General features: G+C 37.6%; 3 protein-coding genes across 10 annotated transcripts in view; 1 reads left to right on the top strand and 2 right to left on the bottom strand.

Moving 5' to 3' along the window:
- Positions 1-20,947, bottom strand: part of LOC124173286 (zinc finger protein 569-like) — a 24,837-nt gene extending 3,890 nt beyond the window's left edge. The window contains exons 1-6 of the mRNA XM_046552805.1: positions 20,576-20,947; positions 19,751-19,867; positions 16,965-17,096; positions 13,964-14,095; positions 11,608-11,680; positions 9,540-10,843 (exon numbers count right to left, since the gene is read on the bottom strand). Of these exons, the coding sequence (XP_046408761.1) occupies positions 9,540-10,843; positions 11,608-11,680; positions 13,964-14,095; positions 16,965-17,021 (1,566 nt within the window). The 5' untranslated portion in view covers positions 17,022-17,096; positions 19,751-19,867; positions 20,576-20,947. The remainder of the gene's footprint in view (positions 1-9,539; positions 10,844-11,607; positions 11,681-13,963; positions 14,096-16,964; positions 17,097-19,750; positions 19,868-20,575) is intronic.
- An 8,074-nt stretch (positions 20,948-29,021) lies between these two features.
- LOC124173055 lies at positions 29,022-42,394 on the top strand. The gene is made up of 4 exons (XM_046552579.1): positions 29,022-29,405; positions 29,522-29,659; positions 33,931-34,098; positions 42,037-42,394. Exons 1-4 carry the CDS (start codon positions 29,217-29,219, stop codon positions 42,097-42,099), a joined length of 558 nt encoding a protein of 185 aa, XP_046408535.1. The 5' UTR covers positions 29,022-29,216; the 3' UTR covers positions 42,100-42,394.
- A 9,857-nt stretch (positions 42,395-52,251) lies between these two features.
- Positions 52,252-125,318, bottom strand: LOC124173050. Of its 8 annotated transcripts, XR_006868359.1 has the most exons (9): positions 125,166-125,318; positions 122,397-122,485; positions 121,197-121,286; positions 102,946-103,035; positions 98,069-98,158; positions 64,025-64,105; positions 60,283-60,362; positions 55,326-56,794; positions 52,252-54,513 (listed from the first exon to the last, which is right to left on the bottom strand). XR_006868359.1 is itself a non-coding variant. In XM_046552571.1 (5 exons), the coding sequence occupies exons 4-5, from the start codon at positions 56,181-56,183 to the stop codon at positions 54,508-54,510; spliced, it is 864 nt and encodes a 287-aa protein (XP_046408527.1). In that variant the 5' UTR covers positions 56,184-56,794; positions 60,283-60,362; positions 64,025-64,105; positions 64,203-64,274; the 3' UTR covers positions 52,252-54,507. The 8 variants fall into 8 exon arrangements, 2 of the variants coding, with proteins under 2 accessions (XP_046408527.1, XP_046408528.1); XR_006868364.1 differs by lacking the exon at positions 122,397-122,485; XR_006868360.1 differs by lacking the exons at positions 52,252-54,513; positions 55,326-56,794; positions 60,283-60,362; positions 64,025-64,105 and adding an exon at positions 86,696-86,776.
- Positions 125,319-144,179: the final 18,861 nt, after the last annotated feature.

Raw genomic sequence — 144,179 nt, 5'->3', positions numbered from 1 at the left:
GTGTAGTAGGGAGAGAAATCGGTTGGAATTAGCCAGTATTCTAAAATTCAACGGTGTAAGGGTGTCGATTGCCGTCTCGTGTCAGCTCGGTTTCGTGCTCGGGGTAATGGAAGAATCGCAGAGTCACGTCCGAGTGATGGGTCCAGTATCTGATACTCATAACACGTTGCAACCTCTCGCGTGGGATCCATCATCGTGCATGACTCTGACACCATAATCCGATTAACAACTTGCTCTCGCCTGGGAATTGGTCTCCGCGTATTTCTCCAACACTTAATGCCGTAACACGTTGTAGTATCTTGGCGTGAGAAGGCGTATAAAATGCATTATCATGCGGCCTTTCCCGGCCAATAGAAAGACGCCGAGAGGGTCACGGGACGGACGCGACACGGGAGGAAGTCTCTTGGAGGGAATAGACACGAGGAGTCTTACGCCGTATCTTGGAGGGGGAGTGTATACCTGTGCTAGTGACAATTAAACGTGTGGAACCAGACTTGTCATCTCATTCTGCCTTCTACAAACCTACCCCTTCCTATAAGCTTAGTGCTTACAAAAGGCAAATATTTTATTTCATGAAATCTTCTGTATTCAAACAAATGAATCACTTGCGCATTTAGCTAAATGTAATGTAATTGCCGGAAATCAACTTAAAGTTATTATCTTTTGTGGAACCCTACCTCAAGCGTTAGCTGCACAAAAAATGCATTCTTCTATTTTTCATGAATGCTCTGAGTGGTCACAATAAATGCTGCAATAGTTACAATACTACGGGAGATGCAAATTTATCTCTTCGGCACAAGCTTCACCCAGTGCACGTTATGACTGAACACAATACTATGCTCCTTTTGACTATGCTCCTCCGGTTGACCGCACGCGACCGCCGGCATGCGCAATGGCTTACCTATTTTAGCACCACCATGCAGAATACGTACTCATACGGAAGTAGGGGAAAGATAATTTGGTGGTCAAGAAAGCCCACATCGAGAGCCTAACTCCGCTCTTAGTTGGTTGGCGTGGATCATTCAGTGTTCATTTCTGATTGAAATGCCTCCATTTTTTGATAATGTTTTCTTGAAAACCGCCATGTTAAAAAAACCGAAAATCCGATGCAACATGCGGAAAAATTTCTTTCGGGGTATCTGAAATTGTCTCAATATTGCGACATTGAAACAGATTTTCTGAGGTGGAATTAACTTTTTGCGTAAATTAAGTCCTGAAATACGTAACAAAAGATGGGCATTAACCATTTCCCGAGGATGGGGAATGCAATATTCTCGACCGGTTTGTTTTATGTATATAATTCGATGCAAAATACTACTTTTTTCGAAAATATAAAGAAGAATTTTCAAAAATTTGCAAAAAGTACCGTAAAATTCAACATTTGAGTGCGAAATGTACTTCGAAAGCATTGATGTTTTTACAACAATAAATTAATAAATTCCTTGAATTGAATACCTTAATTTATGCAACCAAGATTCTCGGTACGTAGTGAAGATAACCTTGTCGCATTTCAAAACTGCCCCAAAAATACGATTTAAGCTGCAAGGAAAATAGAATAATTATTATTTAACCTCATTCGAGTGAATATTTAAGAGTTCTGCTTCTATTAACTGACTTACTATTTCTTTAACCGCTTATACATTTATATTGCGTACATTAAAGAATTTTCGCTTTCTTGACCAAACGAATCAGACTGAACCTGCCCAAGTTGTGTTGGCGCGAAGAAGGCAGTTGAAAAACAAATAAAGACGTCTATAATTCACATGGAGTCATTAAGCAAGAGTTGCAAACATATGGAAAGCACTTACACATGGATTATCTCAGTACACAGCAGTTACAATACGAATGATGACGTCTGAAAATCCTGCCGAATCGTTCAAAAGGAGTTCCAAACGTGTAAAAACAGTGCCTTACGAATACTCTCCGCAAAAAGGAGTTAAAAAGGTGATTACGTATGAGTTAAAAAGTCTTCATATTGTCAATTTTTGGTATAAATAAGTCGAAATTGAGTTCTACAGCATTTCCATGAGAGATTTTGGTGTTTTAAAAGGGTTCCAAGGCAGTTGGAAAGCAGAAATGTTTCCCTGAGAAACCATGGCTGGCAATATATTGTTTTCAAGAAGACGCATTTTATTGTCTTTGTACAAATAATTGCATTGCGATTGCGGTGCACGCATTCAAACTACAACACAATATTGAATCTTTGGTCCTTCCTTAAAACAACGAATAAAAGTTTATGAAACAGTATTTGCTGCTACAAATGTAAAAGAAAATGATACGCAAACAAATAAGTTATTTTATACGTGAAATTTCATACCCCTTCCCCGGATTTAATAACTTCAAACCTCAAGCAATATTATGTTCTTTCGAAGTACATTATCTGTAATTTTATCATCAACTTCGTATAAAAAATATTTTGCGATTGACTCAGAGCTTTTATGGATGCTCGGACAATGAAACTCCTCGAAGGGTTTATAATGTAAATCTAATTACCTGTGAAATTGAGTTTTAAAACGTGAGACTTTATTTCTGAGAGCTAATTCGGAAATTTTAGTACAGCGAGAAATAATTCTTTTAAAAAGAATTCAACGCGACCATTCTCCTCTGTTTTCCACATTCTTTCTCAATGAAATATAGATCTTCCCTTTGTGCAGCTACACACACAGACGTACTCCACCTCCTCGACACCTGATCTTTTTTTTCTGGAAACTTACAATTCCCTGTAGAATCGGCGCACAGTGGTCCGGATTGCGACAAAGTAGAACAAAAAATCAGATTTTTGAAGGATTGTTTTGAAAATTGCACCAAAAATGTTTTTTTGACATACTCACTCCATTTCTGCAGTTATTTTTACAATAACAACATTATTTTAGAATATCTTGAGGAATTATAATTCATAATTATAATCCTCCCTGGGATACCTGGAATTAGGGTGGTGACAGTTTCCATTGGAACATATGCACCTCATTTGTTTAGGGGTGATGAGGAAGATGATGGTGTTATGGACAAGTGCTGTTCATAGAGTGCGGCTTCCATCCAGAATATATTCGGAGTCCAAAAGTGTGTGCCCACTGATTTTCAAGGAAGCCTAGGGCAATAAGTGAGTGAGTTATGATTGGGAAGAAGAATTTAATTTTTGGATTTTTTTATGAAGGGCCTCTTGTAATCGAATTTTTGGATGATTCAAAGTTTTTAACTGGTCCCTTGCTGTTCGATTTATCCAATTTTCAAGGTTCGGTTTTGAAACAATAACATATTAAATCCAAAGATGATTTCTGTATGCGAGGTGTGGCAATGTTAATAAAACTATTTGGCTTGAAACCTTAGCCGAAAAAAAACTTCGTGTGGATTCGAAACTTCTCATCATAGGCAGATCTAGGGGGAGGCATGATCAGTTACAGCAAACCCTCCATCGTAAGAATTATCAGCTAATCCTAAAGAGAACTCGCCTGCTGCTTCCACTACTGCACTATCATGCAAATGGTTCTACATATGATTTTTATGCTCAAATAGGGTAGGGTTTGAAAACAATAACATTTGAATAATCAATGCTTTTGGACAAGACAAGGTTAGTGGTCAACAGTGGGAAAAAATAATCTTTTTTGAGGGTCCCTCGCCTTTTTTTTCTAGGACACAAAATTTCTTCAGCATCTTTCTGTTGTAGATTTATTTGTCGAACTAATTAATTTTTCTGTGTTAAAATATGGTATTAATAAAAAACTGCCAACATTACACTTGGACAATGTCTGGATGGATTGCACATTACACCCAGGTACTATGTTTTTCACTAAAAATATACCAATACTCTGAATATTCTCAGGAACTTCTCCATACACTGTCTCAAAATGATAAATCCAAGTTTTCAATAGAGGCACTATCACAAACAGGCAGGGATGGGCAGAGCAACAGACTTATTTTCAACTTTGATTAGAGGAGTTGCAATCGCTCGAGAACAGCCATTTTTTTCATGTTTGCTTTTGCACTTCATTCAAGTTTTCCCTCTTTTCTGTGGAAGTGGAGGTCTCATTTGTGTTGGAAAGAATGCGCTCCTCTTGCATCAATCCATTCGAATTATGTATCTTCATCAGCCTCCTCGTTCCTGTTTCCGGGGATAGCATGCTCCATTTGCACTTCCTCAGGCTACATTCTTCATTCTCCTGCAGGAGCTCGAGAATTTTCCTCTTCCTAATCACGGGGCGATCTGGAGATAATGTGATCACCTGATCCGTGTATTCTATTACCATTATTCTCAAAGGGTCGTGCATCATTTTCCAGCTCATGTACTGTCTGTAAAAAAGCAAGATACCCGAGTTTGAGGAGCTCTAGCGTCTAAACGAAGCAGTCAACTTCAATGTAACAAAGAGCACACGAAAGAAAATTCATTTCTGTGTCGGCGCGTCACAAAAAATCTTCGGCGTCATAGTATTTCCAGTTCTTAATATTTTTTCCCCAAAAGTATCCGTTTTATGCGCGTAAAATCAAGTTTCCCTAATTTGAGCGCTTGACATTACCGTAGTTTTCGTTCTTATAACTACAATCTTGATATAAGGAAGCCACATCTATCACTAGTAGTTAGCCGAAAACAAGCTGTTTTTACCACTAAAATTAACGGATGTGTTGTATACAACGCACACCTCTGCTAACTTACAAACCGGGGGGTCAATTGAAAATTGATATGTACAGTTTTCTTCCGTAGAATGTTAGTAATACATATACTTATATCATACACGTTAAATATCAGCGGTAAAACAAAAGTAATAAACAGGCAGCGAACTGACAGCGCAGTCCCCCACCTTTTTACTGGCTGTGGTCCAACAAGTAAGGAGCAGAAAAAGCCGCTTCCGTAACAGGGAGAGAACAGTCCAAGTAAAATTAGCCTCTTGGTGCAGCTTGGCTTCCGACTTGCCCTCAGCGCCGATTCCTCGTTCAACGATAGTTTCGCCAGCGTTGCTGCAGACGTCTTCAGGTTTGAAATGTCGGATGCAGATGTTTTGCATTCTTATATAAGGCTTGATTATGGTAAGATGCGGCAATCTATGGCAATTGACTGGTTTGGGGAAGAGTTTCTTCGAGGCGTTGGAGAGCGAGTAGCTGTCCTCCCTGTTGAAGCTTGGTGTTTTGGCTATTTCGATAGCATCTTTAATCAGCCGGGGAAATTATTGCTTCTGTTTGGTGGTGAGTTATCGAAGTACACGATGTGCATTGGCCTTCCCCGTACATGCTCGGCGATGGAAGATAAACGAAATTATCTATTCTTGGCAGCTCTTTGGTGTTCTTTTATTCTTCATTTCATTCAGAGGCTCGTGATGTTTGGCACATGCACGAGTCTCCGCAAGAGCACTTGACTCCGGAATGTTTCGACTTAGGGAATTCCATCGTGAGTGATAATTTAACGTTTGAGAGACGGCGACTCCTCGGGATAATAATGTGGTTGTTTCTCCTTGCCTCCCTCATCGCAGTTCTACAGCCGTTTACGTAAATGTTCTCACGCCTGCAGTGAACTGAGTGTCGCTGTACTGACCACCGTGGCCCCTGCCTTTACTCATATGAAGATGAGCCGCTGCCTTCTCCTCCAGATGATGCGAGGCATACTTAGAAGCCTCCCATCGCCAAATCACGGCATTTCCAAAGGCTTTGTGTATTATTTACTAGGCCTACCTTGCCCAGGGATAGGCTCATATCTACTCGAATCACTGCCGCATTTTCTCCATGACTGCTTATTCGACATATAAACTTGCTTTAATCGCTGCTAAATTTTATGACTAAATGTCAACACAACATCTGCATCCCCGGCGGACGCAGTCGGTGGCTGTAAACCTTTAACTGGGGGAGCGTCAAAATTTTTCCGCCACTGTGTGCGGGACATGAGCGGGGAAGATATTTTTCCATCGACCCCGGGCGTGTGTCTAGCAGGTGGTGGACTCTCGTAATCCGGGACGGCCCACCCTACCCCCTCACGACAGACCATTAATATATTATGTCCTTGGTAATTACGCAGAGACGGAAGACCCACCACCGATAGTACAAGAAGGAGAGACCAATGCATTCAAATAAGTTTCCCCGGCTAATGTACAACAGCAAGATAAATAAATTCCTAGGAAATGCAAGGATTCGTTGGAATTATTTCGTCTTGAATGCACCTCGCAGAAATGGGAGCTCTTTCTCTCTCGGAGAAGGGATAATCCGGGCAGCGCTCCCCGTGGTGAGGGTGTCCATTCCTCGAAATACGCCTTTGTGCTCTCTGCCACTATACCCTTTTTCCCAACTGATGGCGGCTGGGTGGAAAATAGCAAGTAGCCAATCAGAAGCGCTGACCCTTCCACTTCTCCTTTCTCCTCCATCCGGCCGGCCGGCGTTGCCAGCCTTGGGAATAACGGTACTTTCGGGAGCGGTGGAAGGTTCTAGGACGAACGCTGTGCGGTTCCAACGGATTAGATTTGGCAACATTGCGAGCTGGAGAGGGATCAGCACTGCACGGAGTTCGGAGAGAGACTGCGGGCTCCAACACACTTTCTTCTGTCGCACTTCTGTAATTGGCTAGAAGAGTGGGTGGGTTTCGAGCAAGCTCACGGTCAGCCGCCGTCAGTTCAGAAAAAAGGGTACACGTTCTCCCCGCTATCACAATGCAGACCATTTAAAAACGTTTCCGCGGCCTAAAGTATAACTTATTAGTGCATAGCGTCCGATTCGTCGAACCTCCGTATATAATTTCTTTCTGGGCCCCAATTGACATGCGCTAAATAGTGATACTATATTAAGTTGACATGGATGTCAGTCTTAACTGCGCTGCTAAAATTTCAGCTGACTACTTGAATGTATCGACTTAAGAAGGATTTATGTAAAATATGGCATTCAAAGAACTTTCAGTCGCCCCACAGGGTAATTAAATTATTTTTTATTGAATTTTTTCTCAATATGTTAATAACTTTTATCTTATCCGATATATCGGACGCCATGCACGGGGGTCAATTCTCGTTGCTTATCTACATATGGCTGATCTAATATTTTGGCCACAAACTTTTATGTAAGTATAGTACATTTAATTTTAAAATTGCGTTAATTTTATTTTACAGTGGAATGTAAGCATAATGTAAGTAACTTCCCATAAAAAGATTGTTGGCCTTTGCAATAAATAAATATAAACACCCAATAGCATCTGTGGAGGTGACAAATTATGCAAGGTCACCCTCTAATGTAACATCATGTAATCTTTGTGAGTGGAGAAAGGGGAAACCTCTAGTTAACCTAAAATGCATATCTTCATTCTGAAAAGGTATTGAAATTTGAAAGTAGACTGGACGTTTTCTTTATTTTCCTCAGATAAATTGTTTAACCACATTTGTGTACAAAGTAGCATAAATTCTAATTATAAAAATGTGAACCTAGCTTTTGAGAAGGAGGAACGTGTGGCATTCCTCGGCGATGTGATAATGCCAGGATGCTCTTAATCTTTTTTGCATGTAAAAGAGGATGTCTGTTTGCTGCCTGCTATGCATTTCCATACGGCTGAACGGATTGCGGCCAAAGTTTGTACATTGGTGAATCCCTTGCTCGCTCACTCCGTAGTACTACTTTAGGCTGCGTCCGACGTGTCATCTGAATCATTTTCTCATTACCAAACCCTGCAAGTGCGCTCAGCTCCACCTAGCATCCACTCCCCGTCCTCTGCTTACTCTCCCACCCTCTGATATCATCCCCATTCACTCTGCCAATGTTTGTAAATCTTCCACCTCCATTGCTGGCTTTTCTCGCAACTTCACCGTTCTAAGGTTAATGGCCCACGATTATCCTTGCTGTCCTATTGCCGGTGCATTCCGACAAATCGTGACGAATGGCTCAGCCGCGAGTGAAAACAGAGAAATAGGAATAAAATTGCATACATTTTAACAATGAAAATAAATAACATGCTGAATTCATTAAATCAACAAACTCGGCCATAAGCCTTTTATTGTGCACTGATATCACATTATTTACAAAATGTGGAAAAGAATAATTATTTATACAAAGAATATTCAAAGAACACATGATTAATTCTAAGAAAATTCGGAACCAATTAGAAGATGCCAATTAAGACTGGACTTAAGGCCAGAAACATTGGAGTTAATACTGTGGACGTGTTTAAACAAAAATGTGTAGTGTAGGCTGCTTCATCATAATCTGATAGCCTGGGTGTGCCCTTTTCTGCAACTACTCTCTTTCAATATACATTACGAAAATCCAGAAAAACATTACTGGGCACGCATTTCATAGAAACATGTAGATGGCCCATTGACACAATATCATCATTCATTTATCGTTGTGCAGGCGAAAATTAACGATTACACTCCTCCGTGCAGCTTTGCATGAGGTTTAATTGGAGCATTTGTTACATTTATTTAAATTATCCTGTCCGCAAGAAAATGTTGCATGCGTAAACGTGACTTATCAGAGTGCAACCACGCAACATACACAACATGAATAGTCTCTCCATTTGGAGAGCGTGTCGAGGTTGGGATTAGAAATAACAGCGAGAGACTTGGTGCAAAATACGAAATAATAATAATACATCACAATTGTACGTTTACACATGTGGTGGTCAGGGCCTCAGTTTGCAGTGATGAACGTGATGCGGACTATGCATAAACAAGGCTGCTCACACGTGTGAGCATGTATGTATTTCTGTCAAGGTACCCACTCACTGTAAAAAACTTCTAACAAATGTTACATTGACAAGGTTTATCTACTGTGTGTGTATGAATGGGTTACTAGGTTGCATCATGGCGTGACAGACTTGCTGCGGATGTTGCAGAAATAAATCAACTCTCGGTTTTTTTGTACACATGTCTATACTAAGAGGCTGTTTCGAGATGGAAATTTAAATTCGCCGCAAGAGTAAGGTTTCTACTACGTGTTGTTTTGCATGTGACTCTTAAGTGAACGACTCTGAGTGAAAGATTATTTTTGTGGATTCTGCGTGAAAAAGATCTCTCTTCTGCGTGCGTTTCCATGTGCCTCACCACATAGCTTTTTCTGTAAAAAGAATTATAGCAAATTCTGTACGACTAAGGCTTCTCTCTCGAGTGTATACGAAAATGTGTCACTAAATGGTTCTCATTCGAGAAAGACTATTCACATTCGTGTCATGATTTAAGGCCTCTCTCTGTCGTATGCAAACGCATGTGACTGTCGAGAGAACATCTCTTTGTGAAATGCTTGCCGCAAATGCTACAAGAATAAGGTTTCTCTCCCGTGTGTGTTCTAATGTGTGAGGTGAGATGACTTTTCTGAATGAAGGACTTGCTGCACAGGTTGCATATAAAAGGCTTCTCTTCCGAGTGTTTTCGTATGTGACTCTTGAGATGACCACTCTGAGTAAAACACTTACCGCAATTGCTACAAGAATACGGTTTATACCCCGTGTGCGTACCAACATGTCTAACTAAGTTACTCTTATCTGAGAAAGACTTTTCACACTCATTGCAAGAAAACATTTTCTCTCCCGTGTGCGTGCGTACATGTCTAACTAAGTGGCTCTTATTTGAGAAAGACTTTTCACACACGTTGCAAGAAAATGGTTTCTCTCCCGTGTGCGTGCGTACATGTCTAACTAAGTCGCTCTTATTTGAGAAAGACTTTTCACACCCGTTGCAAGAAAACGGTTTCTCTCCCGCGTGCCTACGTACATGTGCATTTAAGTGGCTGTTATCCGAGAAGAACTTTTCACACACGTTGCATGAATAAGGCCTTTCTCCTGGGTGTTTACGTACGTGCGCGTAGAGAATGTCTTTCCTAGAGAAGGACTTGCTGCAGACCTTACATATAAAAGGCTTCTCTACTGCGTGTGTTCGCGAGTGAATGTCGAGATGACCTCTATGAGTGAAAGACTTGCAGCAAGTGCTACAAGAATACGTTTTCCCTCCTGTGTGTGAAAGTTTGTGTACGGTGAGGTCCCTTTTCTGAGCGAAGGACTCATTGCACACAAAGCATGAATATAGTCTCTCTTCCTTTCTCGAACCCACGTGATTGCGTAGATTTCTCATGCTAGATGACTTTGAAGATAAACTTTGTGTAGTTGATTTCTCTCCTACAGTGAAACTTCTCGTCAATCGTCTTCTATTTTTCTCATCCCCTTTTCCTCCACTGGTTTCCTTGATAAGAACATTTTCCTTTGGCATAGGCTCTAGTCTTTTCCTATTCAGCCCACTTAAAGCCTTTGAGATGATAGGCTCGCAAGAACTGCTATGTCCGCTTGACGGATGTGCTTCGAGAGACACATCTACGATTGATGATTCTGCTGCAGCGTCAAAATTACGAGCAACAAAATGAATTTTCATGTGTTTGATTAGCTCCTTTTTGTTGTTGAACACATCTCCGCAGTTGAAGCAATTATATGAATCTTCGTTTGAACTGCAACTGTTCCCTGGATTTTTGATGAAGCGATTAAGTATCTCTTCATTGCCTCCCATGATGGTCTCACAGCCACTTCTGTCATTTCCACTTATTCTGATGCACCTAAGGTTATGCGTGGAATTTGGTGCATCACAACCAATTTTCTCCCCATAAACAGCCATTGTGGCTTCACCTCTGCTGTTTTTTAGTGATTCAATATCTTTGCTATTAAATTGCCTATCATCTTGAATCAAACTTGATATCTCATCAGTTTCAGAAGCACCACATTTTTCCAAGTCTTTATCCATAAGATTTCTTCCTATCCCTACATGAGGTGCTCCAGCCTTGTTTGCTTGTGTCACCAAATATGTCGGACCAATGCATTCATCGATTGAACGATTCAATACATTTCCTTTCGCAAGCAGATATGAAGTTGATGTTGTTTCAATGGGCATTTCTTCAGGGGCAGGGAGCCCTGGAAAAATAATTAAAATTATCTCAGTCAAATATGAAATTTTCGACTCTTAAACCTACCATTTAAAATCGATTGAATGGATTGAAGAAGCTAGAAATCAGGTGGATAAAATCCTAAATGACATGAACTTGAACCCAGAAACTCTCGGTATAAATTAATAGAAGGGAGAAGAGAGGGAAAGGAACACATTACATAAAAACGATGAGGATAACAGGGTTGTGGTGGAATGAAAAAGACAGAAATCACAAGTTATTATGATGTATATGTAACTACGTAACCACACATACATACTCTTCACAGATCTGGCTTACAACCGAAGCAGTAAGAAATCAGGCCCCTTGTAAAATTGGTCCTTTGCATGACAGTTTGTGATTTAATCAATTTAGTTTTATATTAGTTCGTTCAAAAGAAGATATTTAAAAATTGGCAAATAATTTTTTTGCCATTGAATATATTATGATTTTCCAATATTTTGTTAATTTAAATGTTTCTAACAATGACAATTGTAAATTTTGTGGCACTACGTATGAGTACATACAAAAAATATCTTGATATTTTCCTGAATTATCCTGATATTTTAACCCTTGCAAGCACTCAGCCTCTGTTTCCATTGTGGATTCATGGGCTACTGTTGAATTCTCAATCAGTGCTCTAGTCACAGTAAAAGTTGCTTCTAATTAAGCATCAACAAATACATCATCCACAATTAGTAACATCAACTCCTCCATATATACAGTAATTTGCAAGCCTTTTAGAGTACTCACAAAATGCCTCTGTGGTAGTCTTCTGGGGCATAGTCAAACTCTCAATTGGCTCCCCATCCTCACGTGCAGTAGGCTAAAAGTAAGCATCCAAATAAGAGTAATGTATTAACAGCGGATTTAGAACTTTTATGGATAGGATTTACTAAAACTTATTTTACACATTGATTTCCTATGGGTATGTCCTTCAGGCTATCCTGTAAGCTGCCTAAAGGAAATTAACGTCAGGAATTTAAATTGCTTCAAGTTAGATTTTTTAAATTACCATTTAACTATACACTAACTACCTCTTTTTTACAAAGCAAAATCCATGTGATGATCCTCAGAGCATTAGCATATCGAGATCTTAAATGTCTAATTTAATCTCATTCAAGATGATTTATATCCAGATTTTATCTTCATGACATACATTCATGGAAAATAAATAGGGTTAACAATGGAGAATAAACTTATTTTGGATTACTATTCAGTTTAATAACAGCAAGAATTTTGACAAGTATATACAAATTAACCTTTTCCCTACCGTACACGTATAAATACGTGTGGACGTTTCCTGACCCGGGAGACCACGGGCGTATATGTACCTGTGAGATTTTCCCGGTCAAGGAAAAGAAACCCGTATATATACGTTTACTACCTCTCCCCCTTTCAGGACGGTCATAGGTTTAGGTCGCCTTTGTCTCGGGACCCAACGCTTCGGGGTTTAGGATTAACCCTCCGAATCCGGGAGCAGGTACCCGGACCCTTCGTCTTTTATAACCCCTCTCAGCGGTAAGGGACAGCGGTCATACAATTGTTTATAGAGTCAATTTTCGAAATAAAAATTTGTTCATTTCTCAAGAAATATAAACTAAGAATTGAATTGTTTGTCTTTTGAGCAGCGTTTAGAATTTTTAAACGAAATTCTATGACAAATATTAACTTATATCTCGAGTTATGTATAAACATCGACATGGAAATCGTTGCTGCGTTAAATGCTTTGATAATGGCCTTAGAACTTCATTTAAAATTTGAAAATGCTCAGATAAAATTGAGGAATTATATTCTATGTCTGTAATTTACGTGCAAGCAACAATTATCCATTTGCTAAATACATATAAGCAATACATAAGTTGACCGCGAACCAATGCCGCAGGTATGGTCGTAAAACCGGAAAGGAGGGAGCACAACTACTCTCGGAGTCCGAGATAATGTGGAGTCCCACCGTGGAGGGGTCGAAAAAGGTTCAGCGAGACCCTTCTTAAGGAATGCCCTCCAAAAATGCTCCGTACCACGAGAAAGAAGAGTCTCTTGGGGCTCGGTACAGCAGTCAAGCTAAGACGAAAACTCCGCGGTCTCGAAAGGGTTAAGCAGACAAGATATAATTGAAGGCCATTCTGAGTTAGGTAATGAAAATCAGATTTATGTAGATGACCTCCTTATTGGACAAATGGTGCATAACTCCAATGGGGAAATATGATGGTTCAATTTACTCTGCAATGACATTTGATATTTGGTGCTTACTTTAGGTCCTGTTACGTTTATGGACTGAACACAAATTCTATTATGTATATTTCAGAAGAACGTCATTAGTTTGCCTGGAAATAGATCAATCATTCACCGTTATTAATGCTAAAATGGTATATGAGAGTGCTTTCTTGTGAATGATATTGTTTCAGGAGTAACTGCAATATATCCGTGATAAAATATAAACAAAAAATGAATATTTACGTACTTAAATATATATAACTCCACCACTGACCAAGGTTACAACAAACTACGTCATGTTTAAGGTCTCATATTCTCGCAGTCAGCTGATATGTTAAGCAATGGGAAGCCAAGTTACAACTGATGGAACAAGCAAGCAAAAATAAGGTGAGTCAATTAGTACATGCACAGAGTGCATTCCACTAAAAAAAGAATCTGATCACAGGTGAGAATACTGATTCTAAAATAAGGAAACAATACATCTGACATTACATTTGAAGCATATTTAAAAATGGTAGCAAAGTTTCAAAATGGAAACATGCAAAAAGTCATAGCTTTGAATGCATTGCTCCCGAAGAATGTTAAGGATAAAAGGGATTGAACAAGGAAGTACAGCGAAGAGCAGGAAATAAGGAGAGTTTGGGTAAATCTTAACTGAAAAGGTCAGGTGGAATGAGAGAGGGGAACGTTATGCTTTTGAATGTATTTCAGAGGTCAGATTATTAAGGGTTAAAAAGAGATAAATACCATAAATATTAATAGGTACACAGATAGGAGAGAGGAATGGGAGGGCTGAATGAAACCAATTCTTGGGTTGAAGACTTATAATGGCAATACAGTTCATAAGCTAATCAAGGTCAACCTTCAATAAATAGTTCATTAATAGTATTACCTGATTAGAAGAGTCTTGATGCATCAGGTTGTTTGTGGTGATATCAGTGCAATCATTAAGCACACATCCTTCGTCATCATTGCTACTCTGATCTTCTTTCACAGAAGAGCACTTGTATATAACTGGATCACTCTATTGGAAAGAGAAAAACCCATTGATACTCTTCTTAATGAATTGATACAAAAAGCAAAAGTGATTGTGAACAATGCTTGAATTACAGGGTGTCCGTACAAAATAGATGATCCCTGATGAAAGACTGGCCTCTTGACCAATGGGCATAAAAAAACAATTGATAAGGAAAGTCACGTGAAAAAGTATGATTGAAATCTTCAATCATAGTATACCACTGTGATGATACAATTAAAGTTCTGGAATTAACAATATTCACACAGAGCTTACAAAAATTGCAAAGGAAAAGACAGTAGCTCAACTCTTGTCAAGTCGATGTAATGCAGAGCAGAGAAGGCACTCTTTCTCTCATAATTTCTCAGGTTATCAACAAGAATTGTTGCAAAGAATTAGTCCATTTCATTTAACCTAATATTAAAAGTTAGTCACAGAAATAAATTTCAAGTTCATTATTTCATCATGCATCTACATACTACACCACAAGCTGCCTTCGCCTTTTCCTGCCTATGAGAGGAAAACGTTTTCTTTTTGGGTACTCTTTTCCTTAGATGAGGGTCCCTACTCAACGGGGCACCCGGCCCTTACCCCCACGACTGGACCTGATCCTCTAACCCTATCTCAGCACAAATCCATGGTCAACTTATTGCAATACTAGCATTTTTTTCAAACAAACATTGCATTTGATATTCAATAATCACCGTATTTAGTCGAGTGAGCCGAGCCTTCGTGTCTCCCGTGCTTTCCCATTTTTAGGGCTGGCTCGTGAGGAAAAACTTATCAGTGGTTTTGGGGTGTGGTTTTTTATAGAAACTTGGAATTCATTGGTCAATCGATGAATTTGAGTTATGAAACCATGATTATTAAAGCTAAATAATGTCAGAATTGTAATTGTAATTTTGACAATATTTATCAAAGCTAAACTCTGGAGAAAAAACGATAAGATTTGATCTAAGAGTTTAAAGAAAAGAATAGTGAAAAGTTTGATCTGGAGCTCTCTATGGTGCGGAAATGTGGACAGTGTGGAAAGAAGACGATAAAAGATTGGAGGCATTTGAGATGTGGGTATGGAGAAGAATGTAGAAGGTGAAATGGACAAAAAGGAAAAGGAACGACGAAGTGCTGGATACGGTTGGCGAGGAGAGACAGCTTAGATGACATACCGCGGAGAAAGAAGGTATGGATGGGAGGAGCACTTAGCGGTGAGGGGATGTTGAGAATGGAGTTAGAGGGTAGAATGTTAGGGAAACGAGTGAGGGGAAGGAAAAGAATAGGATTTTTAGATAGATTGAAAGGGAGTAGGCCTTACAATGAATTGAAGAAGGCAGTGCTAGAACTAAAGGGAGGCTCCCAATGTGGAAAAATGGTGTGCAGCTTATATTAAAATTTGAAGGATTCCTGTAATCCGCACACACCCTTTCTTCAATGGCTTTTATGGAAAAAAGTTGTGTGGCTTCTCTGAGTAAATATGGTAACTCTTCTAAAAGAATAACATTTTTTAAGCACTGGAATTTTACACTGATATCTAGCATTGATAACAACAAAGTTAGTTAACACAAGGTTAGTTAAAAAGACTATAAGCCCGGCAGCCTGTTATTTTTAACACTAAAATTTTGTTTCAAAGTTGCTTACGCACACAACAAAGTGAAGAATTCATTTATTGTGTAGAGTAAATTGCAGTATGCAACAAAATATATCACTGCAAAAACTAGGCAATATAACCACTTCACAATGGATAATTGCAGTGAGGATGATCATTAATGATAGGGAGGATCAGACTCAACTGCCGAAGAGTGGCCCTAAGGTCTCCCTTAGCTGGGTCTCAGGCCGTGACAATGCAAACGACAATTGCTTCCCCAGCGGTTCCCTCACATTGGCTATAGCCGACATCTGCTCGTTTTCCATTGGAAAATCCATGACAACTGTACCTAACAACAGGTCTTCTGCATATGAAAATGCCCGTCAGCTCCACCCACCATTTGGTGCAAAAGGATTAAGGAAAGTAGTGCAAGGAATTTTATTTTCTTGTAAATTCGGTTTGCAAGTTTGACACTAGGGCATCTTGGCTACATACTTAATACACCACTTTTGTAATACAAAATCTTTCAGATGATCCCCAGAGAAAAAGACCCTGGTGTTTTCAACCTCCAGATACCATGTTCTTTGTCATGACAAAATGTATATGGGTATTTGCTTTGCTTATATCAGTGCTGCCCTCATACTGTAATTTTGTCAGTTAACAACTGACAAAATGGTGAGTGAATGCATGTGAAATCCAGAATATTAGACGGGGAAAGGATGTTTAAGATTTCATGCATTAAAACTGCTTTTTTGTATTACTTCCACTATGATTTCCACAATAAATATGCCTGTGTTGAATACTAATAAATGAGTTTCACATAAACATACTTAAGTCCAACCTCCAAAGAAAACTTCCCAGCTAGAAAACATTTTCACTTAATAAACAAACAATATTCCACCATTAAAGGTCTTATTTGTTCTCATATAATCTAATGAAATCCTTCGTAACAATCCTTAGTCACCACATGAACAACAGCACACACATGAAATACTATGGGCCACCGAGGTGCCCCTCGTGCCCACTGAAGGACTAATATGACATAATTTAATGGTCCCATGATTTATTAACTTAAATATAAGGCAAGTAAACTTTAACACAAATGTAGAACATAAAAAGGAAAAAAGCTTATTTTGAGATAATAAAAACATGTTTGAGTTATTAGTAACTTATAATCCAATGGGTTACCTTTATACCTGGGAAGAAGATACATCCTAGAATGATAATAATTTATTTTACAACCTATTATTAGATTCGTTCATGAATTAAAGTCCATAACAAGGATTCTGTACATACCTGGGCATTCTCCTCGGGAGATGGTTCCTCCTTTGCCCCAACCAGCGTCCAGTCCATGTCTGCAAAATTTGCTCCTGTGCCCAGAGCTTCCACCTTTTCGCCTTGGGAAGCAGTTAAGGTATTGGGCAGCAACTTAATCCACAATCATCATCATTCATGATTGAAATAAAGTAATATAGAAAAACTTCAGCAAATATGTCACAGGAATAAAATGAAAGTTCGTTTCACATGGATATATTTTTCATACTTTCCTGCAAGCTGCCTTAACGTAATTAATGTCAGGAGTTATAATTTTTGTAATTATGTTTTTAAATTTACCACTTTATACCTCTTTTTTTCACTGCAAAATCCCTGCAAAAGCCAGGTAATGGCTCTCAGGGCAATGGTTTCTGGAGATACAAAACTCCAGTTATCATCTTATTCGTAACAGACACTTATTTTATGGGAGAACTCTGTGTGAGAATCCAGGGCCCATAGTAATAACACACACTCCTGGAAAATAAATAGGGTCAATAACGCAGAATAAATTTAGTGTATTTTGGTTTATTATGCAGTTAAGAGACTAATACATATATAACTGTTTCAAAATAGTTTAAAAATCTCCTCATAGGTCAAATGTTGCATTACTTCAATTGGAAAATATGAAGGTTAATTTACTCTGCACAGGGATCTGATAAGCGGTGTTTTCTTGAGGTGTTTCTACATCCAGGGACTAAACAAAAATGTATGATGCATATTTAAGTAGAGCATCATTAGTTTTCCTGGAAGTTACTAAATCTCTTACAACTTATTTGCTCGAAAGGTATACGACAGTGCTTTCAATCACATGAAATTGTTTCAGGTGTAAATGCATTATATCCATGATAAAAAATAAACAACCAATTATAACTTCACCATTCTTAAAGTATATATCAACATCTTACCATGGCTTCAGTATTATGTCATTTTCACATGTAATAACCTCACAAAGAGACTAATATGTTAAGCCACAGAAACCAGAGTAAACAATGATGGATGAAGCAAGAAAGAAATTACAATAATAAAGGCACGGGGAGCATTCCACAAAAAAGAACAACCTACTAACAGCTGAGAATACAAATGGAGAAGCATGGAAACAATGCATCAGACACTACGTAAGGAAAATACTTATAATTGGTAGGCAGGCTTCAAAATTTACAGCTGCAGAAAAGTCAACAGTTAAAGCTATGGAAATGTGTTGCTTCCGAAGAATGTTGGCAGTAAAAAATTTTGACAAAGTAACATGGAAATATGAAGACATTGGGGAGACAAGAACCTAAACTTAATCACCCACGTCATGAATATATAAATAGTAAATAAAAATCAGTTCACATCACTAACAACTGATGTCTTTTGGCAATCGACTTGCACTGCCAACGTCCAATACCCCATTCAAAAATGGTAAAAAGGAAAAATCCCTAGTCCCCATAATAAATTCCTGCTCACTTTCATCACAAAATCCCAATCTGCACAACCTGATTCCTGTGAATAACAAATCTATCATTAGGGACTCATTTTACTATCAGATCTGTATAGCAGCTGCATCATGATGTCATGGTCATTCTATCAGAGTACCAAATTAAACAGAGCTCAGTAATACTCTCAATTCCCTAGCCCCCTTCTGCTTCGTGGAGAATGGCAAAGAAAATTGTATTCGTATGATCACAAAAAATATAACTGCTCAGTGCCCTGATGATACAGAGCTGATACAAGAACCTTAACTTAATCGCTAGAATATTAATGATGATACTTGCTCCATGAGCAAAGTTAACTGTCAGCTTGGCAAATTACACCAATCCGTTCATTACAGTGAATCACTCATTTTAAACAATTATTCATTAAGGCTCTTCTGTATTTGTTAACCCTTTCGCGCCGGACCTTCGTTGAAGGAAATTCTTCCTCAATACGAGTCTCTTGAAAGTTTTCTTTACTCCTCTGTACGAAGCCTTTCCGCGTCGACTAAAGGCAGTGGGTCCCTCCCTAACCTTTTTTGGACCCAACTCATAGGGCACCGATCCCTTTCCTCTGCCTCTGTCCCTGACCCTAGAAGGATTATAAGACCCTTCCTAGCACGAGTTTGCGGTCAACTGGCTAAAATGTTAATGCAAAATATATGAAAATATTTGTTGCTCGCACCGATTTTTTTACATTCAAAATGAATTTTGTGTTTTGTTTCTGAGCGTGCAGAAATTTTAAACGAAGTTCTAACGTTGATTTAGACGGATTTAATGTATTTACTTGTTGTTCTATAACTCCGTTGAGATTAACGTTAGAATTTTGTTTGAAATTTCCATGTGGTCAGCAAAAAAAGATGAATTTATTTCTAGCATTGAATTTCAAAAGTACGCAACAAATATTTTTTTGGAAAACACACTGCAAATAACAGTAGTTGACCGCGTGGAGAGGATAGGAAAGGGTCGACCTGAGCGGCCGAAGAAGGGACTGGGCTTGTGCTAAGGCGGATCACAAGGGACGACCGCGTCCGTGGGTCTATTGTGTCCGCCACGGTCACTTTTTTGGACCTGTGCCGCACAGGCGCGGCATTCGTTGGTTAGGGTAAGAACATTCAGGACGCACTGGTGTGGCATTCGTAGTTGAGGAAAAAAAATCCTCGCCGCACAGGTGCGGGATTCGGCGCGAAAGGGTTAATGACTGGTCAGGTGAGGAAAATGCTGTAGGTTTCTGCTGAGAGGTATTGTGAATATTCCACAACAGAATGATATTTTGCCCTAAGAAAAAAGAACTATACAAGGTAAGAGTTAACTCACCAAGTCAGTTGCCAATGGGTCTGAGCCATCATTTGTTATTCCAGCTGGATCTGATGTGCACAGCTGAGGATTATTCCCTTCACTGAGAGGGTCTTGGTTCTCCTCTTTCACATGAAACTAGAAGAGAAAAATGGGCGTCACTTCAAAGCAAAACAATAATAACCTCGTTTTACAGTAAAAACTACTCTTTTAATTGAGACCACTCCAGCTGGCCCAAATAATCGTGAGATTCTTGTAACTCACAATTCAAACTCCAGAATATTAACGTCCAACTAGTGAGGGGGGAGCTACGTCACCAAGAGCAGTTTATTGATAGTTTTGGAGGTTTGAATGAGTTTTGGCCATTTACACTAGTGGCACAACAGCAGGAACGATAGATCAAAGTTCCTCTGTACATTGATTTGCCTTCATATTTTCTTTACCCAGGCTTATAAAGAGGTGCCAAAATAGTTTTCGCTGATTCCTTATTACAATTACGGGAAGATAATGGCTTGAACAAATAAGAGGGCAATAATGAGACACAACCTAGTTTTAGCCACTACCAATGGCTACCCCACAGGATAAGAGACACTTTTGTCAACAGATTAGAAGTGTTGTACAACTGATATTGACTTGCATGAAAAAAGATTTTTGTGTACGGCTTTTTGCCTCATAGGTTACTACTGGACTAGTCCAACTACTGAAGGTTGCATAATGGTGAGTGACTTCCCATAAAAATACTGAAATTCATGACAGACACACCCTCATTCCTCAAACAACCAAGAAATTTGCACAACTGAAGGTGGTTCGCTTAACGTTTCACTGAGTATAAGAAAAAAAACTCACCAACTTGTCATCCCTGGGCAGTAGGCAGTCTGGAACAGGAATATATATTTCAGTTGTTTGGGCTGAGCACGGGGGCTGTGTATTGTTTTCAATCGCGTGTTGAATGCAGTCCTTAGTCTCCACAGAAGGCTCCAAATTGTCATCAACTGCCCCTCCTCCTTCAAAACTCTGCAGACAAAGTAACAGTGACAAAACACTTATCTCCTCAAAAACACATACATGGGATGCACTAAATCATTACAAAAAAAGAATGCTGAAAAAATTGTATCTGCTTTCATATAAAAATGGAGAGTTGCCTGCATGCCCATTAATCGATCACTGAAAAGCTACAGCACTGACTGAAACGAAATTTAGCAAGAAGATCCATGATATTCTGAGTTCATGCAGCGTCTTTTAAAAATTTATTTGTGCCATGATAGCCGGCCCTTCACTGCAAACTGTACAATAGACAATGTAGATCATTCAGATGTATCATTTTTCAAATAATGAGAGATCAAACTACAGATTAAGGATTCAAACTTTTGTCATTAAAAAACCAAATACTCGAGTTTCATACTGTTACACACACAATTCAATTCTGCAATTATAATTTTTGGAGTAGTGGCTTTTGTTAGGCCAAAATCACTATATATTATTCTCTCAACAGTACAGCAGAGGAAAAAAAACATGTGGAACATGTTTTCAATGCATTTATTATGTTCTAGACGTCCTGCTAATATTTAAATGTAAACTCTGGAGGGGAATACTGGGTGTAATATTTATGCAGAAAGAAAAGAAACCTCAAAGTCATCTTGTTTTCCAAATCCTTTTTTTATGAAACTGTTTTATAAATAACACTGATAATGGCTGCTATTATGGATAAGCGTTGCAAAAAATAGCATACGCTATTCTGCGGGTCATTATAGCAACGACCCCGTATTATGAATGAAGCGTAGTAATAATTTTGTTCGGAATAGCAGCATGCTATTTCTTGCGCGAGCTATTTGGAAGCTCCGCCTCTTCCCGTATGAAAAACTTTCTGAACAGTTTGCGTAACCAATGAGGGAGAAGATATTTTATATATTTTTCTGTATTTTACGGAATATTGACTTGAAATTATAAATAATTGCTTTATTTACATTTAAAAATTATATTAAACCTTGGAAATATATAATACGCTTTGAAAATCTCATTTAAGAAATCAGCTGTTTGTTGTGGTTGTGATAATTTCCCAATGGCTTCAGACAGGTGGGTTAGGTCATAATTTCGTTGTTATAATGATGATTTATCGGACATAAATATTCAATGATTTACCTATATCCGATCGGTCCTTTACCGTGAGATATATGCTATGCGAAATAATCATTGAAAGCTAAATATGTTTGATTTTCTTCGTAAATGTGTTAGGCTTCGAAGTCTGTTTGTTGCATATCAGAATTAATATGTATCAACTTTTATTGTATTGCTCGTGACGATATCGTTTTACTGTATGAACTAGAAGCTTTCGTTTCTAATGTTATCTATATATTATATGACTCCCTAATTTCAGTGTTCATTCTCTGTTTAGGAAATGAAGTAGGTGGCAACGTCACAGCTGTGCTTTCATGTATTATGATGGAATAGTATCGATATTTCAGCTGCATATTGGGAAAAAGCAGAGGGAGGTGATGGTGAATTTGAGGATGGATGGAACAGCTGTGAAAAAGTGAATCTAGCAATAGTGAATCGTGTGGAAAGTGCTGTTGTGTCAGTTATCATTGTTTTCGTATCAGCTGATTTTATTATGTGCTCACTGAAATTTTTGATAGACCCTGAACTGTGCCGATAAACTGAAACTTAATTGTGTGAATAACTTACTTGTCTATAGAGGCTTGTATATATACAATTTGTATTCAATTCCACATGATATATATTGCATTAATGATGTAGTGCATGGATATTCCATTAAAGGTTTGTGGTGAATCATATTTGTTCGGAAACTTTATTGGTGTTCGGAGAAATCCTTTGTTTTCAAGCAAGTAATTCAAGTCGACTGCCCGTGTTTATAATTTAGTAAATTTTTAGTTTTAATTGTAGAAGGCAGCGAAGAGTGGGGAAAACAATTTCGACTCGTTGCATGTATTTGTATATACTGTCAAATTGAGGAAATGAACGGCTGATCAAAGTATATGGTATTATTATGGTAATATATGGTTTTCATTGAAAGCTATAACTATTAATATATTTGGCGAGTTAGTGTGTTAACACAAGCTTGAAATTTTTCAAGAATCGACCTGATAGCCTACATTGAGGATATTTTTAGTAGCAAGTCAAGTGATGAAATAAAATTATGAATTGTAAATATGAATAAAACACGTAAAATTTGGGCTAATGGTAGTAATTCTTTGCATTAATTGTTATTGTTTTCGTACTGTCGATGAAGCAAGCTTGTGCTTCATATATTAAGCTCGAATGTTAATTCCTAACCAAATCACTTAACTAGTTAAATATTCATCACTTATGCTACTATTATTTAATTAAAATAAAGCTGATATCATTTTATTTTTGGCTATTATTCCATTTTTCAATGCTTGATTAGGTTACTTTAACCTCAGAAAAACAATTCGACATCGCAATGCGCACGTTTTCTGGTTGCAATACCGAATTGCTCGGCATCGAAGACCGCGTAATATTATAGCAAGCCTACCGGTTGCAATTCGCCGTTCATAATAGTAAATAGCAACGGGCCTATGCTATTCTGAGAATTGCGTCTTCCGGTGTAGTAAAAACACGAATTGCAACCGTTCGTAATACCAAATAGCATAGGCGTTGCAATACGCTATATTATAGCAACATCGGTTGCAATAATGAAGAATAGCATAATGCTATTCCATCCATAATAGCAGCCAATATCATCCTTAAAACTTGCAAAACCAGTCATTAAACAATTATGTATTATGCACTATGCAAAGTGCTTGCTGTCTGTCAATAGATGGCTATAGAACTGATTGCTCGTCATTTTTGAAATACCAGAAACATCATGACTCAAGCTAAGACATTTGGTAGACAGAAAGCTTGATGACCATGATAAGTACATCTCGGCAATAGATACTTGGTGTTGTGAGAAAATGTCTAAGTTTGAGCCAATTAAACACCATTTGTGAAAGGAAACGATTTCCTTCTTTTATTCAAAGAAAACAGGGGATAAAGTTCATCAAGAGTCCCATTAAGTAACCCGAGATGCTGCTACAAAAGAAGCAACGTTAAATGATTGGTATCATTGCTTCAAACACAGTAATTCTAATGATGATGACCGTCCATTTGAAGGAAGACCAAAAGCCTTCAATGGAAATTAATTGGAGGTATTGCTTGAAGAAGACGAATGGAAAACTTAAGAAGAGTTTGCTTTGTATTTGGAGTTACCCACCAAGCCATTTCCAAGCCATTGCATGCGTTGGTAATTTAGTATTAAGCAAGGAAATTGAGTTCCCAATGATTCAACAGTAATTATAAAGCATATAAATGATCCACCTCACATTAAAAAATCCATTAAAACCTAGCTGGAAATAATCAAATGTTAGGGCCAATCGTTGCCCGCAGATTATCCAGGCATTGCACTGTCTGATTATTACTTGTCCCATTCGATGGTACATGATCCGCACTTGCACCCACATGAATACATTGATTAATGGCTTCATTCATGCATAACCTCAAAAGATGAACACTTTAACCATAACGATTCAAGTTCTGCCACAATTATACAGAAAAATTGCAACTGACGATGGACAGCTTCTTTCCTTTTATATGTAACCCATTAGAAATTTGGATACATAGCTCCGTTTTTATCATAGGGTGGACAGAACCTTATTAATCACCCAGATTTTTAAATAATTAATCAATTGAACCATTAAAATACAAAATAAATACATACACCTAGCAAACAAAATCTTTAACTCTACAGTTACATGAAAAAGTTTCTCAACTCAGTTATCTGCAAAAACTAAAAGACACTCTGGAAAAATATGAGCAAAAAACATTAACCATTCCAATAAGTACTTAGAAAATATTTCTGTCACCACACTTCAAACTCAAAGAATAAAATTGATCCACAAGTTAAAACAGTATCCCATTCTAATTATCACACAATCACAACACAAATGTCATCAAAACAAATTTAAAAAACGTTTCAAGGAGTTGACCTCAAAATAGACTATAGGAATTTATATACTTTGATCATACATTATTACACCTTAATTAAGTGGGAAGCCCCAAAAAATTAAGAATGCAATAACCTTGCCATGCATGCATATCATATAAAGGGTTATTACAGGTTTTCCAAGCGTAGAGATTTGTGGAAGTTTACTCAGGAATTCCACCGGATCAGGGGCCGTATTCTGTATCTCCAAACTGATCTGTGCGGCACCGATTCGCCCGGTTGGACATCATACAGACTCACGGTAAGTAGTCCTGCGATTCTGTATGAAGCCGATGGGTGCAGCACCGACGTGAAAACAGAAGATCATCGCTAGCCATACCAACAAAGAAAAGGTGTCTATACAGCCACTGACTAGTCAGTTTCATGAATACCCCATGCAAATCGTGTGCTTCATTTCGTTTTCCCCTTATCACCAAGTCATTTAAGAGGTTTGTCACAATTTATCTCTTTCTCCATTTTATTTCTAATTATCTTTTTCTTTTATTATGTGAAGGGAGTAAATAAATTATGATAGAGTGAAATAAAGCCTATTCCAAGTGAGTGAAAGTGATATTATCAATGAGAGAAAGTCATGAAATGGTGGCAGACTTCGTATTTATTAACCAATACCTTATATTTTTGTTAAGGTAATCAATAGTTGATGATTCAGTAAATTATACTGGCCTATTCAAAGGTTGACAAAGATTAAACATTGTGGAAAACCTCATATTTATTTGTTGATGAGGGAAAAACAAAATAAAATGTACAATGTGCACAGGGGGATTCATGAAACCCCCTACGAGGTGGCCATTCCGATACATTTTTGGTGTCGGTACGGCTATCGATGATCTCTCTTTTACTAGTTCGTGCTGTACCACTTGGGTTCGTACAGAATCACACGACTGCTAACCGGGAGTCAGTGTGATGCCCCACCCAACGATCGGTGCCACACTCATTGGTTTGGAGATTAATAATACAGCTCCTGGAAAACTCGAACAAAGAAATGTCAGCCGAGATGGAGTAGGAGAATCTGACCAGGTGTAATTACGGGGCAACCTTCTGCATATCATGTATTTGCCACGACTTTGAAGGCTGTTATGCGGGATGAAAAAATGTACCTAAAAATGTATTTCCCAACACAGGTAAACTTATTTATATTAAGGTCATATTTAAAGTTGTAAGCCACAAAATGCAAAGAAAACTTTTAAATTTTATAATGCATTTTTAAAATCAGAATACAGTTTATCTGAGAGATTATTTAAAGAAACTGTTTTTATAACCACAAATACAAATAATTTTAATGAAAGCACTAATAGAAATGCAAGTATAAAATAATATTCAAATATAGGAAGATTTTATGTAAAATAGAGTTACATTACAAATAGATTACAGATAAGATGTATCACATCAAAAATCCTAATTGCTTTTATTTTACACCTATGGATGAATATGTTTTCTAGGATAATTTTTAAGCACTTAAATTAATTTCCAATACTTTGCCCATCATGCCTTCATTGTACCCACCATGAAATGCCTTGAATAAAAACAATGGATATCCGAAACGTAGCAATAATGCTTAATTATAAATAACCTTAGCCTCATGAGATCACAGTAAAAGGTGAGGAAGAGGCCCCGAACAAAAGAAAGAAAATATGTTTGCATACATACGAGACTTTATTTGACAACGCATAAAAATTTCCGGGTCTCTGACACTTCATTCTTTAGCAGCAAATCGTCAGGGATTTCTTTGTTCACTTTAGCATGCTCCGATTACCTAATCAAATACTTAAAAAGGTAGTGCGGTACAGCCTGTGGGTAGATTGCCTTTTTCAGTTGATAAATAGTGCATTTGAATGCTATACTTTCCCGGATATCATTGTTTAGCACACACTCAGTTTTGCCAGAAGACAGAATGTCTTCATTAGTTGCCACTGAAAAACCAACTCCAACATTAATATGACCCTTCCAAGGATTCACAGGTGCGGAAAAACCGTTTATGGGAAATAGGACTACTATCACGTTTCCGTGAACCGTGTTTGAGGGCCTTACATATCCCTACAATTGTAGATTAACAAAAGGTATGCTAAATTATCTTTTGATCGTTAATCGAAGTGCCTTTTTAGTTACTATTCGATTTAATGGTCGCCGGCAGTTATAAAACATTATATATTTCTCCATCAGTGCCACCAAGCGACTAATCTATTGCCATATTGAGTTAATCCTTATGAATTTATGCTATAACTATTTCTATCCGCAAACATTTTCTCCCTAGATTCCTACTATTGTAGACAAAAACCAAAGAGAGTCACTTTTAACTGTGCAACATTTATACTACACCAGTCTTCAAATAAGAAAAAACGAAAAGTACTCACCCTGAAGCATTTTCTCGTCAAACTTTTTCTCAGAACTGCGTTTGACTCTAAACACGTCTTTTTGAAAACACTGAATTCCGTCAGTTTCTTCAAACACAGTGGACACATGGTAGCGGGCAGGCCATCTCCCACAGCAATCTGAGATGTTAATAATCAAGTTAAACGTCAACAGAATTAGGAATTATCATGAAAAACATAATGAAGTAAGCAGCATTTTAAAGAAAATCGATAACTTTTAATGTGTAACTTACATTTAAACCGACTAAATCATGTAGGGCATCCTTCACAGTTATTTTGCATGCTACACTCGAAGAGAATATGTTGTAATAATAATCATGATTCTTCATACAAAGTCTGCAATGGTCAATGGTCTCTGAACTCCTTCCAGAAGAATCCGAGAAAATCCCACAGGTATGACTCATGTTTTCGCTTCAAAATATCAATCAATATTTAAAACAGGTCTATCGCCAAAGAAATCATCCACTCAGCATTGACAAACATCACGAAATCCCACAAGGAAACTGCATTCACTACGAGTATGTGTGAAAATGAAATACTTAAGAATGCTCAACGAAAGGAACATAAAAGCCAACAATTAATGAATAGCCTGAAATATATACCACGACGAAATAGAATGGACCGAGAATATTTTCAACAATAGGGTAGTTTCCTTCATCAAAGAAAACGAAAGGCATTGATTGCGATTCGTTACCCACCATTAGTGTATTCATAATACACAAATTATTTGGTTTTAGAAATACCGGTTTAGACGAATGGCAAGGGTCAAATTTTATCCTCATTTGAAAAAGGCCAGATTGGCGCCCATGCGATTCCACTCCGCATGACGTCACAGGGACCTAGTTTCTACACGAGAGGATAGGAGTTATGCATCGTCTGAGGTTACCAATGCAAGCATGAGGCACAGAGCTCAGGGAAACATGTCTTAATAATCACCTATTAAAACTGGCTAATGTCGGAAAGTTTTCTTCGTTTGATAAGGTATTAATAAACCTTTTTTAAGCCAAGCGCTACCGTTCAGCAAGGTACTCAGCTATCCGCTAGCATCCTGCGACGTATCAGAGCTAAGCCTCGCCTCAAGGTCATCTCACCGGGCGGGAGGGGGAACCAGAAATACGACGTACGGAGATATTTCCCGACATTCATACTTAAGCGTCGCGTTTTCGCGCGCTTGAAAATTTTCACTTTTCATTTAATCGCGAAAAATAGATGTTGTCATTTAAAAATCTAAAAGCGCGAAATACGTACTCCAGGAGTAATAATCTTTCGATTAAGGCAATAAAAAAATAATAGGAAACCACCCTATTTTGGACACGATTACAAATTCCGTGGACACATACACAACAAATATTGATCCACAACATTACTTGTTAACAAAAGACAATACAATCACACCTCTGAATAGAGTCGATGATTCTAGTTGCCATTTTATCCGCCAACAGCAGACCTATAGTACAGGCCAAACATACGCGTTTGAAGATAATTTTCTTTCCATTTGATAAAATAAATAGACAATGCATTGTTATTCATAATTTTTTTTCAATTTGTTGTAAAATACCTGTAATTCGTTAATATTAATTCAATAATTTGTCCAGATACGGAATTTAAGGCCAACTTCGGCTTGCACACGCTCATATTCCATTTGCGCTTTTTAAATCTAAAAATTAATTTAAACTTTCTATGATGTAGAATTAGTCGTTTAAAAATATTCATGAATGATATTTATCAATAAATCCCAATATTATGCCACTAATCGTTGAAAATACCTAGTTTTGATTGAAGGCCTGTTGCATACGTTATCCTCTAGCGGGTTATCACGCAACTAAAGTTTGGTATCAGAACTAAACCTAGCTTACCTGGTCAGTTACAAGTTATAAATAATGTTGAATTCTTGTATATCGTTTGCTGTTTACTCTGCTGCTATGTGATTTCTTTATGAAGTCCGATTTAAATGTGAACTTATTACGCCCTTTTCCTTGATAAGTCTAATGTTTTTGCATTGGTGTACGTCATGGAAATGATCTTAATGTATTAGGAATTTGGAAATTACTGAGTGATATGTGGATGATTTGTTGGAGTGAACTGGTATAGAGATTCAATGAGTTATTGCAGTGAAACCATGAGCATTACCATTGGGGATTTCTCGGAGTCTTCAGGAAAGTATTCGGAGAGTACTCCGTGCAGACTTTGCATGAAGAAAAATGATTATTATTACAACATATTCACTTCAGTTGTGGCAAGCCAGATAACTGTAGAGGATGCCTTATATGATTTAGTCGACTTAAAAGTAAGTGACGGTTTACATTTTATGGATTTCCTGAGTTCTTGTTTTATTCCGTTCTATGAACTTATTTTCCACGATATGTCTGATGTCTCTTGCATACGTTTTCATTGATTTCGTAGGTTGCTGTGGGAGATGGCCTACCTGCCACTTTATGTGCACTGTGCTTGGAAAAGCTCATCGAATTCAATGATTTCAGAAATATTTGTCATGAATCGGACGCAGAACTGAGAAATGTTTCGTGTATAAATTACTCAAGGGTGAGTGCATCTTTTTTTCAGTGGAATTCTAGTGTAACTTACAAATAATGTGAAATCATTCACGTAAGTAGATATTAACTTGTTCGTATTAGTTTACCGTGTAGCCAAGCCTCAAAAGTTTCACGTTCATATCGACGAGATTTAAAACTTTAGTAATATGTTTTTATTTGTGGGTTCAACAGGTTAAGACAATAACGTGAAAAAGTACCTTAATCGTGTATTTGATGAATCCACGACGGGCAAGGTATTAAGATATATGTCTGCATCTAATTATTACATGCAAAATTTATTAAAAAGCACTTTGATTAGGATACAAAAGTTAATGGAGCATTAAATTAGTTCATTAGCAATATTAAATGATATGAAAGGACCTCGCCAATGATCGACGGAATAGTGAAATTAGTCCAGTTTCCCACGTAGTGTTTCCGATTTTGGTTATTCAGTGGTGAGGACCGCAGACGTTTTGTCTTTTCTTACAGCTATGTGTTTAAAATTCAATCCAAGCCAAAAAAGTGGGTAATTGGAATTCAGCTATGGCCTACGAATTAAGGATATCAATAGATACGAATAATCTTTGGGATATGTTTTCGATATCTTTCTCTTACTTTAAACCTCCTGTTTGGATTAAAATTTTAACTCTTGAAGTTTAGGTCATTTATAGAATCGTATTTGCGGACGTTTTCAAAGTTCATTTGCCAGTTTAAAGTCGTATTAAACATAATGAGATGAGAGAAATGCATAAGTATACAAGTACTAAAAGTAAATTAGCTACTCAAAAAGTATCCAATATAATATTTCAACAAAAAGATTTAAATATTTAAGGCATATTAAGAAAAATGATTTAACACACCATGGCTATTTAGTGTACTTGTCCGTTGTTATGTTAAAATATTATATATATCCATTTTTATATATGTATCATATTTGAGTGATTTGATAAAAAAAATATTTGCTAAAATTATCTATTTCAGTGGTTCATAAAAATTTTTATCTGCTTGATTACAAAAACCTTTATTCAAATTATTTAATGGTAAATAATATTTTGTTTACGTAACAAAGGTGTGGTAAGTGCTACCCTTAGATAGCATATATCAACTTTAACTAGCTTAGGAATTTTTTCTAGGCCTGTTAAAATCCTGAGATTCATTGTAAAATACATGTATTAATAACCGAGTAAGAGTTTAGGATTTACATTCCTCTCTCTGTAAAGTGGTAATTATATAATTTTTTTCTTAAAGCCTTCTCAAGGAATCACACTTTCCCCGTGCGTGGGGCAAGTGAGTCCCATGGCTGATGTGCAATATATTTCCACATTACATGGCGCATGGGCTAAGTGCGATTTGCCCAGATATTCAGCTTTACATTACTCTTTACGGTACCAACTTACATTTAACTGTTCATGAAAAACTCACCACATCCAATACCTTATCCAAGATATTGGAGTTTTTGTCTAGTACTTGAAAGAGGTTTATTGATTATTATCATAATCACAACTACCATAACTACATTATATTTTTATCTAGGAATAACTTATAGTGCATTTAATGTAAACAATATATCTACAATTTGAATAAATCTGAACAAAAATAAATCAATTATGTTCATATGAGCATTGATTTCAGTAGCAGGGATTCCTCTAATTGTGGTAATTAATTGATATTAAGATCTTATGTTAAGTAAACAAGTAGCCTTCAAAGCTTCTATCAAAAGTAATAATCTTTTAGGTCTTAGTTTATATAAACAACTTTAGAATTGCAGTTTAATATCATTTCTTTTGACTATAAACCCAATGACTTCCAATACCTCCTCCAAGGTATTGGAAGGGGCTTTTTTGCATCTTCTGGTTAATAAGATGTTACATGAAGGAATTTTAGTGAAATTGGTTTTACTAATGATGGTGACTATTGGAATTGCATACATTAATTTACGCATATTACAAATAGCTAATGTGTGTAGAAGCTGAATAATTAATGATAAAATAGCATCAAGTTTTTATATGACAAGATATCCATATATAAATTTGATTGAAAGGAACAACTCAAACTATTTCTTCAAACTATTCAGCATTGAATATTGATTTGTTCAATTTAAGTTTGGTTTTAACCCGAGAAAGATGGGCAAAAGGCTAACTTATCCTCAACAGCCAACCGAAGGCTTAGGTAATATGGTTATGTCTTCCCTAGTTATTTCGCTTGAACCCTCATTCTGTGGATAGGTAAAACTTTTTTCAGTCCCGCAACATGTCCTTGGAAAGCAAACCACAGGATCACCTGATTCATAGATCTCCAGAATTTTCCCAATGTAGTGAGCATCTGACATTTTACCTCTGAATATAGCCAGAATCCAATCTCCACAAGAATCCTGTATTTTTGGGAGTGCACCAACTATCCCAAGCATATTTCCCTTCGAATACTATCAAAGGAGGGGCTTTGATTTCATTTGCACTTTCCGCCATTAACAATGATGCTCAAAGGACCTAATAAACTAATTGTATGAGTCGAGGGAAATGCACTCTTGAAAACGACTCTTGTCTTCCCTGGGTACGTAGAAAATGAAGTTTTGTCCAGATTCTAAACATACATTCTGGTTTATTATCATCGTGCAACTCATGGATTGTCTTTTGCAACAAATCAAATTGAGCATTTATCACAAGAGGTCAGAATTTTTTTTCCTTGCATACTCTATCCTTTGAGGTTTTTTAATTGAAAATTTGTGCCATGAAATTAGACCAATAAAGCAATCTTCAGGATTTTTGTCGTCTTTGGAAGGTATTTTATGCTATTTCTATGGGCATGATCAGCAACCATTTCAAAATCCACTTTTTTAGACAACTATAATCCATATTTATTCATACTAGCACATTTTCTCCCCATTCTTCCAATTGTAAATTCGTCAAGTGCCTTCTTTAGGTCATCGTTGCTATTTGGCAGCCCTTTTGTGTTTTTCTCACATAATTGTGCACCATTTCATCATGCAATATTAATTATTGCTCATATTATGACAGCAACCCCCAAAATATGCACGAAATTATTGAATATATGCTACCAGGTCTTAAACACAGCGAAGGAAATACACACAATATGTCTGCTAAAAATGTAAGCTTGATTTTGGTAGTGCTTCACGAAAGGTCTCAAGTTTAACTTTGCATAAACAATTTCGCCTGAATCGAACTTAGGTTACTACAATTAAAAAGATGCAATTGTTATGGTGAGAGCAAAATGCGAGGTAACTATTTTATGAAAACTAACTAAAGAGAGCTTCTTTATCAAAACAACCATAAAAATAAAAGTTGATATGAGAACTCTCATTAAACAACCTAGTTCTATAGTCCACAATGATTTGTAATATGTATACAAAAAAAGTTTAACTCAAGAATTGCCAAACAGAAACTAAAAATTTAAGCCATACTACAATCATGTAGCCCTGTGAGGAAAGAATGATTGGATATGGTGGGAAATGTGCAAACCCCCCATCTAAACTAAATGTAATGATCCGAGTTCTAAAATTTAAAGTAACCAAGAAAACTAATCCATGAAGAACAGAAAACAAGATATAGTTCTTACCTAGCACCTCTGAGACGTAGATGCTGAAAGAACTGTGGTGTTACCTGTCCTCACAACCAACAACAACTACGAGATGAACTGAAGGGTAGATTTTCTAAGAGTGTGGAACAAGAATTCGAGGGATAAATATTTCGAAGTAGTCGGCTCTGGTTCCATTGCAATATGTGGAATATGTTGAATGACCGCTACGTGCCTCGCGAACGGAAATACGATCTTCTTGAGGGATGTCGTACTTACACCACCTCACCTTACTAGTTATTGTCCCAATAAATGAACCCATGAAATTACCCTTGAATGAATGTACACATAAATGTAATTTACCTGTGAAAATTGTCACCCTAAAGTTCTATTTTATGTACTAGCTTGCAACTTTAAAAGAAGGGAGTTAAGATTCTTTGCATGACCTTGATATTCCAGGGGTAACATGAGTTTGCTGTGAATGACACGATTTGAAGGCCTTCTCATGGCCCATGTGATGCTATAATAAAGCCATAATAGTATGACCTGAGTTTCACCAAGGATCTTCATGCCCAATGTTGATTCTAACCGCCATGTAGTTTATGGGTGATTGATTTGCAGACACGTTTCAATTTTCATTTAATGGCATTGATAAAATTGCAAAAATCCTGTTTCCTCGAGATTATCAGCATTCGTTAATTGTTGATTTTGTAGTAGGTGAGTTGTTTATCAATGTTGCTCTCCTTGCAGAGTATTGGAGGAGAGGGGGCAGTTCATGACAATTTGAGGTCTTCTACTGATACTAAGGACTGCGTTCGAGATGCGGTTGTAAGCACTTCAGAGAAAGCATGCTCAGTCCAACCAAATGAAATATTCATTGCTGTGCCAGACATCCAACTGCCCACTGCCAATATGTTGGTAAGTTTTATTCTCATACACGGTAAAACCTATGTTGAAAGATTCATTATTTTAGCTTTTGTTATATTAATATATCAATTGTATGATGAAAATAGGTTTGCCCAGCATAAGTATATGCATTTCTATGGGGAGTCTTCTTTATCATTTGGATCATAAGTTGTATGATAGAAGGTAAAATGCTTATCCATTTACTCATAATTTGCTTTTGCCATATGCGCTTTTGCCAAGATATTTGAGCGGATTGTATTTCAGCAATTAAGCTCATATACATCCACTGCTAACTTACTAAACCCCTTGCAGTCTGGCTTCCGTGGTCGACATAGCACTCAAACTGCACTCTCAAAAATTACCGAGGACATTCGTGAGGCAATGGACAAACGCCAGGTGACGATCTTAGTACTATTCGATTTCACCAAGGCTTTCGACTCCGTTTGCCATGAATTGCTCCTCCGCAAGCTGAGTACCCTAAATTTCTCAAAGAGTGCTGTTGACTGGTTTAGATCTTACCTCAGCGGTCGCACTCAAGCAGTGGTGGTCAGTAGTAACCTACAGTCAAACTGGATCCCTAATCCCGTGGGGATGTTACAAGGCTCAGTTCTTAGCCCACTTCTTTTTTCTCTCTTTATAAACGACCTCCCTGATGTCCTCATGCATTGTGACTACCACCTTTACGCCGACGATTTTCAAATTTATCGTCATTCATCGCCGTCCAATATTATTAATTCAATCGCACTTATCAATGAGGACATCGAGAGAATTAACAGTTGGGTGCAGGCTAATCATTTGTTTCTCAATGACAAGAAAACAACAGCAATAATTATAGGGAGCAATTATTTCTTTTCCCAATTAGACCATGAAAATCTACCTAAAATAAGACTCGGTAGCCACAATATACTTTATGAGGAAACAGTAAAAAACCTTGGAGACATATTCGATCGAACCCTTAGCTGGAAGCCTCAAACAAACTATGCGAGGCGTAAAATTTTGGGATCACTACATCAACTTGTCAGAGCCAGAGAAATACTTACACCCGACATACGAATTTCATTAGTTAAAACACTAGTCTTCCCTCACTTGGATTATTGCACAGCCTTATTCACTAACCAAGACGACGCAAACAATAATAAACTCCAATTGGCCATGAATTCAGCTGTAAGGTTTATTTACGATTTAAAAAAATGGGACCATATCAGTAACTATTACAATCACCTCAACTGGCTTAAGTATAAAGAGCGTCGCACCCTTCACATAATAACTCTAGCCTTTAGTATCTTAACGACCGGTTACCCGCCATACTTGTATGAGAAATTCATTAGAAAATCTGAGGTTCATGATATACCTACCCGAAATCATAACATTGACCTCCATATTCCAAAACATCACACGCCTCATATGAACAAATCATTCATAGTAACCGCCTCACAAATATGGAACTCTCTCCCAGCCCAAATAAGAAGCAGTACAAATATCAATAGGTTCAAACACAGCACATATGGGTTTCTGAAGAATGCCTCCTTATCCCCAAGTTAAATTTCTTTTGTTTATATTCACTTTCTTATGTTCATATTTCTTGTTTATATTCACTTTCTTATGTTCATATTTCTTGTTTATATTCACTTTCTTATGCTCATATTTCTTGTTTATATTCACTTTCTTATGTTCATATCTCTTGTTCATATTTCTTTTGTTTGTCACCTTAAATTTTGTAATTAGTGTGTTATATCGAAGTGCGATTATTTATTATTATTTTTTTTTGTCGAAAATATTGTATTGTTTCTTTCATGTACTAGGCGATGTGCACTGTTCACATTTGACTGTATATGTATATATATTTATTTACTTTTACTTTTATTTATCTATCTCAATATGAAATGTAGAAAGATGTACTTATATTTTCTCATGGGCCCCAGTGCCTACGAAAATAAACGATATTATTATTATTATTATTATTATTATTATTATTCAATTTAACCTTTTCCCTACTACACACATATATGCATGTGTGGATGTTTCCTGACTCTGGAGACGACAGCCGTATATTTATGTGTGACATTTTCCTGGCCAGGAGAACAAAAGCCATATGTTCATTTTCTAGCTCTCCCCCACTTAGGACGGTCGTGGATTTACGTTGTCTTTGTCTCGGGACCCAACCCTGCGGGGTTTAGGAATAAGCCTCAGAATTCGGGAGCAGGTACCCAGACCCCTCGTCTTTTATAACCCCTCATAGCGGTAAGCGAAAGCAGTCATACAATTGTTTATCCAGTCAGTTTTCCAAATGAATAATTGTTAATTTCTCAAGAAAAAAAGACTAAGAATTGAATTCTTGGTCTTTTGATCAGGATTTACAATTTTGAAACGAAATTCTACGATAAATATTAACTTAAATCTCGAGTTATGTATAAACATCAACATGGAAATTGTTGTTGCATTAAATGCTTTAATATTGACCGTAGAACTTCACTTAAATTTGGCAATGCTCAGAAAAAAATGAGGAATTCAATTCAAAGTCTGCAATTTACATGCAAGCAACAATTATCCGTATTCTAAATACGTATAAGCAATAATTAAGTTGACCGCATACCAATGCCACAGGTATGGTCGTAAACCCGGAAAGGAGGGTGCACAACTACCCTTGGAGTCTGAGATAAAGCAGAGTTCCAGCGAGGTGGGGTCGAAAAAGGTTCCGCGAGACCCTTCTTAACGAATGTCCTCCAAAAATGCTCCGTACCACGAGAAACAAGAGTCTCTTGGGACTCAGTACAGCAGTCATGCTAAGACAAAAACTCTGCTGTCTCGAAAGGGTTAAGTTGTACAATACGGCCAATGTTAAATGACCTTGGTTTAAAATATAAGCGGCTCTCAAGTGAACTCTCGAGCGATGAAACTCATTATTAGCCGATTAAACATGAAGTGTGTCTCATTGATTCCGAAAGGGACTGGCGGGTCGTAAAGGAAACCATTAGGTGGTCCTCTTTGGGACTGCAAGGATGATAAAGGTTATTTTATGTGCATTGCTGTGAAATAGCCACAGTAAATTAATCCTATGGTGCACAGAATTTAAATGACACTGTCTGAAATGCATCTCTCATTTACCATGACACTTTTTGGGACAATATCTGTAGTGTTCAGTGGGAGTGACTGTTACAGTTAAAAATATTAGAGGGAAAGAATTATTTGTGGGAGACCCCGATTTCCTTTTAAGAAGAAAAGTATTTCGTGAGGCTCTCAACTGGCTGTGGGTTCATTAACCCGGCGGTAGTCGCGCCCATTTTCCGAACATAAACGGTCGCGGTGGGTGTCTCTGTCACCCCAAAAGATTTTCTTCAATTTCTTTCAAATAGTATATATTATTTAAAAATTTCACATCTCGACATATCCTTTGTTTATTTAGGAATGACTATACTATATATTTCAAATCATAAATTCAACTTTTATTTTTTTGAGAAAATATTTTTGAATACCCTATTTTCCAGTAGGCATTCACAGTTCCTCCGGAAAAATTGCCAATTGTTTTAGTTTCAGCCAAAGAACACAGTTAAATGCTGAGATATAAATACATGGCATACACTTTTATACACATCAATCACTGTATATCATCATATTTTCAGCGTCGACCTCTATTTGCCTTACGTAAATACTAATAAATGTACTAAATTAATTTACTTATCTATATTGAATCGATTTCCCAAAATGTATTCTTGAGGAAAATTTTTCAATGATATTACGGTCACTTATTACTATTGAAATACTCCTGTTACAAATTATATACAGCATTGGAAAGAAAAACTAACAAATATATAGTCCTCAGCAGAGGTTCAATTTCGCACTGTTGAAAAGTTTTATTGAGTCTAAAGAATGCAGAAAATAAATCATGTAAACTATTTATTTCCTTCTAATCACTTCTCAAAATTTTCAGCAAAAGTGTACCACGCGTTAGTCTCTAACACAGTTCACAGTGTTATTTTGTTTTTATATCTGTCGGAAAAAAAACACATCTTCCAACATTTTTCTTTTTTTCTCCTCATCCTTTTCGCAGGCTCATTTTATGCATATTCCTTTATTTTTCAAGTCTCTAGAGATCGTGTTCGATATCGATCTAATTTTGCTGTATGGGAAAGTTAACGATCGAGTTATCTCATGAAGATAACTTCTTTGCAATGTAATAGTGAATTGGAATACCAAGGTATAACAAATGCACTGATGTCAGCAATGTTTGGCAAATGAAAGAAAATGGCTATGGACCATCTCCTGATGTTTCTGTTTGTATGATAGGTGCTGCCTATTTTGTCTAATGCTAGACCTCCTTCAGTGCAGCTATAAAAGGTCAATATTCCCGTTTTTCTTTTTTATCTGTTCGTCTTGGATTCATTGACAGAAATAGCTATGTGAATTGTTGGCGTAAGAATTACATTCTTTGACCATTTTACGACGCAGGAAACTAGAGCTTTTTTCTTCCTAAACCAAAATAAGCTGCTATTTTCTTCTTTCTTTTACATATATGGCTTTCGATGCCAAATCTCTTTTATTTTTTGCATTCTGTTCTCGCAACCGTCAAATTATTGTTTAGAATTACATCTGCTTGCAGAATATTATTGAACCAGTAGTTCAAATTATGATCCTCCCGTTTCTGTTTACAAAAGAAAATATTCGCTTTAACTCCTTTTTTGGACTGGTATCTACAAAAAATGAACCCTCTGGTTGCCACCCTGAGTAGGTACATTTTCAAATACAATCGAATTTGCCGATGCAAAAATTTTGATGCTATATTTTGCGGGTTTGGAAGGTAAATATTGCCTATATGAATATCTTCTTTGGAAAGGAATCAATTGCTCATCAGCTTTTTTTCATGGCCCAATTCTATAATGTTGCCGTGTATTGCGAGCAAACATCTCAAATACATCTCTACTTTGTGCTAATTTGCCACTTTTCATTTTCTCTACTCTAGCAGTCACGTTGTCGAAACGAAAAGATAAAGGGGAAAAGAGAAATATGTTATGGCTCATGGAGGAATAACATATTTCCACTTCTAATCCATTGTGGTTCCAAAACAATAAAAAATTCTGTTACTCAGTTTTATTAGCCTTGGCTAAAAGTAAAATACTATTCAGGAACACTAAGTCTTTCCTGTCTGTTTCACTATCTCTTTTACAAGTATAATTTTGAGTAACTTTCTGTACCTGAATATTAGTGTAATTTACAATTTTCTCTGCCATTCTTTCAATGAACATCATACGAAAACAAACCATTCATGTTTTGAATCCAATTTATTTAGCTAATAAGTCCACTTCTCTCAGTAACACTGCTACAATTTTATGTTCTCATGTTTGGTCTTGATCCCTGCGTATTACACGTTGCAACTCCATACTTCCCGACGTACGTAAGCTCCCTTCCCTTTTACAAAAGTTCATCATCTCAGCACGGTCTTCAGAGTAAGTGTCATGCACAGCTATATGACACCCGTCTTCGTTTTCATCAGAATCAATCTTCTTCCCTCAAAGATTCATTCAAAAGACAAAGACTCTTTCTTTTAATCTAGAGGTAGCTGACATCTAGTATGAATTGAAAACGATGAATGTAAGTATTACAAGGCCAACCTTCAATGGTAAATTCACAGAAACATGTAAATAATGAATTTTTTAATAACTACTGCACTAACGTAATTGAACGAAGTCTTCAAAAAATCACTTCTAAAAATCGCAATTTCTATAAAAGTAGACGTCAGAAACAAATAATTCCTCATCCAAATTTTCAATCAAAAGTCAAAGTATATTAGCTTTTTCCTTTTTTTAGAAAGACTGCAGGAATCCATAGTGTACTGAATGAACGTGCTATAAGTATTACATGATCGATTTTTCGTGGCTCACTTTGAGAAAAATCACTGTAACATTATAAGAAATTACTAACTTTCTATTTGTTTACCCACATTTAGGCAAACAATATACCAATAAATAAATATTTATTGATGTAAACGCAAAAAGACAACTTTCATGGCCAGTTTCCGAAAAAAAGCTATCAAATGCGATGAAAATGGATGAAAAACATTCAAGGCGACTTTAAATACTAGGCGGCAAACTGTAATGAGAACGGTCGCGTTGGGTGTCTGGGGCACCCCACTCTGCATAGCTTTGACGAAAGCAATTTTTCTTAAAAACTTGCATTGACTTTAAAGTAATCTTTTATATGTATCCTCAGAAAGCTTAAAAAATCAGCTAGAGGAGGTTACAGGTCATTTCAGTCTCAGTAACAGGAAAAAATAGCGCTTATATAAGGCTGCCGGGCGACCACTGCCAGGTTAAGGAATAATGCAGCTGCTGAAAGTTTTAGTTTGGATTATTACAAAATAGTTTCATTTTCAGAAAATTCAATTTTCTAGTAAAACAAACGGCCCACTAAAAAGGTCACCAACAAAATTCATAAAAAACATTCTATTTGACGAAATTTTCAAATATTTTCACTTAAAACCCCGAATGTCCACCTCTTCAAAAAAATGAAAAAAATAATAATTTTTCCCTCGCTCTCCTCAATACACGTGTAGCAGAATATAAGATCATTTTTTAAATATATATACTTATTTGAACCACCGGGCGGGAGTTAAAAATTTGGTATAGTTTTATCCAATTACAACTCTATGAGGGTGAGCCAATATAAATAAGTCGACAATGAGTGTGTGCCTTATGCCGTTAGAAATTACGCACCCACCTTTTGCTAGCAGATCCATCCAACGTACAGTCCTCACTTAATTGAGTGATTTTTTCTGTTTCGGCTCGTATAATATCATTTGGGTGACCATCACTTTGGTACAGATGGTGCCGTAATCTAACTCGGCTGCAAGAGCAACCGAAGAACTTCCTTGCTACTGGCTTTCAAGGACTTGTTAAGAGGTGGCATAAATACCTGAATGTACGTGTTGACTATCTGAAATAGTAATATAAATTTCAGAAAATTACTTGGGTCATTTTTTCCTCAATGTAGTTTTGCGACTTGAGCTAGAGTGTTTGCTTCCTGCCCGGTTGGCTGGGGTTCAAATCCTGGTGGTGGCATAGAATTTTCCGACAGTAGAACATTCCCTGCTTGAATGTTGTGTGGAGGACATTTCAAACACAACCATCCGTCCGACGGATACGTGGTCCCCTTGGCGCCTTTCGTTGAGAGCAGGCGGATGCCGACGCCACATTCCTCTCTACTCCTCCTTACCTACCCTACCCTAATGGCGCAAATGACCTCAGCTATCGATCGCCCCATCTAAATACTATGCCATGCTGAAACGTTGTAAAAAATGCATTTAATTTGGAAGTGCTTGCCTTTTCCTATCACACGCTTAAGAGGGCTACCTTATAGCCGAAATACTTAGGTACGTCTGGTACCTCGTCCCCTTGGCGATCCTTGACCACGCTCTTTTTGGAGCTATTTGTTCTACCATAAGTGTGAATCCATCTGTGGTTGATTGAATGTGTGTGCGGCTGCTTATTGAGTGCACGCATTTCCGCAAACCACTGGCTATCCTTTGCAGGCCTTTAGTGTGAAGATTCCCGATGTTTTTGTGGAACAAGAAGCCTTTGTGGAGGTCCATACATCCCTTACAAAGGATCTTGTTTTGTGTGTTTGTTCTGGGTAATGTGTGTGCGTGTGATTTTGGTCTATTCGGGTTGAGAGGCGGGGGTTTGGCCCCTGCGGTCTCCCCTTCTCACACACCAACACAGTGTCAATTTCTCCTCGCAAGGCGGACGAGCTGTGGGAGAATTATACGGCCATTTGAGTATCTCCCTTTTCTACATCTTTGAGGTCGTAGAGCTCATTTAAATACTTTAAGACCTTAAACTCAAACACACTAATCGATAAATAAACATTAAAACATAGTGGTCAAGGGGAAGAAAAAGTTAACCAATGTATAAAAATTAAGGGGAAGCTAGTTAAAAGCCTTACTTTTTTACTTTTCAGGATGAAGACATGTCCTCTCCAGGATGGCTATTTCTATGGATTTTTGTCTTCTTGATTTTTTAGATTTTGGTTTGGTGTTATTTTTGCGTTATTGAATTGATATCTGTCAAACAGGATCTCCAAATCCCAAGGACTGGACATCGTGGTGTTATTTATACACCAGTCGTGTAATTGAATTGAAATTTTAAAATGATTTTTTGCTCAATTCCTGATTTTACATATTTTGTTTTGTAGTGTGGTGACAATGTTTTATTGTTACTGGGCTATTCCATTTGTGACAGAATAAATTTTAGAGAAAACTATGCATTAGGATATTTAGATAAAATTGTAAAATACAAAAAAAATCAAAAATTCTAACTGTGCATGATATGGGCTAAAAATATTTATGAAGATGATTTTCGTACACATAAACAAAATTAATTATAGAAATACCTTCTTAATATTTCCTAATTAATATGTGACAAAATTACTATCAGGTGAACCTTCTATGTGTGGTGATTTCAAACATCTTCAAAACTCTGTGAATCTAAGCGAAATTTGAAAATTTTTAATAAGGCTGTGAACAATGTTTGAGTCGTTGCTTATGATAACACAATTTGTCGAAACTAAAAATTATGCAGAATGAATAGATTGTAGTTTCGACAGCATAAAATGTATATCATAGTCTTCAACAAACACGTGACGGAACTACCAATTTCTTCTTGTTTCAAATTATTACAAGTTAAAATGAAAAAATTTAGCTTCTACATAATCAAATTCCCACATCCAGTGTACTCTGAGCTTTCTGAAGTTTCAAGTCTGTGTCAGGCTAACTAGCCCTTCTGGACCCAAGACATGCTAGCAAGTTTTCCAGGACTTTGCCTACTTCTATATGGAGATGCTAAATTTGAAGACATGAAATTGAGACAGTATTAATTGAACCTGAGTTTGTAGATATTTTATTTGTGCTCATGCACATGTTCCGTCTGCGCAGCCAATTTTAAAGCAATGCATTTTTATGGTAGGGATAAGGAGATATTAATCAACTGTTCTTAAAATGGTTTTTACAGCTTACCCACAAATAATTTATCTCTTTACTTAGCATAAACTTGTTACAAAGTTAATTATATAACTTAAAATATCAGCTCAGATGTAGGTGACTATGGAATTTATTCAACGCAGATATATAAAATGAATTCTTATTAAAAACTGCACTTATTGCCTAACTTTAGGTAATTCCGTCACGCAGTTATGTGGCCTCGATTAAGAATTTTTGAGATAAAGCATTGCCCTACTGCAAAAGCAAAATGTCTCCATTGAATGGCTGCTTTTTCGCTGCTATTTCCGTATGATTCTGGCATTCACAACATGAGTCAACGCATGCCGAAAATAATTAGCCCCATATCATTGAAATTTGTAATATTTGTTACAAGAATGTAAAACTCCTAATGTTTTCTTTTGCATGATAAAATAAATTCTTTGAACTACGCTTCAACTCGGCTAAAAATCATAATTCATCCGCGAAATTTTCGAAGAGTACATTTGAGGTAGGGACCTTCTTATTAAAGCACTTTTTAAAAATGTTGCATGTTCCCCATTGCGCAGGCCTGAATATCCATATAAGTGGATGTGCTAAAAACTTTCCTAGGGGCTCCTTGAAGAGTGAAGCATAATAAAATTACTTCTATTCAGTCAGGAAACAGCTTTAATTCCAATAAATTAATACCAGCAGACACTCACCTAGTAGTAAGTGCTTGAAATGCTTTTCCTCCGTCGGTGTTTGTCTTTTAAGGAATTCTTCCAAATCCCTCAAAAGTGTGTATGTTGATCTCTTTCGCCGCCTTACGGAATAAGTGGGAAATGAGAGAAGGAGGACACAAAGAAAATGAGAGATAAACGCGATGGAGATAAGCAGTTCGGTGGGCCGAATAAAAAGTTTTTTCCCTGATCGAAGTTTCCCTTTGCGGGAAAGCTGCAAAATGATATCAGGATCTCGCACTCAAATCTTTTAAAATCGGATTATATCAAAAACTGCCGCCCGAGCTCTAAAGTTTAAAATTGTGTGAAAAATCTGGCTAATTTGAGAATCAAAAAGTTTTGAGGACTAATTTAATGCATATTTGGGACGGTGGATAATGTTGAAGACAAGGATACACGTTTACAGCTTACAAAAATGGAATTCGAAGTTTATTGGACAAAAACTATGGCTCAAACAAATTCATTGAATAAACAATAAAATTATAGTATAGATCACCCACACAAAACACAATACATAATTACCTACGTTGAGCATCGTTTCAAATATTCAAAATTGATGATCAAATGATATTTATTTCGATTAAATTCCATTTTTATTGAATAAGTCATCACTTGATATAAATAATCCCACATAATTAAATAGTGAGGTCAATTATTTTAAATTAAAATCAATTGTAATAACGAATTACATATACCTGTGAAGCTCTTTTCACCAAGAAATTCATCCAAGGTTGAGAAAGAGCAGAACCTGAAAACAAGACACTTCAATAAAAATAGGTATCTCTCTCTGCTAGTTTCGTGAAGAAACTACCCGGAACTTATTAGAAAATGTCTTAAAACACGAATCGTTGTTCGACGGGAAAAGGGATCCCATTGAAATTTATTCCTCCACTATCGCTCAGGGGATATGTACAATTGTAATACGATTTATCGTCCTGCATTTTTCGACGAGAAAAATGTGAACAAGATAAGTCAAACCATCTCCATTCTATCTTCGTCAAAATTAAGCGACGGTTTATCGCGTGTCCATCTGCAAGAGCTTGTTTCGTGACGGCCGATATTTTTTGGTCCGGATGGTTAGCTAGATAAGGTGATAATTTATTAACTGCTTTGGAATCTAATTTTGTTTTTTTCCGGCGAACAATTGCAGTGAAGTTTGCTTGGATTGCAGAACAATTGCAGTGAATTGGATCAATCCAATGGATTCCCGAATCCCCGATGACGATGGGCGAGTTGTCCATCGAAACGTTGGAAGGAGAAATGGAGGACCTGGCCCGGTGCGACACCGGAGAAAACTTCACTGCTTTGGAATCTTTCCTTGAGTTTTACTTCACATTTCCCCACGAAACGACGACACCAAAACGTATTTATTTTTCAAAATACCCAACGCAATACAAAAGGTTTCGTTCGGAGAGAAAAAGATAGCTAATTTTCAGAATGGATGGGTAACTCAAAAGAAAACCGTTGAGTGGGAAGAAGTTATATCTTTCAGAGTGAAGGGCTCACCTTCAGTTCATATTATTTGCATTGAACATTATGAGAGTCCTTATTTGGAAGTGCCATGGAATGCTGACAAGAAATGTAAAGTTGTCGCCTTAACTGTCAAAGGATTGGCTGAAGTAGAAGTTTTTGGGAAAACAAATTAGGGGAGAAGCACTCCCAGCAGAAAGTGGTTAGGATATAAGAGAACAGTAATGAGACTATTAAAGATGCAGAAATAAAGTGTCAACGAGTTTGATTTGAATAGTTAAATGATTCAAAGTGGAATCGGGAGACAAATTGCATCAATAATTTTCCTCTTTACATTTACGCTGCTTCGCACAATATTTTTACTTTATAACCGTAGTTGAAGACTGGTCATCACGTTTTATGATGCTGAAAATAACTATTTCTCATCAAGTTGGAGCGAAATTCCAATTTAGTGAATGAATAACCGGAAAATGTCATTTGATCGTAACCAAGCGGTAGTAATAGCTAAAAGAAAATTTTTTGTAGAAATGATTTGACTGATTAGGTAGTTTTTTCAGTAGTTTATAGTGAAACTACAAAAATGTTTTCCTTAATTGTGATCTTAGAGTTTTACTATTTCTATACTAATCTAATGTGAGTAAATTCCAGCTTACAGGCATGGAGAAAGGCATTAAATAATTTTAATGGAAACTAAGCGTGAGATTAAATGTGGACCAACGTTAATGGGAAAAATTACCATGTCTGCAGGTTAAATAAATGAAAAAACTACCCCATGATTTCGTCGATTTTGAAATACACCGAAAATTTTCGAACATGAATGTCCGTAAATATTTTACCATTGAGGCGATCAAGCGTTTTTTTTATTCGAACCATGAATGATGGGAGAATTCTTTTACTGCGTTGCAATTAATAGAGTAGAGAATTCACTCTTCCGCAATCAGATCTTGACCATATTTGAGACAATGAATGCACGTATATCTGACGCAAACAGGAAACACTTTTCGAATTTCCTATTTCACTTTTGGACGGTATAAAGTCATTCAAGTCATTGAGGAAGTTATATTCTTGCCCATCTTCAAAGTTCTCAACGCACTGCAACTATTTCAACTCTCGTGGCTATACTCAGCGTCCAAAGATAAATGGAGAAGCGTTTAGGTCGTGAATGCGGATATCTCTCCATTCCCGATATCTTATCTCCCCACCACATTCACTCTGCCATCGCCTGTCTTTTTTCACTTTAGAGGAAATAACTGTCAACATCTCTCTTCGCAAAGGCTGCTTTCAGGAAATGATGGGAAAATATCCTTTGTAAGTTGAAGCACTGACGTATATCACCTTGAAACCGAGCGTCATCTATAGATGGCTGCCGACTGCGCTTGGCAGCCTCAACCTTGAAATCTCCGTTCTTCTCTTTTCCTTTGCTTAGCGGTCTCGAACCTTCACTAACGTCGGCACCAGATTCTCAGGCATTAGCATTTTGCGTCAGTTCTGGTTTCAAGCTTTCCTCTGTCACCAAGGATGCCGACACACAAAAAATATAGGGGGAGTCCAATCCGGGGATGTTGCCCATGGAAAATTTACAAGTAGTGAGTTAAAAGTTTTCTTTTGAGCATTTTGAAAAAGTCATACGATCAACATTAGAACCCTGATAACATGAATCTCGATATCTGGACACTCCGGGGAAAATCGACAAGCCTGACACATTTTCTCCTCACACCCGTAACGAACTTTCGAGAGGGCTCGGGCAACTTTAGGTCCCATGGAGTCGGCGCCACTTTCTGTCACCGGCGTCCTCCGAAAATTCTTACACTTTTTACGAGGTAATTTTCTCTTAATTTTGTTGGTGGTGTTATTAATAATGTTTCTATTTTCTATTCTCAACATTTCTCCACTAATTCATTGATGCTATTCATCCTTTACTAAAAAGGCATTGAAAAAATTATCGATGATTTTTTGTGTTGCTAGGGACTCTCGGAGGGGATATTTTTGTATTGTTTACGATATAAGTGATTATTAGTTAAAAATACCCCTAAAAATAACTCTTTACCTCGTGAAATTAAACCTCAGGTTACTTTTATTTTAAGAATGAAGTTCTCCACCCATGGCGGCAATCTTTTGCTGCAGGCGAAAGAAGGACATCCTCAGCATGCTTCGGGAAGACTTTTTGATCGAAAGATTTAATATGGTCTACAGATTTACTTACATGGAGCATATAAAATCGAAAAAAAATCGTCAGGATTGACATTTTCCCTAGAATGCTTATTTTTCAAGACGGTAAGAAACCTTTCTCATCATTTAATAAATTTCGTGACGACCAACTCATGTCGTACTATCCCTATGATCATAAAACTTTAAAAAGGTTCAAGAGATTAGAGATTCGAGTGACGCATCCACTGCTTTTGAATTCCTATCTCCTGGCACGCAAAAACTAAGCTTAAACTCACTCAGGTTGCCAATAAGTGATGCCTTCGCCAAAGGCCAAGCAAGAAGAAATTAGCCTTAATCACTGGGTCCTTACTTGTTATCAATGAATTCATGTTTTCCGAAGAATTTCTAAATAAGGAATAAGAGAATATCGCAGACAGTACTCAAAGATTTGAAAGTAGACCATTGTCACCAGCTTATGCCCTAAATAACCAGCCACTAATTGGATCTTTGCGTCCAAGATCATCACTGGAGATTCCTCTCCACCGTCATCGTAAAATTGTACAATATTCGCAAATAATTGTATTCATATTTTAAATATATTGGAATTTAAATTGTACTTATTTAAATTTTTTTAATCATGCAGAATAATTTGGAATCCACAGCTGATAAATATTTTATATCGTTTCACATCTCAATTTCGTGTAGTTAATAAGTAAACATACGCATATTGTCAATTATTACTCTATGCTAGTCTTAATCTTGTTTGAGCATTTGCTATTTATATGTAGATGGCTGTTATCCTAGCACCCCCGTCCACACGCCTTTTTTAGGGGATTATGGGGTAGTTCGTAGATGTAGATTATGGATTAAGAGGGAGGAGAGTTTATTTGTTGACACGTTGCGAAAGTGAGACAATATATTTTTACGTATTACTGCAAAAACATTGCAGAGAGGTTCCAGGGATGAGAGATTATGCTTGGATGAGATTGGCAGAATGGAAGCGCAGTGGATTAGAATAGCGAGGAGGAAAGAAGTCCAAAATGCACGGAGCTCTTTTACTTCGCTGGGACCAATGAGGAAAGCCACGAGGGACATTGTCTAACGGCCACTTTCACCAATGAATTACATTGCCTACGAAATCCACGCGCACGAGCGATTGAGTCGTCTGCATAACATTTGGGAGAGTTTTTAGGCAGAGATATACACAGTTTTGCGACTATGGGATTAATCCAAGACTGACTTGATCTTATAACTATATTAGTGGAGATGAACTCAAACGAATAAAAATATTCTCTATCAAGCCATTTCCTTGCACGCGAAAAGTAAGAAAACCTGAAGGTTACTGCCTGTCATTCATGAGTTGGTGACGTGACGAGGGTCTCGTTTGCGTCAATCTAACTCATTGCATCACAGGTGAAGAAAAATCAAATCATTTTCTGCGAAACGTGTAGCAAGAGCACTTGTTACGTAAACGGCGATTACCATTGATCACAGAACTTACAGCAAACTGTTTGGACCAATTTAAAATACGTTTACTCTTTTCCTGCCCTTAGAAAATTTTCTTACTCTCTAAAAAAAATGTTTTCCTTATAATTCATTGCCAGCCGTTGCCAATATATCATTGACAAGAAATATTACGTCGTTGCTGGATAGCAGGATATTTTTAAGTAATATTAAAAAAAGGACCTCAGTAGACCATGCCACGCACGGACTCGAATGATATATCTATAATAGATAAGAATTTTCTATATATATCTTATATATTTTCTATCCGTAATAAAAGGTGCAATCCACTTTTATATCAGTGAAATCTCTCCTTTAAGTCAGACACAGTACCTTTCATGGATGAATATACATGATTGAGATCACGATTGTTAGGAAACAAAGCTACGATTTATGCTGTTACAACGATGTTATGTGTTGCAGGGGCGCAGCTAAGAATTAAGGCTGGGGGTATTTATACACAACTTATACTTAGGGGTGTGGGATATACCCACCCACATACCTACCAGGGTAAGCAGGAGTTGTATGGGCACTCCTCCAGAAAATTTTAAGAATAATGGTTCAAAATTGCGAGTTTTACGGCTTTCTGAGCGATGTTTGAATAATCCTAGCCCTATTCTACAAGTAATACCGATCCAAATAAGTAAAATGGATTAAACTTACAAATTTCTCTGAGCCTTGGGGGAGGGGGGTTTATCCCCCATAACCCCCCTCGCTGCGCCACTGCGAATAACGATCATAAAACTCCCCTGTTACCGTTTTTCCTTTTTCCACGTATTCGATGTAGATTATTCCATATGCATCAAAAACATCGTTGACATGACCTGAAAGGCCCATATCACACTCTTCGCCTGCTTTGGAGCCTTTATCTTAAAAAATCCCTTTTTTCACCCGTTACTTTATCTATGTAGTATAGTGATGAATCCATACTTCATCGAAGGTAATGTTTCAACGCGGAAAATCTCCAGGACTGCGAAGTAAAAGCGCCAAAACAACCTTTGAGTTGACCACGCGATTGTCTTTACTATATTTGTGAGCAAACGTGGCAGTGATCTTGCCGATATTTTTTTTCTCGCCCAAGTTTTCGTACAAATTAAAGCAATTGTGCATTGCGATGTGCCTATGGCCGCTAACTAGGTATAAATTCACGTCCAAATTTGGGAAAACGCATCATTATTAATAAATGCAAAAAAGTGTTTCAATTGAATTTTATTGATATAGAACTCACTTTTTTCGATAAATATAAGGTAGAACTGATTTAGAGAGATATTGATGACATTTCATAAGTATTTCGATATTATTAAAAAAACACTCAAAATGTGTCTATTATCAAGTCACCTGATACGTAAGATAAATATGTTTTCCTAAGAGTAGCTATTTCCTTCATCAAGTTTTCTATTCGTCCATATACCTAAACGTCAAAATTTCAATTAATAGATGTTACAGCTTATATTTCTTCGGGAAGTCAAAATTAAGCGAAAATCGGATCTGGAAAATTATGTTGCGTTTTCGCAACCTTGGCCCTATTCGGTATATATAGACAGTCGTGCAACCCGCATTACCTTCTATTGCCGTCTTGTAGAAATATGCAGTTTTTTCTGTCAAAGTATGATTACGCAGGATCATCTTCGCCCTTTTTATGCCACGTATTTGGCAGAAATCGTAATATTTGATAACTAAAATTCTTAGATGTTATTTTTCCAGTAAGATGTTGTATTATTTAATCTATCCAAAATATAAAATATACGCATTACGGTTTGAAAGAAATTAAGTCATAACGAATATTTGCTCAGAAAAACATGTTATTTGCTCAGAAGAACATTTATTTCGCATGTTTAATTGACATAAATTTTATCGATGCAGATGGAATAACAAAAATTAATGTCTATTTATGAAATACATTAATGCATATTGGTGCAATGGAACACAAAATTCGTACACTCATATAAATTTTGAAAATGAGGTTGGCGACGTAAATATAGACGGAGCCTTTGAAATACAGGACGAGACATCTGGTGTAGTGCATCATGACGGTCCTCTTTCAAAACACCCAATAAAAGGTATCAGTACTTTTTATTTAATTCATGTTCAAAAAGCGGAGTTGCGTCCTAAGTAGAGGAAGACCTAAAATGTTGCATTAATATTTTCTCCTAATTCTTTCGGTGGTATTTGTGGAAAAAATAAAAAAAAGAATTAAGCTGATACTCTTCTATTTAAAATTTTCACGTGGTCTTTTAATGATTTTGTATGAGAAAAATTACGTATTTCTCAAATAAATATTCTATTGACGACAATAGGCATATTTTGCGTCTGTCAATAATAGTTATCAGAAAAGTTCCATTTTTTTAATGTTTTAGGTTATCACTGACTTCCAAAACAAGATATTGGTCGAAAGAAGACGATAAGGCGTGGATTGTGTTAGGAAATCATTGAGCCAAAGCATATGTATATTATTGAAAAAATGAAGTTTTCAAACAATTCCTCTCTGGACGACAATGAGAGATTTGTTAATTATTGCCTATATTTGACGACTTGAATTATAAATTTTTAATATTCGGAATACTTGCGCATTATTTGTTTATTGATGAGCAAATGATACCTCACTTCGCCTCAGTGCAAAAATGTTCTTTAAAAACAAGCCGTTTGGATTTGGCTTTAAACTTAGGTGATTATGTTCTTCAGACGACTTAAGGATACAACCAGGCGATGGTAAACGACTTCGATCGAAAGTAAGGCTAGGAAGCAAGTGTTATTCTGGAATTTCTTAGGGTTATCCCTGAACCCTCTAATAATCGTATGTTTTTCAATCACTTCTTTATATCGTGCATACTATTTATTGTTTTGAAAGAAAAAGGATTTTTGACACTGGCACCATGCGTGAAAATAGATAGGGTGAGTGCCCGATATAATTTAGTGAAAACATCGGTATAAAACCGAGAGGAACGTGAAAACAAGCAATTGATGAAGCCGTAGGTCAGTATTGTTTGATGGAATGATAACTCGAATGTCACTGTAGACCGCAATACATGTTCTGTTCTTACATTGGGCAAAAGGGAAACGTTTCAGCAGACAAAAATACTATTCCGCTGCCTCGAGTTATTGGGGAGTGTAGTAAATAGATAAAAGGTCTGTACATAAATGATAATGCAAATTCAAAATTCGTAGGGAAAGGAGGTCCTAGTTTATAAACTCATGATTGGTAGTAAATGCAATGTAGTTACAATAACTGCGGGTTGAGCTGGGTAATTATTACTTTTACTCTTGAAATGGATTCATATCATATGCATAACAAAATTTAAAAAATAAAATAATATCTACCTTTGATTAGCGATTATACTTAAATTTTTTAAGGATAAGGTAGGCTATGGAGCACAGCACTAAAAAGCATCATGGCAAATACGAGGTGAACATCAGGAGGTCCTTCTGCACTTTCTTACAAAATTTGTCATCATTGAATCTGATACACCTTACGGGAAATACTCATTTCAAACCAAAACAAATCACTGAAACTTTGAGCATTACAAAATTTATTTTATCTGTGTGGAGCATGAAATGGAATATTGGATAAAGGTCCATAACAGTTTGCAGCAAAAATAAAAAAAACTGGTTCAATGATATCACATTCAATGAAATGCTATTTCTACAAATGTGCCTTGAATGGCATCGTACAGAATATAGTGTGATACCACATAAGTTATTTAATTATAGAAACAATATGCATACATTTACAACTACATGATAATCCGTTTGATTATTGAAAAAATAAATACATTACTTCCTCATGGTATCATGACATTTTTAAAAAGAAAAATAAATGTGATGAAAAATAATGCAAAATAAATCAGAACAAGCAATACCTTAAGTGAGGATATCTTACGATTCCTCTTCAGAGATAAGCCAACTGAGAAAAATTAAAAAGAGAATTATTCAGAAATGCATTGTTTTTCTCATAGATATGCATTCATCATCCTAGATTATCAATTACAAGTAATAATCATAAAGCAATTTACATGTAAATTATTTACCATCAGATATGATTATAAAACATTTTTTTAAATCCACATATAATGAAGCTGTAGATTAGTTAACTAAATAAATATATTATATTTATATCTAATTGATCATATTTACAAAATCTGGATGGTTAATCTTGCCTTACCAACTAGAGTGGTGTAGCACAGGTAAAATTATCAATTCAGAAATACCTTAGAAAAAATCAATCGTTGTAAATGGATTTTCTTTTGGAAAAAACTACACATAATAACAACCACATTTCTGTTGCCACCAGGTAGCAGAGAGACAATAAAATAACACCAAATTATATAATTGCAGACACGAATGAGCAACAAATACTAATGCACAAAATAGAAAAAGTAAAATTGTGAAACATAAAAAGTAATAAAAAAACCCCAAACCCATTTACCAAATGGAGATTGGACAAATAAAGAGCAATTTTAAAAAAATATTCCCTAGATATACGATGAAACCCAAAGAAAGGAGGCATCACAAAGCCATGAAATAGGAATTGCTATATTTCTTATGAAGAGCACTGGTAACATGTTTAACCATTATATTCACTTAAATCCTTGAAAGCCAAGCAGCAATCCTGAGGATTACGAGACATTTACTGTTTGCTTATAAATAAGCAAATGCACATTTCCAGTCAACTGAATACTATACAAAGGATATGTGAATGTTGGAAATATATACGTGCATGAATGATTGCAATGATCTTCTCTAACGTCAGTGAAAGTTTGAAAAAGACCAGCAAGAATATAAATGGACTAAGGTCACAAACATGTAGGAAAATGAATTTAAGAACCTAATTACTTAATTACGACATTTCATAAATGCCTTCCAAATAATAAAAAATTAAAAAAAAAACATCTTAAATATTGTATGTCAAATATGACAAGATTTTTAATTGATATTCTACATCACATTTAAATTGTATAGCATATCTTTGAAATTAATAATCTTTGACGAATATAGTCTTTTGCCTACTACACAATGTTATGCCTACATCATTATAATTGTAAACTACAGGGAAATGTCTCACAAGTGAATGAGGCTAAACAAGGTCAGAGCAATGAACCAAAACAAACCAATGTTCATCAAAGGGCTACACAAACATGAGTACATCCGGCAAAATATGATTATAAATCTGGAAAGAGCTGTGTATGTTCCAAATAGATTTATGTGCACAATGGCTTTCAGATAAATTGTAGCATTACATTGGTAAGCTAAAATGGTCCATTCCTTCCATTTACTAACAGCGCAAATGCGATGCAATATGATATATTATCAAAAATACAAATATCCCAACATCATGACTAGGAAAAGACTGACTAAATTATGTGTCCAGAAGATTAAAACATCAAGCATCTCAAAATGTAATTACCTACCACATGAAAAAGTGCCATGTAGCAAACATTAAATCAACATAAATGTCTGAGTATAATTATAAAATAGGTATTACGATTGCACTAAATACACAAGTAATTCAGTTAACCAAATAAAAACTGAGAGGCTTAAAGTAAATAAATGAATATGAAGAAAATTTCATCTTCAGGACTGGTTCCATCACAATCTCCAAAGTATATCAGTCCAAATTCATCTCTGAAACAGAAAATATAAATTAATGGATTGAAAAGTACTGCAAGCACAAACAAAATGCAATGTCAAAATTAGGTCAATATTCATAGTGAGATAAAATGTCAACTCTATTTACAAAAAATGCAATGGAGTAGTTTTAAGTAAAAGTTATTAAATATCGTCGAAAAAACGTATGCTCTACAAGAATCATTTATTATATAAGTGAAAAATATTGGAAGACTTTCACTATTGTTTGGAATTTACATATGAATCACTGGGTTGATACATCATGGATTTGAATAAAGGTACTGTTTAATATCCCTATATTATTTCATCTTTAACTTCAACATTGATGCATTCGATTAGTTTGATAATTTTGAAAAGTGACCTTTTTAAACTTAAGATATGTAAGACCTATATTACACGTAATCTTATCAAAAGAAATCTGTATCTTGGAATATGAAGAAGTAAAATGTTTGACTAAAATAAATTACCTTTAAATATGTTAATATTACAAAACCCCTCTCCCATTAGATCAAACTACTCAGAGAACACATAGGCGGAACATTTAAGGATGGAGAATCTAATGTACCTGAAGATTCATTACACCTATACATGCCAAACTTATCTCCAAAGAGTGAACCACTTTTGGGATATCATGGAAAATTAAATCGGGAAGAAATCTTTGAATTATTCACAACTGCATTTACATATAATTTATGAATTAACGATTTATTTTCTTACCAAGGTTCAAACAATGATGTGAATGTTTTAAGTAAGACTACGATGTAATGAAGAAAAGTGAGAAGTAGAAAAAGGATAAATAAAAGACCCACCTTTGCCTTGGATAGTAATGTTCCCATCACATTGTTAGAATACAAATGAAGGAGGATAGAGGCTTCCTGCAACAAATTAGCTCTTCCATCTGTGGATCCATGATTAGTGATAATCCAAGGGACAGCAGCAGCGAAGTAATTAACCCTCGCCGACTGTGTCCTCAGATCCAATGCATGATGGATACTCCATCTAAATTCCCCTCCCCTCTTCCTCCTCCCCTCCACCTCTTCTAGAGCCCTCACCCACTCACGCTCTTGTTCGACATCTCCCCTGCTATATGGCCTCCCCTCATTATCAAAAGCTAATTTCAGAGATAATTGTGAGAGGGCCACAGCTAACCTAGCAGATACAACGTTTTCACTATCACCAGGACAATCCTTTGCACCCAAATAAACAGTCTCACTCTCAAAATCAAAAAATGAATACCATCGACTCCCAGTCCACTGAGTCCCATCCAAGCACACAACCTTCTCCTTCATCCTTCCAATGTTCTGAGATTCAAAATCCACCATCACTTTCACCCGATCATTCCCACACAAATATTTAATTATGCAAGCAGTGATTTCATCTTCATCATACAGTCTCTCATACAATCTATGCATATAATCAACTCCACTTCCATACACTATCCTAGTCTTTCGCATCATGGCGTCCACGCACTCCTGCCTTGCTCTGGCCGGATCGGTTGTAGGTTGACTTAAAAATGCCGCCCCACCAAGCCCAACATTGACTGCTGTCAAATCCTCCGCTGTTGACGTCACGGATTCTTCCAGACAACGCAGCAGTGCATCGCGTCCACAAACTTGATCCTTGAGTTCCTTCAAGGATGAGCTCAGCTGTCGCACAAGAGATTTCATCTCTCGCCTCAATGAGTCCACGGAGGACTTGAGAGATGCAATATCACATTCTGGGCTAGCCACGGGTGTCACATGATCAGTGCTTCTACTCGAAGTTGCTTTTAGACGGTGTAAAATAACTTGGTCTCTCCTGTGAACCAACTTCACCAAATTCAGCACTTTTCAGCGTTCTACATCATCAGGGAACTGCCGCACCATCTCCTCAGCCGAAGACAATGCATTCTGTTGATTGTCATCTGTAATAATGTCTGTGTCTGCTCCTCTCGCCAGTAACTCCTGCACCCAATCAGCCTTCCCAAGTCCCACACCAACATGCAAGAGTGTTCTTTGCCGTGGATAACGAACATCGACATCTTCCAATGTGTCCAGCAGCTCTTTATACTGAAGCAATGAGCCAGTTAATAATCCAGAAATGAGCCTCTCCTCAACAAATTGCTCAGCGCCGCTAGCAGAAATGTTCCTTGCCATTATTTCGAAAGAATGAAATAATTATTTAAGAGTATGTTGGATTCAGAATACAGGGAGTGGCCAATGGGAACCAGGCGTGGTAGCGTTGGTCAGCGAGGAGTAACACACGATCTCAGTGTTGCTACGTAAGGATGAAACGTTGACTGCAAAGAAACAGAATGAATATCAAATTATTACCTTGAAAATTGTCAATAACAGTGTGCAAACATAACAACTAAAGCACAATCTTGTATCAGATGATGACTCTGTGAGCCGAAACGGGTCATACGCATTGAATTGTTGTGGAAAAGTGCTGCCCTCTTGTATTCAAATAGAAAAAATGTTCCTGAGTAACAACTTAATAGCGGATGCCGGCATGGATGGAAATGCATTAAAAACTTTTAAATATTTGCATTGTTACTTTCTGGACGGCAAGAATAGTGTAATTTCTCTTAAGTCAAATCAAGCGAAGTCCAGGTTTTCCTCACTTCCTTATCTCCTCTAAGAAATGCAAATTATCTTAGTTCTCTATCGCCTTCCCCATACACACCATCACTTATATTATGTAACATTACTTAACCATGGGACTACCGAATCGACTGCGTAACCTTGAAATACATTGAAAACGGACAATATCCCCTTTTAAAAGATTTCATTTGTCATGCATAATTGGTGATCCTCTTATCTCCATCCATCCATCATTCCATCTTTACGCTCAAGTGATATACGTGGCTAGGATGGAAGCATTTTCAAAAGAGCGAAGAGCTTCAGGACAAAGCCAAAATTAATGGAAGTCATTGGAGGAAACATTCAATGAAAAAGGCGTAGCAAATCGTGTCTACAGGCACGACCAATCCCTCAATCACCGAGACAATTATGTCTACAGAACACTACAAGTGTGCTCAATATTTAGCAAAGGAATAATTTCTAATTAATCACTGGGTCATCTGTTCATAACACATCGGAAGTTGAAGAAAAACAGCACTAATACATTATTGAATTTTACGAGCTGTGATATTTCAACCTTTCACAGAACTTGATCTTACTAAATTGTTATTTTTCATAAACTTATATCCTGTTATTGAGAAGCAGAACCCTGTCAAAATCCATTTCTTAGCAAAGGATTTCCTAAATATTCCAAGGCAGGGCACCCTGGGTAAGGAAATAAAAGATAGGATCTTTAGCCCCAGCTGAGGGCCCCAATCACCCCACACCACCCCTGCTTGTCTTCCTTACGAACTCCTCCCGTCCACTTCATATCTCCCCCTGACTCTTCAGTAAAAAAAGAATATATCCTATTCAGATTTTAGAGGCGGCCTCATATAGTATTTATTATACTGGAGCAAAAATTTACTATCTTTCACTCATTAAACGTTGAATATTTCTACTTGAAAATTAGAAAAAGCAAGTCTGTTTCCTACTAAAGAATAAAATTTCCTTAGTTGCCCCCTGATTCTTAAAGAAAGACCAAATTTTTAATATGGTTATCATTGCATTTGTTTTGGTTTGATTTTCAATCATAAAATATCATTAATATTAAAGAAAATATTTTGGTACAATAATTTTCGTATGTTGATCATAATACTAATTATAGGAAGAGACTGGCATTCACAGATAGGATATTAATTTAACTGTGATATAAATGAATATATAGCAAGCACTATCTCCCCATAGACATTTTCCAATCTCCTACAAAATAAACTCAAAGCCTCTGGAAGCATACCTTACGCACAGAAGGCCACAAAAAAATATTTAAAGGGACATGCAGCAGTAGTAACGATTGTAAGAACATATTTAGACACATCATCTCATGCCACGAAGTAAAATTTGAAGGAAAAGAAGATATATGAAATAAATAGAATATATTAAAGTTTTATAATAGTCGCTAGTCATAATAAATGAAATATTACAAGTTATTAAACTGTAGATCACCCACATTTCTCCTAAGTAAGGTAATGGGTTTATAGAGGAAGAGGTATAGGGGGGCAGGCGTGAAAAATGTAGTCCAAAGTTTCTTGTTTTACTTTGTGGAACCACGATCTTCCAAATAAAGTTTATACTAATTATATTCCAGCACAACCACTGATATTCAATGACCTTGATCGCCTCTAGTCACAATTGAAACTATCTCCTCCATGTCATAATCCAGCTAGACTGCCTCAGTTCATTCTGCCATTTTGACTTCGCTCTTGACCGCTTCGGAAAGAAATTCTCGTAGCGAACGTATCGCCTGTCGAGCTCTGCTCCGGAGCACTTCCATCGAGAGCGCACTGTAGCGAATGTAGCGTTCTTTGGACCTCATCCCATGGTAACGGAGATTTCTAAATAGTCCTATCCACTTTCAGAAATATACTCCTATCACCTCACCTTGAAGAGTAGCTCACTGAGGATCGTATCTTTAACTTTAAAAGTCAGAGTATTGTTTTCAGGGTTTTTGGGATTGTGATAATTTCATCCCAGCTAGCACATTATAAGCCATTGAGATAAGGCGAAAGGTAGAAATATGGAAGGTACTTATCAAGGAAGTTTTTTATGGGTTTCTTACGACCAGGCCGACAAACATCCAGAGCAATGATAAACTGGATGCCAAACTTTCAGCAGTTCCGTAGACTATTTTATAGATTTAGAGTATTCAGTAAGGGATTTATGTAAAAGAATAATGTTTCCATTCTTGGCCCTTCTATAATATGAGTAGAAATAGCATCGAATGGCCATGATTTGAAAATAATTCATGTTTATGAACTGATGGCAAAACAATGGTCAAAAGAAAAGACGGAGCGAAGAAAAACAGAATTTCACACGATTAGCGATGTAGAATAATATAAAAATGCCGTAAGGAATCTTTAAAATACATTGTATTCAACGCGTTACCAGACGATAAATTAAAATTCATCAATATTTTATCGTGTGGGCCTGGAATAATTTCAGTCGTTCATGCATATAACAGCAAATTTTTTCTAGTTTATTGAATTTAAAACTGTTAACTACGACTATTCTTTCAGCAGGTCTGTTTTGTTTTAGTTGTTGGGAAACTTTAGTTGTGTCTGCATCTCTTAAAAAAATTAAACAGTAAAATGGTGACTAATGTCTTTTCAGGACGTGCTTTTCTTTATTTTACTTTTCTCGCCTACTTTCTCTGGCAATATTTGCAGAATATTTAAATAAGTTTTATGTATCAAGAATCAGTGAGACCGCATCTTGAACAATTTCCCCATTTTTACAGAAACAGATGTCCTTTCTTAAACATGTATTTAATCACTTGCTGTTTGAAAAATGAAATCTTATATATTATTGATGGTAAGATGAGAGTATCTTATAGATTTTAACACCATTTTATACAAAAGCAGTGAATAATAGCAGTGAATAAGTTAAATAGCTATTAGGTACATATTATGTTGCGATTGGACTACGCCTCGTGGAATTAGTGAATTTCATTTAAATTAGATTTTCGTAACAGTGTTTTTCAGCTATGGAACAAGTACGGGAGAATATTTACTATCCATTCTTACCATACATTACGCTCAAACTCTGTTTGAAGAATGTATTACAAAATACTTGCACTTGAATGGCATGCTTCTTTAGAGTAAGGCATTCACACAGCCATGGATAATTCAAAGAAAAGCTTAGATTAAATGCGTTTGCAATTACTTACTCAATAGGTTAGGCAATCTGGTTGGAATGAGTATTCGCTCTTTCCTCGACTCCCCTATTCCCAGTATAGAGAAGGCAATCCTGAAACGTAAAATAAATTACTTCTGTTACTGAAATGGGAAACTTATTATACTCGTACGAAGCAAACCTTTCCTTAATGCCTTTTTAAACTTACAGAATTTACAATCCCAAATGATGGAGAAATACTTCTCAGATAACAGGTGTTGAAGAAAATATGGCAGATCAATTCGTAAGATGCAACTCGCATGAGATCTGCTCGTCTCATGACTTAGGAAATGCCCTTTACACCCACAGAGAACGGGCTTATCTAATCTTTAGTGCCTCATAAAAAATGAAGGTGTAAGTATTGCCAATTTACGACATTGCTAGTCATCGCTTGTGCGAAAATAATTGCCATTTTCTTGACTGAACATTATGGATAAGAAAGATAGATATCTTTTTAACGTTATTTTTTTGGGTTGGTTACGATTTTTTTGCGATATTACTGAGATATGGGATCACGAGATGAAGACGAAGGTAATGGATTTTGAGCTGCACAAAGGCTAGCCTCTACCCCACGGGTAATCCAGATAAGAAAGCTGACAAGCGTTGTGCTCACAATCAAATGGTGACGCGAACTATTGGCCCAAGAGCTGCAAACGATTCTTCATCAGAGCATCGATTTAAATACAAACATAAGCAAGTTTTATTAAACAACCGAATTTAAGAGTGATAACCTATAAAGAGTACCGACCAAAAAAATTGCTGGTAAAAACATATGTTGATGTAGTTTTTTCTAGCATTATGATAAGATAATCCGTGCCGTGGTTGAGAGAAGGTCGCATTAGCCGTTTTCGGATGTTGGCGAGATGAACAAAGAACAATTGATTTTTCTACGCATAGCTTGATATATGAAGGTGATTTGAAGTTTATTGCGTCCTCTTGTAACTAATAAAAAAGTTAATTTTTGAGTATCTCATGTCCTTATTACACAAAAAACGAAGAATGCGATGATTATTGAAATTAAAAATAGAAATTTGAAAGTACACCCATGACTCGTATAGCGCAAGGGATGCGTTCCTTGGGGTCTTTGCGCTATACGAATTTGCGTTATACGAGAGCGTTTTAACATAGGGAACATAGGGATGCGTTCCTGGTAGCATAGATCTTGGGTATTGAATTTCTTCTAAAACATCTATATTCCCATAAAAAGCCTTAGAAAACGTTATTTCTATAAATATTTATTGTTTAAAACATCTTTAAAGATAGTATTCACGCATTCAAAGACTTTTATTCACGTTAAAAAAAATTCTTACGTGCTTTCGAAATTCCATCCTGTCGTGCGGGTGGGCTAACATCTGCTATCTCAGGGGATCGTAATGCGTTGCCGGCAGTTGACGATTTTTCAAACTAGTCTAAAAACAACTATTGTGTCACCCAGGCCCTTTTGTCGCTCATCGAAATGACAGGAAAATGCTACTTTAAATGCCATTTCATAGCCAGCGGAGTTTATGAATGATAAATCATTTTAATTTCATTTTAATCATTCAAAGTCCTCCGAGTCATTAGCAGCTACGTGAAACAGTCTTTAAATGCCTTGAAACCTGACCCAGGTTTTCCTTCCCTGAAAATGAATGAACGAGAATGCATTCTTTTCCAAAAGAATATCGTCTCGTCAACAATAAAAACTAGTTGAGGGGGAAAGGAGCCACTTTCAATAACAGCTTGGAGTTCATTAGAAAATGTTGTGGTGGCTGCGCTATCAACACTTGCAGATTCACCTGATATCGCCGCACTGAAAATACCTGCTTGCCGTTTAAATTCTGGAACCAACCAGAGCTTTCACTAAATGTCTCGGAGCGATTACCACTCTCGTCTTTTTGTACTGATTCACCATGAACTTTCCGTATGTGTAGACCGCTTGGTTGAAGTTGGTGCGGCTGAGGTCACTGATATTTTAGCTTCGTCTTTATTCAGAATAAGGCATCGTGAGTTTAAACTTCTGCGCAATATCACTTTGACGCTCTCCATTTTCAAAGCAATTGACCTCTCTCAAGTCCTCTTCTAGGTTTATGGTTTTTCTTGATAAATTCTTGATTTTTCTACACGCATTCCTATTTTTTGCCATATTATCTTGGTTTTTACTCTGTATGGCTCTATCTAAATCACCTTCTTCTGCTGAACTGTATTCCTGAGACGCAGAAGGCCTAAGACTGCGGGGAGGGAACGAAGCCATTGTGTTTGAGACTCTATAGCGGACCCTTTTATGTGTCGATGCTGTTGCGTATTATTTCTCATAGTTTTCGTTCTTCAGTTATTATCGTCTGCTGTAGGCTTCCCCGTGTTCCCGAGGAGGGCGCTAATAGTCTCCTGGCGTTTTCCTTTGCGGAGAAGCAATGCAGTTCAGTCGTGCAGTTCAGTTGCAGTTGACGAGCAGTAGACGAATAAGTGGCCCGAGAGGCAGTCTCGCCTTTCTCCCTCCCCAGCGTAGCTGAGTGTTCGCATATCTCCTGCATGTTGCTCGCCCTCTCCTGCATGCTGCTCGCCGGATCAACGCATTCTCACCACTGCTCCGACTCTCCGTGACCTGTATTTCCAGGCTTCTCTATTATGTATTTTTTGTGTTAATTGTTCATTATTGGTTTAATTGTTTAACCGAATTAAATGTGGGAATTGTCTCTCTTCCGCTTCATACAGTCCACTTGATTATTCTTTTACCCCACAGATGCTATTCATGCGCAACTCAGCCACCGCTCCATTTCTCCCCCGTGAATACCGATGACCTTGAAGGCTTTAGCGTAGACACTCTACCTGGAAGTCAATCGCCCGGTAACCTACGACGGCAAAAATACGTCTCAAATCGTATTGCTGAAAAAAAAACTCATTTCCACTAGCCCCACGCTTAATTAATGATCTTAATTATTTATTATCATTCTGTTAAGGAGACGAGATAAATTACTTCGGTAGGCTGGCTATCTGGACCCAATGACAAGTAATACTTTTGGCAATTGCACAGCAATGAATTTCGATTAATATATGAACAAAAAAGAAGATTTGAGGCAAGAAATAATATTAATATGCGTAAATTGATAGAAATTTCGTGTGTACTTAGCGCAAGTTCACGTTTTATCACGAGAGCGTTTAAGATATGTGATTAGGCTACACTGCGTTGCAATGTTTCCCCGAGGAACGAATTTGCGCTATATCGAAATTGCGCTCATCGAAATTGCGCTATACGAGACATGGGTGTATTCACGATTAAAAAACGCAACGGTCTCTAAGACCGCATGCCAAATTTACATGAATTAAATTTTGAAGGCCTGTATGCGTCAAAAATGCATCTGAAACAAAAGCCAAAAATAATCAGCTCATGAGAACTGACTAATGATGGCCTGTGATTAAGATGAGTGCCCACAAGCTACTTTTCCGCACTAACGTTGCAATAAGACTATTTCTCCATGAATATGAAAATGAATATTTCGTTTAAATAGCGTTTCGGGATATCGCATTTAGTCTGTAAACCTTGGAAGTAGTATGTAATGCACGGTGGCGTAAAACTTTCTATGGATATATCACAAGAAACATTTGCTAACCATTCTTATAAAAAATTATGTTCAAACTCTGTTGGTCGATTGTATTAGATGTAATCTTGCACTTGAAAGGCATTCTTATATAAAAAGGCAATCACGCTATTATGCATTATTCCAAGAAAACTTATATAGAATGCGTTTGCAAATACTTACCCAATAAGTTAGGCAAATCTAGTTGAAATTTGCATTCGCTCCTTCCTCGGCTCTCCTATTCCCAATGCAGAGAAGGCAATCCTGAAACGTAAAATAAATTACTTCTGTTACTGACATGAGAAAATTATTTCACTCTCATAAAGCAAACCTCTTCTTTCAATGCCCTTTTTAAACTTACAGAAATCTTAATCCAAAACGATGGACAAATACTTCTATGATAACAGGATTTGAATCACAAGATGGCGGATCAGTTCACCAGACGCAACACGAACGAGATATACTCATCCTTTGGCTCAGGAAAAGGCCTTTATACCCACAGACATCAGGCTTATCTAACCTTTAGTGCCTTATAAAATATGGCGGTGCAGGGATTGCCAATTCACGATAGTCCCAGTCAACGCTCGGGCGAAAATATTTGTGATTCTCTCGACTGAACTTAGTCGATAAGAAGGATGGGTATCACTTCTAACAATATTTTCTTCGCATAAGTTATGATCTTTTGCTAGATTTTTGATGTATGGGATCACGAGATGAAGACAAAGGTAATGGATTTTGATCTGACCAATCAAGGGCAGTCGGAACTTCCCAATTAACTCCATAGAATGCGCGGCTTGGCAACTGAAAAATTGAAATCCGTCTTTGAAAATTGATGACGTATTTTTGCCAGCACACAGCGCTGTCACAGAAAAATGTATTCGTGTTGGATATTCTCCGCGTTTTGGCAGCAGTGCACAGGCGATTGTGCATTGGTTGTCGTTTATGGGAAGCTTAGGTGTGCTGGAAGCAGACATGCACGATTAGCTGAATTGGGAATGATGATTGCCATTAGTTTCATTATTCAATATTATTTAAAGTTTTAAATATAATTAATTCGAATACTTTCTCAACATAAGACAAATGGTAAACTCTAAATTACATTCCAATCACAAAAGGACCTTGCATTACCATAACACACATCCGTCATCGGTATTACCAGCTGAACACAGCGTGAGAGCTCCTTGTTAGTAACTACGGTGTCTTAAATACCTATTTATATAATATAACTGTACCCTCATGATTGCTAAAGTTTAAGCTATTTGGGTATTTTGGCTGCGCATAGCTGTTTTAGCAATGACGATCACAAATAAATAATTCAGACACCATTCCACGTTACTTGTTTTCACTCACTGTACGTATTTTTCATGTAGTTAGACTTAGGAAATAAAATATAGCCATAATAATGCATAGGCAAGTGCCATCACTGATGATAAATGATTAACAACTCTATAATCGCCAAATTTAATTTTAACGCAATCAACAGCTAGGAAGAAAATCTTGAGGAATGATGTGGCGCGAAAATATAAAAACAACATTCGTATTGCGCGATTATCTAAATCATGAATCGACCTGTTCGATCGAAATGTCATTAATTCTCTCAGAAGAGTAAACTATTGAAATTCAAAAGAAATGTTATATTTAAAAACACTGGTAATTCAATGAATTGACCTTGAACTTGCTCAAAGATGGAGTTAGAATGTATATTTTATTGACTTCAAATAACGCATAACCAAATTAAAACACAATGCATAGCTCAGTGACCGGGGCCGGGCACATGTTGCGTTTTGTCTCAAATTCTACCCTACTCGTAAGACGGAAAAAGTTTTCCTCTCGTAGGCGCCGGCAGGAAAAAGCTATGGATGTTTTACTCAGTCGGTTTTAAATCGAATGACCATGCGAATGATTTGGCCAATGATCTTGCGAATGACCGTCATTCACCGTCTGAAACTGAAATTTTCTGCATTCAAATGATTATTCGAATGAAATTTAGAGCATGTTCAAATTTGCTTGAATGATTTCCATGAATGATATGAGCCTACAGAGTCCATCTTGCTACCGGCCACCTTGGAATTTAATGATAATATATAATATGGTCTGATATGGTATGATTTTAATAATTACGGATACTTTAAAACATATAAAATTACCTAAGTCATAGCAACTTTTTTACCATAGCAAATGATATTTACCCTCTATTGTTTTGTTGTGGTCCCTTAAAATCTGAAGCTTTAACTGCGAAAATGACTAAATTTCCATCGAATATCTGTAATCACTAGATTAAAATAATTGAATAACTCAAGGCTGTAACTATCCAAGCAAGTTAGCTTAAATATTTATTTCTGAAATTGGGAAATGATATGATCTTATGATGTTTACGCCATTCGATTCCAGGAATATATACATTGGGTGCTTTCCATTCATGCGACTCACGCGTCGACTTGTGTCAACTCGCGGTAACTGTTTATAACTCTCCTATTCCTGTGCGATACCATTTGTTGACTTGTGTCACAACAGTCGGCGACACACACAGAATGGAACACGAAAACCGCGACGCAGGTCGACTTGTGTCAACGTGTGTCAATGAATGGAAAGCACCCATTAAAGTCATTACAATGACAGGCAAGTGTCGAAGAGGAACCGAATGCAATTCATAGATGCCTTCTCCGCATTTCTAAGGTTTTGATAAGCACTCGGGGTCTCTTGTGACTGTTCGCTCGCCTCTCAGCCCTCCATTGTTTGCGGGAAGCCATGCCAGTCGATCGCTCTTTCCCTACAACCGTTGCCTTTTCTCGTCTTTTGTGGCCCTTTGATTTGTGTTTCCGATGCATTTGATGCGCTGCGACATCCTCATACTATAGCCATCGTGCTTTTAGTTAACAAAAACAAGAAATATTGATGTCGATCTTTAACATTTGCCCCTGTTGTACACCAGGCGGAGTACAAAATGAAACTTTTCCATCCGTACAGCCGAAGTGATTGCACAACAGAGAGCACTAAAATGGGGACAAGTGATGTAAGCTAATGTAAAGCAAACAGTTTTGCCTTTTATTGTAAGTGTGAGAAATAACGTAGGTGAATTTATAAATTCTTTTCGTTGTTCAATATTCAAATGTTTTTTAAATTTATTATTGAGCAATATTTTTTCTCTTTCCTTACTAAATGCAACTCTTTTTTCCTTTTAGAGAATATTTTTTCTTCAAAATTCATTGCCAGTTGCAGCTAGAGTTGTTTCTTTCAAAGAATATATTAAATTGAAACTGAATAATGAGATAAATGAAAAAGTAAATACTTAAAATTTATTCTAAAAATAATATTGCCATACAATCTGATAGGTGAAAATAACTTAAGGGAGAATAACTCTTGTTCCAAGAAAAAGTACTTCATCTGAATAATTCAAAACTCAATATTTCTTGAATGTGTACGTGGCTAGAGACAAGATCGCAAAGAAATAAAATATCGTTTTTTGTCGTTTTCACCAAATGACTCAATTTGGCATCAATGTCATCTCTCTAATCCATTTCAATTTCTTTTCACATGCGGTGGCACGCAGAGGTAAGTGGTCAGGCACGCACAATTCCGTCTAGAGAAGGCGATCGCAAATTTCCAAGACAGATCGAAAGCGGTTCGAGTGGGAGATAAGAGGTGGACAGTAGGAGAATACAAATAAGATAAGCGATAAACACGATGGAGATAAGCAGAGCTACGGCGCATCCCTAAAGGATTGAATCTTGTGAAAGGGGGTCTCCAAGGCAGTGGCCTAGCAAGAAGGGAGGTCCGGGGGGTTCAGACACCTCCCCAAAATATGGGAACACAATTACTCGCCTCCATAAAAGAAAAGGAAATACTGAAGTAATTAATTTACAAAAAATTCCCCAGATATCTGATTTTGCTGTGAGTGGATTCCGAAATGGTGGATCATTATCCTTGTCATGTTTCCTTTCTCGGATTGCGTAAATGATATATTTAATGTAATGTTCATTATGTACAGAGATAAGGGAGACATTTATGGGTAGAGGGAAGTAACATATTATTTCATAATTACTTACATTTTAAGATGCCGAAAGCAATAATATCTTTACTCAATTGTTCTCATCCATTTAAAAAGAAAAAACTTTTACAAATATTCAAACTAAAATAAAAAAAGACTTGCAATCAACGAGGAGAAGTAAGATACCTTATTACAAAATATTTTAACCTTATTTTATTTTTCACACAATGTTTGACATCTATTTATTTAATTGGTTTTACCAGAAGAAATAGAAATATTTTCCTTGCTGTTATTTTTATTTTTACCAGTAATTGGCACTTATGTTGGGTAATTGCTTGGCTGGATGTCTAATTTTGGACAGACTCCAGGTATTTGTGATTCAATTCTTATGATAAATAATAAGTTCCGAGGGATTTTCATTCCCTATGATTTCATCATGGCAAAATTTATTTTGCATTTATCACAATGTACATTAGCTGCCAAACTCGAGATAATTACCATATTTGCATAAATTTGACAATAACGTAAGTGAAGTCTTTGTTCCACGTTATAATTTATTTTTTCCTATTTAAATGTTATGTACAATAGCTTTTACTTGATTTTTCCATAATATTCGAAACTCTTTCAAGTATTTCATTTGGCATTCACCGTAGTGAAAAAATGCCAAAGAGAGAACCCTCCCCTCACCAAGTCGCATGCCGTCGAGCTCAGAGAAACTGACCGGGCCAAAGGATATATATGCAATGGAGGTTATATGCAGAGCATAGCGCGTCCTGAAGCAACAATTATCAGATGTAAATATTTAACTATAGAATAATTTCACCACTTTTTGGCCTTATTATTCATTGGAATCATAAAAATTGCCTGTTTCCAAGATTATTCGAAAACGCATCCTTCATATGACTTGTCTTCCTTCAGGAGACAGAATTCCCATAATGTTAATTCTCCATGCCGTTTATTTCAGCAAGAACCCTGAGTCAGAGAGTACCTTTAGCAATATGGCGGCGGTAAAGGTAGTATGTGCTGCTTCAGCTCCCGTGAAAAATAGGTTGATTCTTAATATCAAATGTGCAAAATGTAAGAAATGGTATTCTGTGTGATTTGTGTGACCCATGGAATCATTTTGCTTGGGCAAATATTAGTGAGAGTGACTTGCCTGACGAAAGTTCAAAGTGGACGTGTCCAAAGTGTTCTGAAGCCTATCCCAGCTCATTAGATAACAATGTGAAATTCACCATTGAATCTGATGAAGATAAAATTTCTTCACTGGTAATTATTGCTGAGCTACAAGAAGACCTAAAAGCTTTAAGGGATGAAAATCGAAGACTCAAACTCACCATAGAAGAGAGTGATCGTCAGGTATGCCTCAACATTTCAAGCTTTAGTGAAATATTGCCAGAAAGTGAGGTTATGTCTCAAATTAATTTCGTCAGTAGACCTAGCAGAAGATGGGAAACAGTAAAATCAAAGGGGAACTCATACATATCAAGCAACAAAAGACTTAGTCAGGACTTTATCTTACCAATTCAAAATAAATATAATGTACTTAAAGTCACTGATAGTTTGGAAACTGATCAAAATTGTTTAGGCCTAATTGACAACTCAGCATCCTTACTAGGCCTACATAATAAACCAAAACAAGTGAAGAAACCTAAACTCAAGTTGTATTCAGACAGTTATGCCCGAGGACTATCAATTATGCTAAGGGAAAGTAGGTCTTCTGTAAGTAATGAATGTGAAATAGAAGGTATTGTAAAACTTGGGGCCGGTTTTCGAGACGTAGCAACATCAATCAGAAAAGATGGCAAACCCTTTACCGATAAAGAATTTGTTGTGGTAATGGCTGGAGCAAACAACGTCAGCAGGAATGAGAGGAAAACAGCTACATCAACACTGAAGTACTCTAGAAGTACTGACCCACACTAATGTGCCTCAACGACATGATTTACCCCAATGGTCCTGTGTGAATAAGGAAGTGGATCGCACCAACCATGACTTCAAAGCTATTAGAGAATGGCATACCAAGCAGGGCCATCATTTTAACAACTAAGGCAAGTCTGTTTTAAGTAATACAATTGTCAGAGTAGTACTAAATAAGATAAAGAAAGAAAATCATTCAGCTCTTTGTGTAGATGTCTCAAATGGTCTGACAAAAAACTTATAGGCCTAGACCAGGTAAAGTGCATTGGTGCCACTAATAAGCTTATACAACCTGGTCAAATTGTCAATGATTTAGTTTTGTATACGAATCAAGCAAAACCTAAAGTAGATTTTAATATAAGTTTTCTCAATACTCAAGGTATGGTTGACAAAGATTTATTAATAAATGAATTCTCAAATGACAATGTGCTTGATATCTTATGTATAAGTGAACACTGGTGTAAAGAGGAAGAGCTTAGTTATAAAGTATTAGATGAATCCACTTTAATAAATAGTTACAGTAGAAAACACCATTTGCATGGAGGAGTTGCTATCTATATAAAAACACATCTTGCGCCAAAATGTAGTTAGCTAGATCTCAGTGTTTTCTGTGATGAGCTGCATTTTGAAACTTCAGGTTTAGTAATGGAGTGTCTTAGACTATTAATTGTAGTAGTATATAGGTCTCCTTATGGTGACCCCCATGTCTTTCTTGAGAAACTCGATACCCTCTTAGTATCCCTTTGTATCCCAAAATAGGGAAAATATAAAATTGTAATTGGAGGGGATGTAAATGCCAGTTTTGATGTTTTGTAAGACAAAAACTGTGACTGATTTAAAAAATATCCTTAGACAATTTAACCTTTATTCTGTTAACTGTAAACCTACCAGAGGCTCGGCTTGTCTCGATAATGTAGGCTGCACGGGTTCGCCCGATTGCAAATAGCGGCTGGTCGATCAAGAGCCTTCCTTGAGGTCAATCTCTCGATGACGGGGTCACGTCACCCCGTAAATCTGAGGTTTGGAGGGTCGTGTCTCGGAGGGACGGTGGTAGTGTCACTCTAAGATGGGGTTTGGGGGATGCTGAGGCAAATCCCATCCCCGTCTCGAACAGGTACCAGTTGCTGTCGGATGGAAACTCCGAGGTGCCTGACGTGCCTACTCGTACCCCGAAACCGGCACCTAGGAAGGGGCGTCAGAGTGGGAAGGGGGGGATCATAGTGTTAGGGAGTAGCAATGTCCGTCGTGTGATGGTCCCATTACGGGAGAGTCCAGACCGCGAGGGTGTAAGCGACCGTGTGGCATCATGGTGCATCCCTGGTGGCGGTGTTCCTCAGGTGACGCAGGCGGTTGGTGCGGCGGTACGGGGCACGAAGTGCTCCAGACTGCGGGTTGTGGCTCATGTCGGCGTCAATGATGCCACCTTCCGTGGATCTGAGTGAATTCTAGATTCCCTCCGGGATCTGAATGCCGAAGTGAAGCGGGTGGGTGGGACCATTGGGGTCGGCATTGAGCTTTCGATTTGTAGTCTTGTCCCGAGGATCGATCGTGGTTCTCTGGTTTGGAGCCGAGTGGAAGGCATAAACCAGAGGCTGCGTCGTTTCTGCACGGACATCGGAGCCTCCTTCGTGGACCTTAGGCCGGCAATCCGATCGTGTCGGATCCCTCTGAACCATTCGGGAGTCCATTACACCGCCGAGTCGGCTAGTCGTGTAGCGAGTAGCATATTTGAGCACTGTAGGTCTTTTTTAGAGTAGAGAGTAGGGCAGAGTGTAGATATATTAGTGGGTTGAAAAATAAAGGGGTAAGTTCAAAACTTTTCACTGACAAAAATTCTTCCAGAAATGAGAATAGAGAAGTAGAAAGAAAAATCAGCGTTTCAGGTATTACATTTAAGCACGAGAAGCGTCAGTCGAGAAATACGTTCAAAGGCAGTCCAGGCTCAAGTGATTTTGATAGTGAGACAATAAGACATACATTTCCATTTATCAGTGGTATAGAGCCTGTGAATAGTCTATTCGACAAAACCAAATTAGAATTATTCCCGAATCGCAATAACACTACTTCCGAAGTTTTAATCGTGGCTGTGGTTAATTGCCGCAATTTAAGAAATAAGATTCCCGAATTCCACCATTTAATTCATAGTACGAAGTGTAACGTCATTTTTGGAACAGAAAGTTGGCTAACAGATGATGATTCAGACAATGAGATCTTCCCAAAATCGTTCACTCTTTATCGGAAAGATAGAATTAATCGAGTTGGGGGCGGACTTTTTATAGCTGTAAAGAATTCAATCGTCAGCCAAGCGATAACCGTAACTGAGACCAGCGTTGAATCTATGTGGTGTTTAATTAAATGTCCAAAATTCAAAACTATTTTATTATGTTCGTATTACAGACCGCCTAACTCAGATATAAGGTCAATGCTGGATTTTCAAAATCAAACCTGTTGTCGCTGATCCTCCGGTAGTAACTCTATCAGCAATTGCCGAAGAGCTCCAACATCTCAAAAAGAAGAAAGCACCTGGACCAGACTGCATAAAAAATGAAATCCTGCGACAACTACCGAGAGCTGCTGGCATTTTGCTTGCATACATATTAACCAGCTGCATAAAAATTGGCTATTTTCCAAACACCTGGAAGAAAGCCAAAATCATTGGACTGCAAGAACCTGGCAAAAAACCATCCGCAATATCCAGCTACCGACCAATATCGCTGCTTGATGGCTTGGGGAAAATGCTGGAAAAGATAATCCAAAAATCTATGCTGTACCACACCGAAACAGCCAATATTCTTCCAGCTTTTCAATATGGATTTCGCAGTCAGCACTCTACACTGCACGCTCTCCTCAGAGTAACCAATTATATCACTAACTCCTTCAATATTAATGGCTGCTGCGCCGCTGCATTCCTTGCTGTTAGCAAAGCGTTTGACCGAGTCTGGCATGAGGGACTTATATGGAAAATGGAAAAATACCGCTACCCTCAGTGGATAACCAAGATTATTCGGAACTACCTCCAAGATAGAACATTTCGCGTCAGCTGGGATGGAGCTGAATCCACTGACCGCCCAATACTAGCTGGAGTTCCGCAGGGATCGGTACTCGGTCCTCAACTCTATTCCATATTCACCGCCGATTTTCCAAACGACTTCGGTTGGAACACGACAGTGAGCCTTTTCGCAGACGACGCTGCCATACTTTGCAGATCGACCAGACCAATATATGCTGCAAAGTACCTTCAAGCAGCTCTGGACAAGGTGGCAAACTGGTATGAAAAATGGAGAATACAACTCAATCCATCCAAAACCAAAACGGTTTTATTTCAAAGAAGGAAGAGAGAAAACCCTCGACCTGCAGCTCCAACAAATCTAAGAGGAGTAATAATCCCATGGAGTGAACACGCAACGTATCTGGGCATTGAGCTGGACAAGAAACTGCAATTCTGACAACATGTCTGCAAAACGCAACGACAATTTCCCAAAAACAACTGGCTACTCAAGCCACTTCTCAGCACCGATCATATACCTCAGCATCTCCGACTGCGAATTTTCAAAGCAACACTCCTTCCAGCGATCACATACGCATCACCAATCTGGTCTGGGCTTGCTCTCAAAGGCCCACTACGAAAACTAGATAAGGCTATCAGGAAAGCGCTGAGATCGATCACCAAAATCCCTAAATGGGCAGGTAATGAGGCATTATATTTAAAAACGGATGAAACACCATTAGAAGAAAAGCTGAAGACCCTAGGGAAGAAATTTTATGAACGAACATCATCATCCCAAGTTACCGATATTGCTGCTCTAGGAGTAGCAAACTTAAATCCCTGGGACCGCTACTCTCATCCGATCTCCTCTACAGGAAATCCGGAACACATGCCTCATCACTTACCTCAATACTTAATGTATTCCCAGTCCTGGAAAAGGACATTAAAATTGAATCAACATCAGAGTGCCTGAAAAGGCGGAATGATGATAAAACAAAAGCGACACTCTGACAAAATCAAATAAACAGCGTAGCATCCAAGTATCCTAAAAGAAACTTGATTGTGGGTGGAGATTTCAACGTATCTTCTATAGATTGGGAGACTTATAGCTTCATTCCTGGTGGGAGGGATAAAGTGATCTGCGAGGCTTTATTAGACACTTTTACATCTAATTCATTGTTTCAAATAGCATCCGCACCAAACAGAGGAGAAAATATTCTTGATTTATTAGCGACAAATATACCACATCAGGAAATAAACGTTGGCACTGTCGAAGGAATAAGTGACCATAGGGTAGTAACTGCAAAGTTTTCTCTAAATACCGCTGTAAACTTTAAAAAAGAGCGTAAAGTTTTCATTTTTAAAAGAGCTGATTTTGATGGGTTTAAGAGTCATCTGAAAAATGCTTTCCCAGAGTTTCAAGAATCAGTATTAAAGTTAAATGTAGAGAATGCTTGGAAAGCTTTTCTTTCGCTCGTAACTTTGGGAATAAATAGCTACATCCCTAGTAAAATAGTAAAAGAAGGCAGCGAACCGAGATGGTACGAAGCGGAAGTGAGAAGAACATTGAGGCGACAGAGAGCGTGTCATGCTAAAATGAAAAAAGTCAGCACGGATTTATCCGCTAATGAACGCGAGCTAATAATTAAAAAATATAGGATGAATAAAGCCGCCACGAAGGAAGCGTTCAGGAATGCGTTCACGAATTTTAAAGGAAAAACACTAGTAGAGCGGTTACAGGATAACCCAAAAGCATTTTGGTCATATGTTAGGGAAGTTCAAGGTAAACGGTCTACCGTATGTTCGCTGAGAAACGATAATGGAGATGTGTTGACAAGCAGTTACGATAAAGCCAATTTATTAAATTCCTACTTCAAGAGCGTGTTTACGGAGCCTTCCGAAAACTCACCCGAGACCGATGACAATCCTTGTATACATAAGATGACAGCTATTGACATTAGTACGCTCGGAATAGAAAATATATTGAAATCGCTTAGTCCAAATAAATCACCTGGTCCAGACGAAATCCCTTCTCGCGTATATAAAGAACTAGCCTCAGAAATTGCCCCTTACTTGCAGATAATATTCAGTAAATCCATCAAGCAACACGAAGTACCTAATGACTGGAAAATCGCTACTGTAACGCCTATATTTAAAAGTGGAGACAAGGAACAGCCATCTAATTACAGGCCGATATCTTTAACGTCCATCTCTTGCAAAGTCCTTGAACACATCGTAGTCAGCTCGGTAATGAAACACCTAGATGCGCAAAAGTTATTAATGGGAACTCAACATGGATTCAGGAAAAGCAGATCGTGCGAAACTCAGCTAGCGCTTTTTGCCCACGATATTTTAGTCTCCGGGGAAGACAACATTCCAGTAGACGCGATTTTTCTTGATTTCAAAAAGGCATTTGATAAAGTACCCCACGGAAAGTTAATAATAAAACTGAAATCTTATGGTCTAGGCGAAGATGTCATTTCCTGGATTAGAGAATTTCTGAGCAACCGCGTCCAAAGAGTAGTATTAGACGGTGCAGTCTCCAATGAGGTTAGAGTCATTTCTGGCGTTCCTCAGGGTAGTGTCATTGGCCCACTCCTACTCCTTCTTTATATGAACGACATTGGCGAAGTAGTACATAGTAAGTTACGATTATTTGCAGACGACGCTGTAGTTTACAGGGAAATCCGTTCCAGCAAAGATATAGATGAACTAACGAATGACCTTGCTACTATCCAAGCTTGGTGCAATGCTTGGCAGTTAGAATTAAATTTGGAAAAATGCGTCGTAATGAATTTCTGGAAGAAGAATAACTCCCTACATCGTAACTATATCATTCAGGGCACCCAGTTAAAGGCAGTTGAATCCGTGAAATATCTAGGGGTTAGACTCAATAATGATCGATCGTGGAATAAACATATTCGAGAAATGACCGGTCAAGCTAATCGTAAAATGGGTTTTGTTAAAAGAATATTGGGGAAGTGCGACGAAAAAGTGAGAGAAATTAGCTACTTTTCCCTCGTTAGACCACATTTGGAATACGCTGCCAGTGTTTGGGACCCTCATGAAAAAGGCTTAATAACAGAGTTAGAACGCGTGCAAAGAAGAGCTGCCAGGTATGTGAAAGGTCGTTACGATAGTCTTGTTAGTGTAACTGACCTCTTATCTAAACTCGGATGGGAATCTCTGTCGGACCGTAGATTGAAAAATAGACCAAACCTTTTAGATAAATTCAAGAGCAGTGTCTTTTCTGACGAAGTTAACAATATCTTGCGGACGCCAACGTACTACGGAAGAGCAGATCATAAAATAAAATAAGAGAGATAGATTGCAGAACAGATAGATTCCGAATGTCATTTTTTCCACGATCCACATTTTTTCCACGATAAGAGATTATAACGGCAGCAATAGAACTCTTAAATAGATTGCATGTCTTGTAGTGTAGCCTACTAACCTATGTAAAACTTAATGCATGTTTCTGAATTTCTATTTTATATTCTATTTCTAACAGCATATAGTAGTATAGAGTGGAACCTCGTTAAAGCGAGTACGGGTTATAGCGACACTCCCTATATAACGAGAGATAGCCGATGTTACATACGGATATAATAAGAGTGTTAAAAAATTCGTTTTTACGACACCCTTTTGGTGCTGCCTCTTGCCATAGCGAGGGTTTCACCGCCGGAAGACTTTCATCAAGACTCCTTAACCTCTGTAATTGCTAGCGATCTGTTAGATATGAAGTTAATGGAGTGCTCAGTCTCAAATTTATGTGGTAAACTGTCGTTCGATAAATAAGTAGTTAATTTTGGTGAAAATATTGTGGCATTAGCATTCGCGAATGCTTCATCTTCTTTTGTTCCTCGGACGGCAGAAAGCAGTCGGCAGCATACCCGCACGTCCGTGAGTTGCGTGAATAGAAAGCATTTGATGGCAGTCACCATGGCCAAAAAAACACCAAACACGTCTAAGTGAGAAAATAAAAATAAAGGAGTAATATGAGAGTTGAAATTAATTTATCTTCCTATTCGCTCTGCAAAATTATAAAAACACAGAAGCGCCCAAGGAATGCAGACGATGAATAGCTATAAGGAGCTTTGTTCGGGTGGTTTTGCCCATTCCAATCTGCGGGAACTTCTGAGAAAGGGGCTACGCCCAAGCCTAAAGCGGAACATTTCAGGGATAGATTGCGAATCGAGAATTTTAAGAGTGCAGAAGGTTGATTATACTAACGCGAAGCACCAAAGCGTTATCTCCCCTCATAATTGCTGGTGATGCCTGCGGTGTAAACCCGAAGTCGTGGAAGAAAGGACTCCGATCGTAAGTATCTTTAGAAGTATTCCCCGCGTCATATAACATAGGCGAAACGGAACTTTTTTACATACAACTCCTCGACAAAACCCTTGCAGTATGAGATATTTCTTGCAATGATGCCTCTAAAGGTAGGTAGTGCACCTTAGCGATGATGTAGGATGTACGAAGCAATGATACTCAGCGTGAATTGACCGGATGGACGTATTTATTCTCCGTTGCGGATTTACAAGGGTGAACTATTCGCGTCAGTGGTCGGAGTCGTACTGGCGCTCTCTTTTGTCACGTGGTAGCCGAGCATCCCCTGGTGGCCGCTGGAAGAACTCGCAGAACAACTAACTCTCGTTTGCAGTGCCGTGGTAAACTCGGTGTATTACTTCAAATACATCGCGAGCGTAACACTCAAAAAGAAACTTTTTTTCAACAACGGCAAATTTAATCACATAATTTTTCAAGCTTAGCAAACTTTTTACCATAGATTATGTAGGTATTACATTATTTGATAGAAAAAGTCTTCCAAGGCGGGAACGTTATACAACCTTCCACCGTTTTTGCCTGTAGAAACAAATGTAATGCGTTATTTCACTTCACTGCCGCATAACGTACAGAAACAATAAACATGCACCAATGGAAACATTTGAGGCATTAAAAAACCGCGATACAGTTTTATCAATTAATTTTTGAATTTTCAGTGGAAAATACCAAAATAATAGAATGATCACGTAAATGAACTACCTAATTAAGTGCATAGAAAAATGGCTTCGTCGGTTGTGCATTGGCATAATGATTGACGAAACAATGCTTTCCATGATTTTTATTCAGTGCGGCGCTTATAAATTGTTTGAATAGTTAGTCATTGTTTGAGTAAGGAAATTTAGTGATGCAAAAAAACATCGCCTTTCGTCTGGATTTATGCTTACGTTTATCAGAAAGATGTTTATCTGTGGCCGCACCACTCCTGTCCCTGTATGTCTGTTCGTACCAGGTATATTGGCTATTATTTGCTCCACCTCCATTAAAGCGACAATTCGCTATAGCGAGTGTTTATTAGTACACCGTGGGGTGTCGTTATATCGAGGTTGCACTGTATTTTGTTATTTTACGGGACGTTTTTTGGACGGTGTGGTGTGTATGTGGGAGTCCAAATGCATGCTGCATGCTGGTGATTGATCACCCCCTGCCAAACACCCTAGAGGTGGCTTGCAGGGTATTGAGTAGATGTCGATGTATTTACAAATATTGATAGAACTTGTTTGTCCTATGATGTAGTTCATTTTCCTTTTTCAGACCATAATGCTGTATTGATTAGATTGAATAATATGACTTTAGACCGTTACAACCTATGTTCTAAAATTGTGACTACTCGGCCAATAACCAAAGAGAATATTGATAAGCTTAAGCATGGCCTTACTTCTATTAACTGGGAAACCATGTTTAATACGCTACAATTGTGTTCTTCTGATATTGTTTTTGACAATTTTTTCTCTGTATTTATAAATATGTTTTAAAATAGTATCCCTTTAAGAAAATGTAAAGTTCTTACCAATAGCATCAGTAGGCCTAGTAATAATAAGAAAAATATCAACTGGTATACCCCACAGTTAAGGCAGATGAAAAATACCGTTTTGTTATATTCCAGTTTATACAAGAGAGACAAATCTGAATTGTATAAAGGATTATATTCTAGAGCTAAATATAGATATAGACAAGCCATCATGAAGCTAAGAAATCCTATAATGAAGCTAGTATAGAAAAGTCTAAAAACAAATGCAAAAAAGCCAGGAGTATAATTAATTCAGTTACAAAGACCAACAAAAAAGACAATAATACTCCAATATCACCAGATGAGTTCAATAAATTTTGCATTCAGTCAATTCAAGAAGTATGTTCAACAATAAACAGACCCTCAGAAAGTGCACTTAATTTTATTGATGGTGGATGTCAAAAACCTGAAACCCTGACTAGGCCTAGTTTTAAGTTCACAGAGGTGACTTCAGATACAATTTTGAAAATAGTAAAAACTTTTAAAAATTCAGATAGTGTTGATTACTATGATCTGTCTTGTAATTTGCTAAAAAATGTCATTAACTGTGTGATTGATCCTCTTACTATTTGTGTAAATAAATGTTTGGGGGAAAGTAAATTCCCAGATGCATTAAAAATTTCCAGAGTTGTTTCTGTACATAGGAAAGGTGATAAGAACAGTCTTGCTAGTTATAGACCCAATTCCTTAACTGATATAAAGTGAAACACTTTGCACTTTCCACATAAAATATTTTTATTACACTAGAGTCAACATGTTTTGCTGCACTGCAGCATTTTCAAGACTAAACCAAGAAATTAACCATACCAATATATATACACAATTTGAACACTCCCAACATTTGAGAAATGGGGGTAGAAGGTGGGGTGGAAAGGAGGGTCGGGAATTTAAACTGACCATTGGTCTGGGTTGAGGTAGGGGAGGGGGGGAAGGTGACTGTTTTCAGGTGCTCGGAGGGTTTTTTCCCCGATTAGCTGAGGGAGGTCAAGGATCAGAGAATGGAGGGGAAAAACATGGTCATTAGTAATAACATCTTTCCTACTAATGGCAGAAACGATGTACAACTGTTCCCAAATATCGATTTTTTTCCTTTATTTAACCGTTGCAGCATTTCTGGGATGAAGTGGCCCGGTGTCCATCTTCTAGGAGGTGAGCCGCGAACTGGGATTTTCTTTCCCTGTTTTCAAAGTCCCTCTTATGCTCTTCTGCTCTGACCTTCAGACTTCTCCCCGTCTGTCCAATGTATGACGCCATACAATCCCCACACTTAAGCGTATAAATTCCACTTTGGTTCCTGATATCCACACGGTCTTTTACACTGGGAAGCAAACATTTTAGGTTTTTTCTATTGTGGAAGGCTGGTTTGATGCCAAGGTGATTAAGAAATTTACCTACTCTTAGGGAAGCACTACCAATATAATTTATTTTTCTCCAGCGTTGAGCTTCCCCAGGGTCCAACGAATATATCTGCCTAAGGGAAATTTATTTTTTCTTTTTCGCTACCATGTTGTCTATCATAGCAGCCGTGAAACCATTAGCTGTAGCTATAGCTTTAATGATGGTTAACTCCTTATTGTATTCCTCATTTGTTAGGGGAATGACAATAGCTATGTGGACCATATTGCGGAAGGCTGCTAGCTTCTGACTATGAGGATGTTTTGAATTTGCATTGATCACATGATCAGTGCATGTTGGTTTGCGATAAATACCAAACATGTGTTTACCATTCTGAATGGATATAGTTAAATCAAGAAAATTTATTTTATCACTGTCCTGGATTTCCACTGTAAACTTAATGCTTTCATTTATCGTATTTAACATTTTCACGAAATTTCTCACTTGGCGCTTAGTTCCGTTCCATAAACACAAAATATCATCGACGTAACGGTACAAATAATGCACATTTTTCAAGAGCAGGTGATTGCTTTGAAATAATTCTTTTTCCAAATTATTCAGAAATATTTCAGCCAGTAAGGGTGATAGAGGGGACCCTATAGCCAGTCCATTATCCTGTTGGTAATGGTTACCATTAAACACAAAGTAATTCTATTTAACACAGAGTTTTATGAGATGCATTAGTTCCTTCACAATATTTTGGGGGGCTTGGGATTGAATTAACACTTCTTCTGCAAGCTCGACTGCTTAAATATTGCCCAAATTTCCCTAATGGCTCAGAGGACATGAATAATTTGGTAGTAGATTGTGAAATGGCGGGGAGAAGGGAGGACTATACTATTAAACATGTGGTGGCTCACACTATCGGCTCAATTTTTAAAGCGAAGGAGGCAGTGACAAACGAAGGTGGCCGGCGCACGGGTGAAGCAGCTATTGTCACCTCTTTGAGGAAATCTTTGGTGGATAATGGTCTATTAGCAATGAAAGGGAATAAAGGGAATTCTGTAGTGATAATGGACAGGCAGAGATATGTCGATAAGTGTATGGAATTCGTTAAGGCTAATGAAATTGTGTTAATGAAGGAGGACCCAACAGCTAAATATCCGAAGGAGTGTAAAAAAGCCCTCTCTAATGTTCGAGTCCTTTTTTCTCCAGAGGAAATTAGGAGGGTTATAGTGATGAATCCGCTAGCCCCTAGTTTTTACGGGATGCCGAAAGTGCACAAGCTGGATATCCCTATCCGCCCAGTGATCTCTGGTATTTAATCCCCGGCGCACATTCTTGCCAGAGTGCTAAAATGTAAATTCATCGAGTATTCCAATTTCAAAAGCACTCATAGTGTTAAAAATTCCTTTGAATTAGCAACTAAATTACAGGAAGTGAAAACTCGGGAAAAAAGTGTTAGTGTCATTTGACATAGTAAGTCTGTTTCCCAGTGTCCCGAGGGAGAAAGCAGTCGAGCTTATAAAAGAAGTTTTAATTCAGTCCCAAGCCCCCCAAAATATTGTGAAGGAACTAATGCATCTCATAAAACTCTGTGTTAAACAGAATTACTTTGTGTTTAATGGTAACCATTACCAACAGGATAATGGACTGGCTATAGGGTCCCCTCTATCACCCTTACTGGCTGAAATATTTCTGAATAATTTGGAAAAAGAATTATTTCAAAGCAATCACCTGCTCTTGAAAAATGTGCATTATTTGTACCGTTACGTCGATGATATTTTGTGTTTATGGAACGGAACTAAGCGCCAAGTGAGAAATTTCGTGAAAATGTTAAATACGATAAATGAAAGCATTAAGTTTACAGTGGAAATCCAGGACAGTGATAAAATAAATTTTCTTGATTTAACTATATCCATTCAGAATGGTAAACACATGTTTGGTATTTATCGCAAACCAACATGCACTGATCATGTGATCAATGCAAATTCAAAACATCCTCATAGTCAGAAGCTAGCAGCCTTCCGCAATATGGTCCACAGAGCTATTGTCATTCCCCTAACAAATGAGGAATACTATAAGGAGTTAACCATCATTAAAGCTATAGCTACAGCTAATGGTTTCATGGCTGCTATGATAGACAACATGGTAGCGAAAAAGAAAAAAGAAATTTCCCTTAGGCAGATATATTCGTTGGACCCTGGGGAAGCTCAACGCTGGAGAAAAATAAATTATATTGGTAGTGCTTCCCTAAGAGTAGGTAAATTTCTTAATCACCTTGGCATCAAACCAGCCTTCCACAATAGAAAAAACCTAAAATGTTTGCTTCCCAGTGTAAAAGACCGTGTGGATATCAGGAACCAAAGTGGAATTTATACGCTTAAGTGTGGGGATTGTATGGCGTCATACATTGGACAGACGGGGAGAAGTCTGAAGGTCAGAGCAGAAGAGCATAAGAGGGACTTTGAAAACAGGGAAAGAAAATCCCAGTTTGCGGCTCACCTCCTAGAAGATGGACACCGGGCTGACTTCATCCCAGAAATGCTGCAACGGTTTAATAACGGAAAAAAAATGGAAATTTGGGAACAGTTGTACATCGTTTCTGCCATTAGTAGGAAAGATGTTATTACTAATGACCATGTTTTTCCCCTCCATTCTCTGATCCTTGACCTCCCTCAGCTAATCGGGGAAAAAACCCTCCGAGCACCTGAAAACAGTCACCTTCCCCCCCTCCCCTACCTCAACCCAGACCAATGGTCAGTTTAAATTCCCGACCCTCCTTTCCACCCCACCTTCTACCCTCATTTCTCAAATGTTGGGAGTGTGCAAATTGTGTATATATATATTGGTATGGTTAATTTCTTGGTTTAGTCTTGAAAATGCTGCAGTGCAGCAAAACATGTTGACTCTAGTGTAATAAAAATATTTTATGTGGAAAGTGCAAAGTGTTTCACTTCATATCTCATAATGGATCTCCACAAAGTATCTGCCTCATCCATCCAATTCACCAATTCCTTAACTGCTGTATTCTCAAAAATCTTTGAAACAATTATGTACCATCAAGTTGGTGTATATTTAGATAATGTAAATTTAATTAGTGATAACCAATATGGATTTAGGAAAGGTAAATCGAAAACTGATGCAATAGATTCATTGGTAAAATTTGTTATGAAAGTGTTTGAGAACAGGGGCTTTGCTCGGGCTACTTTTTGTGACCTGAGCAGAGCCTTTGAATGTGTAGAACGTGATATTTTGTTGAATAAAGTTAAATATTATGGTTTTTGTAGCAGCAGCATAAATATGTTTAAATCTTTTCTTGAGAATCATCGACAAATTGTATGCATTGGCAAAGAGAAATCAAAATTGGCTAATGTTAAGTATGGAGTGCCTCAGGGGTCCGTGCTTGGGCCTTTGTTATTTCTATTAATGATTAATGACTTGCCATCGTTTGTAAATTCTTATACAATATTATATGCTGACAATACAACTTTCCTAAATAATAGTTCAGATCTATTGACGCTAAAAACATTAACTAAAAACACACTTTCTCAGGCCTCCTTATGGTTCAGGGCAAATGGATTTTTACTCAATGAAAGTAAAACCCAAAGTCTTCTTTTTAGTTTAAGGAACATATCTGACCATCATGAACTAGAAACTGTTAAATTTTTAAGGATTCTTATTGATAATAGATTGACCTGGGAGCCACACATTACAAATATATCAGCCAGACTTTCAAGAGTTATTTTCTTAATTCGAAATTTAAAAACACAAGTTCCTATTAATTATGTAAGATCAGCTTATTTTGCCTACTTTCAAAGCATAGTGGCATATGGTAATTTGTTATGGGGTAGTAGCTGCCATGCACAGGAAATTTTACTCCTGCAGAAGAAAATTGTCAGAATAATAACAGACTAACAAATTGGAACATTGTAAACCCTTATTTATTCAATTGCAGCGTTTGGCAGTAATAAACTTGTATATTTATAATGTATTATCGTATATATGCGAAATAATTTTTCAAATTTACCATTGAGAGGAGATGTACACAATTATAATACCACTTATGTAGATGTGCCCTATCAAAGGCTGTCCAGGTCACAAAACTCTTATTTAGTTCTTGGTTTGAAGATGTACAATAAAATTAGTGTAGATTTAAAAGATTTACCTGTAAACATATATAAAGCTAAACTGTACTATCATTTGCTAAAGTCTTGCAACAAATCGAGCGGTGCCACTTTCACTCCACAAAGATTGTGCCCGGAAAGTGTATGATTTTCTGGAATATTCAGCAAACCAACACTAGTCTTCATGGTTCAATATATGGAGAACGGGTCATTAGGTGGGTAAGATATTTTTTCATCCTTTTCAGTCTCGGGATTTGATCGCTTCCATTTAAGTGAAATTAATGTTCATGATATTCCCCCAAACACATTGTAGCATTTAATGCAGGAGGAAAGATCGAGGGTAATTCCTCGGAGAGATTTTTAAAAGTTTGTAGCTTGGCTCTTTTTGAGTGATCTTAGCTCTTTCCAGAGAGCAGGAAATCACGAGTCGTTCACTATCAACATGGCAGACTTTAGTTTACGTCTATCGACTCGGGTTGGTGTTTTTAATACAATATCTACGACATAAGATACGAGGCAGCTTTGATATTCCACGTGTTTCATCATATAAATATCTGAGGAAAGGCGTAAAATATGAAATTTGTTAAGCTGATGGGCATTAATCGTAGCGTAAGTAACAACACAATTCTCCGACGTCCGTCAATAGGTAAAGATGTATTCCTTTCCATTTATTCAATGTCCAGGAAAACTTAATTCCAGCTAAAAGTCCCATTTTTAATGATTTTCGGATTTCAGCAGGTATTGTTTGATAATATGTTCCACTGCTGAATTAGTGTGAATGCATATAATAACTCTACGCTGCCATGTGGTTGATGATTAAGTTATCATATTTAGCTGCAATCATTTACATATACTCTGATGAATTGGGGATACTGTAGGATACTTACTTAGCATCATTAATTAACTTCTCTACTTACTATTAGGTTACATGGTATTATGAAATGTGTTTGTTGCCAATACGTTTTATGTTTAAGGTAAGATTGAAATCAGTGGAACTGCAGCTCATTTCATAAAACCTTTGAAGTCGAGTAAGAAGGATGCATTAAATCCTTACAGAATTTCTGATTGAAATGAATGTATAGGCTTGCTTTATTAGAAATACAAAAGCAGAGTTAGAAACATAATAACAAATAATAATAACTTATAAGGACGATACCATACCAAAGTCGCAGGCGACAACATAATATTCCTTTTGTATACACTAACCAGCCGAAACATAAAGTATGCGAAGGCCTCTATGCTCAGTTATAATCATATAAACGAATAAAATACTAAGGTACCGAGAAAATGATTATTTTGATCAAAATTCGTTCAATTGAGAAGCACATGAAAGCAGCTCAGTGTTACAATGGCAACAAATACTTTAAATTACTGCCTCCCGACCTTGCAGTAGGAATAGCTTGGTGGACGATTAATAGGCTGGCGACTGGAGGGGCCCGCGTTCAAGGAATACCCAAGCCCGAAATTTTTTATCCTCCGCGCAGCCATATTTTATGTTTTAAATGTATATTAGGAGGGTACCAAATGTTGAATTTGAGCATTTTTTACAATTTCTAATTTAAATGACCATGCGACGGGAATCCTGCGTTGTTAGCACGACAGGACGAACCATTGCGTTTCCCTTGAAGGAACTCCAATCAGAGACACTGGTGAATGTGATTCCCAGTGCTATACGGTTTCCTTTACAGGTCCGTTACTGCTCATCATTATTACCCACTCTGAGATGACACCGACTAGGTACCCACTCTTTCAACGGGTAAATATTTTCAATGATCTACTACAGTCAACTATGAGTGTAAAAATAATCTCAAACGCTGCGATGACGCAACAACATCTACGCTCATATCATAATGATTTCCTACATCTCACTCCCGTGTCACGATGACCCGTTCGTGAGTCGTTCCCGAGCTACCATGATGATTCATCCCCAGATAGTGATCATTCAAATTTAATGGTGGCCAGAAATCGACAATGGAGTGAAAGAGGCGCCACTCGATTGGTTGCAAGACTTTTGCAAATGATAGTACATTAGGCAACGTTACCTTCGCTTCTCCTCTCTCCCAGTACTATACCTCCCCCATCATCAAAGCCATTCGAGTGTCCAGGCTCTCACGAAAGCTCACCCGCAGACATGAGGTGAATAGACTATAGTAATTACTCAATGGACGTCACGCTTCATGAAATCTTTACAAGCGAACATCTCTATAACCCAGTCGTATGTGGAAGAGAGCCATGACTCTTTTTCTCCCTTACATATATAGTTTCAGGAAATAACATCCGCATCCAGATTCTGAACATCACTTTGGTGATGTCTTCTTGTTAGTGATAGGTCTACACTACGTGGAATTCAAAATGGCGGATTTCATTTGAAACAGATTTTTTGAATGGAGCTCCTCAACTGTGGAATAAGTACAAGGTACACTCCGTCAAAAATCTTTTACTGGGCATAATAAAAGGAACATTTGCTCTCCAATTTTACCCCACATTAAGTTCAAACTCTTGTTTTAGTTGTCACAAACAAACATTGACGACTGAATTAGATAACATCTTATGCTTGGAAGGTATGCTTATCTAAAACAAGGCAAGCAAGCAAAAATGGATGAGTTATAGAAAAATATAGATGTAATGTATTTGCAAGTACTTACTCAATAGGTTGGAAAATCTGGTCTCAATAGCTATTTGCTCTTTCCCTGGATTTCCTATTCACGATACAGAAAAGGCAATCCTAAAAAGTAAATTATAATACTTCTCTTACTTAGATGCGAACATTGTCATACTCATGTAAAGTTAACCTTTCAAACCTATTCAAACCTTTTTTAAACTTACAGAAATCTCAATCCAAAATGATTGAAAAATACTTCTCAGATAACAGGATTTGAAGAAAAATATGGCAGATCATCATATGTCACATGCAACTCGCACGATGTCCGCTCATCCTGTGCCTCAGGAAGGGGCCATTGTACCCACAGAGAGCAGACTTATCTAATCATTACTGCCTTGTAAAAAGTGTAAGTAAAGTAGGGATTCCCAATTTACGATACGGCCAGTCATTGATTGGACAAAAATAATTGCAATTCTCTCAACTGACTTTCATGGATAGGAAAGATAGATATCACATTTTCCTCAGGTCGTTTGTGAGATTGACGTATGGGTTCAATTGATGAAGACTGTTAGGTTCACAATGGGTGCCTTGGCAGGCCATTAGTTAACGGCAGCCAGCACACCCCACAGTTGAACTGTCAATGTATGTCCATAAGTAGCTGATATATATTCTTACATCAGGCTTGAGTTATTACGTCAAAACATACTATCCCATGTCCCAACAAAGACTAATGTCCAGAAATCTAACCTTAACACACTGACTCCCTCATAAGAATTGACTAATGATGACCTCTGATCTAGAAAACCTAGATCGCCCACAAGCTTTTTTGTGCACACTTATGTTGCGAAATGACTACATCTCCACAAAAAGAAAACTGGAAATTTCGATCAAATCTGAGTTTTGGATTAGCTAATTAGAAAAGGCAGTGTTACTTTCAATGAGTACCTCATACACCGTGAAGAAGAACTTTTTATAGATATAACACAAGAAATATTTGCAACCCATTCTAACCATACTTTAGGTTCAAACTCTGGTGGTCAATTGCATTAAATTGCCATGCTTTAAATAAGCATGCCCTTAACAGACATGTTTATTTAAAGCAAGGCAATGTAATGACAGACATGCTTATTTAGAGCAAGGCAATCACGAAATAATGGATAATTCACAAGGCATTAAATTCAGGCGTTTCAATAGGAAGAGGCCTTCATGCACACAGAGAGCAGGCTTCTCTAATCTTTTGTGCCGTAAAAAAATGACGGTTAAGGGATTTCCATATTTCAATACTGCCAGTCATTGTTAGGGCAATTATAATTTCAATACTCTCAACTGGATATAATAGATAAGAAGGATAGATGTTATTTTTTTACTCCTTTTCTTAGGATTGTTAGCGATTGTTTGAGAGATTATTGAGATATAGGATCACGAGATGAAGATGAAGGTAATGAATTCTGAGCTGAATACTGGCATGCCTCCCAGTTACCCCCGCAGAAGATGCGGTGGAGATTATTTAAGGGTCTTTTATACTTTGGAATAATTCGTTTCTTTGAGTCAGCAAGTTTAAACAAAAATTTTAGTGTCATTAAAAGTGGACTTATATATTTAGAGTTTTCGCCCCTTGTGTTCCCAAACTTTACAACTAATAGCGCAAGAAATCCCTTTAAAGTTCCACAATGCTTAAAAAATCTTAGCCATAATTAGAGAAGAGCATATTATCAAAAATCAGAAGCAATAATTGCTCTAAAAACACTTGTAATGCAATAAGTTGACCATTGATTCACACTATGATGGGGCTATCAATACCTGTGATCAGATTTCTCTGCTTTCCATGCTGTATGCAATTAGCATGTAACAAGTATGCAATTCCCGTTCCTATCACTCTTTGCAGCTTACGTAATGCAATTCCAATGCTTCAACACATTTCATGACTTCCATTTATTCTTCCAAAAGGACTATTATGGCAAGGAAACATCATTACTCACCACCTATGAGTGATAGTAATGCCTGTTCGCCACATCATTTAATACTTTAAGCATTACCAAAGCTTTACCATTGATCTCCTTGAAGGTCTTTTGTTAATACTTCCATAAAATAGATAAGCCTTTATTAACCTACAGAAGCTCACGAGCAACTTAAGTTGCATCAAGGAAAAAAAATTCTCCTTCCCTCAAGGAAGCTCGCAAATATGCAGGAGAATGACCTTTTTGAGGGTTGTTCCTTCTCTTTTCTAAGATATTTTTAGAAAGCGTCCAAGGCAAAGAGATAATGGTGCTTTGCTACGCAGACCCTATTAAGGCCCGTCGCCACCAGTTGTGCTTCTGACTCTTCGCTGCTCAGGAGTATATACCATCTGCCCAGCAGAATGCATATTGAATTCGAATACTGCAAAATGGTAAGTAAATATGTAATTCCCTTAGAGTATATTATTTCAAGATTTGGCTGGACAATGATTATTTCATTGATGGTCAATCTTTTGATGTAACTGAAGTTGCTCATGAGCACGTAGTAGTCATAATTTTTGCCTTTCCCACAGAATTTGTATCCTTTGCCTTGAAACATTGAATACCAGTTTAAGTTCTTCCCACGCCATCAACAAGCAGAAAAAAGGTATTTATTATTATTAAATGATTTTACCTAATATCGAGAAATACCATGCTTTTAACGTCTATGACATTTACGAACAAACTCTTTTGTTATTAGCATTTGCAGAAGCCGTGTGATTTGCAGTGAGGGCTGTTTTTGCTTAGACTGTTCCTCTATTGACACATTCTTTTAATATGTAAGTTCATTTAACGCGTTATTTATATCATATTCATTTTATGATTTTCCATATAAATATAAACTAATATGATGTATTTTCAGGTCTCCATAGCCTCTAACGGTAAATGAAATAATATATATACTAGAGGAAGAGGGTGACGAACACGGGTCACAAACAATTATTATAACTGGAGCGGAGGAAGGTGCTGAGGCTATTATGGATGAAGATACTGATGAATCAGATGCTGAAGTGACTGGGGAACCAATGCATCTACCACGACGTGTTTTGGATGCAGAGGGACAGATTCATTCGAGGGAAACGCAGCCTGAAGAATCAGTCAGAGCAACCGAGTGTCTTCCAAGACTTTCCCAGGTACCATATGGGAGAAAGATGTAAAATCAGGGGGAACATAACTCTACAAGCTTGGAATGAATGACAGAGGGGTATACCATCACTTTGCGGAAGCCAGGAACAGGAGTGAACCGGTGATGACCTGGACTTTAATAGAATAGGCTATTTCAGAACACATCTCCAGGATTTGAATTCCCTGCCGGCACTTCATGGGTTGCATGTTTCAAGAGGAGACACCTAATCATACAATGTAAAATAACAAAATACGTGTCAGCGAGCAATCAAGTGTCAGCTGAAGAAATATTGCAATCAGCAATGACCTTTCATGAGCAAACAAAAACCCGTGTCTCTAAATATAATAGGAATTTCATAATTAAAATTGATCAGACCGGGTGTTCGTAGAGGAGGATATAAAGGGAAAGCTCTCCAGAAAGGAGAAAATTGTTCGGGGGGCTCTTCAGAGAGTGACCTAAGTAACACACTCATATACTGCGCAGTATGCTATTGCAGTCCCAAGAAAACTGCTTCCTCAAGTTCTTATTGTCCATGCCAGAACCTGGAGGTGATTTTAGTCCATGAGTGTGTGAAGAAACTGGAGAGTGAATTCTTAAATGTTTCTGTTGTGCATTCTAAATCTGGAAAACTTCCAAGAAGGTTTCATTTCAAGTTTTATAAAATATCATCTCAAGCCATATTTGCAACAAAAAAATTCAATTGCATATTGATTCCTAGGGGGCAAACAAAATGTTTTTTTTACAATGAACTATTAATCGATGAGGAATGAGCACCGCTAAGCAGCAAAAAAATTATAACACCGAAGTGCACATCCGTATGCCAACCGTGCCATGCATATTTTTACACACAATTAAGGCTGTTTATTGCACGAATCCAGAACTCCATCTTCCTCCTTCAAGAGAAGAAAGAGATTTCCTCTTGTGAGGATAGAATACAAATCTATATGACCGTACATTATGCATTGTCTTCACTAGCATACAATTATATGCACGGTATGCCTCACAGTTAGTAGAGAATAGAATTATTTTTAGAACCTGGAGGGAAATAGGTTTCCTTAAAGACATAAAGAAACACAAATGCTAGTGCTCAGGTAGCAGTTTTATATAATGACCATGTTGCTTTTCAATTTTGTACCTTTCGTTTTTTATGACATTGCTCATTCAAATTCCTGTGAAGGGGCTAAATAATGAATGAAGAATGACAAATTTTAGAAGGCAGAACCTTTCTCAGTATTATTCAACTTTAAACTTTGGTGCATTATATTATGGAGGTATTTCCTCCAATTAATGGCCTTTTATGCCACAACAATTTCTCGCGGGCATAAAGTCTGATTAAAGGACGAGAAAACTAAATAATATTGTATGCAGGAAAAAGCAAACGAAATGGAGGAAAGTGGGAGTATGAAGAGGCCATGGAAAAGAAAAGGGAGGAGCTGACAAGCCACAGGAAAAACAGGATCATCAAATGGGCAAATACCTCAACCAGTGTGGGCTATGAATCAATTTAAGTTGGCCAAGTAGCATAGTACAGACAATTGAAAGTTCTCATGCATCGACAATTCATTCCCCAGATTACACAGCTTCTTTGAAAGCTCTTGGAATCTAGCTATGTGGAAAGAAGGACTCAAAAAGAGAGAAGAGTAAGTTTGAGGGAGGAAAGCGTACCTCGACTATTAGTTGGAGGAGGGAATAATGGTTGGCAGGGTAGCCGAAAATAGCTTTTTGGAGACTAAAAATTCCAACCAAGCATAAAGACAGAACTCCAACCTCTCGTCCAGGCTACTACGTTTTAAAAGAACTTCAATCTATTTGTCTAGCTATTAAACTATTCAAGCGTTGAGAACAACATTTCTTTCTTCATTTCCAAAATCCTATCACACACAAAATCTTAGCCTTTTAACTTCGAACTCAATATCTCGGGTCTATGGAATCCACTTGAATAGGACCTTGGCAACAAAATACATGGGGCATAATTTACAAAGCAACATAAATAAAGTTAAAAGGGCATTTCCAGACAATGCCAAGTTAAATAGACTACTGGACAAAAACAAATGCTAGAAGAGCAATAGCAACTTTTAGCACTTGTAATGCTCGAGCTTGATCACATAGGTAGATAGGTAAAAATCTTCCCTCAGGAGGAACCAGAGAAACTTTTCTATAGAGAAAGTATGTTTAGAATATATGCTTTGGAAATGAGTTCCCTATACTTTGATGCCACCTACACAATGTTATCAATCCCACTTGGATAAATCTTGGCAACGTAGTGAACAATTTGAAGCAAGGGTTAACAAGTGACATGAATGTCAATTTAGTAAAAAAAAGTAAAATGTCTGAAATCAACATATCTAAAGAAGATGGAACACATTTCACACAATGGAGAAAATGGGAGACTAGAAAAACATTACAAAGATTACTGCTTCTGAGTCTTAAACCCTGGTCTTTCAAAATTAAAACATGATATGCTACCACTCGGCTAAATCGACCTTGAAAGCAAAATTTTATATTTAAATTCAACGTAACTGTATTTTTCATTTTCTAAATGCTTATTACCCTCAACCCCAGGCATATATAGAAAAAACCCAAGTAACATTGACCGTTGGGCCTCGGTTGGGGAACCGTAGTCACGGTTGGCTCATTGTGGGTGGATATGCCAACCAAATTCTGGTATTGGCCCAACGCAGATATTGTTCGTTGGCCCAACGAAACGGTTTATGCTGTTGGCCCAACGGAAATCCCCAACGATGGCCCTACGAAATGGATTATCATTGGGCCACCGTTGGGACATCATACCATTTCCTCAATTTACGCCATGAGAGCTGCAAACAAAATTCCGACAAGATCTTCAACATAGAGATGGGCGAAATTCCATTGTAATCGATTTATCATATCAGGTGGTTATCGGATTGGTAGCATCTATTCATTAAAAAATAGGATGGCATAATCGCTTGCTTTGACAGTCAGTGCTACCGACTATGTGCAGGCATAATAATTATTTTACCTTTGATGTATCCAATTATACTTCAAGATGATACAATCAAATGAAGATAATGCCAAACAAATGGTAAACTTTACGTCATCTCTCATCATATCATAATGCGTCCCATTCACGTGACTTGGTAAATTAGTGGTATTCCTACACATAATGATAAATTTACTGCAATAACGACATGTCGCATTTTTTCCCTAGTTTTTATGAAAAAATTTCCATAATTGACTTTCTAAGGGAGCCGTATAAATTTTTTCTTTCACTAGAATATCCAGTCTACTTGGATTACATTTTAAATAACAATATAGCCACCGGCAGGGGCGCAGCTAAGAATTAAGGCTGGCAATATTGGAAAATTCTTATAAGTCTTGTAGAAATTCTTATAAGAATTCCGTAATACTTACAGGATTCTATAAGTCTTACACAAATTCTTATAGGATTCTATAAGTCTCACAGAAATTCTTGTAAGAACTCTGCATTTCTTAGAATTCTATAAGAATGTTGTGCGGGTCGCATACCTTTCTGGTTTTTATCCAGCAGGCGTGTCACCATAACTTATGCTGGCAACTGATAATTATATAAGGAATTCTACATAGGATAATTTTTGGAAATTATGTATAACTCTTTTTTAAGTAATGTTCTGCTAATTTTCTAGTGTTTTCAGCATGGTATTTTACATAAATGGTTCCAAGAAGCGGAGGCTTCTTTAATGCGACTTGTTAGTACATATATCCCGGAGGGCACATGAAAAGTTATAGACTTATAAGATCTGTCTGTTTCGAGTCTAACTTAACCGATGGAAGTTCGATATGGGCCGTGAATAAGCACGATGTATACTACGATTGCATACGTTGCAGGATACGGTTCACATGGTTCCCTAGCAACCTAACAACCAAGACTTGTTTGGTTGTTAGGGCTTTGTCTTTGTGATAGCAGCTAAATGAAATAAGTTGAGTGCTTCTAACAAAAATAAGGTATTGACCTCATTTGGTAAGTCTTACAAAACTGGCATTCCTAAAATCATGTTACCTTAAACAGATAGTTTCGTGGAATTTTAAACTTTTCATCATTAATTTAGATAGATCGATATGTATATTTTTTCAGATTGTGGCATATCTAGTATAAGTGGAAGTTTTAATGAAAACAGTATTTCTATGGACGAAGTGAGTGATTTAGTCCTCTCTGAAGAGAATGAGATTGAATTTGTATGAGTAAACCTAAATAACATCTGCACAATTATTATTTTATGGAAAATACATCAACTATTATACTCAATCAGTGTTTCTGTGATTCCCATTAATATCCCTAAATCTTGCACTTATTAATCCAATTAAGTAAAATGGACTAAACTTAACAATTTCCTTACCGAAGACCAGAGAATAGGAATTGTGAAGGCAATTGAATCAAATAACTCAGGGGTGTACATCTTGCAGTGTGACATGTTTGAAATTAAGGAGTATTTCTTTGAACTACCTCTAAGAAGTGGTACCATTGGTATATTTGTAGTAAAAAAAGTAGTACCTGGATGCAAATTGCAGTCCACCCAGATTTTATCTAAGTGTGTTTTGTTGCCCTACAAAGAAGATGGACAGTTTTTGTGAGTGCCATATTGTAATATGGAAAGGTGCTGTTGAAATTTTCCTAATTTTGTCCCAATAAAAATTGTCCTAATTTGTGAAAATAAAAGTTGGGGACCTTCTGAACTGATATTGATTTTTTGTTTTCCACTTTTAACCACTGTAACCTTACTTTGTCCTATAGCATTGATTTCATTTTGATTTATAGGAAGTTAAAGGTAAAGATTCTATCTACCGGTATCATATCAAGGTAAATTAATTTAACTCTCATTCTATAAAAATGAGAAATGCCAGTAAAATATAGCTTTTGTTGGGAAACGGATGGCAGAAGGGCAAACGGTGTATCGTTGGAGAGGGGTTGGCCTCTGGTTGGGAATACGAAGGCCCGACTGTAATGCTCTGTTGGCCCATCATTGGGGAATCGTTGGTTGGGATACGGTTGGCGAGGTGGCCAAATCATACCATGGGCCAACCGCTGTGTCCCACCATCTGCCAACAGAGGGCCAACCAAAAATGTTACTTGGGAACCCTTCAACAGTATTGCTATCTAAGTATCTACAATCAAATAAAAAGGTTTTATCTTCTCTCTTGACATCACTTGTGAATAGTATCCCTGTCAGCCACTCCCGCCCCATTATCCTTGTGAAAAAAAGCAACTACGCAATAGACTTCAAACCACTCTTTGTGGTAAAAAAAAGCTATAATATAATTATGACATTTAAATAATGTACAATGCATTTTTTCCCATTGCTAATTCAATGAACTTGAAAAAGAGAGAACGAGGCCATTCACAAATTAAAACATTCATCAGTCAACATCAACGCACTCAAGCATTTCCAATGCCAAAAATCAAGCCAACACGAAGGTAAGACTTAATATTTAAATAAATACCAAGGCAAAAACAATAAGTGAAATTATACAGTGCCATACACTGCAACACAAAAACCATATTCATAATAAATTGATAATGATATTCACATGGAGATTGTAATTGTGAAGGTAAAATAATCAACAGTCAACTATTTATACTAAACCACTTTCAAATGTAAAACTCATTTCTATTACCGTATATCTCCGAATATAGTCCCCCCCCCTAATTTTGAGACCTCAGTTTTGGGAAAAATTTTAAAATGCAAAGGCAGGCAATTTTTCTGTGGTTAGCAAGTTAAGATTCTAGAGTCGATAAAAACTATTTTTTTCTGTGAAGATTAAGAACAAATCTGTTCACATATTTTCCATCACAACAAAATAGCTATACCTAAAACATGTTGTGATCCATTGCATGTATCAGTAATTTATAGTTCCTTAACCAGATGTAATGAAGAAACGAGAAAATTTTTTAAGTATCCAAGGCTATTATATTTTTTTAAACATTCACAAATTATTAATATTTTTAATTTCCAAATGACTACAGACAATGTCAATATATAAGCTTTAACTTAAAGCCCATGAACAGTATTGCATTTGGCCCTGAAACTTCCTTAGATCCAGTGTAACACACCCATCAAGTCATCACAAATCCAAGTGACTAGAAGAATTTAGGAAATCTAAATAAAATTGTGTTAAATAAATTATAAATATTATAAAAATATTCCCATCAAATGCCTGCTAAGCAAAATAATTAAACTACAGGACTTACAAATATCAACGTAATAAAATTATAATTGTTGTTCACTGTTGTCTGTTCATTCCCTGTTCGGTGAAACATACTACCAACCGGCCCCTGCCTGTTAAAAGCTTGTTCACTATTGTTCCCGAAATGCTTGTTGCCTGCCTGTTAAGGAACAAGCTGCAAACAGAGTACAAACTGTTAGAAGGCTGTTCGTAAGTTGTTCCTACTTGTGTGTGACCCGAGATTGTTCGTTGGCTGTTTATACTCTGTTCACTAATCTCCAACAGGCTATCAACAGACTTCAAACGGACAGCGAACAGGCATTGTTGTTTCAGAAATCGACAGGGTAAGAAATAAACTTTTTCCAACAAACATTAAAATTGAAAAAATATATCGAATTTTCAATGCCTCGTTGCCAATCATTGCATAAGTTACACAAAGAGCTTCTTTTTGCATTTGCGCACAAATTCGACGATATTTTCCTCTAATTCTTTGAATCTGCCGCATCGAGACCCCCGAAATGACTTCCGCGATGTATTAGCGCTTTGCAAGCGAGATAACTTCTCTTTCCAAAGTCGCACCGACTTTCTTTCCACGCCAAATTTTTCAGCCGCCATATGAATACTATGATTTACGGCGTTTTCTGCAACGGCTATTTTTAAATTGGCATCGAAACTCCGTCTTTGATGGCTTCTGCCGCAAGATTGATCCTCATCTTTCTACTTGATCCATCACCTCACTGTTGAACGTAAAATTATTTTTATTAAAGAAAATATCGCGGAAATAATTGCGAAACATTTTGTGACGTAATTTATCGATCTTACTTACCCTGGAGAATTGAAGATATTCCTCAATAAATTGATCACACTTTCGATGCAGAGTCGCTGGATTTCGATCAAATGCAGTAATGCCGGCGCTTCTGGTTTAAAGCCGTCAATTATTGCGCCTTTTCAGAAACAAATGCATCAACGATTGCGCATTCTTGTTCTGTGAAGGCGGTAAAGACAGTGGTTGTAAACACGAACCGCACGGGCACATGGACGTATAGTAGTTACGGACGCAATGAAATGCTAAATCGTCACGAAAGGTTCACTTAATCTGTTTATTTTTCGCAATGATTTAAATCGTTTAACTATTAAATGAGCGACGGGTACAAATACTATCGATTCAATTCTAGTGTTCGATTAATGTAATGATAGTGTGTGTTTAGTTTTGATTTTAATTATTTATTGTTTTGCGTCATTAAGTGATCAGTGTCGATTGAATTATTCTAACAATACTTTACCAAGAAAAATTAACGGCTGCCCGATGGATTCCGTGAAAACGCATATTCGATATGCTATTTGAATCGGAAGAATCGTATCTTTACAACATTTGTGGTAAAATTGTCTTAATTTCCGGTAAAACGTGGCAGTATTTACTCATATCTCCGATTATAATCCTCATAAATATACTCAAATAAAAAGACTACGAGAACATTAGCCATTATGCCGTTATTTATGCCGTTAAACTGGATTACACTCGATTATAGTCCCCCCCCCCCTTACTTTTCCGCGGACATTTTTGGAAAAAAAGGGGGGACTATATTCGGAGATATACGGTACTTTCACCTCCCACATAAAATTCAAAACTATCTATATTGGAGGACACAAAAAATCCACACCACACTTGTCACTAGAGCTTCCATTAGTCCATCAAACTTCTGAATGAACATTATATTGATGGGAGAAATTTCCCACTCAGCTAATCAACTGCCTGTCACAAGCACCATTATTCTTATAAACACAAACGCAACATTACATTAGAATTCCAACCTGCCACTGCGATTAGTCAAAGCTCCAATGCAACTGTGGTATTAAAATATTCTAGATTTTGGATGCATATTTTCCATTGTTATGGCAATGAATTTGGCCAAGAGAGAGTGAGAATAGAAGCCACACACACTTACACATTAACAATTATAACAAATATTATTATTCTCTAACATTTACCATAATAAGTACCACACAGGAAAGACTTACTATTTAAATAAAAACCAAGACAAATAATGAGTGCTAACAGTTCCATACCTTATAACATAAAAACCATACTCATAATAAATTGATAATGATACTCACTCGGAGATTGTGGAGGTTCAGTCCTGGGAAGCAAGGTTAAAGCAGGATGGGATGGCTAGAAAACCACAGCTCAATCACCAGGACAGTATCCTGAAAAGGAAAGAAAGTAACCATGAACTAATACAAAAGAGTATCACAAAACAATCGCATTGGCAGTACCTTTCCTCTTCGTACAATAACAGTATATACAGCAACAACTGCGTAATATGTTGTCATCCTATGGTGAGACAAATTGGAAAGTTAAGAAGAAATCCAGACAACCATATTATCAGGGCAGACAAATAGTCATTTCAGCAATAATTCAATGCACACATGTTTGTAAAGTAAGGAATTTGATCTCAGTGATTCCACCCTAATCAAAAATGGGTAACACCACAGGCAACAATTAATACCTTATTTTGAATCTACACAGAACACTTACAGCAAATCACTGACCAATATTGACAAATATATTTAAAACATTTTCATATTATCACAGAAGAGTCTAATATGCCCACAAAATATGATAGCTGATTCATGGTACACATGAAACCCTACTCATGACTTCCAATATTTCATTATGATACGAAAACTTTTACCCCATCAAGAAGTCATCATAGCACATGGTACAAGTAAACTAAAGTACTGACATAAAACTAGCCAAAATCATTGAAATCCTCAATAAAAAACAAACAGAAATGAAGACACGACTAAATAGCACAACAGCAAATTATAATACAGTAGAACCTCGGTTATACGACCCTCAGTTAAGCGATGACCTTACTTATACGCAGATTTTTTTTGGTCCGGTGAATAACCCCATATGAACCCATGTATTTCCAACCTCAGTTATGAAACTTTTCACTTATACGACAAACTCGGTTACGAAACGTATTTTCCCAGTCCAATGAGATAAAATACCTCACTTATACGACTTTTCAGATAACTGCTCTACGAGAAGATTGCGGTACGCGCGCCGATTTTAGTCACAGGAGCAGGGGTAGTATGTGCTCATCACATAGATATGTCAATGAAGAATACTAAGTTTTAATAATGAGCGATGCTGTTTATTAGATATTAATTTTAACTGCAGTAGATGATCGTTAATTCGGAATATCTATCTCTAGCGGAAGATTGTCTAGAATTTTCCAAGGTTATGTTTTCCGTCGCCCCAGCGAAATAACACCTAAATGAGCCGTTAAAAATCCTCCCGTACCAAAAATTTGGCTTCCAAGGTCATCCAAAAGAGATTATCGTATTTGCAGTATAGATGTAAGTCGATGGTGATTCAACACGATGGTAAAAACAGCATGCATGGTCTCATTCCGCGGGCTAATCCCGCATCCGCGGGACGAATTGAGCCGGGGGAAAGTTGCTTACGCGGCGCGCCGATCAAAATTGACCTAACTTGTATCTCAGTGGGTTTAAATCAAACAAAGTTGGACCTTGAGTAGCTATTAGCTTGAGTCTGCCTGCTGGCAAGCATTTATTTTTTAACTGAACGAGAGTTAGTACGAATGTCCTCTGAGAATAACTCGCGTCGTCAGTCGTAACGTAATCATTAAAGTCAAATTCAAAACGCGAAAGATAAGGCAGTTCCTTTCAACTCTGGAATGACTTTTAACCATTATACCGAAGTACAAAAACAGTCTGGTGTTGTGATCAGATATGGGGAAGCAAAATATTACGTGAAGATGAGTCACACGGCTTGTGAGTCGAAGTTCCCGGCACTGAATTCGCGTAAGAATGCCGACAGAGAAGCTATACCCGGTAGATTCAATCTACTAATGCTAAAATTTCATGGAAAAATTCTTTTTTAGTGCGTAAACATTTTTGAGAGGGGAGATTTTTTCGAGCTCTTAATATATTTTTGTTCAATCATCACTGACGGCAGTGGTGCAGTTATTTCAAATGCTCATTTAAAAAAAGTGATCTAAGCACCGGAAAAGTCTTACAATTAGTCACGGAATATCCCGGATACCAGTGGCGCAACTAGGAATATGCTTTGGGGGTGATGGTAGTACCTGAGGGGCGCCCCCCCCCCCCTCCCCCCCGAGGCATCGGGGATTCCCGGAAAATTTAAAAAAAGAGCATGCCTGTAAATATGTTTTACAGCATTTTGGCTCCTAAAATTTAACTTTGAGTAGATGCAGTTGTTGTTTATCAAAGCTAGACTTTTGTTTTAAATTTTTTTTTTTCAATTCTCTGCGGCTTTGGAGGGGGATCTATCCCCTCATCGACCCACCATAATTACGCCACTGCCGGGTGCTCCATGTTATCTATGGCATGGTATTTATAGGGAAGAAACCGACAGCTGGGGTAATTTTCGACATGAGGTAAGGGAGGGAGTATAGAAACCCTGTGTTGGAATTCGCCAGATTGTAACAATAGGCTTAACCAGGGCTTAATGTTCCATCTGCCAGACATGGTGTTGCACTGGAAGTTCCATCCACACTACTTTCAAGCAGGGATACAGCCATCTCTGAAAACTTTCTGCCTCGGCCATGACATGATCCCTGGTCCATAGGGTGGGAAGCCTTCGTGATACATTAGTGAAATTTTGCTCCCTAGTTATGGGGTTAATTTGGATGACTTTCCTCAGATATTTCATTTCTTCAATCTCCAATCTTGGGTTTGCCTATAGGTGGTGAAATGAATTTCCTGAAACTGCTTTTAATGAGTCAACTTTTTTAAAAAATTGGCTTCTCTGTGAACATTTAGTGTCATCATTCCGAAATCTCTCCAGTATGATAGCCTTGCAGCTAAGTACCAGAAATGCTAGATGTTCAACCGCGGATAATGTTGTTCAGGAATGTAGAATTATATTTCTCTTAAAGTAACACATCAACTGTGCTGTTGCTTGTGTGAAAATAAGATTATTAGGCTTCAATTTCTTGCCTCCAAATGAGTAATTGCATCCTGGAAACAAACCAGCCGCTATAGGAAAGGATTTCGTGCTGAATACCGAAAAACCTCACATATGAAACTTCCTCACTTATGAAACTTTTTTTGGTTTTCCGCTGAAAGTTTCATAAGTGAGGTTCTAATGTATACTGTATTTGAATGAATATAGTCCCACCTTTTTTTTCCAAAAATACCCATGGTAAAAATAAAGAGGGGACTATTTTCAAACCTTTATTTTTCTTTTTTTTCCTGTAACTCAAGCCTCAAAACTAGGGGGGGGGGGGACTATATTCAATGCAATACTGTAAGTAGGACTATTAAATACTATTATTACCTTCCAACATTAACTATGCTGAAGTTCTGCAAACCACAAGATAATACATTATGGGAAAAAATGATGGCCATGGTATATATAAAATATAAATCTTAGTAAAAAACGAAGATCTAAGTAGACATAAAAGGAATCACTTCCAAAAAAATGCTTTTTATATAACCGCTAACAAACAGGAAAGCTGATAATAAATTGCCATGGATCAAACTTCATAGGCTATCCTATTGTATGAAACCAACAGTTGTCTATGAATGCAGACGATCACAATAACTCCACTACAAAACAGTTAAATACTCACCTTAGTATTAAAAAAAACTGAGAAAATATTTTTTTGTACTTATAACAACAGATTTTTAACTCACATATGAGACTAAATGACATACTTAGACTTTGTACACGCTTCCTTACACACAAATAAAACCACAAGCCCTCGAAAATCTAACAAGTATTCTGATATATTAAATGTCATATCTCAATAGTCAAAACTTCCGCACACCACATACATTTAAGTATTTAAGGAACAGAATTTTATTGCACTAATAATCCATTAGTAATGGAATTTTAATATGATCCCTTGTAGAGTATGGAATGAGTGCTATCTTTGGCTTCAATAATACTGAAATTTTTTATTTCTACATAACTAACCTAAGAATTAAGAAATGATTGATAACTTTAAAAACAAAATAATTGGATTAAAGACTAAATATTGAAAATCACATAAAACTTAGTCAATTCAATAACATCCAATTGATGGATATTGCGATATTGCATTACAATGATCACGAACATAAATTACATCTGTTCAAACTAAGCATACAGTTCTTGCCTCAACTTTTGCATTTATGAACAATGGAATCATTTTCATATTTTTCATGTTCCTACCATAAAAAACGCTGTTGCAATCTCTCTTGCCTCCATGCATGCATTTATTTTAACAATTTTTATCCATAGCCATTATTACAATATAAAAATTAAATCAAAATGTTAGGAAACAATTATGCATTTGAACTCCAAGCCTGAATTCCAACCATCATTTAAAAGTGAGGTAAAGAATACCTATCTATTCTATTACTTACAAAATAAATAACATCTGATGTAAATCATTTATACTCAACCACTGTCAAAATTTAAACAAACGTCTACCGCTTTCACATCCAACAAATGAATTTAATTGTAACTGGTTCGGTAGTGAAAATTATCTACATGGAACTTCTTACATGTGGCTTTGAATGATGCATCACACTATTTAATGGCCGATCTACAGATGAGAGAAATTTCCAATGAGATCCTCAACTGCCTGTCACAAGCCACATAATACGAGAGAACACAATTGCAACAATATACTAACTTCCAACCTCCCACCCTGATAAGTGACAGCATTTATATGCTGTTTAAATGTGTATAATGAAATTGGATTTCAACTGCATTTATTTGCATTAATAAATCAGTTAACTTCACCAAGAGAGAGAAAAGAGAAGCAATTTACACCAAAACATTCACAAGGCAACATCGACATACTGCAACATTTCCCCCATCAAACGTTAAGGGCACCACGTAGGTAAGATGTTCTACTTCTACAAAGGAACTAAGGCGAAAAAATCAACCTATTCCATGCACTGAGACACAAAAAACAAAATCATAAGAAATTGATAAGGATACACACTTGGAGATTGTGGAGGTTCAGCTCAAGGCAGCTAAGTTAAAGCAGGATGGTATGGCTAGATATCCACAGCTCAGTCACCACGAGAGAATCCTGAAGAGGAAAGAAGGTCACCGTATATTAATAAAATGGTGTATCAAAAAACATTCACAAAGGCAGTACCTTTCCTCATACTAATTGCAGATACGTCTAAGTAAAGTGCTCTCGTCCAATGGTGGGACATATTGTTACGTTGAAATAAACCATAGAGTACAATTTCATCTAGGAAAAAAAAAGGTTTGGATCATCATGTAACGAATTTAACTTGTGTGCAGCTATGATCAAAAATTGGTTATTTACACCGCTGGAAAGAGATAATGCCATTTTTCGAATCTAAGCAGACTCTAGAGTTTATTACGGCCCAATATAGGAGACAAAATTTAAACCATTTCCTTAATATAACAGAGGAGACAAAATTTTAAGCATTTCCATATTATCACAGATCAGACAAAATTTCCAGCATAAAATAATAGCAGATTGATGATACACACGACTGCCTACTCATGAAGTCCTATAATTTCATCATGATACGAAAACTTTTACCCCATCAACAAATCATTGTAGCACACGGTATATTAAAACTAGAATACTGTCTTAATACGGGCGAAAATCGATTGAAATAGTTCGTAAAAACAGGCTGAAATGATGACACGACTAAATAGAAACAGTGTAACAAACGTAATACAATCGTAAAATATAAAAATCCAGCCCTCCAGCGTTACTTACGCCTAGGTCCTGAAAACCAAAAGATTACGGACGAAACACGGTTCACCAAGAGATAAAATTGTACCGAGGAAAATTGTAACAATCATAAAATCACTCCCTTCCCAAATACAAACATAAAATAACCGCGATTCATTTGTTGGAAACCATGAAGTTGAACAGCTGTCAAATATTAACTAGTATAGCATTCATAAGTACGAAGCTAGAGTTTCTCGCAGCTCAGAAAAATCAAACCTTCCAACTGCCTAAGAAACATCAACTGAACACGTTGGAACTACAACAGACAGATCCTTACCACATCAAATTTCTTCACCAATTACGATCATATTCGTCAATAAAGGTCGATAACAGTAGCCCTCTAGAAGAAGAATAATAAGCCAAAAAAAATATCTAATCAATGGCAAAAATACGTTTGTTCACGACTCCTAGAAGCCTTTAAGTTCAGGCAAGAGCAAACAACAGAAACACTCATTACATGGGTCATACAAACGAGAAATCCACAAGGAATTCTTTGTCCCATTACTTATTTCACATGCCTCGAAGTAATGTGGTGACTACTTAACGGCAGCTACATAAAAAAACAGATTTAAATCTCGTAACTATTCCCAGCAAGACATTTTACAAACAATGAATAAATTCCTATAGGAGTTATGGTTGATTAACGCATTGAATTACGCACTACTATAATTTCAAGAATTATTCATAGCTATGAGACGACTACAAATTTTAAATGCAACAACCCTTGATATCGTAGGAAAAGTAGTACAAATAGAACCGTCAGGCAATGTTTATCCTCCAAAATATTATGTCGAACTTCTTAGATATTATGAGACTAACGTAAACCATTTTCATTATTTCATCATTGAAATACGAATGAATAGCTGATAATACATCATCACGAATAAAAATATAAGGGTTATACTAGCGTACGAAACAAATAGTTGCCTTGAGTATGATAAAGTTCACAATAATTCCACGAGAAAAGAACAAAATATGCACCTTAGTGTTAACGTCATACACACGAGACCAAATCTTAATAACAATTGCCTACATTTGGAACATGGCCCACACTATTCACGATTCCTAGACTCCGGTCAAGTTTTATGTAGTATTGCTCTGCGTAATTCCTGAAAATTTCTAATTTGTACTCCAGGAAAAACATCGCAATCATAGCTCTCGACGAAGACTAGAAACAAGCTCGATTGACAAAATAAGGTGACGCCGTGTTGATAAACAAATGAAACTACGTGTATAGACACGGATGTGGTTTCCTTCAGTGATACATCACTACATAGAAATTAAACAGAGGCAGGAATGTATTACTAAAATGCCGGCGAATAGCTAACACCAACATAAATCGGCACCGAAAAGTAACAAGACATGCGTTTTTCATTTCCATTGAATTCTATGTAAGCACCATATCCACTACTACGTACTTACGGCTACCCACTATTGAAAATTAACCATTTCACTTTTGAAATTCATAAACGCATACCTCAGGCCTTCGTCATTACTCTGTATAACTAAATATAACATAAATCATGACCATTCAAATCGTTAATGAAATAATCGCGACGTATTTCCAGTGATAGTGAAACGACAAAAGGAGTGATCAAGCCGAAGACATTATAGTTGAGTATCACCCGACATAACTGATCTATCTGGCTTAAACGAGAAGCACACGCTCTATATTTCGTAAACTGAGGCCCTTGCAAAGTACGTATTCTAACACAAGACAGAATTCAACAGTGAAAGCAAGCACGCAGTAAATGCACACGAAGCCATAACACAATCTAACATAAATCAAAAAAGAGATAAATTAGCAAACAAAAAGCAACTTCTCCCATTGCGGACAAAAAATCATTTGGAGCAAGTACCCGGGCAGAGCACAATCATTCTAACTCTCCTGGAGCAGGAGTAGTGGCGCCAAAAACTTATATGACCTCTGATTAAAACTTCACTCCATCAAAACAGTAACATACATATGATTACTTGAACTTCCTCAGGTTGGAATGCACACTCCCACAAGTCCTGATTGCGATGGAAGATGAAGAGCCCAGCGAGATGAATGCAATTAAAACTTCAGAGAAGACGGCTCTTTCGAAGATGACAACGCGAGCGATGAGCAGGAAATGAGCTACTTTTGGCGCTAGCGCCCTAGCGCTAGTCAGGACAAGTTTCAAGAAGATTCCACTAGATAGCGGGCGAATTCAAATTTCCCCCACCTCGGCTTAGCTCACCCTCCCACAGGCCTACGACTTCGCTTCTGCCCCCCCTCAGAAAGAAATCTTGGATCCACCCCTGGCCATGGACGTCACCATTATTTCAGATGGGAGTTCAATCAATTTATGTTCGAAGTCCACACACTTCCAAAAATAGAGCAGTAATTAGTGGCATCGCAATATTAACGAAAGGAATTTTTTTAGATAGTTAAAATCTTTTCATACAGTTCCCAGCGCCTTATACGTGAACTAATTCACCAAATTCGAAGCCTATCCCCACCCCTTCTTCATGAATACCTCCCCCCTCCACTGCCGAAACCAAGGCCTTAAGATTTGGGCTTAATGAATCAAATCAATTGGGTGATTCGGTTCACTGATTCCATCACATCTTTCTTGTGATTCTCATTTATTCGTTAGAATGCCTAACTCACCAATCACGATGACGACTTCCTTGGTGGATGACGGAAGAATAAGCATTAACAAGGAAGCAAAGCTTCATGGCAATGGAGAATAACCTGATTATAGAAAGATCGCACTTGGAATACGTCACTTAAGTGTCGTACTCGTACGAGGTGGGACTACGAGACGAAATCAACGCATCACAGTGGAGTGCGACCAAATTCGAGATGAGTTGATATAAAGAAATTGCAGTGTTTCCGATATCTCAAACGAGTTAGGAAGGGGATCTCTTCACGATCGTAGTGTGGACCATAAGCTAAATTTACATCGCAAATTTAAAGACAATTTTTTTCTAAGACGACGCGAAAATTCCTTCGCTTTTGGTCAAATTAATGAATACTGGATTATGAGACGAAAATAAAGGAAACACTTCTAAACTGAGATATCTAAAATACCATTATTTCTCGTAATAAAAGGTGTGGAATTGGTGACTTTAATAATACAATTAATTGCGTCATTCATACGGAAAAATCATTGCATGATGGTATTTGTTCTATTGTTCCAAGCTAAATTTACTTACAGGAGACATCGCGAGAGTGATGTTAGGGATCTCATATCTTGGAAGGTTACAACAATATGGAAAAAAACTTCAGGAAAACAATTGAATTAACAATCCGGTCGTTTGAAAACGTATCTGGCTGAAATCAAGTGAGGATTAGTTTTCTTGAGCAAATGTTCAAAATGATATTGACATATTGATATCAATTTCTGAAACTATATAAGCAAAGTATAAAATGGGTCACGGCTCCCTTCCACATAGGCCCGGGTTCGAGAGATGTTCGCATGTAAAGATTTCTCGCATCATGACTTCGCATGTGTGATTCCTCCCAGAGGCGCCCACTCCATGGGGCCTGAGGGGGCCCAACCCCCCCAAAAATTCGTTACAGAAGTGAAGATAAATCTGTCAGGCTTGTCAATTTTCCCCGGAGTGTCCAGATATCGGCATCCAGCTATCAGGGTTATAATGTTGATCATATGACTCTTCTAAAATGCTTACAAAACTTAAAACTTACTACTTATAAAATTTACCGGGGCAAGGTCCCCGGTTTGGCACCCCCCAATATTTTTTGTAAGTCTGCACTCCTGATCCCTCCGTACCAAATACCACATGGTATTCGAGTGGATAAAGGCTCTTCATTCCCGTGCCTTGATTCGTGGGACACAGATTTGTCCCATTGCAAACCAATATTCTTTCTCTCTAATAGTTTTTGAAATCGTTGTTGCAACTCATCCACATTCGTTTAATTTAATTACTAAGTATTTTTTTATTTCACACGGTGGCATCCAGTATTTTGTTCTGCAGGGGCACAAGGATACCCCGTAATACAAAAAACGAACGCAATGATTACGGGACATATTAAAAATCTTGAATATTTTTTTCAGGGTCACGGGGGGAAGCCCCCCCCCCTTGCTCCCCCTATATCCGCCAATCATTTCACAATAGTTTAGAGGTTTTAAATGGGACTCCGAATCGCGCCTTGCCACGCGAGTTTGAGGACTTGTGCAATAACTAACAAGTGAGTTTCAGGGTTTTGTGCCCATCCTCGCCCCAGGCACTGCAGCCCATGGCAGTTGTTTAAAGAGAAAAAACTCAAGGGGGAGGTTCAAAAGATATCTTGAGGCATTGTCACTTTTTTAGTAAAGACAAATAACTAAGTCACTTATTAAGTCTAAGAAAGTTTTATTTAAACTGACCATACTCATGCACAAGACATTGCCATAATATGACAATAAAAAGTTGCATTGGTGTTTCAGCATTGTTAGGCAATGCGGGCGGCCCCGCTAGAGGGAGACGCGCCCCCTATAAGTGCACGGGGTGATTCCACACGAGGCAAGCAGCACTCATCCTACCTTTGAAATGAAACCCAGTCTTTCGCCAGACACAGGCCAAACACACAGGACAGTGAGAAGAGCTCTGAGCAGAAACTGGGATAGTATTCAGGACACGAACATGCTATTATGCAAACAATAAAACTACTAGTTAGCAATATTTAAACGAAGGGTTAGGAATTATTAATTCCTTGGTAGGAACCTGCTAATGAAATTGGAACTGAAATAACGACCACTTCCTTATTTAAATAAAATCTGTTATTATTTAATCTGTAATAAATACCCTTTAATGATTTTCTGTGGTCTTCACATGGCTTATTTACTTTACAACGTTCAGGAATTTACTTTCAAAAGCTATAAATTACCTCCGATTTGAAATTTCCGTCAATGTAGTACATCCTTGATACCATATCTTTCTATCCTAAATCCTATCCTCATCTGCTTTCGTCACCAACATATTCTTTTTCTTGACTAAGATGATATTCGTCCATTATTCATCAACCTCATTATTTTCTTTTGGTTTCGTATGCCAATGCTCTTCGCTGTTTCCATGCAACTGCAATGATAAGCCAATGGTAGCGGCGTAGCGAGGGAGGGGGCGTCCGGACCCCTGCAAATATTAAAATCACTTCGCTTCATCAAGGAAAACAAAATATTGAAAAATCGTGAATTTACGAAAGATTTATTTGAAAAAAAGGAGTTTTATTCCATCATTGAATTGAACAAAATTCTCCCTTGCAGGGGATATTATTTTTTCACCGCCTTCTTTTGTCTAGGGGAACAGCGGAAAATCAATTCGAACACTCGATGCCAAAATAAAATCTATTCTACGATATGTAATATTACTCAAATGTTGAAAACAGTCAGTAATGTTTGAGTAACAAATTAACCTCAAAATGCTTAAACCAAAAATTGAGATTTGAGGTTCTCATACCTATATACTAAAAGACGAACTTATAATGTAGTGCGAAAGATCCACAGAGAAAAAAAATCATTCGCCTTGACCGGGATTCAAACCCGGATCCCCCGATTTCCGGTCGAGTGCTTTAGCCAGTTAAACTACCGAGGTGGATATTTTCGGACACAATATTTTCGGACATTATAATGTAGCAAAATTTTCTCATCTCAGGTTATCACCTTTGGTTATAATGATTAGTTTCACGAAGGAGGGAACACTTCCACCAATGTGCTGCATTGGTATTTTACTCATTGTCTTAGAATTAAAACAAAGATGTGTATAATCCATCGATTTGAGTTCAAAGTACTTATGTATACCTAGCTAAAGATAATTGGAGGTGCAAGCTATTTACTTCTACTTCCTATGTCCCCGCTTTTCTGTAATATTTCAAGGAGTAAATATCATTAATTTATATTCTGTACATGGTGCCCTCAAGTGAGTACAAAGTAGTGATGAGCGATATATCGCTAACTGTGATTGAATCACCGTTACTGAAAAGTAGCAGTCACTGTCGCCGATTCAATATTCGAAATCACTGTGATCGGTGATTCTATCACTGGATTCGGTGAAGATAGCTCTGGCTGCTACCAAGTGATATGCGATATATCGCAACCTGTGATTGAAGAGAAGTAGCCGATCACTGCCGGTGACTAAATCACCAAATACTCGAAATCACTGCGACTGTGAATACGGTGAAGTTAGCTTCGGCAGCTACCATGATGCTACCCATGATTAATACATTACACAATATAATGTATTCTCCATGATGCTACCAATAGTAAAATAAGGATGTCTTATTCATCTTGTATGATAAATAAGACATTCTGTGCGAAAGGTACAGCTAAAGCTTTGAATTATGATGGTTTGATTATACATATGTATAAAAAATGATTGCCCCTTATCAATTCTTTTACCACTTCAAATTTACTTGATTATTGTAATATAAACTCGGAATTAGAACTATTCCCTCAAAAAAAATATTTTGCCTAATTTTACAATGTTCTATAAGTTTATTTGTTCCTATTGAGGAGAGCTCATTCCTTGGAATTGGACAAAGTAGCAGGAATAGCAGCGCCACAAATCACCGATGACTTTAAAGAGTGATTCACCTCGGTGATCGCAATCACAGTTAAGAATCACCGTTACTGATGAGTAGCAGTCATAGGTAACGAAGTGATCCGAAAATCACAGTTCCGCTCATCACTAGTACAAAGCATTTGAGTGGGAGGATCGATCCCTAAGGTTGCGGATTGAGACGCGATCGGGCGATAAGAGTGTTATGGGGGTCTGCTTCCGATTACACACCCCCCTCCGCCATGATGGCCACCCTCAGTCCACATTAACCAGATAAGAACGAAGCAATTGGGATGATAGTAATTAGGAGACGCAGCATCCCTATGCTTTATCTCAATGGAGTTCTTGGTGAGTCAAATCTCGCGTCTGCACTCATCACAGCTGGCCACTGGTCGTCCCTGACACGATGAAGTTCTTCGTTTTAGAATTGGCCTCGTAGGTGGAGCGGAAATTTATTTTTCTTAAAAGTCTTGGTTATCCGCCACATTAACACGAAAGAGCAAATGTCTGTACGTATGAAAGCGAGAAAGAACGCCAAAATGGGTCATGATATGCCCGACCTGAACTGAAAATATAACCTATTGCAATTTCATTGATAAATTCCTACATGCTCTGGTCCACAGAAATCGTTCATGCATGCTCCATATACTTTTTAATCTCCTAAATAAACAAGCCTTCAGTTTTCGTGTAGAAAATACGTCTTTAGTTGTCTTGAATGACTTATATTATTCTAAATTAATTGTTATCAATGACATAGCTATGGGAGGATTTGGGGGATAGATACCTCAAAACTAAAAAAAATATTATTACCTTAGATCTCAATTTCCCAGGTAAAGAGAAACGGGGGTATCCCCGTGGACGTCAGACGAAACCACTATGGTATGGTGTGAAGGTAATCTCACTGAATGATGGTGGAAATTTAAACTTTGATGCTGGAGTAAATAGTTTTAATATCGCTTGAAGATGGTATGTTGTCCGCAGCAGCAAGGGAAATTTAGCTAAGAGACGATGAGAAGGCTTAACAATACAGGTTAACCCATTGCTGTTTCTTAGGGCCGTTTTACACGGGGCTCGGAATTGCGCAGGTTAGACCAGCATTCATTTCTAAAATGGCGTGGAATTGCGCGAATGGATGAACGAAATTAGAGCAGGGGCTATTTTGCCATCTCAGGTCCACGCATTCTCGCATGTGTTGTAGCAATTCACCGCTATACACGAAGCTATCATGACTGCGCCTTCGTACGCACTTCAATTTGCGCAATTTGTTCCGTGTAAAACGGCATTAACTACCTCAAAATGTATACATAATCATCTACATCAATATAATACCCAGCGAGCCACCTCTAGGGTGTTTGGCAGGGGGTGATCAATCACCAGTTTGTAGCATGCAATTGAATTTCCACATGTACACCACATTGTCCAAAACACGTTACGCTTTATTTTCATTACTATCAGCTCTATTCAGGAAATTTTAAAGTAAGTGGTCTTTTGTGCTGCTAAGTTTAATGGCGGAATACGTAGCTTCCGCAATAATTATGAGACAGTAGAATGTATTCATTTCTTTAAAATTGAGAAATCTTGAAATATATTTCTCTAATTGTAAGAGGAAGCTCAAAGTAGAGGTCATCAAGGTTTATCACGGGAGAATGATGTCAACTAATGTTAATCGATGCAGAGGAAGACGGAGATCTGTAAATAATAAAATGAAAAGAGAAGCCCATAGAGTCTATTCCGGTGAAAAAAATAATCCATGATAAAAAAATATTGTGAATCTGTATTCGGTGGCGGATCTGCAGGGGGTGGTAAAGGGGGCAGTAGCACCCCCATTGGGTCGAAACACTCAGTAGGGGTTACCACTTGGTACAGACATCTTTCTTCATATCTCCCTACATATTTACCAACTTTAACGAATTGAAATACTAATTAGCTGTAAACTTACTTAGGAGGACTTTCTACTTACAATTAGTAGAACCCATTTTACGCACTGTCGGTATTCTACAGTCGAGTAATAGATGCAGAGATGTTCTCAGTGGCACCGACTCCATGGGGCCTGAGGGGGCCTGAGCCCCCTCAAAACTTCTTCAAGGGTGTGAGGAAAAATGTGCCAAGCTTGTCAATTTTCCCCGGAGTGTCGAGATTCGAGTTATCATGGTTCTAATGTTGATCATATGACTCTTCTTTAATGCTCAAAAAACTTCAAACTCACTACTTATAAAATTTCCCGCGGCAAGATCCCCGGTTTGGGCCCCCTCCATATTTTTTTCAAGTTGGCATCCTTGGTTCCTGGGGGCCTATACCCCCCCCCTTTTGGATATTCAATTTACACTGGATAGAATCGTAATCTCAGCCCCCCTTGTCCCTATCCTGGATCCGCCACTGGCTGTAATCAAAGGATTATAGTTGCTGCGCAGAGCATTCAGATATGCGCACATTACTGCAGACTGGGAATGTGATGTAACTTAACATAAAATTTCCATTAATGAATGATAGATAGAATGCAAGAGAGAATTTTGATCCAATGATTACCAAGCTATGAAGAATTTCTGCTAAACGTGTCCAACAAGGAGAGGTCACGTACCTTGCTCCGCCTTTTTGAGTCTTTTACAAATAAAACAATGACTAATTAAATGACTAATAAGTAATTAAGTTTTCTGTGTCTTGAAGTTGTGCCAACGATAGACCAAATGAAACTGAACCCCTTCAAACGTTTCCCTTGTGCAAGAAAGGCTTGGAAATATTTTTCAACCGTTCTTGCTTTAAAATGTAAGAAAACATATGGTTTAAATTACTTCCATATGCGGGAAACAAAGTAAACTTTAGAAACTTGAAAACGAAGACAAAAGGAAGGTTACGGAACCGTCCTATTTGTCAAATACCAATCCCACAACGTCTGCTCCTCCAGTGCCTCAGGAAGGTGCCTTTGTACCCATAGGGAGCAGACTTATTTAATCATTACTGCCTTGTAAAATGTGTAAGTGAAGGAGGGATAGCCAATTTACGATACGGCTAGTCATTGATTGGACAAAAATAATTGCAATTCTCTCAACTGACTTTCATGGATAGGACAGATAGATATCACTTTTTCCTCAGGTCGCTTGTGAGATTGAGATTTGGGTTCAGGTGATGAAGACTGTTAGGATCATAATGGGTGCCTTGGCGGGCCGCTAGTTAATCAGTCTATCACTTGGCGGCATTGGAGTGCACAGTTGTATTGTTCCGGGGATATGTGTCACTCACTAGCCAGCATACCCCACAGTTGAAGTGTCAATCTGTATCCATGAGTATCTGATATATATTCTTACATTAGGCTTGAGTTATTATGTTATAACATACAATCCCATGTCCTAACAAAGACTAAGGTATGGAAATCTAACCTGAGCACACTGGCGCATTCATAAGAATTAACTAATGATGGCCTCTGATCTAGAAGATCTAGATCGCCCACAAGCTATTTTGTATGCTTTAATGTTGCAATATGACTATTTCTCGATGAAAAGAAAACTAGAAATTACACTTGAAGCAGAGTTTTGGAATAGCTAATTAGAAAAGACAGTATTAATTTCAATGAGTACCTCATACACCGTGAAGAAGAACTGTTTATGGATATTGTTAAATCCCGACTTCATTTTGCGTTCGACTAAATCCTTACACTCTTTTTGTTGATGCGTGCATATTCTTTTGGTCAGTCTATGCGTCCTGTTCATTCGTCTGTTCACCTTTCTTGCGTGGGTCTCTTGAACTTTCCTTTATGCCGGCGCGGTGCGGATTGTGCTGATGGCGAGGAATGCATTTTTGGATAGACAGTACGTACGCACTGGGCCGACTTTGCTGAGAGGGGGAATCGCATTTGTGATAACCGATTCGTTTGCACTTTTCAGTAAAGAATGGGATACCGGTGGAAGGTTCTAAAACTCACGGAGGGGAGGGGGTGGTTGGATTTGGGAAGCCTTAAAAACTGCACGCATCATTAACTCGAGGTGAGTTGTCATTTGTGATTCGCGATTCGTCACTCATCATTTCGTCAAGAGTCGGGACCCGCGTAGCGGGGGCCCACGGGGCCGTGGAATGAAAGTCCAACAATTGACCCGGAGAAGCCAAGGGAGGAGATCACTCTCGCGCAAGAATTAAGAGAATCAAATACACTTCTTGCGGCAAACCCGGGATCTTTCATTTCTACCCGATACCATCCCTCCTAGAGGACCACCTTCGCTGTCCGGAATCCCTCAGCGTTAGTCCAAGATCCCTATTCTGAGTCGCCCCTTGTCGAGCTGTCCAAGGGAGGACACGACAATATAACACAAGAAATATTTGCTAGCCATTCTTACCATACTTAACGTTCAAACTCTGGTGGTCAATCGCATTAGATATAATCATGCACTTGACTGACATGCTTATTTAAAGCAAGGCAATCACACAATAATGAACAATTAAAATGCATACAATTAAATTACATATAAATACTTCCATAAAAAAGCAGCCTTTATTAACCTATTAAAGCTCACGAGCAACTTAAGTTGCATCAAGGAAAAAATATTCTCCTTCCCTCCTGGAAGCTCGCAAACATGCAGGAGGAAGAACTTATTAAGGGTTGTTCCTTCTCTTAACTCCATTATTTTTAGAAAGCGTCCGGGCAAAAAGATAACGTTGCTTTGCTACGCAGACCCTTTGAAGGTCCGTCGCCGCCAGTTGTGCTTCTGACTCTTCGCTGCTCAGGAGTATATACCATCTGCCCAGCAGAATGCAAATTGAATTTGAATACTGCAAAATGGTGAGCAAATATGTAATTTCCTTCGAGTATATTATTTCATGATTTGGCTGGCAAATAATTTTTTCCTTGATGGTCAATCTTTTGATGCAACTGAAGTTGCTCATGAGCACGTACTAGTACTATGTTTATCTTTTCCTTAGAATTCGTATCCTTTGCCTTGAAAGATTGAATACCAGTTTCAGCTCTTCCCATGCAATCTACAAGCAGAAAAAAGGTACTTTTTTATTACTAAATGATTTTACCTAATATTGAGAAATACCATGCTTTTAACGTCTATGACATTTAGGAACAAACTCTTTTGTTATTTACATTTGTAGGTGCCGTGTGATTTGCAGTGAGGGCTGTTTTTGCTGAGACTGCTCGTCTATTGAGACATTCTTTTAATATGTAAGTTCATTTAACATGTTATTTATATCATATTCATTTTATGATTTTCCATATAAATATAAACTAATATGATGTATTTTCAGTTCTCCATAGCCTCTAATGGTAAATGAAAAAATATATATACTAGAGAAAGAGGGTGACGAACACGGATCACAAACAATTATTATAACTGGAGCGGAGGAAGGTGCTGAGGCTATTATGGATGAAGATACTGAGGAATCATATGGTGAAGTGACTGGGGAACCAACGCATATACCACGACGTGTTTTGGATGCAGAGGGACAGATTCATTCGAGGGAAACGCAGCCTGAAGAATCACAGTCAGAGCAACCAAGTGTCTTCCAAGACTTTCCCAGGTTCCATACAGGAGAAAGATATAAAACCAGGGGACACAAAACTCTACAAGCTTGGAATGAATGACAGAGGGGTATACCATCACTTTGCGGAAGCCAGGAACAAGAGTGAACCGGTGATGACCTGGACTTTAATAGAATAGGCTATTTCAGCGTAATTTCAGCACACATCTCCAGGATTTGCATTCCCTGCCAGCGCTTCATGGGTTTCATATTTCAACAGGAGAACCCTAATCGTGCAACGTAAAATAACAAAATACGTGCAAGCAATCAAGTGTCGGCTGAAGAAATATTGCAATCAGCAATGACCTTTCAGGTGCAAACAAAAAGCTGTGTCTCCAAATATAATAGGTATTTCATAATTAAAATTAATAAGACCGGGTGTCCGTAGACGAGGATATAAAGGGAAAGCTCTCCAGAAAGGAGAAAACTGTTCGGTAGGCTCTTCGGAGAGTGACCTAAGTAACAAACTCATATACAGCGCAGTATGCTATTGCAGTCCCAAGAAAACGGCTTCCTTAAGTTCTTATTGTCCATGCCAGAACCTGGAGGTGATTTTAGTCCATGGGTGTGTGAAGAAACTGGAGAGTGAATTCTTAAATGTTTTTGTTGTGCATTCTGAATCTGGAAAACTTACAAGAAGGTTTCATTTCAAGTTTTATAAAATATCATCTCAAGCCATGCGTTTGCAACAATACATTTTTATTGCATATTGATTCCTAGGAGACAAACAAAAAGTTTTACAGTAGAACCTCGGTTATACGACCCTCAGTTTTACGATGACCTCACTTACACGCAGATTTTTTTTGGTCCGGTGAATAACCCCATATGAACCCATGTATTTCCAACCTCAGTTATGAAACTCTTCACTTATACGACGACCTCAGTTACGAAACGTATTTTTCCAGTCCAATGAGATAAAATACCTCACTTATACGACTTGTCAGAGAACTGCTCTACGAGAAGATTGCGGTACGCGCCCCGATTTAAGTCACAGGAGCGGGGGTAGTATGTGCTCATTACATAAGATATGCCAATGAAGAATAATAAGTTTTAATAATGAGCGATGCTGTTTATTAGATATTAATTTTAACTGCAGTAGATGATCGTTAATCCGGAATCTCTAACGGAAGATTGTCTAGTATTTCCCAAGGTTATGCTTCCCGTCACCCCAGCAAAATAACGCCTAAATGAGCCGTTAAAAATCCTCACGTACCCAAATTTTGGCTTCCAAGGTCATCCAAAAAAGATTATCGTATTTGCAGTATGGACGTAGGTCGAAGGTGATTCAACACGATGGTAAAAACAGCATGCGTGGTCTCATTCCGCGGGCTAATCCTTCATCCGCGGGATAAATTGAGCCGGGGGAAAGTTGCTTACGCGGCGCACAGATCAAAACTGACCCAACTTGTATCTGTCGGTTTAAAAGAAATATAGTTTGACCTTGAGTAGCTATTAGCTTGAGTCTGCCTGGTGGCAATCGTTTATTTTTTAACAAAGCGAGAGTTAATGTGAATACCATCAGAGAATAACTCGCGTCGTCAGTCATCACGTAATCATTAAAGTCAAATTCTAAACATGAAAGATAAGGCAGTTCTTTTCGACTCAGGAATGACTTATAACCATTATATCGAAGTACAAAAAGTATCCGGTGTTGTTATCAGATATGGGGAAGCAAAATAATACGTGAAGATGAGTCACACGGCTTGCGACTCTAAGTTCCCGACGCTGAATTCGCGGAAGAATGCCCTGAAGAGGGATCTATCCCCTCATCCCCCAACCATAATTATGCCACTGCCAGGTGCTCCATATTATCTATGGCATGGTATTTAGAGGGAGGAAACCGACAGCTGGGGTCATTTTCGCCATGAGATAAGAGAGGGAGTATGGAAACTCTGTGTTGGAATTAGCCAGGTTGTAACGATAGGCTTAACCAGGGCTTAACGTCCCATCTGCCGGACAGTGTACTGCACTGGAAGTTCCGTCAACACTACTCTCAAGCAGGGATAGAGCCATCTCTGAAAACTTTCTGCCTCTGCTAGGACATAAACCTGGGTCCATAGGGTGTGAAGCCTTCATGATGCATTAGTGAAATTTTGCTCCCTAATTACGAGGTTAATTTGGATGACTTTCCTCAGATATTTTATTCCTTCAATCTCCAATCTTGGGTTTGCCTATAGGTGGTAAAATGAATTTCCTGAAAACTGCTTTTAATGAGTCAACTTTTTTCAAAAATTGTCTTCTGTGAACATTTAGTGTCATCATTCCGAAATCTCTTCAGTATGATAGCCTTGCAGCTAAGTACCAGAAATGCTAGACGTTCAACCGTGGGTAATGTTGTTCAGGAATGTAAAATTACGTTTCTCTTAAAGTAACACATAATCTGTGGCGTTGCTTGTGAGAAAATAAGATTATTAGGCTTCAATTTCTTGCCTCCAAATGAGTAATTGCATCCTGGAAACAAACCAGCCGCTATAGGAAAGGATTTCATGCTTAATGCCAAAAAACCTCACTTATGAAACTTTTTTTGGTTTTTCGCTGAATGTTTCATAAGTGAGGTTCTACTGTATTTACAATGAACTATTAATCGATGAGAATTGAGAACCGCTAAGCAGCAAAAAAATTATAACACCGAAGTGTACATCCGTATGCCAACCGTACGATGCATATTTTTACACGCAAGTAAGGCTGTTTATTGCACAAATCCAGAACTCCATCTTCCTCCTTCAAGAGAAAAGAGAGATTTCCTCTTGTGAGGATAGAATACAAATCCATATGACCGTGCATTATGCAATGTCTTCACTAGCATACAATTATACGCACGGTATGCCTCACAGTTAGTAGAGAATAGAATTATTTTTAGAACCTGGAGGGAAATAGGTTTCCCTAAAGACATAAAGAAACACAAATGCTAGTGCTCAGGTAGCAGTTTTATATAATGACCATGTTGCTTTTAAATTTTGTGCTTTTCATTTTTTATGACAATTCTCATTCAAGCTCCTTGAATGAATTGAAGGGGCTAAATAATAATTGAAGATTGAAAAAATGTAGAAGGCAGAGCCTTTTTCAGTATTATTAAATTTTAAACTTTGGTGCATTATATTATGGAGGTATTTACTCCAATTAATGGTGTTTTATGCCACAACAATTTCTCGTGGGCATAAAGCCTGATTAAAGGACGAGAAAACTAAATAATATTGCTGCAGGAAAAAGCAAAGGAAGTGGAGGAAAGTAGGAGTCTGAAGAGACCAGGGAAAAGAAAAGGGAGAAGCTGACAAGCCACAGGAAAAACAGGATCATCAAATGGGCAAATACCTCAACTAGTATGGCCTATGAATCAATTTAAGTTGGCCGAGTAGCATAGTACAGACAATTGAAAGTTCTCATGTATCGACAATTCATTCCCCAGCTTACACAGCTTCTTTGAAAGCTATTGGAACCTAGCTATGTGGAAAGAAGGACTCAGAAAGAGAGAAGAGTAAGTTTGAGGGAGGAAAGAATACCTCGACTATTAGTTGGAAGAGGGAATAATGGTTGGCAGGTTGGCCGAAAATAGCTTTTTGGAGACTAAAAATTCCAACCAAGCATAAAGACAGAACTCCAACCTCCCGTCCAGGCTACTACGTTTTAAAAGAACCTCAATCTATTTGCCTAACTCTTAAACTATTCAAGCGTTGAGAACAACATTTCTTCCTTTCCAAAATCCTATTACACACAAAATCTTAGCCTTTTAACTTCAAACTCAATATCTTCGGTCTATGGAATCCGCTTGAATAGGACCTTGGCAACAAAATACATGGCGCAAAATTTACAAAGCAACATAAATAAAGTTAAACGGGCATTTCCAGACAATGCCAAGTTAAATAGACTACAGGACAAAAACAAATTTAAGAAGAGCGATAGCGACGTTTAGCACTTGAAATGCTCAAACTTGATCATATAGGTAGATGGGCAAAAACCTTCCCTCAGGAGGAACCGGAGCAACGTTTCTCAGACCGTATGTATGTTTAAGTTATTTGCTTCGCAAGGCTTGGCTTGGATAAATCTTGGCAACGTAGTGAACAATTCGAAGCAAGGGTTACCAAGTGTCATGAATGTCAATTTAGTAAAAAAAAAAAGTAAAACGTCTGAAATAAACATATCTGAAGAAGATGGAACACATTACAAACAATGGAGAAAATGGGAGACTAGAAAAACATTACAAAGATTACTGTTTCTGAGTCTTAAACCCTGGTCTTTCAAAATTAAAACGTGATATGCTACCACTTGGCCAAATCGACCTTGAAAGCAAAATTTTTTATTTAAATTCAACGTGACCATATTTTTCATTTTTTAAATGCTTATTACTCTCTACCCCAGGCATACATAGACAAAACCTTTCAACAGTAATCCTATCTAGGTGTCTACTTTCAAATAAAAAAGGTTTCATCTTCTTCCTTGACATCACTTATGAAGAGTCTCCCTGTCAGCTACTCCCGCCCCATTATCCTTGTGTACAAATCGCATCCAAGCAATAGACTTCAAACCACTCTCTGTGGTAAAGAAAAGCTATAATATAATTATGACATTTAAACAATGTACAATGCATTTTTTACCATTGCTAATTCAATGAACTTGAAAAAGAGAGAGAACGAGGCCATTCACAAACTAAAACATTCATCAGTCAACATCAACGCACTCAAGCATTTCCAATGCCAAAAATCAAGCCAACACGAAGGTAAGACTTAATATTTAAATAGAAACCAAGGCAATACTATAAGTGCAATTAGACAGTGCCATACACTGCAACACAAAAACCATATTCATAATAAATTGATATTGATACTCACATGGAGATTGTAATTGTGAAGGTAAAATAATCAACAGTCAACTATGTACACTAATCCAATTTCAAATGTAATACTCATTTCTACTACTTTCACCTCCCACATGAATTCAAAACTATCTATATAGGAGGACACAAAAAATCAACATCACACTTGTCACAAGAGCTTCCATTAGTCCATCTAACTTCTGAATGAACATTATATAGATGGGAGAAATTTCCCACTCAGCTAATCAACTGCCTGTCACAAGCACCATTATTCTTATAAACACAATCGCAACATTACATTAGTATTCCAACCTGCCACTGCGATTAGTCAAAGCTCCAATGCAACTGTGGTATTTAAATATTCTAGATTTTGGATGCATATTTTCCATTATTATTCCAATGAATTTGGCCAAGAGAGAGTGAGAATCGAAGCAATACACACTTACACATCAACGATTATAACAAATATTATTATTCTCTAACATTTACCTCACTGAACATAATGAGTACCACACAGGAAAGACTTACTATTTCAATAAAAACCAAGACAAATAATGAATGCTAATAAACAGTTCCATACCTTATAACACAAAAACCATACTCATAATAAATTGATAATGATACTCACTTGGAGATTGTGGAGGTTCAGTCCTGGGAAGCAAGGTTAAAGCAGGATGGGATGGCTAGAAAACCACAGATCAATCACCACGACAGAATCCTGAAAAGGAAAGGAAGAAACCTTGTACTAATAAAACGGAGTACATTAAAACAAATACATTGGCAGTACCTTTCCTGACCATACAAAAGCAGTATATACAGCTACAACTGTGTAATATGTTGACATCCTAGGGTGAAAAAAGTAAGGTAAGGTAAGATGAAATCTAGACAACAATGTCATCAAGGCAGGCAAATAGTCAATGCAGTAATAATTCAAAGCAAAAACGTTTGGATTATTGAGTAACAAATCTGATGTCAGCAATTCCACCCTAATCATAAATGGGTGACACCACAGGCAACAGACAATACCTAATTTTGAATCTACACAGAACACTTACAGCAAATCACTGAGCAATATTGGCATATATATATTTAAAACATTTTCATGTTACCACAGAAGTCTAATATGCCCACAGAAAATGATAGCTGATTGATAGTACACATGACAACCTACTCGTGACTTCCAATACTTCACTATGATACGAAAACTTTCGCCCCATCAAGAAGTCATCAAAGCACATGGTACATGCAAACTTAAGTACTGGCATAAAACTAGCCAAAATCATTAAAATCCTCAATAAAAAACAAACAAATGCAGACATGACTAAATAGCACAACAACAAAGTATAATATACTGTATTTGAATGAATATGGTCCCACCTTTTTTTTTCCAAAAATACCCATGGTAAAAGTAAAGGGGGGACTGTATTCAAACCCATTTTTTTCATTTTTTCCTGAAACTCAAGCCTCAAAGTTAGGGGGGATATATTCAGAGAAATACAGTAAGAAGGACTATTAAATATCATTATTACCTTCCAACGTTAACTATGTATGCTGAAGTTCGGCAAACCACAAGATAATACATTTCGGGCAAATATGATGGCCATGGTATATATAAAATATAAATCTCAGCTCAAGACGAAGATCAAAGTAGACATAAAAGGAATCACTTCCCAAAAAAATGCTTTTTATATAACTGCTAACACACAGGAACGGCTGATAATAAAATGCCATGGATCAAACTTCATAGGCTATCCTATTGTACGAAACAAAGTTGTGTGTGCATGCAGAAGATCACATTAATTCCACTACAAAACAGTTAAATACTCACCTTAGTATTTAAAAAAACACCAAAGATGGATGGATTTAAAGCAGGATGGTATGGCTAGATATCCACAGCTCAGTCACCACGAGAGAATCCTGAAGAGGAAAGAAGGTCACCGTATATTAATAAAATGGTGTATCGAAAAACATTCACAAAGGCAGTATCTCTCCTCATATCAATTTCAGATACGTCAAAGTAATGTGCTCTCGTCCAATGGTGGGACAAATTGTTACGTTGAAATAAACCATAGAGTACATTTTCATCTAGGCAAAAACAGGTTTGGATCATCATGTAACGAATTTAACTTGTGTGCAGCTATGATCAAAAATTGGTTATTTACACCGCTGGAAAGAGATAATGCCATTTTTCGAATCTAAGCAGACTCTAGAGTTTATTACGGCCCAATATCGGAGACAAAATTTAAACCATTTCCTTAATATAACAGAGGAGACAAAATTTTAAGCATTTCCATATTATCACAGAGGAGACAAAATTTCCAGCATAAAATAATAGCAGATTGATGATACACACGACTGCCCACTCATGAAGTCCTATAATTTCATCATGATACGAAAACTTTTACCCCATCAACAAATCATTGTAGCACACGGTATATTAAAACTAGAATACTGTCTTAATACGGGCGAAAATCGATTGAAATAGTTCGTAAAAACAGGCTGAAATGATGACACGACTAAATAGAAACAGTGTAACAAACGTAATACAATCGTAAAATATAAAAATCCAGACCTCCAGCGTTAATTACGCCTAGGTCCTGAAAACCAAAACATTATATATTACGGACGAAACACGGTTCACCAAGAGATAAAATTGTACCGAGGAAAATTGTAACAATCATAAAATCACTCCCTTCCCAAATACAAACATAAAATAACCGCGATTCATTTGTTGGAAACCATGAAGTTGAACAGCTGTCAAATATTAACTAGTATAGCATTCATAAGTACGAAGCTAGAGTTGCTCGCAGCTCAGAAAAATCAAACCTTCCAACTGCCTACGAAACATCAACTGAACACGTTGGAACTACAACAGACAGATCCTTACCACATCAAATTACTTCACCAATTACGATCATATTCGTCAATGAAGGTCGATAACAGTAGCCCTCTAGAAGAAGAATAATAAGCCAAAAAAAATATCTAATCAATGGCAAGAATACGTTTGTTCACGACTCCTAGAAGCCTTTAAGTTCAGGCACAAGCAAATAACAGAAACACTCATTACATGGGTCATACAAACGAGAAATCCACAAGGAATTCTTTGTCCCACTCCTTGTTTCACATGCATCGAAGTAATGTGGTGACTACTTAACGGCAGCTACATAAAAAAAACAGATTTAAATCTCGTAACTATTCCCAGCAAGACATTTTACAAACAATGAATAAATTCCTATAGGAGTTATGGTTGATTAACGCATTGAATTACGCACTACTAATTTCAAGAATTATTCATAACTATGAGACGACTACAAATTTTAAATGCAACAACCCTTGATATCGTAGGAAAAGTAGTACAAATAGAACCGTCAGGCAATGTTTATCCTCCAAAATATTATGTCGAACTTCTTAGATATTATGAGACTAACGTAAACCATTTTCATTATTTCATCATTGAAATACGAATGAATAGCTGATAATACATCATCACGAATAAAAATATAAGGGTTATACTAGCGTACGAAACAAATAGTTGCCTTGAGTATGATAAAGTTCACAATAATTCCACGAGAAAAGAACAAAATATGCACCTTAGTGTTAACGTCATACACACGAGACCAAATCTTAATAACAATTGCCTACATTTGGAACATGGCCCACACTATTCACGATTCCTAGACTCCGGTCAAGTTTTATGTAGTATTGCTCTGCGTAATTCCTGAAAATTTCTAATTTGTACTCTAGGAAAAACATCGCAATCATAGCTCTCGACGAAGACTAGAAACAAGCTCGATTGACAAAATAAGGTGACGCCGTGTTGATAAACAAATGAAACTACGTGTATAAACACGGATGTGGTTTCCTTCAGTGATACATCACTACATAGAAATTAAACAGAGGCAGGAATATATTACTAAAATGCCGGCGAATAGCTAACACCAACATAAATCGGCACCGAAAAGTAACAAGACATGCGTTTTTCATTTCCATTGAATTCTATGTAAGCACCATATCCACTACTACGTACTTACGGCTACCCACTATTGAAAATTAACCATTTAACTTTTGAAATTCATAAACGCATACCTCAGGCCTTCGCCATTACTCTGTATAACTAAACATAACATAAATCATGACCATTCAAATCGTTAAAGAAATAATCGAGACGTATTTCCAGTGATAGTGAAACGACAAAAGGAGTGATCAAGCCGAAGACATTATAGTTGAGTATCACCCGACATAACTGATCTATCTGGCTTAAACGAGAAGCACACGCTCTATATTTCGTAAACTGAGGCCCTTGCAAAGTACGTATTCTAACACAAGACAGAATTCAACAGTGAAAGCAAGCACGCAGAAAATGCACACGAAGCCATAACACAATCAAATATAAATAAAAAAAGAGATAAATTAGCAAACAAAAAGCAACTTCTCCCATTGCGGACAAAAAATCATTTGGAGCAAGTACCCGGGCGGAGCATAATCATTTTAACTCTCCTGGAGCAGGAGTAGTGGCGCCAAAAACTTAGTTATATGACCTCTGATTAAAACTTCACTCCATCAAAACAGTAACATACATATGATTACTTGAACTTACTCAGGTTGGAATGCACACTCCCACAAGCCCTGATTGCGATGGAAGATGAAGAGCCCAGCGAGATGAATGCTATTAAAACTTCAGAAGAAGACGGCTCTTTCGAAGATGACAACGCGAGCGATGAGCAGGAAATGAGCTAATTTTGGCGCTAGCGCGCAAGTCGGCGCAAGTCAGGACAAGTTTCCAGAAGATTCCACTAGATAGCGGGCGAAATCAAATTTCCCCCACCTCGGCTTAGCTCACCCTCCCACAGGCCTACGACTTCGCTTCTGCCCCCCCTCAGAAAGAAATCTTGGATCCACCCCTGGCCATGGACGTCACCATTATTTCAGATGGGAGTTCAATCAATTTATGTTCGAAGTCCACACACTTCCAAAAATAGAGCAGTAATTAGTGGCATCGCAATATTAACGAAAGGAATTTTTTTTAGATATTTAAAATCTTTTCATACAGTTCCCAGCGCCTTAAACGTGAACTAATTCACCAAATTCGAAGCCTATCCCCACCCCTTCTTCATGAATACCTCCCCTCTCCACTGCCGAAACCAAGTCCCTCTCCGTCTTCGTTGGGATGACTTAGTCAGGGTCACGAGCATCTTCCCACCCCAACCCCTTCCACGCCATCCCCACTCCATTGGATCGGAGCGTGGGAACGGCGACGACGCAGTTTCCCACAAAAGCGGGTCTGTTTGCTGCAAGCGGGGCCAGCAAACGCGAACCACTCCTTCTCCTTACATTCTTGCCTCCCCTCTCACAATCTTAGTTCTTCTCCAAAGGCCGTTTTACACGGAATTGCGCAGGTTAGAGCTGCATTAATTTCTAAAATGGCGTGGAATTGTGCGAATGCATGAACGAAATTAGAACAGGGGCTATTTTGCCTTCTCGCATCCACGCATTCTCGCATGTGTTCTAGCAATTCACCGCTTTACACGACGCAATTTTGATTGCGCCTTCACACGTATGTCAGACTGCGCAATTCCGTGTACCGTGTAAAACGGCCTTAAGATTTGGGCGTAATGAATCAAATCAATTGGGTGATTTGGTTCACTGATTCCATCACATCTTTCTTGTGATTCTCATTTATTCTTTAGAATGCATAACTCATCAATCACGACAACGACTTCCTTGGTGGATGACGGAAGAATAAGCATTAACAAGGAAGCAAAGCTTCATGGCAATGGAGAATAACCTGATTATAGAAAGATCGCACTTGGAATACGTCACTTAAGTGTGGTACTCGTACGAGGTGGGACTGCGAGACGAAATCAACGCATCACAGTGGAGTGCGACCAAATTCGAGATGAGTTGATATAAAGAAATTGCAGTGTTTCCGATATCTCAAACGAGTTAGGAAGGGGATCTCTTCACGATCGTAGTGTGGACCATAAGCTAAATTTACATCGCAAATTTAAAGACAATTTTTTTCTAAGACGACGCGAAAATTCCTTCGCTTTCGGTCAAATTAATGAATACTGGATTATGAGACGAAAATAAAGGAAACACTTCTAAACTGAGATATCTAAAATACCATTATTTCTCGTAATAAAAGGTGTGGAATTGGTGACTTTAATAATACAATTAATTGCGTCATTCATACGGAAAAATCATTGCATGATGGTATTTGTTCTATTGTTCCAAGCTAAATTTACTTACAGGAGACATCGCGAGAGTGATGTTAGGGATCTGATATCTTGGAAGGTTACAACAATATGGAAAAAAAACTTCAGGAAAACAATTGAATTAACAATCCGGTCGTTTGAAAACGTATCTGGCTGAAATCAAGTGAGGATTAGTTTTCTTGAGCAAATGTTCAAAATGATATTGACATGTTGATATCAATTTCTGAAACTATATAAGCAAAGTATAAAATGGGTCACGGCTCCCTTCCAAATAGGCCCGGGTTCGAGAGATGTTCGCACGTGAAGATTTCTCGCATCATGACTTCGCATGTGTGATTCCTCCCAGTGGCGCCCACTCCATGGGGCCTGAGGGGGCCCAAGCCCCCCCAAAAATTCGTTACAGAAGTGAGGATAAATCTGTCAGGCTTGTCAATTTTCCCCGGAGTGTGTCCAGATATCGGCATTCCAGCTATCAGGGTTATAATGTTGATCATATGACTCTTCTAAAATGCTTACAAAACTTAAAACTTACTACTTATAAAATTAACCGGGGCAAGGTTCCCGGTTTGGCACCCCCCAATATTTTTTTGTAAGTCTGCACCCCTGATCCCTCCGTACCAAATACCACGTGGTATTCGAGTGGATAAAGGCTCTTCATTCCCGTGCCTTGATTCGTGGGACACAGATTTGTCCCATTGCAAACCAATATTCTTTCTCTCTAATAGTTTTTGAAATCGTTGTTGCAACTCATCCACATTCGTTTAATTTAATTACTAAGTATTTTTTTATTTCACACGGTGGCATCCAGTATTTTGTTCTGCAGGGGCACAAGGATACCCCGTAATACAAAAAACGAACGCAATGATTACGGGACATATTAAAAATCTTGAATATTTTTTTCAGGGTCACGGGGGGAAGGTCCGGGTCACGGGTCAGGGTCAGGTCCGCCCCGTACCCCGTAATACAAAAAACGAACGCAATGATTACGGGACATATTAAAAATCTTGAATATTTTTTTCAGGGTCACGGGGGGAAGGTCCGGGTCAGGGTCACGGGTCAGGGTCCTTCTCCCCCTATATCCGCAAATCATTTCACAATAGTTTAGAGGTTTTAAATGGGACTCCGAATCGCGCCTTGCCACGCGAGTTTGAGGACTTGTGCAATAACTAACAAGTGAATTTCAGGGTTTTGTGCCCATCCTCGCCCCAGCCACTGCAGCCCATGGCAGTTGCTTAAAGAGAAAAAACTCAAGGGGGAGGTTCAAAAGATATCTTGAGGCATTGTCACTTTTTTAGTAAAGACAAATAACTAAGTCACTTATTAAGTCTAAGAAAGTTTTATTTAAACTGACCATACTCATGCACAAGACATTGCCATAATATGACAATAAAAAGTTGCATTGGTGTTTCAGCATTGTAAGGCAATGCGGGCGGCCCCGCTAGAGGGAGACGCGCCCCCTATAAGTGCACGGGGTGATTCCACACGAGGCAAGCAGCACTCATCCTAGCTTTGAAATGAAACCCAGTCTTTCGCCAGACACAGGCCAAACACACAGGACAGTGAGAAGAGCTCTGAGCAGAAACTGGGATAGTATTCAGGACACGAACATGCTATTATGCAAACAATAAAACTACTAGTTAGCAATATTTAAACGAAGGGTTAGGAATTATTAATTCCTTGGTAGGAACCTGCTAATGAAATTGGAACTGAAATAACGACCACTTCCTTATTTAAATAAAATCTGTTATTATTTAATCTGTAATAAATACCCTTTAATGATTTTCTGTGGTCTTCACATGGCTTATTTACTTTACAACGTTCAGGAATTTACTTTCAAAAGCTATAAATTACCTCCGATTTGAAATTTCCGTCAATGTAGTACATCCTTGATACCATATCTTTCTATCCTAAATCCTATCCTCATCTGCTTTCGTCACCAACATATTGTTTTTCTTGACTAAGATGATATTCGTCCATTATTCATCAACCTCATTATTTTCTTTTGTTTCGTATGCCAATGCTCTTCGTTGTTTCCATGCAACTGCGATGATAAGCCAATGGTAGCGGCGTAGCGAGGGAGGGGGCGTCCGGACCCCTCCAAATATTAAAATCACTTGGCTTCATCAAGGAAAACAAAATATTGAAAAATCGTGAATTTACGAAAGATTTATTTGAAAAAAAAGGAGTTTTATTCCATCATTGAATTGAACAAAATTCTCCCTTGCAGGGGATATTATTTTTTCACCGCCTTCTTTTGTCTAGGGGAACAGCGGAAAATCAATTCGAACACTCGATGCCAAAATAAAATCTATTCTACGATATGTAATATTACTCAAATGTTGAAAACAGTCAGTAATGTTTGAGTAACAAATTAACCTCAAAATGCTTGAACCAAAAATTGAGATTTGAGGTTCTCATACCTATATACTAAAAGGCGAACTTATAATGTAGTGCGAAAGATCCACAGAGAAAAAAAATCATTCGCCTTGACCGGGATTCAAACCCGGATCCCCCGATTTCCGGTCGAGTGCTTTAGCCAGTTAAACTACCGAGGTGGATATTTTCGGACACAATATTTTCGGACATTATAATGTAGCAAAATTTCTCATCTCAGGTTATCACCTTTGGTTATAATGATTAGTTTCACGAAGGAGGGAACACTTCCACCAATGTGCTGCATTGGTATTTTACTCATTGTCTTAGAATTAAAACAAAGATGTGTATAATCCATCGATTTGAGTTCAAAGTACTTATGTATACCTAGCTAAAGATAATTGGAGGTGCAAGCTATTTACTTCTACTTCCTATGTCCCCGCTTTTCTGTAATATTTCAAGGAGTAAATATCATTAATTTATATTCTGTACATGGTGCCCTCAAGTGAGTACAAATTAGTGATGAGCGATATATCGCTAACTGTGATTGAATCACCGTTACTGAAAAGTAGCAGTCACTGTCGGTGATTCAATATTCGAAATCACTGTGATCGGTGATTCTATCACTGGATTCGGTGAAGATAGCTCTGGCTGCTACCAAGTGATATGCGATATATCGCAACCTGTGATTGAAGAGAAGTAGCCGATCACTGCCGGTGACTAAATCACCAAATACTCGAAATCACTGCGACTGTGAATACGGTGAAGTTAGCTTCGGCAGCTACCATGATGCTACCCATGATTAATACATTACACAATATAATGTATTCTCCATGATGCTACCAATAGTAAAATAAGGATGTCTTATTCATCTTGTATGATAAATAAGACATTCTGTGCGAAAGGTACAGCTAAAGCTTTGAATTATGATGGTTTGATTATACATTTGTATAAAAAATGATTGCCCCTTATCAATTCTTTTACCACTTCAAATTTACTTGATTATTGTAATATAAACTCGGAATTAGAACTATTCCCTCAAAAAAAATATTTTGCCTAATTTTACAATGTTCTATAAGTTTATTTGTTCCTATTGAGGAGAGCTCATTCCTTGGAATTGGACAAAGTAGCAGGAATAGCAGTGCCACAAATCACCGATGACTTTAAAGAGTGATTCACCTCGGTGATCGCAATCACAGTTAAGAATCACCGTTACTGATGAGTAGCAGTCACAGGTAACGAAGTGATCCGAAAATCACAGTTCCGCTCATCACTAGTACAAAGCATTTGAGTGGGAGGATCGCTCCCTAAGGTTGCGGATTGAGACGCGATCGGGCGATAAGAGTGTTATGGGGGTCTGCTTCCGATTACACACCCCCCTCCGCCATGATGGCCACCCTCAGTCCACATTAACCAGATAAGAACGAAGCAATTGGGATGATAGTAATTACGAGACGCAGCATCCCTACGCTTTATCTCAATGGAGTTCTTGGTGAGTCAAATCTCGCGTCTGCACTCATCACAGCTGGCCACTGGTCGTCCCTGACACGATGAAGTTCTTCGTTTTAGAATTGGCCTCGTAGGTGGAGCGGAAATTTTTTTTTCTTAAAAGTCTTGGTTATCCGACACATTAACACGCAAGAGCAAATGTCTGTACGTATGAAAGTGAGAAAGAACGCCAAAATGGGTCATGATATGCCCGGCCTGAACTGAAAATATAACCTATTGCAATTTCATTGATAAATTCCTACATGCTCTGGTCCACAGAAATCGTTCATGCATGCTCCATATACTTTTTAATCTCCTAAATAAACAAGCCTTCAGTTTTCGTGTAGAAAATACGTCTTTAGTTGTCTTGAATGACTTATATTATTCTAAATTAATTGTTATCAATGACATAGCTATGGGAGGATATGGGGGATAGATACCTCAAAACTAAAAAAAATATTATTACCTTAGATCTCAATTTCCCAGGTAAAGAGAAACGGGGGTATCCCCGTGGACGTCAGGCGAAACCACTATGATATGGTGTGAAGGTAATCTCACTGAATGATGGTGGAAATTTAAACTTTGATGCTGGAGTAAATAGTTTTAATATCGCTTGAAGATGGTATGTTGTCCTCAGCAGCAAGGGAAATTTAGCTAAGAGACGATGAGAAGGCTTAACAATACAGGTTAACCCATTCCTGTTTCTTAGGGCCGTTTTACACGGGGCTCGGAATTGCGCAGGTTACACCTGCATCAATTTCTAAATAGGCGTGGAATTGCGCGAATGCATGAACGAAATTAGAGCAGGGGCTATTTTGACATCTCACAATGTTCTATAAGTTTATTTGTTCCTATTGAGGAGAGCTCATTCCTTGGAATTGGACAAAGTAGCAGGAATAGCAGCGCCACAAATCACCGATGACTTTAAAGAGTGATTCACCTCGGTGATCGCAATCACAGTTAAGAATCACCGTTACTGATGAGTAGCAGTCACAGGTAACGAAGTGATCCGAAAATCACAGTTCCGCTCATCACTAGTACAAAGCATTTGAGTGGGAGGATCGCTCCCTAAGGTTGCGGATTGAGACGCGATCGGGCGATAAGAGTGTTATGGGGGTCTGCTTTCGATTACACACCCCCTCCGCCATGATGACCACCCTCAGTCCACATTAACCAGATAAGAACGAAGCAATTGGGATGATAGTAATTAGGAGACGCAGCATCCCTACGCTTTATCTCAATGGAGTTCTTGATGAGTCAAATCTCGCGCCTGCACTCATCACGGCTGGCCAGTGGTCGTCCCTGACACGATGAAGTTCTTCGTTTTAGAATTGGCCTCGTAGGTGGAGCGGAAATTTTTTTTTCTTAAAAGTCTTGGTTATCCGACACATTAACACGCAAGAGCAAATGTCTGTACGTATGAAAGTGAGAAAGAACGCCAAAATGGGTCATGATATGCCCGACCTGAACTGAAAATATAACCTATTGCAATTTCATTGATAAATTCCTACATGCTCTGGTCCACAGAAATCGTTCATGCATGCTCCATATACTTTTTAATCTCCTAAATAAACATGCCTTCAGTTTTCGTGTAGAAAATACGTCTTTAGTTGTCTTGAATGACTTATATTATTCTAAATTAATTGTTATCAATGACATAGCTATGGGAGGATATGGGGGATAGATACCTCAAAACTAAAAAAAATATTATTACCTTAGATCTCAATTTCCCAGGTAAAGAGAAACGGGGGTATCCCCGTGGACGTCAGGCGAAACCACTATGATATGGTGTGAAGGTAATCTCACTGAATGATGGTGGAAATTTAAACTTTGATGCTGGAGTAAATAGTTTTAATATCGCTTGAAGATGGTATGTTGTCCTCAGCAGCAAGGGAAATTTAGCTAAGAGACGATGAGAAGGCTTAACAATACAGGTTAACCCATTCCTGTTTCTTAGGGCCGTTTTACACGGGGCTCGGAATTGCGCAGGTTACACCTGCATCAATTTCTAAATAGGCGTGGAATTGCGCGAATGCATGAACGAAATTAGAGCAGGGGCTATTTTGACATCTCACGTACACGCATTCTCGCATGTGTTGTAGCAATTCACCGCTCTACACGACGCTATCATGACCGCGCCTTGGTACGCACTTCAGATTGTGCAAGTACGTGCCCCGTGTAAAACGGACTTAAGTAACATCAAAATGTATACATAATCACCTACATCTACATAATACCTTGCGAGCCACCTCTAGGGTGTTTGGCAGGGGGTGGTCAATCACCAGCATGCAGCATGCAATTGGATATCCACATGCACACCACACGGTCCAAAAAACGGTTACGCTTTATTTTCATTATTATCAGCTCTATTCAGGAAATTTTAAAGTTCGTGGTCTTTTGTGCTGCTAAGTTTAATGGCGGAATATGTAGCTGCCACAATAATTATGAGACAGTAGAATGTATTCATTTCTTTAAAATGAGAAATCTTTAAATATATTTCTGTAAGAGGAAGCTCAAAGTAGAGGTTATCAAGGTTTATCACGGGAGAATGTCAATTAATGTAAATCGATGCAGAGGAAGACGGAGATCTGAAAAAACAATAAATTGAAAAGAGAAGCCCATTGAGCCTATTCCGGTGAAAAAAAATAATCCATAATATGAAGTAATGGGAAGCTGTATTCGGTGGCGGATCTGCGTGGGGTGGTAAAGGGGGCAATAGAACCCCCATTGGGTCGACACACTCAGTAGGGATTACCACTTGGTACAGAAATATTTCTTTATATCTTCCTACATATTTACCAACTTCAATGAATTAAAACACAAATTAGCTTTAACCCATTAATCCCCAGCGTTGCGTAAACGCAACATTATTGCATCGTAATTATTAGAAAAAACCTTTGCGTCAGGATAATTATTTCTCAGGTTTTCTGAATTTCTGAAGTACCTTTCGTTTTTATTCAGTTAGTTTTGTAAAAATTTTCATTAAAATAATTGTTTTTATTTTACTTCGAAATTTGCCTATTTCGAAGCGTTGAAGTACTACAAATTGTAAATGATTTTTTACCAAGATTTATTGAGCAATCTTACTAAAGGTAATGTTTTATCTTAGTTCTAAGTTTCTTTATTCATCATGTTTATTTTTGTCACGAAATTTCGTCGTTAATGCTATAAATATGGTTGTTGTAAATAATGTTGCGTTTACGCAACGATGGGAATTCTCTGGTAGACCAGAGGGCTTTTCTCAAAGCATAACGAAACTTGTCAGTATGGCTTTTTATTGACAGCGTAGTCTTTTGGAGGCAGTTTAGCAGCATTTTTAGGACTCACAGGTTGTGAGTTAACAAAGTAAATGGTGAATGGCTTTTTAAAATTCCAAGATGGCCATCTGTACGAATTTTACATTGAACACTCTGGTACTTCGTAGAGTCGAACTGTTGCGCGCGGACGTGGAACCGATACAGGGCGATGTCATTCCCATGTCATTGAGTGAAAGTATTACTTAGTAGACGTTAAATTCAGCTTTCGATGCATCCAGTTTCAGAGACGGTTGAATGAGAGGGTGAGAAACGTATTAGTTGAAGCAGGATTGTGATGGAAGGTGGACTGTTCCTCTAGTCGCTCTTTGGAATTTTCTCCGTGCAATCCTGAGTTACCTATTTTTTTCTTCTATCGCTGAGGTGATGTAAGGCTACCTAGCTTCAGTTTGGTTCGTATCAGTTAAATAGTCCTCTGAAATGCATCTTTATCTCTCATCCAGTAATTATATCAATAATACCGCAGTAGTTTTTTATCGGCGTTTTGCAAAATAATTCATCCTGGGGTTTCATTCAGATATAAAACTGAAGAAAATTTTACCCGTTATTTCTACGCCTCAGACGTATATTTTAGAAGAAGCGTCAAGAAGGTAATTGAAGAATATAAATTAACAGGAGAGGCGATGTATAATATTTTCTAAATTTTGGAACTGCAATGGGGATTACATCTTCTCAGTATTTCAAATATGGATGATTGCAGGAGGTGCTGCAAGGCAAATCACAGTTTACTCAAGTAGTATCTAAAGAAATATTTTCCAGTAACCGCGCACGCCCAGGTAAAAGATGCAGAGAACAAACAGGTTCATCTAAATGTGAAAAAATGGCGAGATCCGTCGCTTATTTCTCAGTGGAAAATTACTTGAATTAATTTTGAGCTACTCAAATAACTACGCTGAGGAGATAAATAACCATACATTTACTCAGAGTAAGGCAGATTAAAAAAAAATTATTGGAATCATAATGTTGTCGGGGTATCATATATTACCGCGCACTAAGTTGTACTGGACAAGCCAAGAGGAGATGTCTGTCGCATTTGTGAGGCAATTTATGACGCGGATTCGGTTTGATGAATTGAAAAAATATTGACAGCTCTACGATAATTCTCAACTACACAAAGTTAGGCATTTTTGAATGTCGGACCTAATCTTAATAGATTATACCAAAATTCCATTCAGTTTCAGGAATTTTCCCAACAAATGGTTCCATATTTCAGGTGGCACGTAGCTAAAATGTTCATTCGTGGGTAAAAATGTTAGAGTAGGTTATGCATTGTCGTGTCTGGCCTCATCAACAGGCTATCTCTATCAATTTTTGCCATATGGAGAGGCGGAACTTGAAAGTGATATTTCTAGGATCTCTTAAGCTCACTAGGAGAAGGGTTGTTCTAAATTTTCTGAATTTTTGTAAGACTACAAAATTTCACACCGCGTATTTTGATAATATCTTCACCAGTTACAATCTGTTAGCAACTTTTAACACTAGGAATACCGGACTTGACACCCCCCTAGAACTACCAAATGGAGTCATTTTAACTCCTACCTTATAATTGTTTATTTTTCCAGTTTATCTATGTTTTTATTTATACATTGCTTTAGTTTATCATTTTTGTTTATTATTGCATTATTTCAGACGTGATTTAAACAAAAAAATCACATTTTTTTAAAATGCGAGTTTCGACGGTATTGCTTTGAAATTCTTTTTTCCTACATGTTATGTTGTTTTAGTAGGATTTTCACAGAGTAATTGGATAAAACAGCAAACACAGACATTTCAACACATTTTATCATCATGTTTGAATGATCGAAAATATTACCTAGGCTACATGGAAGTTGGGAAGATAATTAAATACAGCAAAAAACTGCATTTGATAAGCCACGCATTTGGCTAAGGTGCTTTACAGTTCAAGCATTGTCGTTCATTTAAATTGCCCATACAAATACTTTTGGCAGGTCATACAATTCCAAACTGAGCGATTCTTTCTGCACTTTGGTAGTGCCTAGAAATATTTTTTTGCAGAATCCCGTCAGAAGAATATGCAGCATTGGACACGCCACGCTTTTGTCGATATCTAATTTGAGTATCAGCCGACTCTGTATCGAGCTTTTTCAAAAGCGTCTTGCGCGAAATGTTTTAGGTAGTCTCCTTGTACACTATCCATGAATACCTGCTAAGTCGGAAGTATTTTCCAACGAGTGGATAGGCCATCGCTGAGTATATGTTGTTGTGGTATACGTGATTTCGTTTCTTTTGGTACTTCTCTTCGAATTATTTACCTTTCCCACAATGCTAGTACCCTAGCTTTTTCGCTGTTCGGCGAGTTTGACTGAGGTAATGTAATTATCTACAGTAACATTTCACCCTTTTCAGAAACGTTTGCATTAGTTTCGGTACTACTAAACGGCAATCTGCATGAAGTGAATAATCTTTTCCATCATAAGGGAAGGCATTTGCAAGATATTTGCAATCATTGTTAACAGCTAGCCAATATTCATGGCCGTATTTGTCCGGCTTACAAGGAATGTACTGAGTAAAATACACCTGATTTTACTGGGGAAAATTTGTTCAACAACCGTGATGTACGGACCAGGTTTGTAACAAGGAATGTAATTATCTGTGAATCTATCCTACACTACTGAGAAGATGGCATAATTGACAGTTTTGAGCCGCTGGAATCGATTAGATTTCTCATCAAATCTTAGATAATGCAAAATATTTACAAACCGGTTCCCAGTCGTTCATTTTAGATAATGGTGTTCCCCAGTCGTTTGACCAAATACTTGCAATAGACAGATCATTTGTACCTTATATTCTGCGGGCATAAAATATGGCTTTACATGCATCTACCTCTCCGTCGAAAGGAGTAAAATCTTCATAATTTTGTCTGCGTGCTTCCACAATTTTACATCACTTTATTTGAGTCAGTATACACGAATCGATAAATAATTGTAGATAATATCTTTGTTTTGTAGCTCCTTATGAAAGGGAAAGTAAATGTAAATTACTGCATGTCTTTTGCACGTATTATGTCTGAATCTTCAAACTAGCTAGAAACGTTTTGAGGAATAAAATCTTTGACTTCGTCAGAGACGAAATGATCTTCCTTTTCGCATTCCGATTTACCATCCGGTATAGAATGCAACTTAGAAAGGACTTCACGCTTTAGCCTACTTCTTCTGGTCATACTGCCAGTCAGGAAAAATGAAAGCCATACTTCACTAGAGTTCTGCAGTCCACTTCAGAGTTCACTGGATTCACTAATGCAAAGGACAGCGCACGATTTTCCTGTGCGGCGCGCGACAGCCAGCACTGTCAGAGCCGACAATGCTAGGACAATAACTTTATTTCATTCTACTGATTTATTTTCCTGGTTCATTCTTATATCAATGGAAGGATACAAAGATACTTTTTCAGGTTTGATAATGAACTTCCACGTAGTCAAGGGTGAAATAAAAGCGCTGCAGCGCAATACTGTGTATACAGTATTGTGCTGTAGCGAGCCTGACAGGCGGGGAGAAGGGAGGGGTAAGGGATGAGGGGCAGACACGACGGCTTCTAAACACATGAATTTGAAAATGCTCAACATGAATGGCATATTCACCACTTTATCGCAGGATAAAATTATATCAGGACATCCATATGGTTTGTAGTTCCAAACACGGACCCGTAAAATTAGAAATGCCTTCAAAGTCTCGCAAATATGGGCCAAAAGGAAAATGATTGTATATTTAAGCCTTTGATTGATTTATATCAATTATTATTGACATAAGAAGAGATAAAAACTTGTATAAATATAACTATTTGGTGAAAAGACAAGCAAAATACATTAGGGAGTCAAAATGACTCCCTTTGGTAGTTAAAGGTAAATTTTGAAAAACGTGCACTATTTTATTTTCTAGAATTATTTTAATCGCACAGCCTTATTTTGTGTCGAAAATGAATAAAAGTCACGGAATTTCAGGCTGGAATTCGGAAAATTTTAGACAGGGCAGAGAAATAAAAATGGCGAGGAGTCAAAATGACTCCATCGGTAGTTCTAGTGTTAAGTGATAACTGTTATTTTTCAACGGAAACATTAAGAGACAATCGAACGGAAAACTGCGCACTCATGTCTTAGAGAGATTTGATAAAAAAACCTAACAGGGATTTCTATTATTCGTCTGACGGGTCAAAACATATTCTCTTGGTGCGATGGCATGATAACTCTGTCATCGCTGTTGCTTCAAACTACGGTAATATGGAACCCATAGAAAGGACAAAAAGGCACGAATATTTCCGAAGACAATCGAAATATCATCAACGATTACAATCAGGGAATGGGAGGGGTATATTTACTCAATAATTATGTTGCATGTATCCAGATTAACGGCAAAAAAACTCTATTCCGAAAAGGGATTGATAGTGCAGTGGTGAATCTGTGGTGATTTTACGCCAACGTTACGGGCCAAGCTATTCCATTGTTAGAATTTCGGTCCGAGATCATATAATTTTACTGAGGCAAGAAATCGTTTCCAATACAATTGCTGATGAGATTTGGCATAAAAATCGGTGCCCACATGCAGGACACCCTAGGAAAAATGGCATACCCCAGCATGCCCGTCAAGATAGAATAATGCATATTATCCGCAGGCATACTTATAATTCCCGGCGAAGAATTCGTGCGTGCAAATCAAAGATAAGTTATATTGTTAAAAGTGCTACGTTTAATTCCAAGCATTATATTATTGAACATTATATCAGAAAAGACGATGAAAAAAAATATGCAACATAAGTTTTGAAAAGTTCTTTTTTGTTTTTATTTACCGGAGTTTTCCCAGCGTTGCGTAAACGCAACATTATGCAAATCATATATTATGATGAATATAATAATTTTTTCTGAAAATTAATCTTAATTAGGCCAATATAAACCGTAAAATACGAAATAACCGAAGGTAAAAGCCCTAGTTGCAGTCTGGGGAAAAATGGGTTAAACTTACTTAGGAGGACTTACTACTTAGTAGAACCCATTTTACTTGCTGTTGGTATGTTACAATCGAGTGATAGATGCAGAGATGTTTTAGGCAGTAGCGCTGACTCCATGTAGCCTGAGGGGGCCTCGAGCCCCCTCACAAATTCGTTAAGGGTGTGAGGAAAAATGTGTCGGGCTTGTGAATTTTCCCCGTCCAGATATCGAGAAACGAGTTATAAGGGTTCTTTTGTTGATCATAAGACTTCTAAAATGCTCAAAAAACTTAGAACTCACTACACATAAAATTTCTCGGGGCAAGATCCCCGGTTTGGGCCCCCCCAATGTTTTTTGTAAGTTGGCATCCTTGGTTCCTGGGGACCTTTACTCCCCCCCTTGGGTATCCAATTTCAATTGGATAGAATCGTAATCTCAGCCCCCCCTTGTCCCTATCCTGGATCCGCCACTGGCTGTAATCAAAGGATTATAATTGCTGCGCAGAGCATAAAGATATGCGCAAATTACTGCAGACTGGACACGAGATGTAACTTAACATAAAATTGCTTTTATTGAATGATAGAATGCCAGAGAGGATTTTGATGCAATTATAAGCAAGCTATGAAGAGTTTCTGCTAAACAAGTCCCACAAGGAGAGGCCACGTACCTTGCTCCGCCATTTTGCGTCTTCAATTTTCCAATGAATCAATTTTCAGATAAACTCGGGTTGGAACCTCTGTCAGACCATAGATTGAAAAATAGACTACATCTCATAGATAAATTCAAGAGCCGTGTGTTTTCTGACGAAGTTAGCTATATCCTACGAACGCCAACATACTACGGTAGATCAGATCATATAAATAAAATTAGAGAGATAGACTGCAGAACAAATTGATTCAGAATGTCTTTTCTTCCATGATCAATTAGAGATTCTAACGTTAGCGTTACAACTCAAAAATAGATTAGAAGACCTGTGGTGTAGTCTGCTAACTTACAGGTGCGCAGCTAGGCCAGGGGTGGGTTTAGATGCAAATAATACCAAGGAGTGTGGTGGGATGGAATAGTCACCAGGATAAGTGCGAGATAAACGAATTGTGGAAATTTAAAGATAAATTGCTCAATTGTTCAAAATGGTGAGTTTAACGGCTCTCTGAGGGATATTTTATTCATCCTTAAACTATTCTATTAGTTATATCAATCCAATTAAGTAAAATGGATTAAACTTAAACAATTATAAGAGCTCTGATTGGTGGGGGGGGGGTTTATCACACAAACTGCTAACTTATGAATACCTTACTGCACGTTTCTGAATTTTATTAATATTTCCAATAACATGTGGTTATATAATTCGTAATTAAGCGTAATGTTTTGTGGACCGTGTGGTGTGCATGTGGGAATCCAATTGCATTCTGCATGCTGGTGATTGATCACCCCCTGCCAATCACCCTAATACACCTATACCTACTAGATCGACCATGTAGACGCATCTTAGCCAATGGGACCAAGGGCCTTTCTGCGTCCGCTTAGGTTTTACCCTATCCCATCCCCTCCGTGCGGTCATCCAATGCTTTTTTCATTGTTTTCTTTTACATTTATTGCTTTTCTTATACATCTAAATTTAAATCTGAATTCTTCGTTTTTAGCTCATAAGATTGATATTTCAAACGGAGTTCTCGCGTTAATATCAACTGATAACCGTTCAGTTTTAAATCGGTCGATATGGAAAATATAAATATGCTACTTCGGTAAATATGAATGAACTTCTAATATGAACTTCGTTTAAAATTTATCCACACTCAGAAAAACACAGGAATTCATTATATACGAGTATATTTAAAAATGTAGTGTAATAACAAATATGTGTTCATATAAAACATGGCTGCATCAGTCAGTTGATCATGGACTCGCGCCGTGAAGAAGTCTTTTAATATAGTCTGAGGTTTCAGGCGAGATGGAGTGGAAACGTGACATAATGAAAATGAAAAAGCAGGAGAAATTTCCACAATTTTACATTTATTAATACTACCGGTTTCGCTTTCAGCATCATCCAGTACCTGATGATGCTGAAAGCGAAATCGGTAGTATTAATAAATGTAAAATTGTGGAAATTGCTCCTGCTTTTTCATTTTCATTAAGTCTTTTAATCCTTCTTTCATGTTCTCGTTAAGCGGCAGAGGAAAGGAATATGCGTCCCTCTGAGTTGGGTCCTTGCCTTGGGACGTCTGCAAACTTCTGCCTTTCGTCCATGCAAGAGAGCTTCCTACATGGGAGGGATAAATATTTTCAAGGGACTCGTACCGTGGAAGAATTTACCTCAATGAGGCCGGCCTGCGCGGAATACATTTTAATTAATAGTTATTGTTGTTTTTGTTGGTTTTCCATTTTTATATTATAGTCTTCCAAGGTTCTCCATGGAGCCTGAGGGGGCTCTCGCCCCCTCAAAAAATTAGTTATGGGTTGAGGAAAAAATGTGTCAGGCTTGTCGATTTTCCCCGGAGTGTCCAGATATCGAGATTCGAGTTATCAGGGTTCTTATTTTAATCATATGGCTCTTATAAATTGCTTAAAAAACATCAAACTCACTACTAATGAAATTTCCCGGGGCAAGATCCCCGGTTTGGGCCCCCACAATATTTTTTGTAGGTCGGCATCCCTGTATTCTTCCTCTTTTTGTGATTTAATTATGTAATTTATAATTGTGTATATTTTTTTTGTTTTCCGTTAAACTATATTTTTCACCTAGTGCCTCAACATTAGGCACTTAAAACAATTGATCATTAAAAACTTTAAGAAGAAAAGACAGAGGGAAGACTCGTAGATGAGTTATTTGCTTTGGAATTGTTCATGTTGCTGGAATTGATGGCTAACAAAATCCAAATGTCTGTAATTAACCCACAACTGGTTACTCCGAAAATGCACTTTAATCGATTATGGTCGGAGAGGCTAATTTCACTTTCTTTATAATGTAATATCGGAAATGTCACCCATTTCTCCACCTCCCCTTCCAGATGGCCGGCCGCAAACTCGAAAAAAAAACCTTTAATTTTTGGTCGCGAGTGTGTGAAGAAATTGACTCCAGATTCACAATCATGAAGCATATTTAAAGAGCATGGTGTTCGTAACTTGGTGATAATTCAGCGAAATCGACTTCTTTTGCTCTACTCACATATAAACAAATCGGTTAAGAAATACTCCGCAGTTATGTTCTCAATTCACTTTAAATATTAAATTAAAATAATATAAAATGCTACCTAACGGAAGTAATACGTGAGTGACCAAATATCTTGGCCTGTTTACAAGATACGAAGGTCTGTTTACATGATGGATTTTAAGTACGAGTTTGGTGAATTTGTTTGCGTGAATGATTTTTGTGGACTGGAACAAAGGCCTACCCAGGATCATACCAGGGGGGGGGGGCAAGCAATGGTATAGGGGAGGCAAGCCAAGTTTAGACATTTGAAAAATAGTTCTATTTTGGTTACATATGTTATACTAATACATATCATTTTTCGTGGGCTTAAAGAAAATTCGTTGAACACTTTAATTTAAATTCAGTACTGATTTTCCTCGATGACTGTTTTGATTATGGCTCCCTCCCTTCCCCACGCTGAGTACGCCCATGGACTGGAATGCAACATGTACGAGTGCATTAATCAAGCAGCAACAGATTCCATTCCCTATTCATGCATTCGCAAAACATGATATCACATGATCACACAGTTTATTTTGGCGTACATTCTCCCTTTCATACTCAAAGGTATTAAATAAATCGTGTAAATGTATCGCGTAACCTATAGACTCCAAATTGAGAATTTCCGCTCCACCTACGAGGCCGATTCTAAAACGAAGAACTTCATCGTTGCAGGGACGACCACTGGCCAGCCGTGATGAGTGCAGACGCGAGAATACACTGACCAAGAACTCCATTGAGATAAAGCGTAAGAATGCTGCCTCTCCTAATTGCTATCATCCCAATGGCTCGATTCTTATCTGGTTTATGTGGACTGAGGGTGGTTGTCATGGCGGAGGGGGCCGCGTAATCAGAAGCAGACCCCCATTAACATCCTTATCGCCCGATCGCGTCTCAATAGGGTGGTTTCCTATTATTTTTTATTGCCTAAATCGAAAGATTATTACTCCTGGAGTACGTATTTCGCGCGTTTAGATTTTTAAATGACGATATCTATTTTTCGCGATTAAATGAAAAGTGAAAAATTTCAAGCGCGCAAAAACGCGACGCTTAAGTAGGAAAGTCCGTGCAACGCATTTCTGGTTCCCCCTCTCTCCTTGTGAAGTGACCTTGATCGAGGCTCTGAGCGCTGATATGACGCAGGATGCTAGCGGATAGCTGAGTACCTTGCTGAATGGTAGCGCTTGGCTTAAAAAAGGTTTATTAATACCTTATCAAACGAAGAAAACTTTCCGACCTTAGCCAGTTTTAATAGGTGATTATTAAGACATGTTTCCCTGAGCTCTGTGCCTCATGCATGCATTGGTAACCTCAGACGATGTATAACTCCTATCCTCTCGTGTAGAAACTAGGTCCCTGTGACGTCACGCGGAGTGGAATCGCATGGGCGCCAATCTGGCCTTTTTCAAATGATGATAAAATTTGACCCTTGCCATTCGTCTAAACCGGTATTTCAAAAACCAAATAATTTGTGTATTATGAATACACTAATGGTGGGTAACGAATCGCAATCAATGCCTTTCGTTTTCTTTGATGAAGGAAACTACCCTATTCGAACGCAAACTCAGGGAGCGATCTTCTATTGCAATGCGGCGGTCCTCTTACAAGCTGCTCGGTCACCCCCTGCAAAACACCTTAGAGGTGACTTGCAGGGTTATATCTACACATGCATATTTACCCTGCAAGCCACCTCTAGGGTGCTTGGCAGGGGGTGATCAATCTCCAACATGCAGCATGCGAGAGGAAGGTATTATGAAATTGTAGATGAAGTAATGAAAGAAAAAAAAGGTTCGTGTACATTGGACGAATATCCTCTTCGTCAGGCAAAAGATAATGTTTGTTAAACTATATTAGAAAGTAGATTAGAAGAGGATTTGAGATAGAAATGTAAACCCATATAGATTTATTTCATCCATAGAAATTTCAAATTAGCAGACATTTATAGGTTTTTATTGTAAAGATCTGAACGTCGTAAAGTAATTAAACCATGGTTAGCGTCACAAAATCATTGAATGGTAATTACGTTAGGCAAAATAACATCTGATTTAATTTTTATCAGGAAGTGATCGACTTCAGTTTCAAATATCATTAG

Source organism: Ischnura elegans (assembly GCF_921293095.1).
Source record: "Ischnura elegans chromosome 13 unlocalized genomic scaffold, ioIscEleg1.1 SUPER_13_unloc_4, whole genome shotgun sequence".
NCBI lineage: Eukaryota > Metazoa > Arthropoda > Insecta > Odonata > Coenagrionidae > Ischnura > Ischnura elegans.
This window is presented reverse-complemented; position numbering and strand designations above follow the sequence as displayed.

Excerpts from the sequence above, each read along its gene's own strand:
- LOC124173055 (XM_046552579.1), top strand. The coding sequence starts at position 29,217 with ATGAGTTATTGCAGTGAAACCATGAGCATTACCATTGGGGATTTCTCG. Across the intron at positions 29,406-29,521 it reads ATGATTTAGTCGACTTAAAA|GTTGCTGTGGGAGATGGCCT; the intron begins GTAAGTGACGGT and ends TTGATTTCGTAG. Across the intron at positions 29,660-33,930 it reads CGTGTATAAATTACTCAAGG|AGTATTGGAGGAGAGGGGGC; the intron begins GTGAGTGCATCT and ends CTCTCCTTGCAG.
- LOC124173050 (XM_046552571.1), bottom strand. The coding sequence starts at position 56,183 with ATGAAATCTCTTGTGCGACAGCTGAGCTCATCCTTGAAGGAACTCAAG.